At 59.8% G+C, this 128,874-nt stretch overlaps 6 protein-coding genes and 1 pseudogene across 16 annotated transcripts; 2 read left to right on the top strand and 5 right to left on the bottom strand.

Moving 5' to 3' along the window:
* Positions 1-24,957: 24,957 nt before the first annotated feature.
* On the bottom strand, positions 24,958-71,358 carry LOC102407057 (protein HIRA). 4 transcript variants are annotated; one of them, XM_025267151.3, is made up of 24 exons: positions 71,221-71,358; positions 59,843-59,905; positions 58,920-59,030; positions 57,816-57,906; positions 56,813-56,907; positions 52,134-52,229; positions 51,174-51,334; positions 50,016-50,183; positions 48,722-48,835; positions 47,168-47,238; positions 46,839-46,944; positions 45,031-45,282; positions 44,342-44,427; positions 36,276-36,467; positions 34,959-35,120; positions 32,438-32,642; positions 32,164-32,268; positions 30,951-31,099; positions 29,837-30,057; positions 29,619-29,724; positions 29,267-29,389; positions 28,898-29,061; positions 28,271-28,359; positions 24,958-25,743 (listed from the first exon to the last, which is right to left on the bottom strand). In XM_025267151.3, exons 1-24 carry the CDS (start codon positions 71,255-71,257, stop codon positions 25,627-25,629), a joined length of 3,084 nt encoding a protein of 1,027 aa, XP_025122936.3. In that variant the 5' UTR covers positions 71,258-71,358; the 3' UTR covers positions 24,958-25,626. The 4 variants fall into 4 exon arrangements, with proteins under 4 accessions (XP_025122936.3, XP_044785796.2, XP_044785798.2 ...); XM_044929861.2 differs by lacking the exon at positions 71,221-71,358 and having other exon boundaries at positions 58,717-59,030; positions 59,843-59,882; XM_044929863.2 differs by lacking the exons at positions 57,816-57,906; positions 58,920-59,030; positions 59,843-59,905; positions 71,221-71,358 and adding an exon at positions 56,590-56,656 and having other exon boundaries at positions 56,813-56,885.
* On the bottom strand, positions 37,469-42,522 carry LOC123465046 (annotated as a pseudogene).
* A 786-nt stretch (positions 71,359-72,144) lies between the features above and the next one.
* Positions 72,145-74,654, top strand: MRPL40 (mitochondrial ribosomal protein L40). The gene is made up of 4 exons (XM_025267156.3): positions 72,145-72,218; positions 72,324-72,407; positions 73,402-73,560; positions 74,224-74,654. The coding sequence occupies exons 1-4, from the start codon at positions 72,166-72,168 to the stop codon at positions 74,546-74,548; spliced, it is 621 nt and encodes a 206-aa protein (XP_025122941.2). The 5' UTR covers positions 72,145-72,165; the 3' UTR covers positions 74,549-74,654.
* Positions 74,655-75,022: 368 nt separating this feature from the next.
* On the bottom strand, positions 75,023-81,085 carry C17H22orf39 (chromosome 17 C22orf39 homolog). 6 transcript variants are annotated; one of them, XM_025267158.3, is made up of 4 exons: positions 79,355-81,085; positions 79,087-79,254; positions 78,741-78,863; positions 75,023-75,263 (listed from the first exon to the last, which is right to left on the bottom strand). In XM_025267158.3, exons 1-4 carry the CDS (start codon positions 79,376-79,378, stop codon positions 75,141-75,143), a joined length of 438 nt encoding a protein of 145 aa, XP_025122943.1. In that variant the 5' UTR covers positions 79,379-81,085; the 3' UTR covers positions 75,023-75,140. The 6 variants fall into 6 exon arrangements, 4 of the variants coding, with proteins under 4 accessions (XP_025122943.1, XP_044785795.1, XP_025122942.1 ...); XR_006545447.2 differs by having other exon boundaries at positions 75,031-75,263; positions 78,741-78,949; XM_025267157.3 differs by lacking the exon at positions 75,023-75,263 and adding an exon at positions 77,026-77,676.
* Positions 81,086-81,233: 148 nt separating this feature from the next.
* On the bottom strand, positions 81,234-95,261 carry UFD1 (ubiquitin recognition factor in ER associated degradation 1). The gene is made up of 12 exons (XM_006065539.4): positions 95,096-95,261; positions 92,768-92,900; positions 92,373-92,405; positions 90,550-90,671; positions 89,646-89,776; positions 88,601-88,673; positions 86,231-86,299; positions 85,405-85,470; positions 85,173-85,220; positions 84,530-84,618; positions 83,922-84,003; positions 81,234-81,352 (listed from the first exon to the last, which is right to left on the bottom strand). Exons 1-12 carry the CDS (start codon positions 95,096-95,098, stop codon positions 81,278-81,280), a joined length of 924 nt encoding a protein of 307 aa, XP_006065601.1. The 5' UTR covers positions 95,099-95,261; the 3' UTR covers positions 81,234-81,277.
* A 65-nt stretch (positions 95,262-95,326) lies between these two features.
* Positions 95,327-112,217, top strand: CDC45 (cell division cycle 45). 3 transcript variants are annotated; one of them, XM_025267154.3, is made up of 20 exons: positions 95,327-96,299; positions 96,412-96,471; positions 97,775-97,867; positions 100,058-100,195; positions 100,998-101,144; positions 101,832-101,887; positions 102,344-102,392; positions 103,121-103,182; positions 103,623-103,673; positions 103,887-104,006; positions 104,328-104,459; positions 104,594-104,692; positions 105,266-105,424; positions 108,628-108,766; positions 108,838-108,921; positions 109,170-109,288; positions 109,587-109,663; positions 110,694-110,795; positions 110,971-111,036; positions 112,065-112,217. In XM_025267154.3, the coding sequence occupies exons 1-19, from the start codon at positions 96,249-96,251 to the stop codon at positions 111,033-111,035; spliced, it is 1,803 nt and encodes a 600-aa protein (XP_025122939.1). In that variant the 5' UTR covers positions 95,327-96,248; the 3' UTR covers position 111,036; positions 112,065-112,217. The 3 variants fall into 3 exon arrangements, 2 of the variants coding, with proteins under 2 accessions (XP_025122939.1, XP_006065602.1); XM_006065540.4 differs by lacking the exon at positions 110,694-110,795 and having other exon boundaries at positions 95,337-96,299; XR_006545445.2 differs by lacking the exons at positions 109,587-109,663; positions 110,694-110,795 and having other exon boundaries at positions 95,332-96,299.
* Positions 112,218-114,391: 2,174 nt separating this feature from the next.
* Positions 114,392-115,677, bottom strand: CLDN5 (claudin 5). Its single transcript, XM_006065538.4, has one exon. It carries the CDS (start codon positions 115,557-115,559, stop codon positions 114,903-114,905), a length of 657 nt encoding a protein of 218 aa, XP_006065600.1. The 5' UTR covers positions 115,560-115,677; the 3' UTR covers positions 114,392-114,902.
* Between the last annotated feature and the right edge of the window lie 13,197 nt (positions 115,678-128,874).

Below are 128,874 nucleotides of genomic sequence, written 5' to 3'. Positions count from 1 at the left end.
CTGTCACCCCAGCGCCTGTCCATGTGCACATGGGGATGGCCGCCCCCGCCCGCCACGGCCAGCACCAGGCCCTGACCTCCGGCCCTCCCGACCTCCGCGTCCCGCTGCAGTGACCCCTCTCGGAACATGGGGCGAGCCCCTCCCTCGAACGTCCCCTGGTCCTGGCCCCTGGATTTCTCCCGGAGTTGCCTTGACAGTCCTGCCCTGTGAAGCACTCTGGCCTTGACCCAGCACACGTCACCCCCTCCAAACACTGCCCCCGTCAGCCAACATCTCTGAATGCGGATCCGACCCAAGAGGGTTTTCTGTTTTGCCCACTGATAACCACTGTCTGGAATAACGCCCGCCACGCAGTAGGGGCTGGAACACTGCCGAATGGACAGTGTTTCACTTAAAAGCCTCGGGGCAGCTTAAACACCCTCCCTGTTTGCTTTATGATTTGTTTCTAGGACTTCTGCACGGCAGGAAAGCACCTGTCACCGGACCTCAGTGGTATCCACCTGCACAGGACCCGAGCCCTGCGACTCATTAAGGCCCCTCCAGACTCATGCCCCTACTGCTGGCGGGGAGGCTGGGGCTCGGGGTCCACAGGGAACACTGCCCAACAGTCCCCTCCCCAGGCTGCTCCCGTGACCACAGCCCCGTGGAGGCCCATCGCGCCAGGCACGCACACCACGGCATCTCCCGGCCAGCTGTCCAAGGCTGAGTCCAAGCACAGCACCTGCGGGAAGGCCCCACCTTCCTAAAGATCCCAGGCCCCTCCTGGTCTTGGGCGCGGCCCCAGTTCCCAGGGCCCCGCAGGGGCGGCTGTGGCTCTGTCACCGCTGGCCCAGTGGTCTCGGCACGTTGCCCAAAGGTGGACCCAAGGGTGGCCCCCTGGGCACCGACCAGGCTCCTGAAGGTTCACGGAGCCGAGAGAAGGGAGGGCACCTTGAAAGCCCAGTCTGGCCAGCGACGGGGTGCAGGCTGGCTCAGCTACCCGTGCACCACACGACCCCCATGCTTTCAGCACTGAGGTGCCAGCAACATGGGCTCCGGCCAGAGGGGGACCCTGGATGCCTATGTGGAGACATCCCCAGGGCACTGCCAGAGGCGGAGGGCTGGGCCTCGGAGCATCCCAGCTGGCTGGGCCCCACACAGGGACCACCAGCTCCGGCGCTGTCCCACGCAGCTCCCGGACAAGCCAACGTCAGGGCCACACAAGGCTGGGGGACAGAGCCCCCTGCTGACCTGCAGGCCGGGCGGGTGGTGGAGACGGGGCCAAGGAGTGCCCTGAGCCTCGGGCCCAGTCAGCGGGTGGGGCCGGGCACAGGGTCTGCGCTGACGATGATCTGAACGAGCTTGTGCCCCGGCCCAGCTGCCCACAGATGGACCGGCAGGAAGCCAAGAAAGAGCCCCTTGTCCTTCTTTTGTTTTTTAGAACTATGTTTTATTCTGCGGAAATGTTTAGGACTTCACGTCCAGAGACGGCATCCCAAGAAACCCTGAGAGAGCTGCTGTGAGCGGGCGAGGGCAGGAGCCAGCTTAGGGTCTGTAACGAAGGGCAGGGAGTCGGAACCTCGAAAGGTCACTGTGAGTCGGAACCAGGTAACCAAGGTAGGGAATTTGGCTCGCACTTTTCTGCACGTGGGAAGATGCAAGAGCCTGGAGACCCTTGTCCCTGAGCAGGAGGAGGCTTCTGCTCCAAAGGGCCCCACGGGGCCACTGGGATGCCCGTCTCAGGGTGACCCAGAGGGCCCCCCACCAGCTCAGCCTCCCCACTCCCTGTCCCAGAGGCAGGAAACACACGGAAGAGGCTTGGTCTCTGCGTGTTTTCTGCATGAGGTGTCACAGACCCCGGGAACCCTTGTGGGCACACACGTGTACACACACAGGGCACACGCTCACACACACACACAGATGGGGCCGCACTGTTGCCCGTCCTTCCTCTGTTCATTCTGGACGGCAGAGCAGGTGGACTCCAGACACCTACACTGTTTTAGCTAAAGTCTCGCTATTGACCGGATGCTTGGTTTGCACATTTTAGGACACACGGCTTCAGACATTCACTGATGCAAAGTCACTGCACGTCTTTTCCAGCGTTTCCCACACGCAGGATCCCTGGCAGAGGGCTCCACAACCTGCCTACATGCTCGGCACAGACGCCAGTGAGGTGACACCACCTCAGACACTGCTTCACGCGTGGGCATCACGTGTACACCGATGCACACGTGATCTGCCCTGTCCAACTCTGTGCGACCCCATGGACTGCAGCCTGCCAGGCTCCTCTGTCCATGGGACTCTTCAGGCAAGAGTACTAGCGTGGGTTGCCATTTCCTTCTCCAGGGAATCTTCCCAACCCAGGGATCAAAGCCTCATCTCCAGCATCGGTGGGCGGATTCCTCGCCACTGAGCCCCCTGGGAAGCCTCTGCCCGCTGATGAGTTCCCTGCTCTGAAGACAACGTCTGGAGACACTTAGCCAACACGGGAGTTCCCTGGCCAGCAGCTGTATCCGGTCTCATCACATCTACCCCTCAGTCTGCAATGACTCGGTTGAGGACCCGGCTTCCCGCCTCCCGAGGAACCGGTCGCAGTCCTGGCGGCCACGTCTGGCGGGGCCCAGGGGTCAAGTCCAATGAGTCTGAGCTCCGGGAACCACTTTGCCTTCCTTGGATAACAGCCTTTATACAAACACATCTTGAGTGCTTCATCAAGAACTCCCTCCGTGCTTTTAGAAGCTGGGGTGGCCCTCTCTGTGGTCCTTGGCTCTGCCCGCTGCCCCACCCTGCGCTCGTCCAGGGCAGGTCCGGCCCTTACGAACGGGGGTCCCGCTTCCTTACACGTTCTGTCGTGTTTTCACGACGAGCTCATCACTTGCTGCAACGTTTCCCATCAGATTCCCTTGAAGCTTTGCTGCGTAGGTTCTCCCGAAGAGGATATGTGTTCACCTCTCGCAGAAATCAGAGGGGAGAGGGCACTGCCTGTCAGCAACCATTTTAAATGAAAGTCCTCGGACGTCCCTGGGGGTCCAGTGGTTGAGGATCCAGCTTGCAATGCCGGGGACATCGACCTGATCCCTGGTGCCACGGGGGAGCTCAGCCCGTGCGCCCCAACTACTCAGCCCGTGTGTACAGGGGGCCTCAAAGAGAAGCAGCGCAATGAGAAGGCTGTGAACTGCAGCCGTAGAGGAGCCCCCGCTCACCACGACTAGAGAGTACTCTCCGCTCACTGCAGCGAGAGAAAGGCCGCGCCCAGCGAGGAAGACCCAGGGCGGCCGAGGATAAGTCAATTAAAAAAACCTGAAACCTTCACTGAAGGATTTTTTTAGACATGACTTTTTGCTAAAACCCATGCGAAGGCAGGCTTGCCAGGGCCTCCGTCCCCACGCCTAGCACCAGGTCGCAGAGCCCTGTGTGCATTCCGCCTGGTCTCGGGCACAGGGCTGGCCGGGGCCACCACGGCTGTGCTCACCCCCGGGCTGACCGGGGCACCCGTGGCCCCTCTGTCCCGCAGGCCCGGTTCATCGGGGACTGTCCCTCCTCCTCCCCCGGGCTGACCGGGGCACCCGTGGCCCCTCTGTCCCGCAGGCCCGGTTCATCGGGGACTGTCCCTCCTCCTCCCCAGGGCTGACCGGGGCACCCGTGTGTCCTCTGTCCCGCAGGCCCGGTTCATCGGGGACTGTCCCGCGTCCTCCCCAGGCGGTTGTTTCGAGTCTCAGGCTTCTCTGCTCACTTGGGGCTCACTGATGCACTCCGCACATTTCACCTTCATTTCATGCTTTCCGGTGATAGGCCTGCGGGCATCCCGTCTGATGCCAGAAAGCCACACCTGTGCGGCTGCTGGTCACAGAAAGAGCCATGAGGTGGGCAGGACCCCGCGGGTCCGAGAAGGGCCGGCGTGTGGGGGGAGGCGGCACGTGGTCAGGCCCACCTCTAGCGCCCTTCCTGCCAAGTGTCCACAGGCAGACACCCACCCAAGGAGGTCGGCCGGAGGCAGGGCAGACTACCCTGGGCACCTCAGCTCCCGCAGGCGGGATCCAACCCGGGTGAATGAGCCCACTCAAGTGTGAGCTCATGGCCCGTGATTCACTGTGCAGCACTTCCGAGTTCAGACACGGCAGCACAGGCCTGTGCGGCCTTTCTGGCCTACGAACCACGCCTGAAAGGTAAACCCTTACAGCAGGATTTAGCACGTGGAAGGCCCGGAGTTTGCTTGACAGTCTCTGATACTGAACTACTGGATATTGAACACGTGTGCATGCTCTGTCCTGTCCAACCCTTTGCAACACCGTGGACTGTAGGCCACCAGGCTTCTCTGCCCATGGAGTTTTTCACACAATCATACTGGAGTGAGTTGCCATTTTCTCCTCCGGGGATCTTCCCAATCCAGCGATCAAACCTGAGCCTCCTGCCTCTCCTGCATCAGCAAGCAGATACTTGATCCAGATAATCACGGTGGTGTGATCACTCACCTAGAGCCAGACATACTGGAGTGTGAGGTCAAGTGGGCCTTAGGAAGCATCACTACAAACAAAGCTAGTGGAGGTGAGGGAATTCCAGCTGAGCTATTTCAAATCTTAAAACATGATGCTGTGAAAGTGCTGTGCTCAATATGCCAGCAAATTTGGAAAACTCAGCAGTAGCCACAGAACTGGAAAAGGTCAGTTTTCATTCCAGTCCCAAAGATAGGCAATGGCAAAGAATGCTCAGACTACCGCACAATTGCACTCATCTCACACGCTGGTAAAGTGACGCTCAAAATTCTCCCAAGTCAGGCTTTAACACTACACGAACCAAGAACTTCCACATGTACAAGCTGGGTTTAGAAAAGGCAGATCAAATTGCCAACATTGGTTGGATCATGGAAAAAGCAAGAGAATTCCAGAAAAACATCTACTTCTGCTTCACTGACTACGCGAAAACCTCTGACTGTATGGATCACAACAAACTGTGGAAAATTCTTCAAGAGATGGGAATACCAGAGCACCTGACCTGCCTCTTGAGAAACCTGTATGCAGGTCAGGAAGCAACATTTAGAACTGGATATGGAACAACAGACTGGTTCCAAATGGGCAAAGGAGTACATCAAGGCTGTACATTGTCACCCTGCTTATTTAACTTCTATGCAGAGTACATCATGAGAAACGCTGGGCTGGAAGAAGCACAAGCTGGAATCAAGATTGCCGGGAGAAATATCAGTAACCTCAGACATGCAGATGACATCACTGTAATGGCAGAAAGTGAAGAGGAACTAAAGAGCCTCTTGATGAGCATGAAAGAGGAGAGTGCAAAAGCTGGTTTCAAACTCAACATTCAAAAAACTAAAATCATGGCATCCGGTCCCATCATTTCATAGCAAATATAAGTGGAAAAAGTGGAAGCAGTGACAGATTTTATTTTCTTGGACAAATTCACAGTGGGTGGTGACTGCGGCCGTGAAATTAAGTGACACCTGCTCCTTGGAAGGAACATGACAAAGCGTGATGGCGCCCGAAGCCAGAGGCGCCACGTTGCCGGCAGAGCTCCACATAAGTCAAAGCTATGTTTCTCCAGTCGTCACGCACAGATGTGAGAGCTGGACAGTAAAACACCTGAGCGCCGAAGAAGTGATGCTTTTGAACTGTGGTGTTGGAAAAGACTCTTGAGAGCCCCCTGGACTGCAAGGAGATCAAACCAGTCCATTCTGAAGGAGATCAGTCCTGGGTGTTCACTGGAAGGACTGATGCTGAAGCTGAAACTCTAATACTTTGGCCACCTGATGCGAAGAACTGACTTATGGGAAAAGACCCTGATGCTGGGAAAGATTAAGGGCGGGAGGAGAAGGGGACGACAGAGGATGAGATGGTTGGATGGCATCACTGATGGACGTGAGTTTGAGTAAACTGAGGGAGATGTTGAAGGACAGGGAAGCCTGGCATGCCGCAATCCATGGGGTGGTAAAGAGTTGGACACAACTGAGCAACTGAACAACCATTCTGACAACGACTTTAAAGTGAGAAGGGATGGTGCAGCGAGGCTGGGGGTGAGGCCACAGAGGAGGGCAGGAAGGGCAGTGAGCCCCCAGACTACCCGGCTGAGTGAGCCCGAGGCCCACGGGCTGACGGGCAGATGACCCTGTGCCTGACAGCATGGGGGTCTCTGTTGGACGCTCAGCTGCTCGCTGACCCACTGCCCAGCAAGAGCAGCAAGATGCTGCGCCAGGCCCCCTGGAGACAGCCGGTCCCGCCCCACTCTGGGCTCCAGGGGGACCCTCCACCCCGCCCAGGCCCCTCCCCAAGCTCTGCTCTCCTGGACCCACTCGGGCTGCCAAGGCAGGCAGCAGACAGGACCCCGTGACCGTGAGACAGTCGACTGTGGCAAAGGCCCGAGCTGTCCAAGGTCAGTCTGGGGACAGGAGACAGTCGGGAGAACTGGAGGAAGGCGAGCGGGGCACGAGGGGCCAGCCTGTGCTCGGCAGGACGTCGTGTGGGCAGGTGCCGTCCTGACACGCCCGGGAGAAACCACAGGAGGAGGACCCGAGACACGACGCGGGGCTCGGGGAGGCCGCGGGGGAGACGGGGGTGAGCCTGGGGGACAGTGGGTCTGGCTGGACCGAGAGAAGGGGGTCCCGCTTCCAGGGACCTCCACCCTCTGGGCCTGCGCCAGGCGGGGGCAGGGGCTGAGGGTGAGAACGAAGGGACACGGGCCCCTCCCTTTCAGACCACGGCCCCCGCCCCGGCCTGCTCCCTGCGGACAGCGACAGCTCCGCGGGTGGCGCTGTTGAGGCCAGGGCTGGCACCCGCAGGCCGAGGCCTGTGCCACACCCACCCCGTCCCGGGGCCCAGCGCAGCTGCCCGCCGGGCAACCGCGCCCACTCCCCAGCTGTGCCCTGTGCTTCTGGCGGATGCACCATCCGGACGCCCTGAAGCAGAATTACCCGCTCAGCCGTAAAGATCCACTTTCCTCTCCTGGCGCCAGACGGAGCCGCTCGGGAGACAACACCGCTTTCTCAGTCCTGTACGGGCTGCGATGGACGGGCTGCGATGGCCCTGCGGGCTGTGGACGTGCACGTGTCTTTGGTGGGCTTCAGGGACGAAGTCAACAGAGCGTCTCCCCTCAAGACTGCTCAGGTGACCCGGGGAGACGCCGGGGGACACCGAACGGAATTCTCAGCCTAAATACTCGTGACCGCATCACCGTCCCTACAGGCATCTCTGCCCGTGTCACCGGCTTCTCCTGCTGGCCATCTTCCTGCCATGCGGTCTCTGCTGCTGTGCGCAGGCCTTCTCCAGTTGCGGCGCACGGCTTCTCGCTGCATGGCTTCTCTTGTTGCCCTGGGCAACCGCTGGTTACAGGGCCCTGTCCAGGGACAGCAGCTCGAGTGGCCTGTCAAGGAAACCCTCTCCCCCCACCTGGGAATGAGCATTCACTGCACCACGGGACAAAATGGTCACGAAACACCTCCCAAACTGTGCTCAAAATTAAGACTGAAGGGAAGGGCTGTCACGCAGAGAACGCTGCCCACCAGCCAGTCTGCTACACAAGAATCAAGTCATCACCCAAGAATCGAGTCAGCTACCCAAGTAGCTGGCGTGCCTGAATGGAATTCAGGGCAAGTATCTGGACAAGGCACCTTGTGCCCTGGGAAAACTGGCAGAACCGGCCCCCAAGAGACTTAGACATTTTCAGAAAATTTTTATGAATGTTTATCACCTTGTCTCATGCTTGTTGCTGTTCCAGTTGTTAAATCATGTCTGACTCTGCAGTTCCATGGACTGTAGCCTGCCAGGCACCTCTGTCCATGGAATTCTCCAGGTAAGAAGACTGGAATGGGTTGCCATGTAGTTCCCCAGAGGATCTTCCTGACCCACGGATCGAACCTGTCTCTCCTGTTCAGCAGGCGGATTCTCTACCACTGAGCCACCAGGGAAGCCCATTCCTATAATTTCAGTTCAGTTCGGTTGCTCAGTTGTGTCCAACTCTTTGCAACCCCATGGACTGCAGCACGCCAGGGCTCCCTGTCCATCACCAACTCCTGCTCAAACCCATGTCCATCGAGTCAGTGATGCCATCCAACCATCTCATCCTCTGTCATCCCCTTCTCCTCCTGCCTTCAGCCTTGCCCAGGGTTTTTTCCAATGAGTCAGTTCTTCACATCAGGTGGCCAAAGTATTGGAGTTTCAGCTTCAGCTGAATAGTTATAACCCTGTAATTAGAAAAGCACTAACACACCATTAACTAAGATAACATGTTCTTCTTAGCAGTGGCCTTCTGCCCTGCTGGGTGCTTGGTTGCATATACCCTTTACCAAATCAAGTATATACTGACCTCCCCTTTTTCTCTTTTTAAATTTTTATTTTTTAATTTAAAAAGTTTTTTACTGCGTTGGCCAAAAAGTTCATTTGGTTTCCCAGTAAGATGTCTCTAGTAATGCTTGTCTTTAATTTCATTTGAGACAATTGTGTTATATTGTACCATGATAGCTGTCATACCAGCCTGCATTAAAAAAAAACAACAACATTGCAATTGGTGGATTTTTGTATAGCTATTTTAATATTGAAGTTGGAAGAAGAAACTACATTTTCCGCATATTGTGCTCTATTATTTCAAGAAAGGTAAAAATATAACTGAAACACACACAAAAGATTTGTGCAGTGTAGGGGAAGGTTCTGTGACTGATCCAACATGTCCAAGTGGCTTGCAAAGAGTCCTCGAGTAGGGGCCCCTTCTTACTCCAGGGGATCTTCCTGGCCCAGGGACTGTGTCTGTGTCTCCCGCATTGGCAGGTGGGTTCTTCACCACCGAGCCACCAGGAACGGAAGGCGATGTTGGGTATATGGTGGGAGTGGAAGGAGTCCTGTCTTATGAGCTCTTTCTGGAAAACCAAGTGATTAATTCCAACAAGTACTGCTCCCAGTCAGATCACTGAACACTGAATAAAAGCGCCCAGAATCAGTCAACAGAAAACACATAATTTTCCATCAGGAAAACCCAGGACTGCATGTTTCTCCGACGACCAGGCAAAAACTGTTACAGCTTGGTAGGAAGTTCTGATTCATCCTCCATATTTACCAGACATAGCACCTTTGGAATTCCACTTATTTTGGTCTTTACAAAATTCTCTCTTTAAAAAAATTTTAAAACATCTTTCTTTCTTTTGTATTTGACAGTCCCAGGTCTTAGGTGCAGCACGTGGGGCCTTTAGTTGGGGCATGTGTGGTCTAGTTCCCTGACCAGGGATCGAACCCAGTCCCCCTACACTGAGAGTGTGGAGTAGTAGCCGCTAGACAGCCAGGAAGTCCCTACAAAACTCTCTTAATGGAAAAAATTTCAATTCCCTGTGAAAGGACTGTTAAAGGCATGGGGAAGAGTTCTTTGCTCAAAAAATTAAAAAGTTTTGGAAAGATGGAATTACGAAGCGGCCTGAAAAATGGCAGAAGGTAGTGGAACAAAATGTTGAATACACTGTTCAATAAGGTTGTTGGTGAATACCAAAAATGTGTCTTTTATTTTTACTTAAAAACCAAAGGAACTTTTTGGCCAACCCAGCACAAAGACAAGCCCATGCTCAGAAGGCTTTCACTATAGGATTCTGCCAGATAATCCAAGAAGTTGTGTATTCAGTTACAAATAACAAATCTTTCACAAACATTTTCAGAGAATAGGAGGAACCACTTCCTATGTCGTTTTGTAATGCCAATACTAATCTAATTATAAAGTCAGACAAAGACATCACAAGAAAAGAAACTACAAACCAACTACCATAAATACAGACTGATAATATCCCTTAACTATTACTGAGTCAAGTCTAGCAACACATAAAACAGCGATCAGGACCAGGAGGGATTCAGCACGGGAATGCAAGGTTGCTCAACACCAAATATCAGCTCACGGGACTTGCCTGGGAGTCCAGGGGTCGTGCGTCTGCCTTCTAATGCAGGGCACGTGGGTTTGACCCCTGGTTGGGGAACCAAGATCCCACGTGCCGCAGCTAATCCAGCCCACCACAACTCCTGGGCCTGAGCCGAAACTACAGCCCGAGGCAGCCAAAAATAAATAATAAATAAATAATTTAAAAAATCACTTCACAGAATACATTACAGTAACAAAGGACAAAAACCATGAGACCATCTCAACAAATGCAGGAAAAAAAAGTGACAAAACCCGACACTTTTTCATGATAAAAACTCTAAACAAAATATATGGGAACTTCCTCAGCCAAATAAAGAGCTCATCCACCCAAATGCATAGCCAACATCGTATTTGATGCTGAAGATTAAATCCTTCTCCAAAGATCAGAAACAAGTCAAGGATGTGCGTTCTTGTTCTCGCCATATCCATTCAACACTGTACCGGGTTTTCCAGTCGATGCAGTCTTGAAACAAACATACAAACTGCACCGAAGCCAGATTAGAAACCACACGTAAAACTGTCTACATGCAGCCAACCATGAGACCGTGTATCAAAACTCGAAAGAAATCCACTAAATGCTCTGAGAACTAATAAATGCGTTTAGCAAGTTCACAGAATACAAATAAACATGTACAGATTATATTCCAATACACTAGCAACAAACAATCTAACTTGAAATTAATAAAACAATCCAGGACAAAATAATGTAAGAACACAATGGAAAGCAAATTTAACAAAAGAACTTCGGGATTTGTACACTGAAATTGCGAGACAGCACAGAAAATAAATAGAAAGACATTCTGTGTCGCGTGTCCAGAAACTCAGTATCGCCAAGACGATAATGCTCGCTAACCTGATTGACAAATTCAGCTCAGTCCGTATCAGTCTCCCAGTAGGCTCTTCATAAAGGTGACGAATTAAATTCTAAAATGTACGTGGAAATTCAAAGGATCTAGTTTCAAAGACTGTTTTGAAAAACACTTGGAATGCCAGCACCATCCGATTTCAACCTTGCTATAAAGTCAGTCAGTCATCGGCACAAGGCTGAGCACACCGATCAAAGGAATAGAACTGAAAGTCCAGAAATAAGTGTTCATACTCACTGTCAATTCATTTTCACCAGTGGTGCCGAGACAACTCAACGGGGAAGGACAGTCTTTTCAGCCACTGGTGCTGGGGCAGCTCAGGGTCTGCGTGCAGCTCTTTGTGGGGAAAAGGAAAGAAAGAAAACCCTGACACCCTTACCTTGCACCACACACAAAACTTAACTCGAAACGGACTACATACCTAAATGTAAGTGTTAAAACTCCAAAACCACGAGAAAAGAAGCACAGAAAATCCCCATGACCTGGGATTAGGCTGGTGCTCTTAGGCTAAGTCTTAGACAGGACTCCAGAAACACGATCCATTAAAAGAAAAAAACTGATAAGATGGATTTTATCAAAATTAAAACTTTAGCCCTTAAAAAGATACCATTAGGACAATGGAAAGACAAGCTACAGACTGGGAGAAAATATATGTAAATCACATGGTTGATAAACAGCTCATATCCAGAATATATAAAGAACGCTTAACATTCAAGAAGCAAGAAACAGGCAAAAGGTTTAACAGACTCTTCTCCAAGAAGATATATGAATGCATCACTAATAACCATGTGAAAAGACACTCAACATCACTTGCTGTTGTTTAGCTGCTTAGTCATTTCCAACTCTTTGTGACCCGTGGACTGTAGCCCACCAGGCTCCTCTGTCCATAGGATTCTCCAGGTAAGAAGACTGGAGTGGGTTGCCATTTCCTTCTTCAGGGGATCTTCCTGATCAGGGATTGAATTCACTTCTGCTTGGCAGACAGATTCTTTACTGCTGAGCCACCAGGCAAAGCTAGCATCACTGGGCGTTAGAAAACTGCAAATGAAACCCATAATAAGGTACTAGTTCACAATCATCATAGCTGCTATAATAAAAAGACAACATCAAGTACTGACCCTCACACATCGCTGGTGGGAACATAAAAAGGTACAGCCACTTTGGAAAGCAGTCTGATGGTTTATTCAGAAGTGGAACAACTTTACCATGGGCCCAGCAATTCACCCAAGAAAAATACAATAAGGTTTGCAAGAAGCAAGTGGTCATAGCTGCAATATTCCTAACACCCCCATTTGGAGCAAGCCCAAATGTCCACAAACTGGCGGAGCAGAAGATATGGCTGCAGCTGTAAACTACTATCCACCAACAGAAAGGAACCGACTCCTGAGCCTCAGACGCCCCTGCTCGGTGAAGGGGGCCAGACATAAAAGGTATATATTACACGAGTGCATTTGTCTGAAACGCCCAGAAAAGGCAGCTCTGCAGGGGCAGAAAGCTGCTGGGGCTGGCGGGGCGGGGAGCGGGGGTGACCCACACAGGAACAGAGGGACCCCGGGGCACCACGAGTTGATAAACCGACTGACAAGTGCTCAGCTGTCCCCTGAGCATAAGGGAGCTCCGGGGCCTGCAAGCTCTACCTGAGTAACGCGGTCCAAGGCGAAACAGAGGTCGGGCTGCGAGCGCAAGTCCAGGACGGGGCAGCGCTCCAGCACCTCCACCCCACCCTCTCCAGCGGGAAACGTCATCCAGCTGGAATCCCGGTCAGAGGACAGGCTAAAAATAACCTGCTTTACACTTGCGGCACAAAATACCTAGCCACAAAAAGGAGAGACAAAACAAGGTCCCAAGATCTTGCGGAATCAACCTCAGGTGAGACCGAGGTCCTCAAAGTGACCACCAGGGGGCGCCACCCACCTCCCGCCCCGCAAACACGGGGAGAGAGCGGTCAGGGCCGAGCAGTGCTTCCTCCAAAAGCAGGACCACTCGGGCTGCGACACAGTCACAGACTCTGAACAAGGCTGTGAGGACAGACGGACGCTGCACCGTGGGGCCTGGGTTTTCTAAATGATCGCTTTTTCTTAGTTTGGGGATCAATGTTTGGTTAAGACGATGGATGATTTCGGCTCCAGACACCATCAGGAATCTCTACTTAACCTCCGGAGCCCCGGAGGGTCTCAGAAACCAGCGACTGCAGAGTCCAGCTCCTCACATGGGAGCTCACACACACACTCACGGACCAGGGAGAAGGCCTCACAGATACAGGACGGCGTTTAATCACCCGAGCACCCTGGGCCCAGGAGTGAGCCGGAGAGCCCGAGGACCAGAGCGCAGCACACGATGTTCCCAGCCGGCCAGACCCCGCCGTCTCTGCAAACAGGCAGGAGGGCTGCTACTGCACCCCGCCCGCCGCTGGTGCCAGAGAGGCGCCCAAGGGCTCAAGCCCAGGCTGCCGGTGGCCCGCTCCTCCGCCCGGCCCCCCGCCAGGCCCGCCCGAGGACCCAGGGCCTTGCACACGGGAGTGAAACAGGTAACAGCAGAGAGGCCCTTGTTCCCGGCCGGCAGCACCACGTGCGGCTCAGAACACACTTCACGGGTCACACTCGTCGGCGAGGCTCCTCCGAGGCTAGAGACAGCGCTGCAAACGAGGGCCCGTGAAGAACGGTGACTCTGAGGCCTTTCTCGGACTAGCTCACCGGGACAGTGTCAAAGCTACGTCTGCAAGAGCCTCACGGGCCTCTCAAAGGACACCTCTCCACGTGTTCTCTATTTTAACACCAACACCTCAGACCCTATATTTATCCAGATTAAATGTCAGCTCCTTGGATCCCAGGCTGTCAGAATCTGCCTGGATTCTAATTTTGCCCGAGAACTTTGCCACCCAGCTCTGGGGCGCCCTTCCTCAGGCAGCCCAGGTTGCTGGTATCTCCCCGGCCTCGGGGGTCCGGCGGGCCTCCGGCAGGAGAGGTGGCTCAAGAAAACGCAGAACAGCGTGAGTGCAGGGGGACACGCTCCCAGACGGGGTGACGGGCGTCAGCAACCGCCGTCCCGCGGAGGCTAGCAAGCGACTCTGTCAAGTACATGCTGGGATCTGTGTGGCACTTTAAAAGAAAGAGCGTCAAGCCGTGTTAAGTTACAAAAGCAAAGGCCAGGAGAGTATTTTTACTGCGATATTTTAAATCAGTTTTTGAAAGATATAATGCTTACCTCAGGCTTTCCCGGTGGCTCAAACAGTCAAGAATCTGCCTGCAATGCAAGCGGTTCTATGGTTCTACCCCTGGGCCGGGAAGATCCCCTGGAGCGGAGACGGCAGCCGGTATCCTTGCCTGGGAAACCCCATGGACAGAGGCGCCCGGCGGGCTGCCGTCCACGGGGTCCCAGCAGTAGGGTACGGCAGGACTAAAGCATCACTGTTGCGACGCTAATGTCAATTGCCTCTCGCGGGCGAGAGACCCCGTGGTCGCACAGCGTAGTTTTCATTCACACCTTCTACCGAGGGCGATTCTTCCAGGCACAGGAGCTTCTTTATTTAAAGTTCCTTCCAGACACTTCTGCCCCGGCGATAGGACGCCAAGGAGCCTGGGGAACTTAGCTAGGATTACGTAGGACATGATACCTCCATCGACCCAATTAACTCAGAGGAGAGGGACGCTGCTGCAGTTCTGAACACGAACGTGTGCTCTGTAGGGATGCCTGGTTGCTCCAAAGAGGCCCAACTCGATCCATCTGCTGCTCGGTCACACCCACCACACACACACCTTGTTAGTGTAAGTGACTGGCCTGGGATCCTCCTCCAGCACAAGGACCATCCGTCTGCCACTAGGTGAAATTCAACAGGTCACAGAAGACCTCACAAAAAGCCTCAGAGACACGTGGAGAGGCAACCCTAGGACTCGGCAAGGCCGCTGCTGTGTGTCTTAGAGTCTGCAAAGTCAGCGGGCAATGTAAACCAAGCGTGTCCCGGGCGTGAGCACCAGGTCCCTGGGGGCCCAGGGGACCCTGCACCCACCAGCAGTCTCGGGTGCTAGAGGTTTTCAGTTTGAGCTCAGTGCCCACTCAGAGTTCTATCTTCTCTCCTCAGGTGAAAAATGAACATGAACTGCTCTCTTTAACTGCAAATAACCATAAACCTCTAGCAGAGAGGTTCACAGCTTTGTCTGGAAACCAACACAGCTGAGCACAGACTCTGATCCCCCCACCCGAGGTGGCCCCTCGCGGTGCTGATGAGTCCCAGCGATCGGAGCGGCACTGACCAAGCCCAGAGACGTGAGAACTCGCCACTGCCTGCAGCCAAAGCGGAGGGGACCTCTCATCACCGCGCAGGAGCCGTGTCTCACGTGGCCTCTGCTCGCTGCGCTTGAGAAGCAGCGGTTTCCACACGCGGATATCTGTTTCCCCACTGGCCTCTATAACAAAGTATTATTTTTCTCTGAGGAACTTTAAAAACAGAAAAAGATCAATATTCTAACAATCAGATCATTCGTAAAGCGTCTGGAATTATTTTTTATACGTGGCACAGAAACCAAGATCTAGAGGAAAATCTATTTAAACAGACAGAACTGGGGTTTCTTGTCTTCCGCGTCCATCTGGAGAACGCATGTCCCCTCTCCAGCGGGTTTCCGGTCCGCGGAGGATCAGATCAGATCAGTCGCTCAGTCGTGTCCGACTCTTTGCGACCCCATGAATCGCAGCACGCCAGGCCTCCCTGTCCATCACCAACTCCCGGAGATCAGGCGGACACAAAGCGGGTGGGAAGGCGGGGGTGCGGTCGGGGAAGGCGGCGGGCGGCGCGCGCCAAGAGGACCCCGCACCCGGCCGGCACAGTGTCCTCACGCCCACCGGGAGAGCGCCTTCCCTCCTTCCCCATCCGAGGGCCTGCTCCGCCCCAGGCCGCGGGGTTCCGGGCTCTCAGTGACCACGGCACGGGAAGGGGCGTCCTCAGGGAAGCTCCCAGGCCACGGGCGCGGAGGGGACCCTCACCCCGAGGTCGTCGCCAGGGCAGAAACCGAAGGCTAAGCGGCCCGGGGCGGGGAACGCGGGGCAGCGGCGCGTGCCGCGGCCTCGGGGCCAGCGTGGGGGCTGCGGAGCCGGGGCAGGGCACGGGGCCGCCCGCCGAGGGACTGGAAGCGGACGCGGAGCTCCGGGAAGGCGCCTCCGCCGGGGCCTGGGCGGAGGACGACGCCCGGAGACTGGGGCAGCGCCGCCCCCGCCGCCGGAGGAGCGCGAAGCCCGGGGCCGGACACTCGCGCGCGCCGGGAGGCTCGTGCGGACGACCTTCGCCTTCCGCTTGCGTCCAGGTCTGAGCCCCGGGGGGTGCCGCGCCCACGGCCTCCGCGCCCCTCCCGCGCCGGGCGGGGTCTGCGGCGCCCACAGCCTCGCGGGGGCCTGAGCGCGCGCCCCGGCCCCGCGGAGCCCGGGCCTCACCTGGAAGGTCCTTGAAGCCCGCGGCGCGCATGCGCGCTGACGGCCGAGCGCGCCCGGGACGACTCTGCCTGCGCTCCCCGTCTGCGCGGCCCCTCTGGTACCCAGGGCGGGTGAAGGGGTGCCGGCAGCGCCGGCAGGTGCCAGGGTGTCTGCGCGCGGGCTCTCCAGTGATGGGGTTCCAGGTGGAACCTGCACCCCAGGCTCGAGCCCCCCCCCCCCCCCCCCCCCCGTGCAGAGATGGGGGTTAAGGGGTCTGGACCGTGGAGTTCGGTCACGCCCTTAAATTCCGGCACGGATGGCCCAAACACATGCAAACGAAGCCTGGGGAGTCCGTGTGACGGGCCCTGTGCTAGGCGCTCCCCGAGGGCGCTCCCTTCCTGGCTCTAGGGGGGCGGGAAAGTCGCAGGCGGCCCACCGCAGGCGGGGTCACGGGTGGCCTCGGTCCATGGTGGCAAGTCCGCCGAACGGCCGGCGGGTCCCGAGGCACAGTTTGCAGGTGTTTTGCGCGGACAGGATGCTCGCTAGGGAAGCCGAGGCCCCGCGTGCGCTCCGCCTGGCTCCCCGGTGATTCTAAGAAATGAATAGGACACCGTGAATAACACAGTGATGATGCAATTATTTGCACAGCAGCTTCACATTCTAGCAGCCCAAAGCATGGTAAAAAAGAAATCAGGCTGTTTACTTTCAAATTAAATCTCTTTCCAGGAGCCGCGGCGACCTGTGCAGACCGCGGGTTGGGCAACAGCAGCCTCCTCTTCCGACTAGCTGGACTCTTGCTGTGGGTTGTACCGCATTTCCCAAAGCTGTTTTGGCAGTAATGCCTATGACCCCAAGGACTCTTCAGCCCAAATGTTACACAAACCCTTCAGTATTCACACTATCAGTTCAGTCCTCAGTCGTTTCTGACTCTTTGCGACCCCAGGGACTGCAGCACGCCAGGTCTCCCACCAACTCCCGTAGCTTACCCAAACTCATGTCCATTGAGTCGGTGATGCCATCCAACCATCTCCTCCTCTGTCGTTCCCTTCTCCTCCTGCCTTCAATCTTTCCCAGCATCAGGGTCTTTCCAAATGAGTCAGTTCTCCGCATCAGGTGGCCAAAGTATTGGAGTTACAGCTTCAGCATCAGTCCTTCCAATGAACACCCAGGGCTGATCTCCTTTACGATGGACTGGTTGGATCTCCTTGCAGTACAAGGGGCTCTCAAGTGTCTTCTCCAACACCACAGTTCAAAAGCATCAATTCTTAGGTGCTCAGCTTTCTTTATAGTCCAACTCTCACATCCATACATGACTACTAGAAAAACCATAGCCTTGACTAGACGGACCTTTGTTGGCAAAGTAATGTCTCTGCTTTTTAATATGCTGTCTAGGTTGGTCATAACTTTCCTTCCAAGGAGTAAGGTCTTTTAATTTCATGGCTGCAGTTACTATCTGCAGTGATTTTGGAGCCCCCCCAAAATAAAGTCAGCCACTGTTTCCCCATTTGCCATGAAGTGATGGGACTGGATGCTATGATCTTAGTTTTCTGAATGTTGAGCTTTAAGCCAACTTTTTCACTCTCCTCTTTCACTTTCATCAAGAGGCTCTTTAGTTCTTTGCTTTCTCCCATAAGGGTGGTGTCATCTGCATATCCGAGGTTACTGATATTTCTTCCAGCAATCTTGATTCCAGCTTGTGCTTCCTCCAGCCCAGCATTTCTCATGATGTACTCTGCATATAAGTTAAATAAGCAGGATGACAATATACAGCCTTGACATACTTCTTTTCCTATTTGGAACCAGTCTGTTGTTCCATGTCCAGTTCTAACTGTTGCTTCCTGACCTGAATACAGGTTTTTCAGGAGGCAGGTCAGGTGGTCTGGTATTCCCATCTCTTGCAGAATTTTCCACAGTTTATTGTGATCCACACAGTCAAGGCTTTGGCATAGTCAATAAAGCAGAAATAGATGCTTTTCTGGAACTCTCTTGCTTTTTCCATGATCCAGCGGATGTTGGCAATTTGATCTCTGGTTCCTCTGCCTTTTCTAAAACCAGCTTGAACATCTGGAAGTTCACGGTTCACGTACTCTTGAAGCCTGGCTTGGAGAATTTTAAGCATTACTTTGCTAGTGTGTGAGATGAGTGCAATTGTGCAGTAGTTTGAGCATTCTTTGGCATTGCCTTTCTTTGGGATTGGAATGAAAACTGACCTTTTCCAGTCCTGTGGCCACTGCTGAGTTTTCCAAATTTGCTGGCATATTGAGTGCAGCACTTTCACAGCATCATCTTTCAGGATTTGGAATAGCTCCACCGGAATTCTATCACCTCCACTAGCTTTGTTCGTAGTGATGCTTTCTAAGGCCCACTTGACTTCACATTCCAGGATGTCTGGCTCTAGGTGAGTGATCACACCATCATGATTATCTGGGTCGTGAAGATCTTTTTTGTACAGTTCTTCTGTGTATTCTTGCCAACTCTTCTTAATATCTTCTGCTTCTGTTAGGTCCATACCATTTTTGTCCTTTATTGAGCCCATCTTTGCTTGAAATGTTCCCTTGGTATCTCTAATTTTCTTGAAGAGCTCTCTAGACTTTCCCTTTCTATTGTTTTCCTCTATTTCTTTGCATTGATCGCTGAGGAAGGCTTTCTTATCTCTCCTTGCTATTCTTTGGAACTCTGCATTCAGATGTTTATATCTTTCCTTTTCTCCTTTGCTTTTCGCTTCTCTTCTTTTCACAGCTATTTGTAATGCCTCCTCAGACAGCCATTTTGCCTTTTTGCATTTCTTTTCTTGGGGATGGTCTTGATCCCTGCCTTTTGTACAGCGTCATGAACCTCCGTCCATAGTTCTTCAGGCACTCTATCTATTAGATCTAGGCTCTTAAATCTATTTCTCACTTCCACTGTATAATCATAAGGGATTTGATTTAGGTCATACCTGAATGGTCTAGTGGTTTTCCCTACTTCCTTCAATTTCAGTCTGAATTTGGCAATAAGGAGTTCATGATCTGAGCCACAGTCAGCTCCCTGTCTTGTTTTTGCTGATTGTATAGAGCTTCTCCATCTTTGGCTACAAAGAATATAATCAATCTCATTTCAGTGTTGACTATCTGGTGATGTCCATGTGTAGAGTCTTCTCTTGTGTTGTTGAATGAGGGTGTTTGCTATGACCAGTGCATTCTCTTGGCAGAACTCTATTAGCCTTTGCCCCGCTTCATTCTGTACTCCAAGGCCAGATTTGTCTGTTACTCCAGGTGTTTCTTGACTTCCTACTTTTGTATTCCAGTCGCCTATAATGAAAAGGACATCTTTTTGGGGTGTTAGTTCTACAAGTTCTTGTAGGTCTTCATAGAACCGTTCAACTTCAGCTTCTTCAGCGTTACTGGTTGGGGCATAGACTTGGATTACTGTGATTTGAATGGTTTGCCTTGGAAACAAACAGAGATCATTCTGTTGTTTTTAGATTGCATCCAAGTGCTGCATTTCGGACTCTTTTGTTGACCATGATGGCTACTCCATTTCTTCTAAGGGATTCCTGCCCACAGTAGTAGATATAATGGTCATCTGAGTTAAATTCACCCATTCCAGTCCATTTTAGTTCACTGATTCCTAGAATGTCAACGTTCACTCTTGCCATCTCCTGTTTGACCACCTCCAATTTGCCTTGATTCATGGAACTGACATTCCAGGTTCCTATGCAATATTGCTCTTTACAGCATCCAACCTTGCTTCTATCACCAGTCACATCCACAACTAGGTCTTGTTTTTGCTTTGGCTCAATCCCTTCATTCTTTCTGGAGTTATTTATCCACTGATCTCCAGTAGCATATTGGGCACCTACCGACCTGAGGAGCTCCTCTTTCAGTGTCCTCTTTGCCTTTTCATCTCCTTCCAGGAGGAGCAGCGACCTGCGAAGACCACGGGTTGGACAACAGCAGCATCCTCTTTGGACCGTGTGGGCTTGCTGTGGGTTGTACCGCATTTCCCAAAGCTGTCTTGGCAGTCAGGCCTGTGACCGCAGACACCCTTCACCCCAAGTGTTGTCAGGGCCCTGCAGTATTCGTGCTGTGTCCTCCCCTACTGCAGCATCTCCCCGTCCCACCCCTGGCACCATCCCAGGGTTTCTGGAGGTCCAAACTATGAATTCACACCCTAAAAGAAAACGATTTAGGACAATTTTAGTCAGGCAAAATGACAGGACATTTAGTAAGTTAGGGCCTGGCCCAGATGTGTGGAGGAACTAAATGTCTGATTTGAAAAGGATTCGAAGATTCTTACTGCTGGTAACTTGCCAAGTAATCCTGAGAATAAATTTTTAAGTCTTATCAAGAGAAATGATGAGCTTCTACACGGCTCAGTAAGACCAACAACCAAACAGAAAAGTGGGCAAAAGCGTTAGAAGAAATAATGCATGGAAAAGAAATGCAGCTGCTTCTCAAATATTGAAAATGAAAACCCAACTTCACTTAGAAGCAAAAGACAAAGTCTTGCTGGTCTAGAGTTATCGTTGCAGACCTTCATCCTACAGATAAAACTCCGAAGGACAGTGTGCAGCTCATGGGTACAAGAAGGCTGGATTGGTAGTAGACTGAACGACCAGTCCTCCGTCTTCATTCCCTGGGGTGGTGCATTCGTCCACCCTCTCGCCGTGGCTTTGTGGTGAGCTGAGGTTGTCCCTTCGCCCCTGGGGTCCAGGCGTGGCTCCAGGACTTGATATGGTGGACTGTTAGCAGGACGACACCAGCCAAGGCTTAAATGTCCTGCCCTGTGTCTGCCTCCCACCACGGCCCTCCTGCTGTGTCCGTGAGTGTGCGTTCCCAGTAGCCGCTGCCATGCCAGCCTGAAGCTCGGATTGGACCATGTGAAGCCTGGAGCAAGGACCGACCCACAAGCCTGTGAGTGAGGGGAGAAAGCAGCTGTGGTCATAAGCACAGAGGATGAGGCTGTCTTACAGGTAGCGTTTGTTGTCCTTCCGTCGCTAGGTCATGTCTGACTCTGTGACCCCGTGAACTGCGGACGCCAGGACTCCCTGTGCCTCACTACCTCCTGGAGTTTGTTCAAACTCACGTCTACAGAGTCTTCCTACATATATATCCCTATGTGAGAAATGTAAACAGGTCCACACGACTTGTTCACACATGTTTAAAGCAGCACTGTGCAGAATTACCAAAAGCTGGAAGCAACCCACATGTGTATGGACGGCTGACTGGAGAGGCAAAGTGCGGAAGACCCCGAAAACGACACGCTCATCCATAAAAAGGAGTGAAGGGCTGGCACACGAGTGAGTCTTGTCAACACTACACTATATGAGAAGCCAGTCACAAAATACCACGTCTATTTACAGGAAATATTTAGAAGCAATATAGGAAATACTTGTATTTATGAGTAGGAAATATCCAGAAGAGCTAAGTCTATGGAGACAGAGAGCAGACAGGTGGTTACTTAGGGGCAAGGGGGGTGTGATAAAGGGCACGGGGTCTCTTTTCGAGGTGACAGGAACGTTCTAATAGAGACGACGGTGATGGCTGCACGCGTGGCTATTCTGAAACCACTGAACCGCACGTTTTAGATAGGTGAGCTACGTGCTATGAGAATTTTCTCTCAGTAAAGCTGTTATTGTTTAGTTAAGGGAAATATGAGATATCCTCATATGATGAAAAATGTTCTGTATCTTTACAACAAAACAAAACCCAAACTTAAGAATAGAATAGCGAGGTCCTTTCGTGTACTCGGCCATGTCCCACTCGTGACCCCATGGACCACAGCCCAGCGGGCTCCTCTGTCCATGGGCTTCTCCAGGCAAGAGCACTGGGGCGGGTCGCCACGCCCTTCCCCGGGGTCTTCCCGACCAGGGACTGAAGCCGAGTCTCTCTTGTGCGCCCGGAGGCGGATTCCTTGCCTCGAGCCAGGCCCCGACGAGCGCGCGTCTCACTGCACAGGGGCCGCCCAGCAGTCTGTCACCATGGCTGTGCCCATGCCCGCCTGTCAGCAGCGTATGAGCGCTCCGGCTGCTCTGCAGTCGCGGGATTTTGACTATTTTCTTACATTTAAGATACTCTAAGAGGCATGTGTTATTGTGGTTTTAATTTGCATTTTGTAAATGACTGATGACACTGACCATCTTCTCTTTGTGCTTATTTTACTTGCCATCCATGTATCTGGTGAAGTGTCCTATAAAATAAGTCACTGAAGGACAAAAATTAAATTTCACAAAAACCAGACGCTTAAATTAACACAAAAATAAGATTTAGAGAGGAAGAACAACTGAGATACGACTTGCCACGCACATGAGGACGGGGTGACAGAGCTAATGTGGAGAGATGACGGGCAGGTGCCCCCGGCCCGGGCCATAGCACCACCCGCAGCCCGAAGCCGTGTGGAGTGTGCTCACACCACCTGGAGGCTGAGGCTGGGAGGCACCCAGGGCAGTCGGGTCAGCACAGGCAGGGGGTCCCTGCCCGGGAAGACACAGACCCCGTGCTTTGCCTGCAAAGGAGGCCAGCAGGCGGAGGGGAGCTGAGGAACATCAGTGGGCAGGTGGGAGGTGAGCGGCATGGCGTGAGGGGTGCGGGAGGGGAAATGGACAGAGGCAGGGGGCCGCCCAGGGGGCGCAGGGCATGGGGGTGGGGCAAGTTTCTGGCCTTTATGTATTCAAGTATCTGTTCTGTCTGTCACCCCCTCCTCTGAAGACTTTAGTGTACCTGCATGAGGCTCTCTGACACTGTCCCCTGGCTTCCGAGGCCCCTTCCCTTCTTCCTTTGGATTTCCTGTTCTGGAGCATTTTTATTTCTGTGCCTTCAAGGTCACAAATCCTTTCTCCTGCAGCGTCTGCTCTGTCATCAATCCTATTCCACGCCTCTTTCATCTCCACGTTACCGTTTTTCATCTGTAGAAGTTTGATTGCAGCTTTCTTGGCTACAGTCTTATATCGTCACTTTTCGAAATAAGGAACAAACAAGTGTTATAGTGACTGTTTTAATGTCCTTTTCTGCTGGTTCCAACATCCATGGAACTCCCGGGGCAGTCTTGCCTGAGCAGCCAGACTGACTCTTCTCCTCGCTTTGCCCTGAGCTCCTCCTTTGCACGCCTGGTGATCTTCGTGTGGACGCCGGACATCATCACTGTCCCTTGCGCCGTGTTGGGCACTTCTGTATTCTTACAGATCCTCTTGAACTCTGCAACGTAACTAACTTCTTGGAAGCAATTTAGTCCTTTTGGATCTTGTCTGTTTTTTGTTAGATGGATCTGGAAGTGTTAGTTGCTCAGTTATATCTGACTCTTTGTGACCCCAGGGACTACCGCCCACCAGAGTCCTCTGTCCATGGGATTCTCCAGGCAAGAATGCTGGAGAGGGCTGCCATCTCCTGCTTCAGGGATCTTCCCGAGCCAGGGATTGAACCCGGGTCTCCTGCATTGACTGACGGGTTCTTTACCGTCTGAGCCACATGGGAATCCTGGATGGATCTGGAGCAGAGGGATCTAATTATTCTCCAAAACGGAGGAAGACTTCCCAAGTCCTCTTCTGCCCCAAGCCTGTGAGCTGAGTTCTAGTCCAGTGGATAGGAACAGACACCACACGCGGCTCTGGGTGCCGACCCTTTTGGACGGTTCTGTGGCCGTTTCCTCATTGCAGGAGCACCGATTCACAGGCAGCTGGATGTGCAGATGCTAAGCTCCAGGGTTCCATCCTTGGAGCCCCCTCCTCTCCAGGGCTTGGAGCTTCCTGGGCTCTTGGTGCCACATCAGGACTCCAGAGTCCTGCTGGGCCCTGCCTCGGCTTCCCCTCCTGGTGCTGCGGCTGGCGGGAGTTGGGCAGTCCCAGACTCGTCTTATTTCCCACTTCCCAGGGACCGCTGTCCGTTCTGGTATCTGCTACCTTGTGTACTCCACCTGCCTCCTTTGGTGGTTCCAGGCAGAAGGGTCAGTGTGGTCCCTGTCCATCTGTCTTGGCTGGAAGCGCACGTTTCCGACCAGTCTCCCCGGTCCCTGTCCCCTCTCTTGTCTGAGCAATGGTTGTCAATATAACGCTGACTGTCAAGGATTCTTCGAAGGAATGTGTGTGAAGTGCCATGACTTTGCCTCCACGACCCTGGCCGGTCCTCACAAGCACGTGCGTCTTCTTAACCTCGTCTCCCTTTGGCAGGCTCAAGAGGGAGGCCCAGGTCTTTGCTGGTTTGGGTCCCAGGCAGGCGTTCTCAGGCCATGTGCGTCCTGTGACTCCCGCAGCCTGGCTTCTGGGGTGCCCTTGCCCAAGTGCAGTGTGTATGCCGGCTTTGTCGGGCACGCACGTGTGCCTGCTTCTCTTCAGCCACATGACTTCCCAGTGAGACAGATAATGGGATGACCACCCGGCAGGGAAGCAGCCAGGTGGGATGTCAGTGGCCAGAACCATCAGGCCTGCTTTCCCGACGCAAGCACGGACAGACACGGAGGTACAGACACGGAGGTACAGATGGCGTGCGGCACCAGGGATGGAGGTGCTCAGCCCTCAGCAGGCCGCCAGTCTCTGTGATTCCAGCCGTCTCCTCCTGTCGTCAGCGCTGGGCGCCGCCTAAGGAAACCCTGATGTCCGTGTTTCCTGACTTCCGTGGTGCCTGCAGACAGAACCCAGGACCTCTGCAGCTGGCCTGGAGATGTTGATGGGCCAGCCCCCAGCTCGCAAGATGCTGCGCGACGCTTCGCATGGAGGGGCCGGGGGTCAGGTGACGTCACGGATCCCTTTCTGGCTGTGCCGTGTCGTCGCTGCCCATTTCAGGACAGGGGTCCACAGTGCGGGGAGGGCCTGGGAGTTGGAAGGAAAAGGCTGGGGAAGTCAGGAGCGTTTGGTATCCAATGCGTGTCCATTTATTTTACACTTACAAAAGAAATCGCCCACCCTCTGCCCCATCCCCCAAAAAACAAGTCTCTTTTTACAAACATTTAAAAATTAAAACCAAATGAAGATAGACAAGTTAATTTCAGTACAATTATTTTTCAATGTAGCTGTCGTAATTAGAGTTAAATTTCCTACAAGTGACCAACTTCCAAGTGACTTATAGGGAAATCCTGATTATTGGCCATTTTACAAGTTAGCAAATTCTAGTACAAAAATAGTCCGTGTGCTGGAATAGGCTTTCCTTTTACATAGGTCTCAGGTCAGTTTACTGACCACATAATCCACGTGCGTCCTAGGGCTCTCTCTTCACAATGGCTCATTCATTGTAGCTGAAGCAGCCTGGCGCCCCCCCCATGGTGACGGGCCCGGTTCTGCCTGGGGCTGTGCTGGAGATGGCAGGCCCGGGCAGGCCGTGCTGGCCCCCGGGGCTGCAGGCAGAGCCCAGCTCCGCTTCGGGCCTGGAGGGTGGGGGCGCTGAGGGCAGGGCCACCCCCTCTGTGGGGGCAGCAGCCTGGGACGCGGCTCCGTGTGCGACGGCCCGCCTCCCGCGGTCTGGGCGTCCCCGGGGCCCAGCGAGGGCAGCCGTGGGCCTTGCGGCGGGGGCGGGCGGGCAGGCTACTTGTCCCGCAGGAGGTCCAGCTGCTCCTGGCACTCGGTGAACAGGCGCTGGAAGCGGAGGTTCTGCCCGATGACCGGCAGTAGCTCTTTTAGCAGGTCCCGCTTGCGCAGACCCTGCGGGCACAGGAAAGGCGGCTGAGGGAGCCATCTCGCCGGGAGGTGGGGCGGCTGAACACGGAGGCACGGAGCGGCAGGTGCGGGGGTGTCCCAGGCAGGTCCTGCTCGTCTGGGCCCCCTGTGGCTGCTGGCTCGGGCACCGCTGGTCTCTGCACTCAGTAGTCAGTGGCCAGAGGAGCCTGGCCTTCCAGGAGGGATGGCTGCCAGGGCGGGGCCCCTGGAGGGGCGGCTCTCCAGGGGCCCAGGGTCAAGCCCAGGCAGAGGAGGGGCCTTGGCCTCACGTTCCGGGGTCTCTGCCTTCAGCACTCCCTACACCCCTCCTGCTCCCAGTGCACGAGCACCACGTCCGCCCTGGCCCTCGAGTGACGTGCACTGCCAGGCGGGGTCTCCGTCCACAGACCTCCGAGGAGCACGGCTGCTGAGAACACAGAACCCCAGCGGGCAGCGCTGACCAGTGCAAGAGGAGGCCCGGGTGTTGCAGGGGAGCGGGGCACCACTGCCCACAGAGGCCTGTGGACGCCAGCACACAGCCCGGCATGCACGTAACGGGTTCCACGGAGACACAGAGTTAAAGAAAAAACACGGGTACATTTCACACAGTTAAAGGCTGAAAGGCCCCACTGAGGGCTGATCAGGTAATGTGGAAAAGCTGATAAGTGGACACATTGGAATAAGACACAACACTTTCAGATAAATGGCAGAAAAATTCTAAAAATTTCCAAAGACTGAGAACATATTACCTATAAAGGAAAACATGCCAAGATTCACAATAAAGTGTTTTTTTTTTTTTTTTTTAACCACATAGTTTGCGATGTCTTGGTTCCTGAGCAGGGATTAAACCTGGGCCCGCATGGAGTCCTAACTACCGGACTTCCAGGGAAATCCCTGGTATTTTTAATACTCTGGAAAAAACCTTGCATACTTTTTAATCCAGCTAAACAGTTATTCACATAAGAGATTATCATAAAAAATGCTTCATTCAGGCTTGTAACACCTCAGAAGGGTTACCCCAGGAAAGATCCACTTTGAAAATGTTTTGGAGGAAACACTCAAAGTGAGAAGAGTGATGGTACAAGGCGTATTATCTTGCTAAAGCTGATGCTGGTCTTTAATACCAACATACACATAAGGAAACAAGAGACGTAAATGGCTTGAACTAGGTGATAAAAACAGCCTGACAGATCATACAAAAGCCGGCCACACCAACGCTGGCAAGAAATACACAGACGGGTGCACAGAGAGGCTGAAAGTTACACAGAGAGGCTGAAAGCCAAAGATGGAGAAAGACATGTTGCTAAATACACAGATGGGTACACAGAGAGGCTGAAAGCTAAAGACGGAGAAAGACATGCTGCTAAATAATAAATGCAGTATTTTACAATTATCAAGTAATGTAGACTTTGTGACAAAAACCATCACTGGAGAGTGTGTGCAAAGATCCCCAGCACATGCCCCCCCTCCCCCCCCCAACCGTCTTGGCCAGACACAGCTCATGGCCACTTTTCCGGTCAGGGACACAGGTCCTGAGATGGAGACCTCAATGGATGAGGCTTCCCTAGAGGGCCTGGCAGGACAGCTCAGGCCCCGGAGGGCAGCTGCTCCGTGCCCACCGTCTGCTTATCGTCTGCCCCACCACCCCCAACCACCACCCCGTACATGTGGACCTTTGATCTCTGACAGCAAGAAACCCGGGGTCCCCGAGGTGCACTGGGAGCTTATATCACTCATTTCCCAATATATAAAGAGCTGATGCAAACCAATAAGAAAAACAAATGACACCAAAGTATTCCAACAGGAAATACAAGTGGCTCTTAAACACATGAGATGAAGTTGTCCAAAGGAAGCCTCCAGGGGCCCGAGGCCCCCACACCATCGTGGGCAGCACCCTCCAGCTGCCTCACCTCCTGCGGACCAGTAAACGGCCAATTCTCACCGAGAAACTCAGCAAGAAGGCGGAGGGCTCACACTCAACTTACCCCCACCCCGCCCCCAACATCCAGACAAAGAGACAGGAGAAATATTTTTTTAAAAAAGGCATCAATTCAGAAGAATGCTGGGACTTTCCTGGCGGTCCAGTGGTGGGGACTCTGCAGGGGCTCGGGTTTGATCCCTGGTCAGGGAACTCAGATCCTGCAGGCCTGCAGCGCAGCCTCTGCAGGATCCACTCCCTGCCCTCAGGTCACACCCCGCTCTGCTGACGGTGTTCCGGCCACGGGGGCCTCCAGGGCCCAGCTGGTGCCCTGCCACCCCCACCAGCAGACCCCCCCGGGTGCCCTCGCCACCACCCTGCAGACTCAGCGGCTCACTCGCCCAGGTCTGCCAGACCAGACGGCGCCGCACTGCTGACAGACACAGAGCAGAGGCCCCCGTGGTTGTGCTGTGAGGGCTTCTGCCAGGACGGGTGGGCACCGCGCCCTCACTGAGGCTGGGCCCCGTGGTGGAGAGGGGCACCAGGCAGCTCTCACAGCACCCTGGCTCAGGCCTCAGCCCCACCTTCCTGCAGGGGTAGGAGAGCTGCACCTACCACCACCGTGGACTCCCACTGGCTTCCGGTGGACGTGTGAACCGGCCCCAGGAGGTCCTTGCATATTTCCCGGAGTCGGTATTCAAACCCTAGTTACAGAAAACACAGAACCAGGGACACGTCACAGAAGACCAGAAAGCCGAGCCCAGGCCACATCACCACAAACGCAGAGCCCAAGGGACCACCGCTCCGCGCGCCACCTCCTGCGGCCTGCTGTCTTGGCTCTGGCCCCGACCTGCCCTCTCCCTGGACACAAGCGCGTTCCAGCATGGGCAGGGCTGCGGGAGGAGGGACAGGGGCAGGCGCGGGTCAGGGGACGGGGGTCCTGGGGCAGAGACATGGACGGGCCCTGGAGAGCTGGGCTGAGGACCATGCAGCTGCTGGACAGCAGGCGGCCCTGCTGGGCGGGAGGGGCTCGAAGGGCTCGAAGGAGGGAGATAGATGCGGGCCTACGGGGCTCCGAGGAGCTGGGGGTGCGGAGGCTTCCGGGAGTGACTTCCACGTGTACCCTGACCCAGCCTTTCTGCTCACAGCAGGGCTGGATGCTGGCAGGGTCGCCACCTTGCTGAGCAGGCTGTGGGCCCTCGGAAGGTCTGGCTGGGGCGGGACCCGGGGGCCGGGGCTCACCTTCATTCACGAGGTACCGCGCATACAGGAGCAGCCAATGGCGGTACTCATGGCTGGAGCGCAGGGTGAGCGCCGCGGCGACCTGGCTCTCCAGGTAGGCCAGGGTGGTCTCCTGCTGCACCACGTGAGGCACGGAGAAGAGCCGGGCTGCCTGCCGCCCCGAGCTGTGGGCAGAACACGGTCAGCAGGCTCTCGGCCAGTGGACCCCAGGCCCTGCTCCGCACTGCCCAGCGGGCCCGCTGCCGGCCTCTCAAGCGACAGGGCCGCACGCCTGCTCCCTGAGACAGAGCCCGCCCGCAGGGCAGACGGCAGCCCAGGGTGGGCCTGGCAGGGACCGCATGAGCACAGCCGCCCTCGCCCAGCACCTACGTGGAGGCGCGGCCCTGGACTATGGCTAAGGGTCCCGAGCACAGCATGGCGTCCTGGGGCGGCAGGCTGCTCCTGAAGTCCGCGCACTGCGCCAGCGAGTCCTGCTTGTCAGAGACCAGGTTCCTGGGGACACAGGGGCAGGCAGGTCTCAGAGAAACTGAAGGCCCAGCAGGGGCAGTGTGGGCGGGCGTCCTGCACGCTCGCAAGGGCTTCCTGACGCAGGTGCTGGCCAGAGGCCAGGCCGGAAATGCCGGCGGACAAGCCCAGGAACGCTCACGTGCCCCCAGGACGGGACCCAGGAGAGCGGACGCAGGAGCGCAGCCCCGCGCAGGCCCCGGGGCGGCGCGCTCACCACGCGGACAGCGACGGGCTGAAGCAGTAGGCCTTGCCGTCCGACAGGTTCATCACGGGGATCCCGTGCTGCGTCAGCAAGACCTGGGACACTGTCATGTCGCTTCCTGGGGAGACACGTGGAAGGTTCCCATGTGCCCCGCTCGGCAGCGGGGCCCACAGCCTGCTCGTCGCCCCAGCCGGCAGGGCCGCCCCCAGCCCCGAGGGCCCCGCGCACACCTGCCAGGATGGAGTGGAGCGACTCCTCCTTCACCACCACCTCCTGTCTGTGCACGTCCCACACGGACAGCGTGGCGGCGGCGGTGAGCGCCATGACGTAGGGGCCGGTGCAGTGCAGGGTGGAGATCGGGGACGGCAGCAAGATGGGGGGCAGGAGGCGGCGGCCGCAGGCGGAGAACACCGACAGCATCCGCTTCTCACAGGCGACGCACACCACGTCCCTGGGGGCGGGGGCGGGCGTCAGGGGCCTGCCGGGGCCGGCTCCTCTCCCCAGGCTGCCTGGGCTGTCCTGGGCTCACACGAGCTGCCCTAGGAACAGGTGTCCAAGGACCAGCGCCCTGACAGTGAGCGCTCGTGTCCCGGCCGAGACGAGCCAGAGCAGCCCCGGAGGGCTCTGCCCAGACAGGCTGGGGGGGCGGCGCCGGCCATGGGCACTCTCATGACCCCTCCTCCAGGTGGCCACAGGGGCCCTGGGCTGTGCCTGGCCGCGGGCGGCAGAACTGCGCACTCTGCCAGGGCCTGGCTGGCCACTCAGCCACTCTGCAGCAGCCTCTAGTCACCAGGGAGGCCATGCTGACACCCCCGCCCTGCCAGCCTCGGACCAGAGCCAGGGCGGAGTCCAGCAAGGGCGGGGGGCAGCAGACACCTGTGAGGGCGTCGCCCAGGCCTGACGGACGAGCGTGCTCATGAGGGAGCGTGCTCATGAGGGAGCGTGCACGGCTCCGATGGGCCCTCTCTCCAGAGGAAGTGAGTGCGGGGCCCCTCCAGCAGCCCTGGAGCCCGTGGGAACACTGTGGGGCTGAGCCCCGAGTAGAGCTCCCCTCGAAGGGCAGGACCTGGAAAGCACTGGCCTGGGGACTGGGAGGACCATCAGAAAGCCTTGCTTACTTCCCTGCACAAAAAACTTGGTCCAGAGAAGCAGCCGGCGACGGTCAGAGGCAGGCAGTGCGAGCTGCACAGGGCCGGCAGGAGCCTGGCCACGACGCCTGGGGCAGGGTTCCCCTCCTGAAGCAAGCGGGGGGCAGCACCACCTTCGGGGGGCCCCAGGGACACGGCAGGCCGGGCGCAGTGCAGGGGCCGCCCTGTGTGCACTGGGGCAAGGCCCTGCCCTTACCCGCTGCCAGCGGCCGTGAGGATGCGGCCGGGGAGCACCGTTTCCCACTCTTTCCCCTCACGGCTGCACTTCAGGCGGCTCAGCTTCAGGCCCCCACCGGCCGTCACCTCGTTCTCCACCTCGATGTACATGGAGGGGTCGGAGCTCACCTGGGGGAGGCAAGACAAATCTTCAGTGGAGCTGGCCTCAGATGCAGGCTCCGGGGCGGACAGGCTGCCACCACCGAGTGGGGGGTCAGGAGGGGTGGTCACGGGGACAGGCGCTGGGAGCGGGTGGCCGCTGGGCCTCCACTTGTGGAGTGGACACGCCGGGCCAGAGCTGAAGACTGAAGCCTCTCGATCCCGCCACCCCCACTCAGGAGAGGGGACGCAGGGCCACAGGCGACCGGCCCAGAGAATGAAGTGTGGGAGCAGAGCTGGGGGACACAGCCTTCAACAGCTGTGGGGTGTGGCAGGCGCGGAGGCGGGCTGGCTCCTGGAGGAGATCTGGGACGCCCAAGGTGCCCGGCGTGCTTGCGAGAGCCTGCTGTCCCTCCAGGTGAGTGTGGGGAGACAGTGAGGGTTGGCATCGGCTCCAGACGGGCAGACAGGAGTGCTGGCACTTGGGAGGCCCAGCAGCTGAGCTGGGTGGAGGGCTGGCCAGGCCCCCGGAAACCAAGTACAGTCCCACCTGGCGCTACGGGGAGGCCCCGGGGTGGGGCCCGGCCACTCGTGGGAAGGACCGGGGGCCCCACCCAGAGACCCCGAGGGCATCCTGGGCAGGGCAGCATGCCCCACTGGCATGGGGGTCCCCAGGGTGAGGGTACGGCGTGTGAGGCTGGGGCCTCTGGGGAGGACCACCAGCCCCAGGTGTGTGCTTTGAACAGACCTCACTCCCCCTCACGGCCACCTCTGCCGGGGGGGGGCTGCGATGTGGGCAGGCCCACAGGCGGGTCGGCCCCCCAGGCACTGAGCCCAAGGCCCAGAGCCAAGACCGAGGAGGCTTCTGGGAGAAGGGACACCTGGAGTGGGTCTTAAGGAGCTGGGCGCCCACGGTGGCAGCAGGCCTTGGAGGGCAAGCCACGGGGGAGGCGTGGGGTCCCCAAAGAGGCTAGCTGCTCCGTAAGACTGGGTGGGTGCTCAGATCAGCCCCAGTGCCCCTGAAGGTGAGGGAGCTGCATGAAAGCAGCCCGAGTCTGTGACAGCTGCGGGCTCACGGCCCAGGGCGAGCTCACCTGGAGGGTGAAGGCCCTCTGGGGGCCCGGCATTGGCAGCTTCAGCGCGGGTGCTGGGACGGACACACACACAGTGTCCTTCTCGGCGGTCAGGGCGGCGGGCGACTGCAAGAGCAGAGGCGTTCCTGAGCCCCGGCTTCTCCTCCCTGAGGACCCCAGGGCAGACGCGTGCCACAGAGGCAGGCTCTGTGGGCACGAGGCAGCTGCCCTGGGGGCTCGAGGACTCCGGGGGGTGGGGTGGCCCAGGCCCGGAGGCGCCCACCGCCAGCCTCACCTGCATGGACAGGGACATGGGCAGGAGCCGCGCGTCCTTGCGTGGCCGCCCCTTTTTCTTCTTCTCCACGGCCTCCGCCTCCAGCTCCAGCTTGCGCTTGGGCAGCGAGGAGGGCTTGGCCGCGGGCGCCTTCTCATCGCTGTCGCTGCTGCTCTCCAGGACGTCGCGGGGCCGCAACTCCTTCACCAGGCTCTGCTCTCTCAACCTGCACGACACACACCGCGGCGTTTCCCCGGGACCGCTAACCGCAGGGTAGCCAATTGAATCCCTACTCGTCCCCAAAAGCTGACAAATGAAACAAGTTAGGAGAGGGCTTCGCTGGTGGTCCAGTGGCTGGGAGTCCACCTGGGAACGCAGTGGGCACGGGTTTAACCCATGCTCCAGGAGGACCCCACGAGCCGTAGGGGCAACTGAGCCCGCGCGCCTAGAGCGCGAGCTCCGGAACCAGAGGCCACTGTAACGCAAGGAGCTCCTGTCGGCCGCAGCCGGAGCAACGAGGGCCCCGTGCAACCAGAACTACGCACGATAAACACACGCTTTAAAAAAAGGAAAGAAGGAAGCTATCAAGTTATGAAAATGCGCGGAGGAACCTTAGACATATTATCAACAGAAAAAAAGCCAGGTGAAAAGGCTGTGCCGTGTGGGTCTGATGACACCTTTTGGAAACGGCACGCTACGGGCACAGTACGGAGGCTGGGGCCATGCTGGGAGCAGGGGAACCCCGGGGGCGGGCTGCGCAGGAGGGGCCCCCGCCGTGTGCAGGCTGGAGGCCCCTGCGGGCGTGCGCGCTCAGTGGCACTTCCTCCCGTGTGTCTGGGCTGTGGACTCTCATATTCTTTGCCGCTGTCAAGAGGGAGGGGAGGATGGTGGGCGTGACGCCTCACCCCGCAGGCCCTGCTGGGGCTGTGAGCGTCTAGAAGGCTGTAAGGGATGGGGTGACGGCTCCCGAGGGAGCCAGCCCGGCGGCCTCGGGACCCGGGTCACCCTCCCGCGTACGGGGGTGGGCGGCACCTCGGTGCCCCTCACTCCCTGTTTAGGGTCCGGGGGTGGGCGGCACCTCGGCGCCCCTCACTCCCTGTTTAGGGTCCGGGGGTGGGCGGCACCTCGGCGCCCCTCACTCCCTGTTTAGGGTCCGGGGGTGGGCGGCACCTCGGCGCCCCTCACTCCGTTTAGGGTCCGGGGGTGGGCGGCACCTCGGCGCCCCTCACTCCCTGTTTAGGGTCCGGGGGTGGGCGGCACCTCGGCGCCCCTCACTCCCTGTTTAGGGTCCGGGGGTGGGCGGCACCTCGGCGCCCCTCACTCCGTTTAGGGTCCGGGGGTGGGCGGCACCTCGGCGCCCCTCACTCCCTGTTTAGGGTCCGGGGGTGGGCGGCACCTCGGCGCCCCTCACTCCCTGTTTAGGGTCCGGGGGTGGGCGGCACCTCGGCGCCCCTCACTCCGTTTAGGGTCCGGGGGTGGGCGGCACCTCGGCGCCCCTCACTCCCTGTTTAGGGTCCGGGGGTGGGTGGCACCTCGGCACCCTCACCTCCTGTTTAGGGTCCAGGGGTGGGCGGCACCTCGGCGCCCCTCACTCCCTGTTTAGGGTCCGGGGGTGGGCGGCACCTCGGCGCCCCTCACTCCCTGTTTAGGGTCCGGGGGTGGGCGGCACCTCGGTGCCCCTCACTCCGTTTAGGGTCCGGGGGTGGGCGGCACCTCGGCGCCCCTCACTCCCTGTTTAGGGTCCGGGGGTGGGCGGCACCTCGGCGCCCCTCACTCCCTGTTTAGGGTCCGGGGGTGGGCGGCACCTCGGCGCCCCTCACTCCCTGTTTAGGGACACGCGTGTCATCTCCCCAGCTTTCCAGAGCACTCAGCCGCGGGATGCTGCAGATCCACCACACTGCTGACCGCACACCAAGGTCAGAGGCCACGCTGGCCTGCACGACAGTGCCCTACGCCCTTCCCCGAGAGTGAGCCCTGCCCAGACACGCTGGTTCCACGTTTGGTTCAGCCCCAGGGCAGCACAGGTGCCCCAGCTCCACGACGCCGTCCGCGGCAAGGACGGGTCTCGCCACAGCTGCTGCCTTCTAGGGCGCCGGCCGGTCGAGGGGCCCCTGCAGGTCTCGGGCCCCTGTCCCTGACGTGCTGAAGGGGATGCAGCTCCAGGAAGGGACTGGCGCCCCTGGCCTGTGCCAAGGAAGGTGGCCTGGCCCCGCTCACACCCCCCCAGCCCTTGACTCGCTGGACCGGGCAGTGAGCTCCGTGCCTCAGCGGGCTCGCTGCAAGGCCTCCCTGGGGGCAGAGAGGCTCCAGGCCAGTTGCAGAGGTGGGAACGCTCAGGCAGCCGGCTCAGCAGGGTCCTGGCGACCGGGGGGCTGCTGCCTGTCCTCAGGGAGGCGAGGACACGCTGTGGGGGCTCAGAGGCCTCCAGTCCCTCACTCTGTCTTGGCTCCCAATCTCCTGGCTGGAGAGTGAGCAGGAAGCCGGCACGAGAGGCTGGAACCCACCCACCCCCGTCTCCAGGGCCCACACAGCCACCACTTACCTTTCCGCGGCTGTCGGGGTCGTGCTGGCCAAGGCAGGTGTCCCCGGCGTGGCTTTGGAGCGCTCCGTGAACCGGGAGTCGAACGCCTTCATAGGTTCGATCTTGGACGGGGTTGTCAGGACGGAGGGGGACGGGGTGGTGGGAGCAGTGGCCGTGTTCACACTGGGGTGAGTGGGGGGAAGGCCACGTCACACAACCAGCAGGGCCGGGAGTCTGGGCTCTGTGTGCCATGGAGCCAAGGAGCCAGGCACGAACATCAGACTTCCATAAACGACTTCCCTGACTTCAACATCCCCATATACTACCTCTGGAAGGCGGCCCTCCGGCGCCTGGCATCTGCGAGGCTGTGAGCAAACGCCTGGCATGCCCCTCTGCACGTTCCGAGAGCTGCTGGGGCACAAGGCCGGGACGGCGGCTCCACAGGCCCTTCCTCACCTTGGGCCTGTCTCCACCCCAGCCCACTCTGCCCACATGTCTAACCAGAAGCGCATGGGGTCCCGAAGCCACCATCCCCTCCTGCCGCTTCTCTGGCCAAGCGCGGCACCTGGGCGGCTCCACGTGCCTCGGGGGGATGGTCCGGCGCTCCCCACCACCCCAGGTCCAGGCACGTCCCACATGCTGGTCCGAAGCCGTGGGGCCTCCTCTGGGCTGACCTGGGCCAGACCTGCAGGTCTCCCAGGACCTCGTGCAGGCCCGGCACCCTGCCCTTCCCCAGGCTTCCTGAGTGGCCTGGTGGACCCACCGCGTGCTCCCTCCCGGGCCGCAACCGTGGCAGAGGCTGTAGTAACGCAGGCCCCGGAGTCACCACGGCTGTCGGGCACAGGCCAGGGCAGCAGCTGGGTCTGGGCACCTCCCGGGTGGGAGTCCTGGCCTGTGTCCGCACCAGGGAAAAGCCAATCTTTCGTCCCGCGCCCCACGCCCCTCCTCAGGGGTTTGGGGCTCTGCTCTTGTGGCCGTGACCCTGTGGCCTGGCTCAGCCTAGAAGAAGTACTTCTGGAGACCTGCCTGGCAAGGCCCTCAGGGGGCCGGCTCCTCAGTCACGCTCTTCTGCTCCTTCCCCACGGCCAGCGTGGCGTCCAGGCAGTGGGCCGTGGGCACCCCCAGCAGACGCATTCTGAGTGTGGGGGAGCCAGGCTGGGGGGACACGAGCGGACCGGCTGAAGCAGGGCTGGCCCTGTGGCTGCTGACACGGAGCCCTTGGACCCTGAGCACTGACTCCTCTTCTGAGCAGGCCCCCATCTGAAAGCCAGCCCGTTCCTCTCTTCACCTGAGGCCGCCCAGCGTCCCCGGGACCTGCCCCTGGCCCCATGGACTCACCCGTCCTTACTGGCAGCGTCGCCCAGAGGCCGGGTGCCAGCCGCTGGCTCGGTGGAAGGCTTCGAGGAGCTGAAGGGGATGGGTGTGCCGGGGTCCAGCGGCAGCAGCGGCGGGCCGCTGTGGGAGCTGAGCATGGGGCCCGCCAGGGAGCCCGAGAGCGGGATGCTGTTGAAGAAGGCCGTGGAGAAGTCCCTGTCGCCGAGAAGGGGAAAGTCAGCCAGGCTGTGGGCGCCGCGCCAAATACTTACACAGCCTCGACACCCCGGTTTCTGGTCCAGGGGCAAGGCACTTTTAGGGCGGTTTTCATACAAGTGACAAAGAGGTAAAAAAGAAAGTAAAGCCGCTTTGCAGCTGCATTCAGCTGGAGCTAAGTGAGCTGGCGCTTTACGCGCCACTAAGGGAAACAGCGCAACCGTTAGCCGTCAGGCGCCTCTGATTTTGAGATGCACCCTGATCTGAGGGCTAACCGGGCAAGCATGTCTCGGGGCTGGGAAACAGGGCACAGGGGCCTCCCTGCCGTTGCGGCGGCCTGGACGCGCCAGGCCTCCCGCCCAGCCTCTCCGAGGAGCGGCTGACAGCCTCGGTCTCCTGGTGCTGCCGTGAGGCACCGCAGGGCTCCGCAGAGGCCCGGGGCGCCTCGCCCGCCCGCCCCACGGGGCTGCCGTGCGGACCAACGCAGCCCCGAGCGCGCGCCGAGGACAGCACACGGGAAGCACAGGCACGCCTGCCGTTCTACCTGTCGCCCCAGCTTGACTTCACATGCTACGGGGGATAAATTCCCAGAAGGAAAAGTGGGACGTCCACAGACGGTTCTGGATAAACCGTCCTCGGGGTCCTGCTGTGAGGTCCACCTCACAAGCTGTGTATGGCTGCCCATTTTTGCACACACTCACCACCGGTTTTATAAACTTCTTCTCCTCTGACTATCTGAGATGAAAGTGGTACGTTACTGCAAGTTTCTTACTGTGCAGTCGCTCAGTCCTGTCCAACCCCACAGACTGCAGCATGCCAGGCTTCTTGTCCTTCACTATCTCCTGGAGTTTGCTCAAACTCGTGTCTGTTGAATCGGCGACGCCATCCAACCATCTCATCCGCCATCCCCTCTCCTCCTGCCTTCAGTCTTTCCCAGCATCAGGGTTTAATTTACAATTATTTTGATGCAGGGTTGAAAATTTTTAATCTAGAAATATCTGACACTCTTTTTCTGTGAACTCTTTGCTCATTTCTGTCATCTATTTTTCTATTTTTTTTTTTTTTTTCATCCCGTCAGTATGTATTGAGCAGCAACTGTGTGCCCAATGCTGGGAATACGGTGGTGAAGACGACGGCCATGGTCTCTGCCCACGTGAGTGTGTATCTCGTGGCCAGCCAGCCAACCGCATCTGTAATTTTAACATTACTATTGTAATCAGTGCTCTGAGATCGGGCATGCTAAGACATTTAACAGCAAGTCTCGACCCACATTAAGACCTTATTCTGTGTGATTACTGGTCTGTATTATTAAGACCTACTTACCATATTTTTAACAACTTCTGTATGGACAGGAAATATTTTCCCCAGGATGTTGTGTTTTGACTACTTACCATGTAATTTTTCTTGCAAAAACACGTTGTATTTGTGGGGTTTAACTTTTGTGTAATTTGTAGGAAAGAGTTTTTTACCGCTGAGGTTATTTTAAAAAAAAAACTGAAATGTTCAGAATGTTATTCTCTGAAAAATTTCTGAGCTGTGCAAAATTGTAAGTTGTAAGATGGGGCTCCATATGTTTAAAACTATTTATCTTACTGAAGTATAACTGACTTACACTGTCGTGTTTGTTTCTGCTATACAGCAGAGTGACTCAGTTACACATGTACATACATTCTTTTCCGTTACGCTTTACCACAGGGGAGTATAGCCTCCTGTGCAAGAGTACCCATCTCAGATGTAGCCGTTGCGTCTGCTAACCCACAAGCCCCCACGACACCCCCCCACGCCCTCTGCTCATCAGCCACTCCTGTTCTCCACCCCGCAACTTGTCTGTCTACAGATCCGTTCATTTGTGTCATGTTTTAGATTCCACACGTGAGTGACGTCATCTGGCATGTCTGTGACTCACTTCACGCACCATGATACTCTCTAGGTCGATCCACGTTGCTGTAAATGGCGTTCTTTCGCTTTTATATGGCTGAGTAGCATTCCGTTGTATGAATATACTGCATCTTCACCCATCTGTTGATGGAAACGTAGCTTCTTTCCACGGCTTCGTTAGTGTAGACGTGCTGCAGTCAACACTGGGGTGCATTCCCTTTTGAACGACAGCTTTCGCCAGGTACGTGCCCAGAGTGAGCTCGCTGGGCCACTGAGGAACCGCCTCCCTGCTTTTCCCAGCGGCTGCGCCGACTGACCTTCCCACCCGTGGTGTGGGAGGGCTCCCTCTTCTCCACACCTTCTCCAACGTTTGCTACTTGCAGACTTGTTAGTGACGGCCATTTGGACCACTGTGAGGTGCTCACTCACTGTGGTTTAGATTTGCATTTCTCTAACAATTAGTGATGCTGCGCGTCTTTCCACGTGCCTGTTGGCCATCTGTGTCTTTTCTGGAGAAACGTCTACTCGGGTCTTCTGCCCACGTTTGGATTTTTAAACCTGAGCTGCATGAGCTGTCTGTGCATTTTGGAGATTAAGCCCTCGGTGGTTGTGTTGTCTGCACGTGCTTCCTCCCAGTCCACAGACTGTCTTTTCATCTGTGCACAGTTTCCTTTGAGGTGTGAGTTTGATTGTGAGTTTGATTCAATCTCATTTGCTTGTTATCTTTTTTGGTTTATCAAGCTGGGCCTTAGTACAGACGCTGGGGCTCGCCTACGGTGCTTTTACTGTGCGAGGCCCTGACGTTCTGTCCATTCTTCTTGAGCAATGACACCAGGAAGATGACAACCAGGTGGATGTACACAAGCTCGACATCTGTCATATTCCTTTGGCTGACAGCCACTGCCAGACACGGCACCTTCTTCATCTGAACTTGATCGTGGACTCCACTTCATCAACTTTGGCCACCACATTCGCATTGTGGGTCAGCAAGGAAGGGAACTGGCCAGCCTTGTTCGGGCCTGGGCCCAGGATTTGTGGGATCTGCTTGATCAGAGACTCTGAAGCCAAATGTTGAACACGAAACGTGAAAGTCGCTCAGTCGTGCCCGACTCTTTGTGACTCCATGGACTATACAATCCATGGAATCCTCCAGGCCAGAACACTGGAGTGGGGTAGCCTTTCCCTTCTCCAAGGGATCTTCCCAACCCAGGAAACAAATCCAGGTCTCCTGCATTACAGGCGGATTCTTTATCAGCTGAGCCACAAAGGAAGCCCCCAAAAGGCCTCATGTTTCTTGGCCAGCTTCTTGTTCTTGCTGAGTTTTTTCAGCACCTCGAGGTCCATGTGGGGGTGTCCACAGCCGCGGCGGCATCGCAGCGCTCCTGTTCCCCAGGACACACACGGAGAGCCTGGGGTGGGGAGTGGACTTGAGCCTGATGGCGCCCGAGAACCGTCTGTCCTTCTGAGGGGCAGTTTCAGGCTGATCTGAAGCTCCCCCATCTCCAAACACTTCTGGCTGGTTCCCGGGCAGGACTCTGGGCACCGCTTCATAGAGGGTGTCGTGGGAGACTCTGCTGCTTGTGGTTCCTCACACCATGATAACCGGGAAAAACAGAGTCATTTGTTTATTTCTGCTGCTATTTCTACTCCCGTAAGAAAACGCTGGTATAGCATAGGCCAGAGAATGCTGGCCTATGTCCTCTTCTGGGGGCTTTGTGGTTGTGTGTCTCTGTTTAAGTCTTTAAGCCATGCTGAGTTCATTTATGTGCTCCGTGTGAGGGACTGACCTGCGCCGTCCGGCCCTCTCTCGCCCAGTGTGTGCAGCCTTGCACTGCCTGTGTCCAGGGGGGTCCGTCCTGACGCCTCACTGCGGCCACTGCTCTATTATGCGCAAGTGCTCACGCCTGTGGCTACAGCTTCTGGGCTTTCACTTCCGGGGCTCGACTCCTGACCGATCTTTTCCAGAACACGTCAGCCGCCCCGTGTACTTTTCTAGAAAACTTCAGAATCAGTTTGTCTTTTGCTGAAACGTCCTGTGGTGGTTTGCCCCGTGGTGGTTTGTGGTGCTTATCGGCTGAGAGAGGTCTGTCACCTTTGCGACACTGAGCCATCCTATCTAGGAAGTGGTGTGCACTTCTAGCTGTTCCTGTGGACTTTCTTTTAGGTCTTGCAGCAGAGTTTAATGCTTTTCTCCATAAAGAGCTCCTGCGCTTGTGCCATCCTAGGTGCGGCTGCTCGACACGACGTCTCTCCTCGCACCTTCCCAAGGTAACCGCTGCTACTCGACGGCACGTGGCTGCTCGTTCCCAGGCACCTGGTCTTCTCTTACTGGCTGTGGCAGCTTTTCCAGTTGACTCTCGCGCGGATCACATCACCCTTGACTATCAGCACCCGCGCCACCTCCTTTCTGATTTCTTCTTTCTCTCGTCTGACCGTGTGAGCTGGTCCTTTCTCTCGTCTGACCGTGTGAGCTGGTCCTTTCTCTCGTCTGGCCGTGTGAGCTGGTCCTTTCTCTCGTCTGGCCGTGTGAGCTGGTCCTTTCTCTCGTCTGGCCGTGTGAGCTGGTCCTTTCTCTCGTCTGGCCGTGTGAGCTGGTCCTTTCTCTCGTCTGGCCGTGTGAGCTGGTCCTTTCTCTCGTCTGGCCGTGTGAGCTGGTCCTTTCTCTCGTCTGGCCGTGTGAGCTGGTCCTTTCTCTCGTCTGGCCGTGTGAGCTGGTCCTTTCTCTCGTCTGGCCGTGTGAGCTGGCGTCGCCAGAACAAGGTTAAATGACTGTCACAGGAGCAGACATCTGTTCAGGTTTCAAATTTAATTTGAAATAAGTTTATCAAGTTTAATAAACACCCATCTATTCCTATTTAAGTTTTAAATAAGAATGATATTGGACTTAATAAAAATGCCTCTTAAGCATCTACAGAGATGACCAAATAATTTACTTTGATCTACTGAAAGGTAGGAGTAAAGTAAGTTTCCCCAAATCGTCTGAACCATCTCGCTTTCCTGAGATAAACTTTACTTATTTATAGTGTATGAGCATTTAACACATTGTAAGGTTCAGTTTGTTAATTTAGAATTTTACATTGACATTTTGAAATGAGATTGATCAGAAATGTACTGTATCTCTGTCACATTTTGATTGTGAAATTTCAATATAGTGTTGATTTAAAAAAATGACTTTGCAAGTTTTCCTTCTTTTTCTAAGCACTAGAGGTATTTTCAATATTATTAGGTTGATGCAAAAATAATTGTGGTTTTGCACTATTGAAATTTGTGCTTTGATATTGGAATATATTCTAAATAAAATGTGATTATGTTATATATCATTTTACCGTCCATTTCTCACTTTATCTTTTTGCTAATGACTTATTATTTGCTGTGCATTTTATATTTATTTTACACGGTGGAAACGATGTTAGACACAAAGCAAATTTGAGAGATTTTCTTATTTGAGTTCAAGATGGGTTGTAAAAGCAGTGGAGACAACTCACAACATCAACAGCACACGTGACCAGGGCCTGCGAGCGAGCGTGCGCTGTAGTAGTTTTGCAAAGGAGACGAGCACCGTGAAGAGGAGTGAAGGGGCGGCCGTCAGAAGCTGACAAGGACAACTGAGAGCGTCACTGAAGCTGACCCTATTAGAGCCACGTGAGAAGGTGTCCAAGAACCCGACTGCAACCGTTCTATGGCTGTTCAGCATTTGAAGCAAATTGGAAAGGTGAAAAAGGTCGATGAGTGGGTGCCTCATGAGCTGACCAGAAATCAAAAAATCATCGTTTCGAAGTCTTATCTTCACTTATTCTACAAAACAATAAACCATTTCTCGGCTGGGTTGTGACATGAGACAAAAAGTGGGAAATGGGTTGTATACGACAACTGGCGATGACCAGTTCAGTTGGCGGACCGAGAGGAAGCGCCAAAGCACTTCCCAAAACCAAACTTGCACCCAGAAAAGGTCATGGTCCCTGTTAGATGCTCTGCTGCTGGTCCAATCCACTACAACTTTCTGAATTTCAGCACAACCAGTACATCTGAGGAGCATGCTCAGTACATCAACGGGGCGCACTGAACACTGTGAGGCCTGCAGCTGGCACGGCCAACAGAAAAGGCCAGTTCTTCTCCGTGTTGGCGCTTGACCGCACATCGCACAAGCGATGTTAGCAAGTTCCGCCTCATCCGCCATATTCACCTGACCTCTTGCCGAGTGAGTAGCACTTCAAGTGCCTCGACAGCACTTCTGCACGGAAAACACTTCCATGCCCAGCAGGATCAGAGAAGGCTCTCCAAGTTTGCTGGATCCCGAAGTTTGTTGGGTTTTACGTTACAGGAATAAACTTATTTCTTGTCGGCAAAAATGTAATTGCTGATTGCAATGGTTCCTATTTTGACTGATAAAGATGTGTTTGAGCCTACTTATAAGGATTTAAAATTCACGATCCAAAACTGAAATTACGTCTGCACCAACCTGATATTAGAATGATTTGTTCTTTAAAGTTTGTTAGAATTTTCCCACAAAGTTGTCTTAGTCTGGTGGCTTTTGGTAGGTTACCTCTGTGACAATTGTCCTCCGTTTCTTCTGTAAGACTTCATCTGTATACATTTCCTTCAGTTTCGCTAACTTTTGTTTTCCTCAAAATAATCTATTTTCAGATTTATTTGCAAAGTTCAACAGAAGTATCTTTCACCCTTTTGGTTTATTCTTTATCTGTGATTGCTTCCCACTTCTTTCCATTTTAAATATCTGCACTTTCTCTTTTCTCTTGATTAGTTAAGCTAATAATTACCTAGTCTGTTGTTACTTGTTTTGACATGCGCATCAAGAGAAAAAGTTGTTAAGATCAAAAGCATCAAGTCGGGTGCAAGAAACGCGTGCCCCAGGGCAGAAAGCTGGCTCAGGCACCACCCTGCCTCCTCAGCAGGACTCACAGGACAGAAGCCCCAGCCTCGTCTCCCATCCGTACAGCCCTCCCTCCCGTGGCTCTGAGGTGGTCAGGCTCCGCACAAGCTGGGCTTCACCTGGTCCTGAGAAAGGCGGATGGGGACGGTGCCTGGGTAGGTTCAGGGGAAAAGGCTCCTTCAAGAGAAGCCACCCTGGGCGAGGAGTCTGGAGGCTGGTTCCGGTTGGTGCATGCACACCTGACCCCAGGAGGGTCTCCGCAGCCCTCAGGTGAGATTCAGAACAGCCCCGGGAGGAGAGCGAGCAGACCGCAGAGCGCTGCTGCACACGGTGCCCGTGCAGACGGGCAGAGGGGAGCGGGTCACCTTCGTCCACAGCCTGTTCTTCACACTCGCCCTCTGAGTCCTCACTGTGGGGAGAATGACCAACACAAAAGCCAGCCCGACCACAGATGCCACGACAGCAGTGGACGCCCACCGAGGCCACTGCCCGTCTGGGCCCCGCCCTGCACGCTCAGTTCTGGGAAGTGCACCGAGGGAACAGAGCGGTGCTCAGACGCACGGACAGGCACAGCCCTCCGCACACACCGCACGTCCAGGCACGGGGCTGGCTAGGTAAGGCACGGCGCGTTCACAGGCTGGCACCTGGACCCTCTGCAAGCTAGTGCTTCAGAGGACCAGTTATTTAAGTGGACGCAAGGTCAAGAACCAGGAACAAACGGAAGATGCGGACCGCACAGTGAAACAGTGACGGAATCTGAGACTGGGCCGCGGGTGACACGGCCTTCAGTATCACGCACGTTTCTTTCCTACTGAGAAAGGATGCTACGAAAGCGTAAAAAGAGACAGAGGAAGGCCGGCCTGACTTCTCTCGCCCTGGCGCCTTCAATGAAGCGGGGCCAGCTGCGTGGACACAGCAGAGCCACGGAGGCACCTCCACAAGCCCACCTGCAGCGCCGTCAGGGAGCGGGGCTCCGAGGACCTGGGCTCAGCTTGCCCCCGTCTGCCCACGAGCCTGTGAAGGCTGGGCGGTGAGAGCTGCCCGGCGGAAGGAGAGAGGAAGAGCGCCCAGAGAAGGCCAGAGAAGGCGCAGGGAGAGCGAGTACCCGGTGTCCAGCTGCGCTATGCAGAGAGGCGTGATTCTCCTCCGACCGTCTGCGGTCCGCGTCTCAACCTGCTTCTTCAAAAGGTTCTGGCAAAGGAGAGAAACAAACGAGAGACGCGTCAGTGCCTGTGAGCGGGCAAGGCCTGCAAGGACGTGAGCCCAGCTCCCCACGCGACAGCCTTTTGGACGCAACCAGTCGGAGCCCCTGGTTCAGGACGTGTGCTCGACCTCACCCTGAGGGGCAGTGGCTCCAGCAGCCCCTTGCCTCCACCTCCAGCACCCACCTGACTGGGCCTCCAGGCAGTGAACACATGCTGGGCCAGCCACGAACCCGCAGGCACAGGCTCCACGCAGAGTCGCCTACCGGGCGAGACCTGACCTCCTGTCTCTAAACCGTGCTTCGTAAAAACTTCCCACCAAAGGCTCATAACCGAGGGCTCCAGTCGCACCCTGTATGCACTCCACGTGGGGTGGGGGGCGCCCTGTACGAGCTCCTGGGACGGTTTTAGCCCCCAGCTCCGTCTGTGCCCTTCCCATCCCCCTCACCTGCACCCCAGGGGAGCACGGCGCCCAGGGAAAGATGCGGAGCTGACAGTCTCCGCAGGGCAGGGCCCAAGGCCCACTGCCCCGTGTCCACCCCCCTGGGAAGGCTGCGGGCGGTGTCCTTGGGGCGCCGGGCCTGGCCCTCACCTTCCTAATGTCCTCCAGGCTCTCCCCATTGACCACGCCGGCGACCGAGGAGGCGGAGCCCGTGTCCCTGGCCGCGGGTCCAGCGTCCCTGGCCGCGGGTCCGGCGTCCCTGGCCGCGGGGCCCTTGTGGTCCAGCTGTTGCTGCCTGCGCTGGTACTGCAGCATCTCAGGGTTCTCGATGACAGCGGTGGACAGCTGGGCCTCGGTCATGATGGCCAGGCTCTTGCCGTAGGTGGACTGGTGGATGCGGCTCTGGGGAAGGCCGAGTGAGGGGTGTGATGCTGCCCAGCCGTGGGCCAGCTGTGAGTGGTCCCCGCTCAGAGAGGCAGGGCCCTGGGCAGGGCCCCGAGCCCTCCTGCTGTCTGCCTGCTGCTGACTGCGTGTCAGGAGCGGCCCTGCACCCTCCCTGGGTGCTCACAGCCTTCAAGGCGTCTACACCTGGGGATGCGAGTGAATGCCTGACCCTATGGCAGGTCTGATGCAGAACAAATAGCAAGAAACTCTCGCTGAACTGAAATCGAGACCCTCGGGTTGTAACATGAGGCTCTTAAACCACTGCAAGGACCCAAAAGCTTCTTGAGAACCAGATCCCAGACCCAGAACCTCCTCCCACAGCCAGAGGAGCCCCACGAGGCTGGAGGTCCCCACCTGAGAGCAAGGGAAAGCCTGGCATACGGGCCAGGGGAAACTTTCTCTGCCTGTGTGGCTCCCAACACATCCCAACCATCACAAGCAGGGCCTGCCCACCTTCCCAGACCTCAGCAGTCCTGGGCCACGAGCCACTCATGGACTGGGGACAGTGGCCTCAGCACGTGGGTGTGGCTGGTGGCACAAGCAGAAGACGCACACTGGGGGTACTAGCGACCGAAGCAGGGGCAGCGGGGACCTGCCCAGCAGGAAGGACCCCACGCAGGGTGGCCTGGGGCCACAAGCCCCTCCCTGGGCCCTGGAGTCTCGGATCAGGAATCGCTCAGCCTTAGCATGCCTCCAATGCAGGGGCCCTGCCTGCACCCAGGCCGGTCACGGCTCTCAAGGGCAAAGGGAGGTCACCCGGATTTGCTGACCGGGGGGAGGGAAGAGCTGGGGTGGTGGACTCAGTCGCCCCCCCACGGGTCAGGACTATGGGAGCCAAGCTGGCTCAGGGCCCTGAGCCAGGCAGATCCCAACGCCCAAAGGGTGATGTCGTAGTGGGGTCCCCTCAGAGGCCTCCAAGGAGCTCCCAGCAACAGTGGCCCCCTAGAGAGGAGAGCTGGCATGGGCCTGCTCGAGGGAAGTGAGCTCCAAGCCGAGGCAGGGAAAGCTGTGCTGGCCCGCGCAGGGCCCCAAGGACGCGCTGGCGCACATCCTGGGCAGGCCACGCGCGGAGGAGGCTCGGCCTGGCCACAGGTGGCGCAGGCTTCTGCCCCCAGACCTCAGGCTAACCAAGGAGGAGCTTGCTCATGGGCTAGCAAGATGGATCAGCCCTGCCTGAAGGGGGGGTGGGGGGAACATACGGCCCTGGGCCTGGCAGATGTGAGTGCCAGGAAAGGGCGCCCTCCCTGTCCTGACGGCCGACCCAAGGCCGCGTCAGCACAGCACACGGGACAGACGGCTGCCCGGCAGCCCCTCCGCGCTCCTGGCATGAGCACTGCTAGGGCGGCTGTAGGCTCAAGGAAAGACGCCCAGGCCCGCTCATGACTGAGACGGATTCTGGATGAATAGAGCTTCATCTGTGAGGGTGACAGGCTGTAAGAGGCTGAGCCCAGGGGCGCTTCAGGAAGCAGTAGTCTGTGCAGGCTGCAAGGGCCCCAGAGCTACATGGCTCCTACCTTCTCCTCCTCGCTCAGGGGGTCTCCCAGCTCGTCCTGGGAGAAGTCCAGAAAGGCCACGGAGCCGTCCATGGAGCATACCAGGATGCCCAGCCCATTCAGGGTCCTAAGAGAGACGGCTGTCAGCAGCCAGGCGCAAGCCCTGGAGAGAAGCCCCGCGCCCATCCCAGAGGGCTCTAGGCCCTACAGTTCCCCTCACACGTACACTGGGGTCTGCTCTGGCTGGGACCCTGGGCCCAGCCACTCAGCCCTGATCACACGAAGCCTCGGGCTCTAGCGGGTGCCACCCCCTCTGCCAGACCATGCCTCGAGCCGAGAGACCAGCTTACCAGGAGATGTCCATGATGGATTTGTCAAACAGCTCGTGGATGACCACCAAAGGCCGTTTCAGGCATGTGAGCTGGAAGGCAAGTGAACGAGTGAAACCTCCCCGACCACTTGGCTCAGAGCCACCACCAAAGACCCCAGTGCAGCTGCGCGGGCACACAGGGCGTCTCCATGTCTGCTCAGCCCGCCAGAAGGCCCAGCGGCGGCCCCAGCCTGCCAGACACACACACCACACGACCAGCGACGCCCAGGGGTTCCGGAAGGCCTCTCGAGCAGGGATGGGGCCAGGGCCGCAGGGGAGGAGGCAGCCAAGGCAGGTCCCAGGACAACACAGCATCACGGAGGACCAGCCCCCTGTGCGCACCCAGGCTCCGCAGGGGCGGCGCCACACACCTCCTGGGCTCACGCTGCCCTGGACCAGGCCCCGGGTCGCCACTACTAACCGCTTTCTTCTGTCTTGGGACATGCAGCACACTCTCCTAAAGTCAGGCACTGGACTGCCCACTGAGAGCGTGATGCAGAGCGCGTCACACACATCCCGTGCAAGCCTGCGTCCGAGGCCACGCTCCTGCCTGACCTGCGTGCTCACGCTCCAGGGTCCCCACGCAGCCGAGCACAGGCCCCCACGTTCAGCAGGTCGGGCTCCCACACACGGGGCTGGCCCACCTGCGCCAGGGCCTGGGAACCCACCTCGTGGGCAGGAGGCCCTGCGGCCAGCCCAGTCCTGAGGATGGGGCTGGACTTGGAGCCTGGAGCCCATGGGAACCTCGCCCTCCTAGTCCTCTCTCCAGAGAGACCCAGCCTGGCCCTCTACCCACAGTCCCGCCCACAGGCCCTCAGAAGCGGGGGACCGGTCGACCTGAGCTCCAGCACCGAGGCTTTGCTCAGAGTACCAGGGATGGAGCTCAGGGAGCGTGCGCTGGACCGCCCACGACACACCAGCCCAGGTCTGGGGCAGGGTCGGGGATTGCTCTGCCATCAACAACTGTTGCAAATGCAGCTGGGGATAACCTCCAGGCCTGCAACTCCAGACCCACTGTCTACAGGGAGTCAACCGTGAGGAATAAACTACCGTTAACGCAGCAACACACAAATGTCAACCATGACACGCCAAGTGAAAGCTAGATGGGGTGCAGACCATAAACCCTAGGCAACTGCATTGTGTGAAGCCCCAAATAGGAAGACCCAGGCACAAGGTGCATGCTGCGGCGAGGAGCCGGGGTAGGGGGCCAGGGGTGGCCTGGGCTACACGGAAGCCACACCTGACGATCTGCACGCTGCAGCCCCCCAGGGGCTCCGTGTCGATATAAAGGGTCTCTTAAAGGAAAGGAAGGCCGGCGCCGCATGCCAACTGCAGCCTGGCTGCCGACGGCGCCCCCTGCGCCTGCACCCAGGGTCTGCGGCAGCCCGCCAGCCTCTCCTGGTTGGGCCCCGCGCAGGGCGGAGCCCACTGCCCGCCACCAGAGTGGGGTCTCTCCTCTCCCTGCACCCCCCCGCCCCCGCCCCAGGGGACTCGCCCAGACGGACAGCGCCCACCCCCGCCCCCGGGGGCTCACCCAGACGGACAGCGAGCGGTCCTTGCTGCCGACGGCACAGCAGCAGTACGGGCAGCTGGGCTTCGCGGAGCTGCCATTCTTCTGCTTCTTCTTGAAGATTTTAGGGTTGAATTTCTGAAGTCAAACAACAAAGGCCAATCGACAACTAATCAGGCACCAGGCAGGTGCCCTGCAGTGATAGCCCCCAACCTTTCTGGCACCAGGGGCCAGTCTGGCGGAAGACGGTCTTCCGCAGACCAGGTCGGGTGGGGTGGCTCATGCTCCTGAGAATCTGCAGGAGGCAGAGCGCAGGCGGGGTGCGGGGGAAGGAGGGTGGCTGGGAACAGATGAAGCTTCGCTCGCTCGTGGCCCCCTTCCTAACCTGCCACACGGTGGTCCTCAAGGGCTGGGAACGCCTGCCCTACACCAAATTTGAGATGCACATGGGTGGCCCAGTGGGCTCTCATCCCAGAGGCAGGCAGATGGCCGGTGTGGGGAGACGGGAGAGCTGCATCAGAGGCGTGGGCCCTGGGCCTGGGGGCTGGGAGGCTTTGGGGCGAGTGTCCTGCAGAAGCACCAGGCCAGCCACGTGGCGAGCCCTGCAAAGGAGCCAGCCCCGAGCCCCCGGCTCTAACGAAAGCCGGTGTCAGCAACACAGCTGTTCTTAATTGTTTAAGACACACAGTTCAGGCCAGAACACCTAATGTCTATCATCAAGCATGGGAAGGATGAACCCGTTCTGACAAACAGAGACCGGAGATCAGGGTTCTGGATGATCCCCTGCCATGTCAGCCTCAGACGCCCTCTGCTTCCTCTGCTCGGTGGCCCACAGCTGACCGAGTCAGGCTCACACAGGCTGCTCCACAGCCGCCTCAGGCCTGTGAGGACGCTCCCCAGGAGGCTGGCTGCCACCACCAGGCGGGGCAGCTGACTCACAGCATGGCCTTGGAGCCACGCCGGCCACGGATGGGTCTCGGGGAGCCTGGGGAGTGGGCCACTTGTCAGGGCCACCAGCCTGAGTGCCCTCGGGCAGGCCCACACGCGTGAGGGGCCAGGCTGGGCGCACAGTAGCCCTAATCAGAGTCTGACTCTGGTGATACTCATCACCATGTCCGTTTGCCAGTAAGATACACGGGATGTGTTCTGTAATTAGTTTACTGGAAAGAAGAACTGGACGACAACGTGTGCTGGCCCTTGGAGGCCGCCACCTCAGTCCCACATGTGGCCTGGGCCTGGGGAGCACGGCCTGGCCCAGGCTGTGCGGATCCCACTCGGGCGGCACCGTCTGCCACCAGCCAGAGGCCCAGAGACTCACCACGACAGTCACAGCTTTCCGATGCCCAACAAAGTCCATGTTGGTCTTCCAGCCCTCCCGCTCGATGATCTGGGCGGTGGGGCCGGAGTTGTTCATGGCGTGAGCAGACACCAGGTAGTGTCCGTCTGGAGACCAGCTGAGCCGCAGCACGTGGGTCGTCCCTCCACACTGCAAGGAGCACCTGTGCTTGAGTGGAGCCCAAGGCCAACTCCAACACCAAAACCCGCCCCAGGACTCAGGCTGAGTGGCGCCGCGCGGCTCTGCTGCCCCACCACTCAGCACACAGGCTCTGAGCGCCAGCCAGGCGGCACCCCCGTCCACTGCTTCTGAGCACAGACCCTCCTCCGCGCAGCCCCGGTGAGCCCACGGGCGTCTGCAGAGCAAGTGCTGTGGCTGTCGCAGAGCCCTGCTGACCCGGGGGTCTGGCCGCGAGCCTGTCCTGGCACGGCAGCAGGGACCACGAGGGCCCGACTGCTCTCCTGAGCCACCAGCCAACGAGAGGTTGGCAAAGTCCCCACAGACTGCCAAGGGCACAGCAGAGAGGCCCTGCTTCCCGACCCAGGCAGCCCTGACACCAGGTCTCCTGCGGGTGAGGTGAGGCTGCTAAAAGCAGCTGCTGAAGCTCAGGGTGGCCCCGGGCCGAAGGCCGAGGGCGCTAGACCCAGGCTGGGCAGGCGTGGACGAGGCTCACAAGGCAGAGCCCAAGTGCAGCGTGGACACACCTGCACCAGGACAGCCGGACACGGGGGCGTGCACACTCAGGAGGCGCCAAGGAAGCGTCTCCCGGACCACGGCAAGCCCCAGCTCTGACCCCGCGTGAAGGCAGAACTTGAATGAGGGAAGGGAAAACAGCACACGAGCCGCTGCAGCCGCACCTCTGGACGCTGTGCAGGGACTGCCAAGGCCCCGCAGAGGCTGCCTGCCCCCAGGGCAGAGGCCGGCAGGCGCACCGGCCGGCACAGGCGCTGCCTCTAGTCCCGCCGGGGGCGCGCTGCACCCGCGCCAGCGCGCAGCCACACAGGCCTCTCCACTGCAAAGGCAGATGTTTAACAGCTTCCGAGAAGGGAACTCTGGGCTCCCCCAGGGCTGGGCTGCGCAGCTCTGCCCCGCGCCAGGGGCGGTGTGGGTGCAGTGGGGTGGGGGACTGTGGGCCCTCACCTCGTCGAAAGGCTTGGTGATGCTGGTCTCTAACTGCCAGTCCAGCGTCCTCCACACCTTCAGGCTGCGGTCATCAGCTTGAGAGGCGATGTATTTACCAACAGGATCCCAGGTCAGGCCCTTCACCAGGCCAGAATGGCCTCTCAGAGTGGCTAGGATTTCTGTGAGGACAAATAAGAAGCGTTGGAAAGACTTCACCAGAGGAAAACTCTGTCTAGAAACACGGGTGGAGGGCCAGCTGGCCAAGAGGGGGCTTCAGGAGCCGTCCCGGCCAGCCCCTGGCGCTGGCATGCGCAGAAGAGCCCACGTTCTGCTCTCACCCAGGAGCTGGGCCCCAGCACCGTCCCCCAGCCACGGCTAACACACACCGAGGCTGCGTGTGCCCTCTGGGGCAGGGGCCAAAGCCGAGCCGCACCCCTCGTCCTGCTGGGAGCACAGTCCTGCTGCTAGTCTCCCTTCTGGACAGGAGCCCACCCGCCAGAGCCGCCCTGACCGCGCAGGGGCAGGCCCTGCACCGTGGGGTCCCTGTTTGTCCTCACTGAGGACGAGGTATGCGAGACGGGACCCGCCCCAACAGAGCAGGACAGGAAGCACCTCGTGGGCTGGAAACGCAGAGCTGGCCGGGGCTCTGCCGTTGGGAGGGATTCCAGCCCGTCAGCAGGGAAATCAACTTTCTGCAGAGGGCAATGTGTTCGCCTGCTCACGCCCAAGGGCATCACAGAGAGACGCCGGGGGCAGAGGCCGAGCCCGTGGGGAGGGTGCACCAGCTGGCACGTGCCCGCACGGGCACTCAGTTACTGCTTCCTTTAAAGTCAACTTTTAAACCTTAGACACAGTCGACAGAGACCTGAGTTACTGGCGAGAGACCCTGTGAGGCCAATCAAGGGGACCCGGACCACCCGCTGCAGCCACCACCAGGGGGCGCCGTGGCCAGACTGCCCCGGCAGAGGTGGCGCAGACCTGGGAACTTCACGGCGTTCCAGATGACCACGGTGTTGTCCACGCTGCACGAGGCCAGCCACGCATCATGGGGGGACCACGCAACGTCCATCACATCTGGAAGACAAGGGCGGGCGGTCAGTCTCTCGCCGTGGCGTGGGCGTGCACACAGAGCCCCACCCTGCCCGCCAGCCGGTCGGGCAGCCGGCAGCCCCGGGGCTCAGGGCTGCGCAGACTTGACCCGAGACCACCATCACTAGACTTTCCTAACCAGCCTGAAGCACTTGCCACCAGGCCTGCAACGGACAGGAGATCCGGCGCCCAGCGGCCCCGCCCATCCTCAGACGAAGCATGGCAGCCCTGTGCAGAGGGCAGGACGGCCGGGGGCGCTCTGGTTCCTCCGAGCGCAGCACCTGGCTGGGCACAGCGTGTACGGAGGAAGGGCTGGGGGCTGAAGACTGAAAGAGCCGCCGCTCAAGAGCCGTCGGGCCCTCTCCTCCAGGCTGTGAGCTCCTCGGGGGCAGCACAAGCTCTCCCGCTGCCCCACTCTGCGCTGCAGGCGCGGGCCGGGAGCAGGCTCTGGCACCCACGGCACGCTGCACACCCCGCACGTGGGACGCTTGTGGGTGGGGGGCTCCTCACGTGCTGCGAGCGTGACGTCCGATTCAAAGCTCCCTTTTAGCTTCAGGATGGCTTCCCTTCTAGCCCGCTGAGTCTGTTTTTGTTTACTTGGCCACAGCAAGACTGCCCGTCAGTCTGACACTGTCTGCGGCCTCCCCTGCTGCCCCCGTGTGCTGGGAGGAGGCTGTGGGGGGGTCTAAGGCGAAGGCAGGTCTGTAGCAGGGGGCACAGGAACCTCCGGAGCCTGGGTGGGTGCTGGGGGCTCCACACACACCCCAGACCCCTGTGCTTCCAAGGCCTAGAGCAGAGGCCTGCTCAAGGAGGACTCCAGAAGGGAGGTGGGTTTCTCAGCAATTTCCTGAGCTGTGGATAACACAGACATCAGCCGCCAATTCCATCAGTTTTCCTTCCTGTAGGAGGTTATTGTCAAGTCTGTTATTCTCCCTCGTGGTACTTTTAAAAATTATTACTTCCTTTATATTTTACGTTCTGCTGGTGGTCTGGTGGGTGAGCGCTCCTTCCATCTCCTCCTCTGCTGCGTGCCTCGCCTCTCACGGCTGGAGCACGCCATGCGGTCTGCAGCTGAGCTCATGCAGCCTCCTCAGCCCCGCCAGCCACCGCGCGGCTGCTGACCCATCACCCACAGACAATGACGCTTTCCTCCAGTTCTGGGGCCTTGGCACTGCCTTGAACTCCCAGCCCTGCGTTCTCAGGAGCCCGCGGCCTCCTCGACGTCCGACCCTCCGTGTGAGTTTCCCGTGTCCTGCCTCGCCCTACCAGAGGCCCTCTGGAGCCACTGCCGAGTCTGCGGTCAATATCCACAAGGAACACAACATCCCCGCACGCCAGCTCGGACCACCTGCCTTCAGACCAAGCACCGGAGGCGTGCCCCACCTCGATGGCACGCTCACCGACTCCCCAGTGTCATTCCATCCTGCGATTCCCAGAGAATGACTTTTCTAACATCCTTAGCATCTTCCACCTGCACCAACGACCTTGGCTTCCTGGCCTCGGCCACTGTCCCCACGGCCACGCCCAGGAGCCCTCCCTGGTCTCACTCCCGCTGCTCCCCCAGGCTCTCCGATGGCTCTTCCAGGCCATCTACCTCGAGGGCCCGGCGCCCACCCCTGCCCGTGACGGCTCTCGCCCTGTCTCTACAGGAGACCAGCCACGCTCCATCCAGCTCCAGGCCCAGGTCTCTCCTAAGCCCCTCCAACTGGGCCTGAACCGGACCACACCCGCAGGAACCACACCCGCCAGGGCCACGGCCTCCACGTGCTGCCCCGTGGCTGACGCGACCCCCGGTGCGCAGGCAGCTGTGGGGTGGGGGTGGGGGGCTCGCCCTGAGGCTCTCAGCATCTTCACTGCCCCCCGCCCGCTGTTCAGCCGCACCCCGAGCTCCGGCCCTGCCTGTTACCCCCTGCACTGCCCTCCACGACCAGCTCATGGGTCTGTCCCCAAACCCCACCTCTGCTCTGCTCCCCAGATCTGCCTGACCACCTGCCCCGAGTTCACCGCGATGACCCCCGCAGCCCGACAGGCCCTCACCCAGACGCCGACATGGGTCCCCCCGCCCCACAGCCCAGGCCCCCGCGCTGCTCTGCCTCACTCAGCCGAGTGCCCCAGCCCCAAGACCACGGCCACACCCCGGGCGACTGCCCTGCGGGCCCCTCGGCCTGGTAAGGCCACGTGCTCATCCCCTTCCCACCCTCCGCTCTTCCCGCCGGACAGCGCCTTCTGAGACCTTCTTTAGGAGTCTGAGTATCTCTTTTTATCTGTGGATACTCCAATTGCTACTTTGGCTACTGCTAACTTTTGGCTATTGCTAGAGAAAACCAAAAGTTTTCTTATATGAGGCCAATTTAGTAATTTATTTATATTAGTCTGAAGTGCTTTTCAACGCTTTATAAGTTCTAAGAGCTTCATTCCTCGTATCATCTCATTTTTGTATTATTTTTCAGTTTATCTACTTTCTCTTTTTTTTTTGGTACACCACATAGCTTGAGATGGCTGGATGGCATCACCGACTCGACGGACAGGAGTTTGAGTGAACTCTGCATGTTGGTGATGGACAGGGAGGCCTGGCGTGCTGCGGTCCCTGGGGTCACAAAGAGTCGGACCCGACTGAGCGACTGAACTGACACAGCTGGTGGGGTCTTTGTCCCCAGACCAGGGACAGAGCTCGGCACCCGGCAGGGAGAGGGCTGCGTCCTCCCTGCTGGACCTCCAGGGCAGCCCTGCGCACCTTCTGACTCTGTTTAACTGCAGTGCAGAGATGCCCCAGGAGCGACGTGGCAACAGCACCCACGCCCGTCTCCTCTCCAAACCAATGGGGCGAGGCTCAACCGCGGGCCCCGTGTGCCCTTGCTCCCAGAGACCCAGGGAGAAGCTTATCACAGTAAGGGAACAGTTATCTACGGCCGTTAAAAAAAAGGGATTTTTATTAGGAATTGATGCTGAATAACCTAATATTCATTTCAGAATGCCCTAGGATAACCCTGGCTTTGCTTACCTAACTTCCTAGTATGTTAACATACGTGAACAGAGCACAACATAAAATTCTTCTGTTATACATCATACTTAGTTAAAACAAATCACTGCTATCAAATGTTATTAAATTCACAAGTATTCTGGTGTTACTGATTTTTCCAGCTTTGTTCATATTTGCTGGAAATGCAGGGTTGTTGCTTCCTTTGAAGAGTAAATATTTCTGTTTCAGAATAATTCTTAACAGTCAGAAACCATGCCTCAACAGATAAAGGGGGCTCAGGAGCCGTTTTCTGAAGGTGACTCCCAGCCTGCCCGTGGTTGCCACTTGCTCAGGTTTTCCTAACCCTGTGGTATCAACTGTGGGAACTTCACCTTTCTGGCCAAGACTGTTTGTTTCTGTGTTCTGTCTGCAGCTCAGCACCAGCATCATGCTGCGCCCGTCCCGGTCAGACACGCCCAGTACAAGGTCTTCACACGCTGCTTTTCAAGACCCAGCGCCTTCTACCCATTGTCTCTGCTTTCTCACGGATCCTTTCTTAAATGGTTTTACTCACACCTGCTGCCGGAGGAGCCCCCACTGAAGGCGAGCAGCTCTGCCTGCCTGTGAGGAGCCCTGGGGGTGGGCTCAGACCCAGTCTCAGGCGAGGGCCCATGGACGTCCTCTCTGAGCTGCCCCCGGGTAGCCTCACGGGCAGCTTGCTGGGTTCCAGAGACGCAGCTGACTCAGTCAGGGTGACCCAGTGGCCCTCCCTCGGCCCCTGGTCACCCTTTCAGCACTGTCTGCAGCGTGCCCCCCTGACCCCGCTCCAGCTGCAGGCTCCTCCCCAAGGGCTCGGGACACCCCCTACCGCTGGCTCTGCGGGCACCAGCAAAGGGCCCGCTCCCCCTCTGCTCTGCCCTAGGAAGTTCCGCAGTCCGTCTCCTCATAATGCGCACAGGCCCTGCTGGGCCCTGGCCATTTTCACCTGAGCCCAAGTCCACCTCCTCTGCCACAGCGTGGCTGGAGGGTCCCTCTCAGGCCCCAGGGCTGTAAGGGGCCCATCAGCAGGGCCACGAGCCCTCCGGGACCGGCCCTGTACACGCAGACGGCACCCCCAGATGCAGTGGGTGAGACGTGGCCAGCTCACTGCCGGCCCCCAGCCCCCTGGCACGCCCGCCCGGCCCTTCCCAGCCAGACTGCAGGCTTTCGGAGGAAGACTGAGCTGCACTGACGCTGGGGTCCCTGGCCTCTGACCGAGTGCTGTCCGCCTCCGTCCAGACCTGAAAAGTGCCCACTGAAGACACTCTAAACACTCAAAGTCAAGTCAGAAGCTTTCCAGTGGGCCCCTGTGTGCGGGTTTCTGTGGAATAAAGAAAGTGCGCTTACGGACTTAGCGATCCACTGATGAGGCAGTGACTCAGTTCCCAGGATAAACAGCGGAACGTGGGGAGTTCTACATTAAAGATATAAACACACAGCCCATGAGGGCAGGCGTGGGTACACTGACGCCGCTGGAGGCGGGCGGGGGTCGGGGCGGCCAGGCGCAGGGCTGCGCTGGGGCCCCGCGCTCCACGGGGCCGCTGCGGTGCCCCCCGGGCAGCCCACTCACCGCCTGAGTGACTCCGCAGGATGGAGACGCATCGCCACTGCTCCACGTTGGCAAGCTTGCCACCGGAGCCGAACACGGTGCTGGGCCCGATGTACCTGTGCGAGAGAGGAGTCAGCGGGGGCCGGGCCGGCGCCACGGAGACAGACAGACGGACAGCGGCCGGCTGCATGGCGGGGGCCGGGCGGGTGAGGCCGCATCTCTGTACCGGGTGGACGCTCGCAGCCTGACCGACCTTGGCAACGTGTCCAAGAGACAGAATGACGTGACGGCCACAGGCCCGGACGTCACTCAGAGCGAGATCCCTCACGCCATCTACACTGGAGCACAGCCCAGGACACATGGAAACACAAACACAGCCTGCGGCCCCCTCTACGTGGTGGGATCGCGATTTGCTTCTGTTTCCCAAACTGGGTACTACACGCGTTATTCTACATTGGCTAAAACCACAGAATCCGAGGCCCTCCTGCAGGCCTGTGAACTCCCTGCTGGGACGCTGGGGCCGGAACAGCACTGGGGTGGTCCCCGGGCCCCGCAGGCGTGCCCCGCTAACACCCTCCATCCAGCAGAACCCATCCAGGCTACAGGCAGGCTCTCCTAGCCGCAGCCCCGGGGACACTGGCGGAGCGGGAGGCGTCTAGTCCCTAGCCTGCCTGGCCCAGAGGCCCAGGCCCAACCTGGGAGGCCCCAGGAGAAAGCACACCGTGGCTGCAGGCGCTCGGGGCCGGGGAGCCGTGGAGCCGTGGAGCCCCGGGCAAGAGGGGGTGGGCGAGCGCCAAGGAGGACGGGCTCTGGACCCCACCGCAGGAAGGACAAAACCAGAGATGCCACCAGCACCCGCCCTGGGGGTGCTGAGCCGCTCTGCAGGCAGGGGGTGGCTGCCCCATCCACGTGTACTTCCTGCCAGCCCTGAAGCTGGAGCTCTGGGGACCTCAGTGCCAGGGTGGGATAAAGACCAGCAAAGAAGCTTCTAGAAACAAGACGGAAGAAAGGAAACAGTGCTTACGCAGCCCGCTTCCACACCATGATCAGCCTGTCGTCTCCCCCGGAAGCCAAGTACATCCCGCCGTTTGACCACCGCACGCAGTTCACGCACGCTGGGGAGAGAAACAGAGTGTCACGTGTCTGTGGGGCCGGGCGGCAGGCGCAGCTCAGGAAGGCTGCTCTGTCGGGGCAGGAGCGGGCACACGGGGCGCCGACCGTGTGCACGAGCGCCCGCCCAGGGCAGGGTCCGCGGGGGCGCTCATCTCTGGGAGGTCAGTGCTGAGCGTGGTCCGGGAACTGGGAACTCAGAGCCCTCGCGTCAGCCGGGTGCAGCCTGCTGAGACATGTCTCCGACCAGGGACGACGCTCCACAGGAGGGCTCGTGAGAAAAGGCTGAGACGCCCTCTCCAGACCATCCAGGGCAGCGGCTCGGTAGAGCGTCAAACCGGCTTCAAGCCACCTACCAGCTCCTTCCCAACTGCAGGCAGACCGCCCTGCGCGCGCCAACTAAGCGGGCAGAGACCCTGGCCCTGCCGGTCGGAGCCCCCAGGGTCCCACGACACAGGACACTGTCCAGGCTGTGGCCCTCACGTGGATGGCGGGAGGGGCACAGTGCGCACGGGGGCGCGTAACTGGGAGCGGAGCGTCTCTGGGGCAGCTGGGCGGGCCCCAGAGCCGGGTACGGCCCCCAGATGCTCCAGGGCAGGGAACTACGTGGCTACCACGGGAGAGGAAACTGCGACCCCGTCGGGGAGCCCCGAGGGCCTGGCAGAGGCCCCAAGGGCCACGGCGGCCGTCCCGGCGTCTGCTTAGTTGTCTCGTGGGCACCCTTCCCTGGAACCCTACTGCCTCCAGGCCACTGGTCCCAAAGCCCCGTGGAATCAGGCAGGAATGACTCGTGAGCAGGAAATCACCGGAGGTACCTGCGGACTGTCCAAAGGTGGCTCTGTGGGCGGGCCGGGTCTTCTGCTGAATAACTCACCCAGGTGTGCAGCCAGCATCCGCGCGTCAGACAGCAGGCCACGGGAGCTACGCCGCACGGCCTTATCTCTCTGATCACAAACACAGTGCTAGCCTTGGGCACTGTGCCAACACGCAAAGCCTGCAAAGGGCCACCCTGTAATACCTAAGTGATTGTCCATCTGGCAAAGCATCTTGGGGACATTCTCGTCCTTCTCGTCATCCTCCTGGAGGACTGGAGACATATTCCAGATTACAACCTTCCCAGAATCCTGTCCTGCAACGGAGGAGCAGAAACAACTCGGTAAGTCTGGAGCGGGTACCGGACACGGTGCCCCGGCCTTGCCCGGCGCAGTCAGGCTGACCAGGCAGACGCACAGAAACAAGCAGTGCTGGGCCCAGAGGCCCGGGCTCTGCCGTCGGCGCTGCCTGGCCTCCAACACGGACCCGCCAGGGGCCCAGGGGGCCTCGTGCCGATGAGGGAGACAGCGGCTGCGCAGGGCACCCCACACCTCCCCCCGCCAGGCAGCGGGCACTCTGCGGGCACACACACCTGAGCATCTCGGGAGGGATTCCACTGCTGGGAACTCCCAAAAGGGCAGCCCCTCACTAACTCTCCAGTACAGAAACAAAAACCAGGAAGGGCCTGGACGTGGACGTGTCAAAATCTCCACATAGCGCCCCCGAGAAGGCCTCACGGCCAGGAGATAGGACTCTTCCTCATCAGCCCCGGACCTCAGGGTGCCAGCCCGGCAGGCAGGCACGCCCGCGCAGACGAGGACGGAACCCCAGCCCCAGGGACTGCACGGAGCTCTCCCGAGCCCTGAGAGACGTGCAGTGATGGCGGGCTGAAGCCTGTGCACAGCCCCCTCCAGTTCTGTCGTGGGACTACCAGCCTCCCCGCACTCAGGAAGCTGGGGTGCAGGCTGCCTTCAACAGGAGCCCACGCAGCAGGGTCAGAACGCAAACCCGCTGCCAGAACACTGAGAGCGCGCTGACCCCAGGCTCGGCCGTGAGCTGCCACGGGTGCGCTGCAGAGCGGGGACGGGCGAGGGTGGGCACAGCACCCCTCTGCTCCCCAGAACCTACCTTGCCCTCCAGTTGCGAACTTGGTCCCGTCCGGGTGAATATCAACTGAAAAAATTGGTTTGCCTGGGAACAGAGGAGAGAGACACATGGTAACATGCCGACACGTGCAGAACCAGCAACTCACGCACTGTCCCCGATCACCGCTCGAGGGAAGACAGGCTGCCGACAAATGCTGCGAGTCAGCAACAGCGCGAGCTGCCCCACAGCCTCCTGGGCACCGAGCAGCCCGCAGCGCCTGTGCCCCCAGGCTGCGCCTGCAGACCCCACACTCACACCCAGGTCACCACCAGGTGGGTATGTCTGGGAGGCAGCTCGGCCCACCCTCACCCGCCCCCTCCGGAACAGCCGGGCCCCACTGGCGTCAGGGAGTCATCTCCGCCAGCACAGACCCACAGGGTGCGGTCAATCAGACGGCACTCCCTGAGGGGAAGGCTAGGCCCCACCGGGGCCCGCGAGGCTGGAGCCAGTTGGGCAGACTGACCGGCGAAGGCTCCGCAGCAGACTGCGCCCATGGGCGTCTCCCAGCTCTCGGCCTCCTTCAGCCCCGGGCCCAGCCCAGGGAGGGGGCTCAGGGACACATGAGCGACCTAACGGCGACCTGGACATCAGCAGTCACTGACACAGATGTGGGGCGGTCGCCAGGGGTCTCTCAGTTGAGGACACTCTGTCTCCATCACAACAGAGGTGCACGGTGCACGTGGGCATGCGGGTCAGGCTCTGGCGTCACATGACAGCAAGCGGGGACCGAACAGCAGTGTGGCTCCCCACAGTGCCGTCTCCCGGAGGGCACGGCCACAGTGAAGCCAAGTGCAAGCCTCCACGAGGCCGAGGAAGGCCTCCACCTGGTCATGACGCGGTGGCGGGGAGCAGCAGGGCACACGCGCCAAACGCTCCTGCTCTGCGCTCTGGAGGCAGCAGTTACTGCAGGCCCCGAGCCACAGCTCTGTCGCGACAGGTCAGCTCTGCCTGGCAGCCGTGGGCCCACCCCGAGCACAGGCAGTGTGTTCAGAGCCGGGCGCCAGGGCGGCTGTCAGCCCTGACCCAGTGGCACCCACCCGCACGCAGCGGCCACCAGAGGTCGTCTCAGGGCACAGACCTGCACAGGCCCCCTCCACCCTCAGGAGAGCCGAGACACCATCCGCAGCGGCCCCAGGAAGGCAGGCGTGGGCAGCATGGGGGCGTGCCGCCCATCCCCACAGGGACAAGATAACCCAAGGAGCCTGCTCCTTCGTGCTCTGCATAGGCCAACGCGCCTGGGCAGCTGCCACTGGAGCAGACGAAGTCCCAGCTGAGCTGGCACCAGTCCTCAGTGGGCAGCAGCGAGAGCACCCAGAGCCCAGCTGGAGCACAGCACACCCACCTGCCTGCAGACCCACCCGGAGCACCCAGAGCCTGGCCCGGCACACGCACAGCCCCAGGGAGGCAGGATGCACACGCCGGGAGCCTCAGCGCGGAGCTGGGGGTGGAGCCACCGAACTCAGCCCGGGGCTTCCTGCAGAAACCACAGCTGCCCTGAGCCCCCAAGGCGGAGGGTCAGCCAGAAGACGGGGCACCACCCAGAAGTGCAGACCCGGGGGCAGGCTGCCACCCTGGGGCAGGGGCAGTGGCGGTTCCTACGGAGAAGGAACTGTTGAGCTGGAGGACGTGGGGACGGCAGAAACGGGGGTGGGCCCAGGACCTGCTGCCTCGAGGAAGGCGCTTCAGCTCTCTATGCGGCCCCTCATCTACAGACGGGCAGCGGAACCCTAATCTACACACGTGCAGCCGGAACCCTCAGCCACCAGACGGGCAGCTGGAAACCTCATCTACAGATGAGCGACCAGTCCCCAATCTACAACAGTCGGCCGGCACCGAGGAGACAGACAAAGACTCCAAGTCACAGGGCCTCCGAGGCCTGCGTCTCAGTCCGGAGTCTCTCAGAGCGGGGTGCGCCTGCGCTCAGCGAGGCTGGCGCCCGTCTCCTCTGCAGGGAGCGCGCCTCGGGTCAGAGGACACACGGATGGACCTGTGAGGGGCTCTGGCGGTGGCGCTGTGGCTGCAGCGGGAGAGCCTGCCGTGAGCCACAGAGACGCGCCCCCGACGGCCTCTACAGAGATGGCGGCACAAGCGAGGCACGCCCCAGGAGCCGCCGCAGCCGGCAGCCCACCCTCGGGCTCTGCTCCCAGACGGCCCTGACCCTAAGCCCCCTGGAGCACCCCACTCCTGTGCTGTCTGGGGGTGCTGATCCGAGGGCTGCAGCACGCGGCTCCCCACTGGGCAGGAAGAGAGGCAGCTACCGAAGCCGGTTGTGACTCGGGCGCTCAGACAGAACCCTCCTGCCGGGCCTTAGGAGGCCCCCGAGTCCTGACCTTCACCTACCGCCACCTACAAAAACCAACCTGAGATGATCAAAGGCCTGGATGTTGAAAGTAACATTTTAAAAACTCTTAGAAGAAAACAGAGGAAGGAAAAAGCTTCATGACACTGGATTGGGCAACGATTTGTTAAGATGTGACAGCAAAAGCATGGGCATTAAGAGAAAAATTGGACAACCTGGATTTCTTGAAAACTTTCACTCATCAAAGGAAACTATCAACAGAGTAAAAAGGCAACCTGTGGAATGTGAGAAAATGCTACTAAGTAACATCAGATGTCCAGTATATACAGAAAACTCCTAAAACTTAATGACAAAATCCTCCAAAACTCCGATTCAAATGGGCCAAGGGGGGCCTCGCTGGTGGTCCAGTGAATAAGAATCCACCTTGAACTGCAGGGGAGGTGGGTTCGATCCCTGGTCCAGGAACTAAGATCCCACATGCCACGGGCAGGGCAACCAAGACCTCGCACCTCAACAGAGACCCCACGGGGAGCACTGAGGCCCGGAACCACAGCCAGAGACAGAAAAACGTTAGCGGGTGAGAAGACCACACACACCTGTAAACGGGCAAAGGACTCAAACAGACATTCTCCAGAGGACAGCCACTGTGAGAAGAAAAGAAAGAGAAGTGAAGACCAGGGCTGGCGGGGAGGAGGTGGAGAAACACACCCCCGTGGGCTGGTGGGAACAGAAACTGGGGCAGCCCCTATGGCAGCTCTCAGGGGAGTGCAAACGGAGTGACCCGCGCTGGGCTGCGCTTAGTCGCTCAGCCGTGTCCGACTCTTTGCGACCCGTGAACTGCAGCCCGCCAGGCTCCTCCGTCTGTGGGGATTCTCAGGCAAGAATACTGGAGCGGGTTGCCATGCCCTCCTCCAGGGAAGCTTCCTGACGCAGGCATCGAACCCAGGTCTCCCACACTGCAGGCAGATCCTTTACCATCTGATTCACAGGGGAAGCCCAGAACTACCTGGGATCCAGCAACCCCACGTCTAGGTTTATGCCCCAAAGGACTGGAAGCAGGGTCTCAAGGAGGCATTTGTACCCCAAGTTCTCAGCAGCTTCATCCCCAAGAGCCAAGAGGGGGACGCAGCCCAGGGCCCAGCGGCGGATGACGGCTGAGGAAACGTGGTATGTCTGCACAGTGGAGCATCACTCGGCAATAAAAAGCACGGAAACCCTGACACAGGCACAGCACGGAAGAAGCCTGAAGACAATCTGTTAGCCCACATCAGCCAGTCACAGAAGCGCAGACACTGCACGCCTCCACTCGTATGAAGGCCCGAGAGGGCTCGGATCCAGAGAGACAGGAAGCAGAACGGCGGTGCCGAGGGCTGGGGCGGCTTCGGTCCTGCAAGATGAAAATGCGTGGAGGTTGGCTGCCCCACTGTGTGAACACACGGGACACAACTGAGTAGCACATGTGGAAGACGGTTAACACGATAAACTCTACGTTCGTTTTCTCACAACTTGAACAAACCCTAAGCAAAACTGAACCAGACCGTGCAAGTCTGCACGCAAACAGGCAGGTGGGGGCAGGAGCTGGGTGCACTTGTCCGGGTGCTGGAACCACGTGGCCGTTCCCGCCGGGGATACGCAGGTGAGCGCACACAGGCAGAACGGCCACCGCCTCAGGAAGCAGGAGGCACGCACACAGAGCCTCACAGCCAGTTTTCTAAAACCGCAAGCCCGTCTGAGAGATACAAATGAGTGTCAAACACCTGTGGCTGCCATCAGCATGCGGACACGCTCCCCCTGCAGGTGACAAGTGTGCGCGTCCGTCCCACAGCCTGCACTCTGCAGAGGCCCAGCTGCCAGGCCCCCCGGCCCACAGGGCCCAGCGCCTTCCTCTCGTGCCCACCAGCTCTGCCCTCCGGCCCCCGTTCCCCTCACGGGCTCCCCCCGCCCCCCAGAGCCGGTCTGCTTTCCCAGGAACGGTGTGGCCACCATACGGCAGCTGGGCCACTCTGCCCAGCAGGATGTGGGCTATGAGCGCTGGGTACCTTGTCTGCCTCCTCAGGGTCTCCCCAGGCCCCGCAGTGCACAGCGGGCCCCCCAAACACCGGCAGTGGCGAAAGGCTGGGCAGAGGCCCCACGTTCTGACACACCTGCCGGGGCGGGGGTCCTCTTGGCTGAGAGGGACTCATGCGGCACCCCTGCCAGGGAGCAGTGCCTGGCTGCACGGCCAAGGGGCCTCTGGGACCCCCAACCTCTGGGTCCTGAGTCAGCACCGCTGCCAGACACCTCTCGGGTGCCAGCTGCCCGAGACGTTCGAAACAGCGCACAGGAAGGAAGCTGGAGGCGTGCGTCAGGCAGCCATTGCTGGGCTGGCTTTGGCTTTTCACGCCATGATCCAGAGGCGAAGCCGGTGCCGGCGCATGTCTGCAGACTACTGTCCCTCTTCCTGCGAGTTTCTAAAGTGCCATCCCTTCCACCAGACCCATGAGAAAGGCAAGCGCAGGCAAGTACCACATTCCCACAGAGGGAAAATCCGTTTAACAACCTAAAGAAAATCACACATAGTTAATAATACTGTATTGCGTATGTAAAAGCTGCTAACAAAGTAAATCCTGGAAGCTCTCATCAAAAAAAAGTAATCCTGCGAAGTGACGGACGTTGATCATCTTTGCATTATGTACAAATTGTGCTGTACACCTGAAACGAATTAATGTTTTGGGTCAATTTTAAAAAAAGAACCACCACCCCACGATATTATTTAAGTGGAGAATGCCTGGTGACACTCAGCTGTCTGGGGGAGGCTACAATAAGAACATGGGTTTGCTGTGATACGGGCCCGCGGCTAAGGCCTTAAACGGCCCAGGCACCTTTACGACGTAGTCCACGCACTCAATGAAACCCGTGTTTTCATTTCTTCCGCTGTCCCACACAGCACAAGAGGTCTGGTTCCCCAACAAGGGCCCCGCACTGGGATCATGCAGTCTTAACCACTGGACCCCCAGGGAGGTCCCAAACATGGGTGTATTTAGAAGCACCAAGTCACCCAGTTATCTTTTCCAAATGGTCTGAAAGACCACGTTCAGAAGTTTTAACAATGTGTTCTTGTTTTTGCATTTTCTAACTTTCTAAAGAAAACAGGTCTTACTTTTCTCAGAAACACTTTTTTACATTTTTCAAATGACAAGTGCAAAATCACCAAGCACTCCATTCTCCAGACCACACCCCATTAACACCCCTGTGCAGCCTGACTCGGCGGTGGACACGGCCAGAGAAGCCACCCCCCTGCTCCTCAACAGCATCCAGGCAGAGCCGGCGCTTCAACAAGGCCCCCGGGCGCCCCAGCTGCTCCTCCACAGCCTCCCTGACCTTGGGGGTCGCGTTCACTCTCTGGGGAGGGGAAAACACTCCGCCTCTCCAGTGGGGAACAGATTACAGAGCCTGCTTGCTTGACAAAACTCACCCTGTGGGAAGCTTGATGTCAGTGCAGTTCAGTACGTAAGTTACACTTCAAAAGCAGCATGTGTGTGCGTATGTGTGTGTGTATGAATGTCACACCCACACACGTGCACGCTCACTGCACCGGCACCGCCCTGGCCGCCTCCTGCGCGGCACGGCCACAGCCTCTGCCCAGGTCCCTTGGCTCCCACACCTGGCCCAGGCCTGCGGCCTGGCAGAGTCACGAGGCCGCAGCCAGGAAGGCCCCTGAGGCCATGCCAGGCGGACTCCTGCACCCACGCGAAGCCGGCCGTGCCCATTCCCAGGCCTGCCCCGCAGGCGTACTCTGGCCGCCCTCTGCCGGAATGCTCCGCCCGCAGAGGCCTGCCTTCCCACCATCCGGCCTAGGGGTGGACTGCTGGCAGCCTGTGACGGCTGCCCAGTGGAAGAAGGGCTTTCCCAGACCAGGCCTTCTTGCCGGGCAGCCTGGGAGAGCCCACAGAAGGAGCGGGCAGGAGACGCGGGTGGGCCTTCCGGCCCTTCTTCTCACATGAGGCGCCTGGGAGCCCTGAGTAGACTCCCCCCCCCCAACCCTGTCCTACTCCTCCTGGCGGGAATGGCATCACCTGCTGCTCCCCAGGACGGCGCTCGTGCCCTGGCCCTGCAGGAAAGGCAGGCACGCGGCAGATACTGCAGATGGCAGGTGGGCGGCTAGGGTCTGCGCCATGCCCAACGCCCGCTCCGTCTCCAGGTGTGCTGCTGACCTCAGCAGGTTTCAGGAGCCGCACACCCTGACAGCCCACGGGCAGACCCCTGGACAAGCAGAGGCGCCTCGCATCTCTGGGGAAGAGGATGGTTCGAGGCAGACAGGTCCCAAGACGGGGGCCATGGCTGCAGGACCCTCCTGGCTGTGTGACTGAAATTCTAATCCTAAGGCGAAAGCAGCTTTTTATGCACTCTTTAAGTTAAAAGAAGTATCTGCAAACACTTTACTTCCTGGCCTCCGTCTCTACTTTTTTCTCAGCATATTAACGAAATCCACTGAGTGTCTCAAATCTAGTCACCTGCCTCCACCTGGCTAACCTCCACCCTGACCTCCTGCCTCCACTGCGTCTCACACCCACACCTAGGAAACGGCCTGCCTGCATCACCCAGCTTCCCCAGGAAGGTCCAGGCACCCCGCAACGCCCCGGAAGGAGCACACACTTCCAGGCAGGTGCCCAGGGCTTCAGCCCAGAGCCCCAGCGGCTGTGGCCCGCGCCGTCCATCGCTGATACGCTCGCCCACTTGAGCCCTCCAGGGGCCGTCACTCTAAACACCCCCTAGCAGCAGCACGTCCTCCACCCCCCATCCTCCCAAGGGCCAGACTCAGGCCTACGGCACGCACACCCCAACCCTGCCTCCTCCCTGGAGGCTGTCTCCTCTGCACTCTGGACAGCAGTCTGTCCAGCGGTCTGCCCCACGCTAGCCCGGCGCACATTCACCTCTGATTCCACAGGACTTCTCTGCAGGATTCAGGGTTTAGGGTATAAACCCCAAGCGTATGATGCAAAGCAGAATCCCACCCAGTTGCTTCTAAGCATTCTTCAGACGTATTCTGGTTACTTTTCAAACCCCACTACTGTCTCCAGGCGTAAGCTGGTGTGAGTGTGAAAAGCATACAATTCCTGAGCCTTCACAGGTGAGCTGGGAGCAGGCCAGGCAGGTGTCACCCACTTCACTCAACAGACGGGTAAGAGATGTCAAGAGCCTTCTGGAACACAGGTCTGGCAAGCAGCAGAGACTCAAGAGGAGGACCATCTGACTCAAAACGAAAGGCAAAACCCTTGTCCTCAAGCAGCTCACAATCGAGTGGGACGGGTGAACAGGTCCCCAACAGCAACCACCGAGAGACACGCTCACCCAGCGTGGCCCCCCCAGGACGGGCGTCAGCCAGCTGAGTGCTGCGGGGCGACATTGGTGAGGCCACAGCGCACCCCCACCCACCGGCTCCCGGAGCCTCATCCCTGCCAGCGGCGGAGACCCAGCACGTCCCCAGACACCAGCCTGTTGGACTAGTGTGATCCGGGCCAACAACACAGGTTACAGGAATGACCACGGCGGTCACGAAGCGTCACCTCCTCCCGGCCTGTCCTCAGAGCAGCCGTGCGGGCCTTTCCGCACCCAGGCGCCTGCGGTGCCCACCCCTTCCCTCCGTCTCCCCTTCAAGCTGACGTTCTTAAATGGCAGTAAAAGGCCTTAAATCCTCTGAGGGACGAGAAGGGATTGCAGACAGGAGAAAAACACACACCTCAGAGCAACGGGACCACTGACAAGCTACCCTGTTGTTGAAAATCCGCCCGACACCTTTCACGGCACTGCCGGCCAAGTGTGAGCCAGGAACTGACGAAGGGCGTGGCTCTGTCAGTCCTGGCCCTTCTTGTTGGAATGGGCTCAACTCAAGAGCTGTGCATGAACTCCACAGGGGACAAAGGCTCAGGGAGGGGAAGAACCATGACCCTCCCGTCAAGTTTTCTCAACGTACAGACTACGTTTTCCTACAACCAAAACATAACTGCTCTCGCTTTCTAACCAATATACGGTCGTAACCTAATTAGAGACAAACCTTATCTCGGCCTAAAATAAAATACTGTGGCCACCAGATGCTAAAAGCCAACTGACGGTAAAAGACCGTGATGCTGGGGAAGACCGAAGGCAGGAGGAGGAGGGGACGGCAGAGGACGAGAAGGCTGGATGGCATCACCACTCAAGTGCTGGTGAGTCTGAGCAAGCTCTGGGAGACGGTGAAGGACAGGGAGGCCTGGTGTGCTGCAGTCCATAGGATTGCAGACAGTCAGACACGACTGAGCGGCTGAGCAACAGCAGAGAAATACTGTCTCCCAGAACACAGAACAAACCACGCGCACGCACGTGTGTGGACAGTCCCTTGTATGTGACTCCACACACAGCAAACCTCGCGGACTCCTGCAGCGCGCCGCGGCTGACGACGCCTCCACGTCTGGGCTCAAACGGCAGGCTCGGATCTCACCGAGGTGCAGAAGGCGGAGTCAAAAGCCCAAGAATTCAGTTAATAAACGATGATGTCTTGAACCCGCTCTGACCCCACGTTCGAAGCTCCTTTCTGTGACAGGACTTCAAGATTTAACTCATCTCCTTAGCACAGTGGTTCTCAACTGGGGCTTCTGACCTGGCCAACAGGCAGCATCAGCAATGTCTGGAGACAGGTTCTATCGTCACAAGTGGGTGATGTCTGTGTGTGTCAGTGTGTGAAGGTGCTCCGGTGCAGAAGCCAGGGCTGCCGCTAACTCCCTACAACACACGGGCTGGCCTCCACGCAGTCAGCAGTGCTGGGACGGAGAAAGCCTCCCCTGGAGGCAGGCCTCACCATCTCGTCAGCCCGGAGACAGACGACGGGCGAGCACACCTGCGACCAGCAGACGCTCGCCCACTCCGCCACCGGGCCCTGCCCCGCGGAAAACGCAGGCTCGCTGCGCCTTCCCTCCCTGGGCTCTGAGAGCCCAGAAAGACTACGTTCAAGCTGCATCATCAGTCAGGAGATGGAGTGCAAAGTCAGGAAACCAGAAAGCGCTGTGACGTACTCTCCAGAGTACCTCGATCTCTTTGGTTTGTAAACTGAAGTTAGGGTGGCTTAGCTGGCCACCACCGGCCACTGGGATTCCGAGCAGCTCCCACCTCACCAGTCCTTACAGGACGGCACGGGCGTGGTCCAGACTGTCAGTCAGTCTGTGCTTCAGGAGAGCTGTCGTTCACCAGCAACGGTCCTTCTGAACACTCCATGAGACTGGGCTGATTTCAGGAGACTTTAAAAGAAAGGAGATTTGACAAAGAACAGGTCTAAAAGAGTCTCAATTTCTTCTATCGTTATCTCCTAGGTTTCTAATGCACTTCAGACTCTGGGGAGCCCTCTGTCCTCCTCCCCAAGCAAACACCCCGATCACACCAGGAAGCAGGCAGGGCAGACACCGTGAGGCTCCCTGTCCTCAAGGCCGGTGGGGAGGCCACAGGAAGGAGCCCCGGGCCGCAGTCCAGCCCACCCTGCCCAGCCCAGACTTGTTCCCATCTGTGCCTAAATGATCGCTTAAGCATCCCGACCTGCTTGTGCTTATGCAGCGTGAAAATCATGTCCTACAAAGGAGCTCATCACAAGGGGGAAATTATACAGCGGAGGATGACAGGAGGAGGGCGAACCACACTCAACCTGGCCGCGCAGTGTGGCAACATGAAAATTCCTTCAGGCTTCACTTGCTCAGCAACTAACTTTTCCTTTCCTGACTCACACGCACGATTTATAATTACTGAACATCTGCCCAGTTCTGCCGGGGGAGCCCGCACCCTGCGCCTCAGGAAATGCACTTGGAGCGAAAAGCAGGAGAAATGAAACTGGAGCTCACTGCTTTTGCTTTCACGCACTGGCAACTGAGTCAGTTATGGCCGCCTCAGCTCTCACGTGCATCAGCAGCGTTATCGGACCCTTTGCATAGAAGGCACGGTTAAGTGCGGCAAGGGATACGGAGCGAGCCAGGCAGTCCCTGCGCTGGGGGCACATAAGGCGCCCACCCTGGGGCGGGAGAGGGTCTAGTGAGTAACTCAGGAGCAAAGGGGGACCTCACCCGCACCCTGGGAAATGACAAAGACGTGATACCCTGCAAGACGGAAAGGCAGAGCACTGCCGAGCCAAACAACAGACTGGGGTTCAGCTCAGCTGCTGCAGGAGAAGGCATCCTGAGATCCGAGTTCAGAACTAAAAAGCTGCTGGCTTAGGGAAGGAGAAAGCGCCTACCCGACAAGCTCTAAAAGAACACTGCAGCTCCCTCTAGGCGCCCGGCTGAGTAGAAACGAGGAACAGGACAGAACCAGGGTGACTCCTATCAGCAGTCAGACAGCCGGCGGCGGCGGGGACCCTGGCCTGGACGATAGCTCCCCCACAGCACTGCCCGTGGGGGGTGGCGGCTGGCGCCCCTCCCGTCCCCAGGGAGCCAAGGCCAGGGCCCGCAGCAGGTGCGCGCACCAGGCAGAACTCGGCCAGCACTGCCGGCCCCCGCACGCGTCTCTGCACCAGTCTCTTAACCCAGGGCACTGAGCAGTCCGCTCCAGGTGTGCCGTGGGGCCCCGGCGGGCCCTCTCTGAGCACACGCCTGTGCCCCGCGGGCCCCACCCGAGGGGCGCTGACGCTCCAACTCGGTGCGAACGCAGTCCCGCGGGGCTGGGGGGCCTCGGCCCGGCGTCACGGGGCTCCACTCGGAGGCACGGCCAGCGGATCCAGCCCCGGGTACGGCAGGACGTGCCCCTTCCAGGTCTACACGCCACCAGCGGAAGGCCACCGCGTCCGGCCGTCGCACGCTGGCTCGGCCCGCCCGGCCCGCGCTCGGGGTCGCTACGCCGCCGCGCCGCGACCTCCGCCCGGGCCGCGAGGTCGCGGCCGAGGGCTCCGCGCACGTGCGGGGGTGCGAGCACGTGAGGCGCCGGTGCCCCCGCGTGGGGACGGAGCCCGCCCCCGCCGGCCCCGCGGCCCGGGCGCCCCGCGCCGGGGCGAGGCGGGAAGCCGGCCGCGGCGGCCCCGCGCCCCAGACCCCGGCCCGGCCCGGGGCTCGGGGCCCCCGCGCGCACTCACCATTGTGGTTGACCCAGGTCGGCTTCAGGAGCTTCATTGTTCGGCCGCCGCCGCCGGGCTGAGGCGAGAGCCGCGTCCCTCAGCGCGCCCGGGCCATGGAGCCGCCGCCGCCGCCCGCCCTCCGGCCGCCGCCCGCCCCGCGCCCTCAGCGCCGCCGCGCCATCGCCGGCCCGCGCCCGTCGCCGCCGCCGCCACAGCCGCCCCCCGCGCTCGGCCGCCGCCGCCGCCGCCACAGCCGCATCCCCCGCGCCGCTCCTCCTCCGGCGGCTCCCGGGCAACGCCGGAAGTCACGGCGCGCACCTGCCAAACGGCCCCGGCGGGAAACCGCTCCCCGCGTGCTCGGGCCGCGCGGCTCCCGGGCCGGCCGGCCGGGCGGGAGGGCGGCGCCGCGTCGGGTCCGCCCCGGGCGGCGGGGGCGAGGGTGGGCCGGCGGGGGGGGGGGGGGGGGGCGCGCGCGCGGGGCCGGGCGGGGCGGGCGGCGCCTGGGGCCGGGGGCGGCCGCTGCCCCGGCGGCGCCCGGCGGGCTAATTGGCGGGCTCACGCCGCCCCCGGCGCGCTCTCACTGGGCGCCCGCGCGCGAGAGCCACGTGCGGCGCAGAGGCCCGGCCCCGACGCCGGCGGACGAGCCGCGGCGTTTACCGCACGCCCGGCTCGCCTGGCGCACGAGGGCTTTCGGGCTCCCGGGCGCCGCCGGCCTCGCCGCGCTCGGCGCGGCCCTCGCGGGGAGCAGGCCGGGCGGCCCCCGCGGGAAGGGGCCCCCGAGCGGCGCGAGGTGCGAGGCGCCGGCCGCGGGGCGGGGCCGCGTCGGGGGCGGGGTCAGGCGCGGCGGCTGCCGGAACGCCGGGCCGCGAGGCTGCGCGGCGGCCGGACCGGAGAGCGGCGCACTGCGCGGGTCGGACGGCCGAGGGGCGTGCGCCCGGAAGCGGCGGCCGGCGACCCGGGGGCATGGCGGCCGCGGCGCTGGGGGCGGCCTGGCGCGCGCTGCGCCCCGCGAGCGGGTGAGCGCGGAGAGCGGGCGCGGGGCGCGGGTTGCGGGGCAGTCACCGGGGTCCTGAGCGACCTCACGGGGACGCGGACGGTGACGCGCGGCTGGTCTCTTCCAGGCTCCTGGGGGCGAGGCCGACGCAGACGGGGGACGCGCGGCGGCGGGCCTCCCTGCTGTCCTTCTGGGGACTCGTGCCCACGAGGTAAGCCGGCCGCCGGCCCGGCCTGGGGGGTCGCGCCCGGGCAGCGAGGGCGCGCGACGTTCTGTTTAAGTCTAACCAGGTCAAACAGTAAATGCAGAATGGTTGAAGAAAAGTTAATTGGTTTTGAAGGGATGCTTATGTAAAAGGTTTAAAGAGCACCGACAGTGCCTGTGTTTCTTACTTCCTGGAGAGGTGCGGGTAGGCCGGAGGTCCTTGTTTCCACCTGCGACCCTGGACACCTTCTACGGGCGTCGTTCATGAGACTCAGTCTTGATGCCAGAGGATTCGGTTGTTCTTAATAGTAACTTATTGGCGCAGCAGATGTGTTCGTCAGGGTAGACGAGACTTGTTGGTACTGGAGGATGAGGAAATTTGTTAAAACATCAAACGGCATAAACAGGAACTTGCTAGTCATTTTTATTATACTGTCTCGTTTAGTTTTACTCATGTTTATAAATCACATGTCTATTTAAAATGTGAGTGACAAGTTTTTAATGGATAAACAGCAAGGTCTAACTGTATAGCACAGGGAACTAGATTCAATATTCTCAGATAATGTGATGGAAAAGAATAGAAAAAAAGATGTATGCATGCATAAAAGAATCACTTAGCAGTATAGCAGAAATTAACACAACAGTGTCAAACAACTATACTTCAGCTTGAAAACTACATAAAAAATATGAGGGATGAGCATGTAATCCATCAGCTTGGTATTTTCATATTTCAGTTTATCTCAAGGCCTACCTGAACCCTTGCACTAGAGATGAGCACTTCTCTTCAATTTATGCCCTGACACTCCGTGGAGTTTTTCCCCCACTTTCTGGGTTGACCATGCCCGCCCAGTTCTTCTGAGGACCTCGCTGGAGGCCAGTACACAGGGTTCTTCCCTAGCGGAGAGTACAGTTCCAGTGTGCGGGCACTTTCCCTAGCGCCATGTCTCTGCACGCTCACGAGACCACAGAGGAAGACGTTCAGTGTCTGCCTTGTGCTTTAGAGCAGAGCCTCTGCGGAAGAAGAAGAAGGTGGACCCCAAGAAAGACCAGGCAGCGAAGGAGCGCTTGAAAAAGAGGATCCGGCGACTGGAGAAGGCGACCCAGGAGCTGATTCCCATTGAGGATTTTATCACCCCGGTCAAGTTCTTGAATCAAGCGAGGTAAGGGCCTCTGGGCTTGAGCTCTTGGGGCAAGGCAGTTCTGTCACCTTCGGGAAGTGGTGTCATGGGAGCCTCACACCTGTCGTGGGCAGAGTCATGGGCCGGGGCTGGCCAGGCCCCATGCTGAGTCCCCTCCTGGAGAAAGCGCAGGGCGAGTATGGGCGGGACGCTCCGGGCAGGGCTTGAGCAGGTTCGAATGTGGCCCGCAGCCCCGCCCCTCCGGATGGCAGGACGCCTTCGGCCTCCTGCTCCGGGATGCACGTGTGCGAAGCTGGTGGTGGAGTGGGGTGGCTGGGACTGCTGCCTCACTAGAGCCCATGGACACAGCAGGGCCGCGCTGCATCAGGGGCACCCGCCGTGTGGGGTCTCCTGGGGCTGATAATGGGCTCTCGGCTCCCTGGGATATTGGTGTCTGTTTTTATGAGGCCATTTGACTTTTCTCCAAAGCCGGTTTTCACCACGGTCTGCTGGGGGGATCACTGTTCCTTGTCTCCACGAGGAACGGCACAGGCTCCCGGTGGTGTTGCCGCCGCATCCACCGTCCCACCCCTTAGTTTGTCCCTGTGTTCCACGCGCGTCTCCAGCGGGGACACTCGGGTCCCGTGCAGTCGGCCGGCGAGGTTTGTGCCTCCAGGCCACACCCTTGGCTCTGTGTGTCCCCAGGCAGCGGCCGCCAGTGGAGCTCCCCTTTGAGGAGAGCGAACGGAGAGCCCTGCTCCTGAAGAAGTGGTCGCTGTACAAGCAGCGCGAGCACAAGCTGGAGAGGGCCGCCATCGCATCCCTGCTCGAGGCCCAGCAGGAAGCTCTGCAGGAGCTGGAGCTCACGGCCCCGGAGCTCCATGCCGAGGCCACCAAGCGGGACCCGAGTCTGTTTCCTTTCGAGAGACAAGGGCCAGACTACACGCCACCCGTCGCCAACTACCAGCCCCCAGAAGGCAGGTACCAAGACATCACCAAGGTGTACACACAGGTGGAGTCCAAGAGGTAGAGATGCGGGTAGCCGCGCTCGGGACACACCCGGCAGAGCTCACCCCCAGGCTCGGCCCGCTGCTCACCGGTCAGGCCTGCTGTGAATAAACGTGTTGAGCCCCGTGTCTCTGTCTTCTGTTAACCCACCTGAGGCTGCCAGAAGGAGGGGGCTGCCCTTGCTTGCCTGGCGTGGGGAGAAGAAGGCCCCACCGCTGACTGCTGCCCTCCAGGGACCAGGAAGGGGCAGAAGCTGCTGGCAAGAGGCAGTGGCCACAGGGGTGGAGGTGAAGGGCATGCGCCCCGAGGAGAGGCAGGGCCAGCTCTGGGCTTTAAGCTGGGGGGCAGAGGGGCGCCAAGGAGACTGTCAAGGACAGGGACCCACTGGTAAGGCGGTGTGTCCCCCAGGATGGCTGACACCTGACCTGGCTGAGGCCACTCAGTGTGGGGTGGGTGAGGCGTGAGTAAGGTCGGCACCAGAACAGACACCACAGACTAAAGGGCTGAAACGGTGGACATTTATTTTTCTCAGTTCCAGGGCTGGACATCCCAGGTACAGGTGTGGGCAGGGCTGGTGCCTTCCAAGGCCGCTCTCCTTGGCGTGCAGATGGCCATCATCTCATGTCCCCGTGTGGTCGTTCCGTGCCTTGATTTCTTGTAAGGATGCCGGTCATTGCGTTAGGGCCTGCCCCTGCAACCCTGGGCTTCCCCTCTGGCCCAGGTGGTAAAGAATCTGCCTGCAATGCGGGAGACCTGGGTTCGATCCCTGGGTTGGGAAGATCCCCTGGAGAACAGAATGGCTACCCACTCCAGTATTCTGGGCTGGAGAATTCCATGGGCTGTATAGTCCATGGGGTCGCAAAGATTCGGACATGACTGACTTTCACTCGAGATCCAGTTTCACCTTAATCAGCCCTTTAAAGACCAACTTACAAATAGAGTCATGCTCAGTAGCAGGGGTTGGGGCTTCCCCTGGTGGCTCAGTGGGAAACAACAGGCCTGCAACGCAAGAGCCATGGGAGATGTAGTTTTGATCCCTGGGTCAGGAAGAGCCCCTGGAGGAGAGCATGGCAACCCACTTCAGTACTCTTACCTGGAGAACCCCATGGACAGAGGAGCCTGGCGGGCTGCAGTCCTTGGGGTCACAAAGAGTCGGACACCACTGACGTGACTTAGTATGCACAGAGCAGCAAGGGGCAGGCCTCCTCCCGAGGAACTGGGTGGGGGGCATGAAGCAGCCCAGCAGTGAGGGTCCGTGTAGGTGGAGGCCCACCTCAGGGCAGGCACGCCAGGGGACGTTTCACCTGAGTGAGCACTCTGCTTGTGCACAGGCCTAGAGGACCCTGGCTACCCGCCCTGGCCTCGTCAGCCCGTGGCCCCTCGACCCTGCAAGCCTCCAGCCTACTCGGACAGTCAGAGCCTTCCCCACCGCCCCCCCCTCACAGGTGCTTTTCAAGCCTGTAGCTTTCCTCGCTGAGGTTGGACAATCAAGTGAGTAAGTCATGGCCAACTATTTTGTCTCAGCCTTTTATTTGGTGACGAGAGGCTGACAGGAGGCTGGAGGTTGGTAGGGAGGTGCCAAGCGCAGTTCCCTAGTCAAGTCTCACGGCCAGTCTCACCTACACCAGAGACCCACAGTGCTGCCCGAGCAGGTCATGGCTCCCCGCCCGGCTGCCCCGCCACGAGTCCTCATATCACAGGCTCCCCAGGGTGGTGCTCTGACCCTGGCCCCAGAACTGCCAGCGTCCCTGAGACCACGCTGCACCGGGTCACCACCCACACGGCTCGTCACTGTGGGCTCTGTCCCGAGTGTGAAAGACGCTGCCTGTTTCAGTCTTCACGGCTGACGCCTGAATGTCCATGTCCGTCCCCTGAACTCAACGGGATGGAGGCCACATGTCCGTTTCGGGCTTGCGGTCCCAGGGCGTGGACACGCATGACACAGGCACGCCCCCCTGCACTGGAGGCATGCTCAGCATCCGAGCAGGCGTGGGGCTCCTCACGGCACTGGCACCCCGCTGCACAAATCCTGGGAACCAGGAGGTGGCCGCCGTTCCCAGCACACAGCCTCCCACGGGGATCTCAGACCCGGGAGGACCCAGCTGTCCCTCCCTCTCCTCGCACAGAAATGCCTGTGGATGGAGCTGCAGCCATGGCTGACGGGCCCTGGTTGCCAGAGGGGGCACCGTGCGCCTTCTTTATACTCACCTCTGCTCCGGGGGTCCCATGCACGCACCCCCACCGCTCACAGTCACAGAGGACTCCTGGGGCACATGGGGGGGGGGAACCCAATAATGAAAGTCCTTCTGAAGGGGTGGGTTATTCTGCCCCCAAGAATGGGTTCCATGATGCGGAGCCACACCTGTGCCCCGGCTGGGGCCCAGGGGGAGGCGCCGAGACACCGCAGGCCGGGTCAACAGCACCCAGCAGCGGGCCGGCCACGTGGCCCCAGAGGCGACATCATTTCAGCAGAAGAAAGAGACCTCTAAAGAAGGAGAGTTCTTCTTGGTTCAAGGACATGTATTTTAAAAGCATCTACAAGAACGTAAGTGTACAAAATGCTAACACTGCCTGCGTCTAACTCAATATTAAAGCCTGGATGTAATTTACAGTCTCTATTTAGAATCAAACCTGTGAAATGTCTTTTGATATAATCCATGTTTTCTAAAAACGCCTGGGTGAAATTCTGAGGGAAGGAGCGGTGAGTGGCCGTGGCAGGAGGGAACCCTGGCCGAGGTACGTGGTGGTTACCAGAGCAGGGCCGGGGGGGAGCCGCCTGATACCCCCCGAGTGTCCCCACGGGTCAGAGCTGCGCCTGGAGGGTTCATCTGAGGAGCCCAGCCCTTGGGATAGCGTCCTGGGCCGCTGTCCCCAGGCCTGCCCGGATGCCCACAGGGACACTGCATGCTGGGTGGACCGGCTCCGAGCCTGGTGGTGATGGCAGGGCAGGCGAGGCTGGAGGTGAGGGCTCCGTGTCCCACGCTAGGCGGAAGCTCCCAGGGCCCTCTGGACTGTTTGGGTCGGTCACCCGTCCTTGTCCTCAGGCAGAGGGAGGTGCCAGTCTTCTGGGGGGCTCTGCCTGGGTGCCCACACCAGGCCGTGCTTACGTGCAGCCCGAACTCTGGCCCGCTCGCTCTCACACAGGGACCGCTGCAAAGGAGACTGGGTCACGGGCAGCCCCACACGCACCCGCCCACACGTGCAGCCAGCACACGCTGAGACCACTCCCCTCCAAGCTACCGTGAACACCTATGGTGTGGGCGCGTGCTTCTCCTGGGCCCCAGGGTCTGATGCTTTCAGTTGACCTAATCAGCTTCACCAGCTGAGAGAGGTTGGGGGCTGAGCTGTGAGGAGAGGTGAGCCTGAAAGCGTGGCCAGAGGCAGGGAAGAGGGCAGAGACTGACCGACAGCAGGCGCTGCCCCCACCAGTAACCTCGGGGCAGCAGGTCACCTCGATGGGGCCTGGGGTTTTCTAGGTGCCGTGATGGCCACTTTACATGTAGAATTTCACCTCCTCCACCTGTTGGTGTGTAAGAGCGACCAGAAATGCAAAGCAAACGTGGAAGCCCTGCAGACCTCCAGCCCGGAGGTGAAGGTCCACTCGAGGCCGGCGTCTCAGAGCTGCCACCCGTTTCCCTAAAGAAGGAATAATCGCCTCCTGGCAGATGCACCTCCTGCTTTCCTCATTACATGACATACTGCGGGCACCTTTCCACAAGTGGGTAGGTTACTAAACGGCTGTGTAGTACTCTGCGGTGGGGAAGATGTTCGTTACCTGGTCAAATGTCTACTACTGGACATCAGGTCACTTTCAGGACATTGTGAACTTTCAACTGTCACCCAATTACCTCCCTAGGATAAACTTCCAGGAGTAAAACTCTGACATCAAAAGGCATGCATTTGACATTTAGATAATCAAAACACCCCACATTCCGCCAGCACTGCCCAGGTGCTCAGACTCTCCAAACCCCAGTGGATGTTTCGCTGGGCAGAAACCACTTACTGTCATTTTAAATGTGTATCAGGCCATTTGATGTCCTTTCAGGGTGAATCCCTTCTCTATGCCTTTTGTCCACTTCATTGTGAAATCCATTTCTCTTACTGATATATTAAGAGCTATCTTTACAAGCTGTGTATAAAGGTTATTGATTTCTTGCCATATAGACCCGCCAACTTTCTCTTCCACTGCTCAGGGACTGGGCATTTACACTCACCAGTCCTGCGAGCTCTGCACCCTCACAGCTCCGCTCCGCTCTTCCCCCCATCAGCTCCAGGGCAGGGCAGAGATTGTGTTCTAACCGCTGCTGTACGTCCAAGAGCGTCCAAGCGGGAAGTGTCTGCTGGACGGACGGACCAAGAGCCCCTCCTGACTGGTCTCCCGTGCCTGTACCACGCCCTCTCCCAGCCTGGCTGTCAGACTGACCTTTGAATGATACAAATCAAAGCACACGCGGAGGGCTGTGCCCGAACCCCCAGTTCAAGGCCCGCCCCCTGCGCCCAGCGCCTCTGGTTCCCGGCCTTCCGGGGCTCGGCGGGCCCGGTCGGGTCACCTGGCCTCACCTGGGCTTCGGCGCTGCGGCGCTCCTCCCACTCGCGGCAGCTGACCAGGTCGCGCCGCCACTGCCCGCAGGCCGGCCGCTCGCCGTGGACGTAGTAGTGGCGCAGGAAGTGCCCGGCGCTGCGGCAAAGCTCCCACTCGGCGCGGTAGGCCTCGCACGGGCGCGGCGGCTGCGGGGGCGGGCACGGGGGCGTGAGCGGGGGACCAGGTGCCCGCCCGCTCCGACCCGCAGACTCGGCTCCCTGGGCCCCCAGAGCCCACGGAGCTTACCCTCCAGCCTTCACCTTCCGCCATATTCAGGAACCGCCCGACCCGCCTCCTGAGGCCCGCGCCGCATGACTGACGGGCAGAGGGGCCAATGAGCGCCGAGACTTTGCCAGTAGCTCCTCGCCCACCTCCTTGAGACGCGCCAGTGAACGGGACATCCGGGTTGGTAGCCAATAACAGCTGGGGGCGGGGACCGAACTCGAGGCGGGCGGGGCCGAGGCCGGTGTGGGCGGGGCAGTCTCTTCCCGCAGCTTTCTTTTCGTCACCTCGGAGGTCCAGTCACTGAAATGGATCAGCGCACCCGGGAACCAGCGCCGTGCGGTCAAGCCTGCGGCTGCGGCTGTCCCTCCCGTGTCCCCTCGAGGGCAGGGTGACTCCCGAGGGCGTCCAGGCAGGAAGCGGGGCGGAGGCCGTGCGGCTGGGGAGCCAGCGGGCCCTGCGGGTGGGCGTCCGGAGGCGGCGTCAGGGGCGAGGCTGTGCTGAGGCGGGGCCAGGGCTCGTCCATGAAGGACGCGCACGAGGCAGTGACGGCGCCGGCAAGAGGCTGATGGCGCCTCAGGACTGCCCTGCGACCGCCCCGCGGTGGCCCTTCAAGCCCTAGCCAGCTGGGTCCTCCTAGCCGAGCCCCCGCCCGTTACCCGCTGGGTGAGCCGGGGTCAGGGCCGAGCGCTGCAGTTTCACCAAAGCGTCCTTGCCGTGGTGGTTCACAGGCCAAGCTGCCCACCCAAGAGGGCGTCTACACCTGCCCGCGAGCCGAGACCCCTGGAGGGTCCGGCAGGTCACAGCCTGCTCAAGACTTCCGAAACCACTTGCATTGCCTGGGGTTTGGGTCACAGGGCCCAACCCTGATTATCACGATGGACTCTAATGCTCCTTCTCTGAGGACTCGTGGGTGAACCCTGGGGCCTCTCTCCCGCGGGGGACGGTCTCCTGAGTGTTGAGGGAAGCCTGTCCGGACATGGGCCTCTTTGCCTGGAGCCGAGGCAAGGGGAGCCCCTGCTGGGCCCAGGGCCAGAGAAGCCCCCGAGGAGGCCTCTCCTCCGTGCAGACCCACGTGCAGGTGTCAGCCCCATGCTGGTACCTAATCAGACGCTTAGAGGCAATTCAGGTTTTGGTCACTGCCTGTTTTTTATTTGAAATTCATAATTGAAAATTATTTTCAAGGAACAAGAGATTAAAATAATTAACATGTCAAAAGAGCTCTTATTATATAAAGTGGAGACCTGAAACTAAATTAATACTAGTAAAACAAAAAAAAAAGGTCAGCAGAACTTTGGAAAATTTAATACATTTAAAACTGGGAGTGAGGCGTAGGGAGAAGAACATTTCTTCAGCTTTCATTCATTCTAACAGTTACATTTGTGCTTCACCACGAAGCTGTTTTTACAAAACAGACTAAAGAACCAGTTATTTCCAAATTAAATCAAAGTAAAAGGAGAAATGGTTCTAAATCAGGTTTTCCTTCTGAGGCATGGCTTTTTAGGAGAAAAAAAAAAATCAACATGTAAAATAAAAACAAACACCCTTCCTCAAATACTTAAACTGCAACCAGCGTAATGGGATGATCACTATTTAAACCGCTTTTTTCCCAGCCCAAAGGCAACAGCTAAGTATGACCCGGGAAAAGGATAAATGGGAAAAAAAAAAAAAAAGAGCACAGCGTAGAGCAATCCCGCCCCTTCACTGCCCTCAGCAGGAGTTAGGGCACCCCGCGTCAGCTGAGCAGAGGGTGTGGGCATGAGCAGAGGCCCCCAAGGGGCCCCAGAGGCCTTCTCTCCCCCAAACCCAGCACACAGCCGCTGTCCCACTGCCCTCTTCCAGGTGACTCTAAGCAAACCCAAAGTGACGGAGCATCCCCTCAGAGCCAGTAACTAAAAGCCAGCATATTGCAATTATTTTATTTTCCAATCAGTCAACAGTCCCAGCTTATGGCTTTCTTCCCTTTTTACGCAACGACTGTCCTTCTCCAGAGAAAGCAACGAATCTGCCTCCGGCTTCATCCTGAGAAGAGAAAACACTATTTTCAGAAACTCCTGGAAATGCTTTGTTCTACCATCCCGCCTTCTTCCTTACTCCCACTTTATTCCTACAAATGTAAATTATCACCTGCTGAACTGAAAACAAAACCAGAATAGCTACAGCACCACAGCCTTTCTCTCAGGTTGAATATACACTGTTTTGCAAAGGCATTCCACGTTCAATGTAGAAAATGCAAAATATACCTCCTAGAAGAAAAACCACCCCAAAGCACACTTCCAGTCCCTGCTGTGTGCCTCCACAGACAACTGTCCCATCTCAGGCCACGCGTCTCTCCTCTCACACCAATTCCAGCCTGGGTCACTGTTATTTCCAGCTCTGCAGCACTGAAGCTGCCTTGGTGAGCAGTTCAGCGTCTCTGCACACAGCTTTGACTTCCCCTAGAGGCTCAGCTCCTCGGCAGAATGGTGACTGGGCAGCCCTCAGTCTACCAAGCTATTCTCCTCCCAGCAGAAAGACTGCTTGTTTTCCAGAAGCTCTGAAAACAGCAAATAACTGTTCACGAGCTCTGCTGCTAGTTGGGGAGACACTGCCGCTGAAGAGGACCCGTGATCCCAGCCAACACTGACCACCACCTGGGGCAGCTGGTGTTTCTTGGGGGCCCGTGCAGGGTTCTCGTGGTGGCGACCACGCAACGGCACGCTGAAGCCGAGCCAGGCAGTGTTCCTTTCCTGCAGGGCCTCCATGCATCCTGCGGTCGACACCACCTGCGATCGGCCGCAGGAGGGCCCCTGCAACTGCACCGCTTGAGGAACCTGTCTCCCAGGCGCTCGGGGCCGTCCCCCGCCTGCACGGGCCACGCTCCAGGGCTGCACACGGCCGTGGGGAGGCCCTGCTTCCAGGGCGGCAGGCTTTCTCGTTTCTACCCTGGCCCCTCGTTTCAGTGGCGTGTCACAGTGGCCTCCTGAGAGGGCAGAGGCGGCCCTTTAGGGGGCTCTTCAACAACTGAGAACATCTCCTTCAGGCCTTTCCCTGGGGCGTCCGCATCTCCTTGGCGTGGAACAGGGCCCACCTAGAGCCTCGTCCCACCTCACCTCTGGAAAGGCTGCGCCTTCAAACACAATCACACTCAGGCTTGGGGGTGAGGGCTTCGACACAGGAATTTGCAAGAACCAGGCACAGAAGTCTAAGGACCCTGCTCCACCGTGTCCTGGCTTATATCCAGCTAAGATGCCGCTGTTCCTGACCCACGGCAGAATCTCCACCTCCTGGAAGCTTTAGGGTCTTCCCTCGGCCCCAACCTGGAGCTGTTTCCACTCACTGCACTGGACGCTTGGACGGCCCGTCTGGGGAAGTTATTTCCCTGGTGCTTCCTGCCCCTTTGGTGTCTTTGAGCCCCCAGGACTGGGGTGCTGGCAAGGGAAGCTTTCTAACTGCAGTCTTCACTCTGGGGGAGTGGGCTGGGACCTTCCCTGGGCTCCGCTGGCAAGGCTCCTCCAGCTGCAGCCAGCCCAGCCTGTGCGTGGGAGCCGGGCGGGGCGGACACCACGAACAGACTATCACTGCCTCGCTGAGGGCCTTCCAGGGACCGTGGCGCTTGGCCCTTCTCCTGGGGGCAGGGCCGAGTGCCCTGGGACAGACGCCTGGTCCTCAGTGCGGGCCCTGCCCCCTGCCCCAGCAGGGCTGCGGCAACCCAGTCAGGCGCCTTGGTCTCCTCCGGGGCTCCCCCACGACCCCCGCGAGTGTGCCACCTGTGTCCCAGGACACCTGCCGGCCACCCCCATGGCACACGCGGCCTGGGCGTGTTTGCACACACCCATCTCCCCACCCTCGCAATGGTCAGGGACGAAGGAGCCAGAGGATGCCGAGGCTGGCAGGCCTGGCCAGCGGCTGGGTTGGGGTGAGCAAATGCCTGGTGGGGGGCCGTGTGAGCTCCTCTCAGCCTCGCAAGGTCTCAACGTGGTGTCAACTTGCTGAGCAATAAGGCAGGAAGGGCTGTGAGTGGGTCTCTGAGCCCCTCTTGGTCCCCAGGGCACCGAGCCTCGAGAAGGAGCAGGAGGCCGGGGTCTGAGGTGGGCGAGCGCGAACCCGCACCCAGAGCGCAGCCACAGCGGCCAGGCGGCAGGCTGTGCGGCTTCTCAGCCAGTTCCTGGCACCGGGAGAAGGGGCCGTAAGGCGAAACCTCCCCTCCCTGCCCCAGGCAGAGGGAGGCATGTCTGGAGTGCGGAGGCGCTGTGGTGGCTCCTCAGTGGTCAGCTCTGCCCGAGGCCTGGGCACCCTGAACACCGCACCCCCAACCCCAGCGCCCTCACTCTCTGGTCTGTGAGAGGCAGACGATCACAGCAGCTGCCCTGCAAGACCGACCCGGGGCTTAAAGATCTCAGTGCACAGCACACGGAGCCTGGGCCGGACCCGCACAGGAGGGCAAGGAGCCGAGCCCTCACGCGTCCCCACGGCTTCAGCAGGACGGCCAGCCCAAGGGGAGGAGGCCCGGGATGGAGAAGACACGAAAGGAGACCCTCATTCATGAGGGAAAAAAATCCCCTTGTCACCAGGAGCCAAGGAAACGTGCCATGACTCATGAAACACTCACCTCCTCAACCTTTTTGACCAGTGGACGTGAGTTTCTGATGAACGTGATCTTACCAAGTTTAAATTCATAGTTGGGAATTCCTCTATAAAGAGAGAGCAGGAGAAGCGTTGGCGCCAGGAGAAGGAACTAGAGTCCACTTGTAAGCAGAGAGAGGAAGCAGGGCCTCCCTTCAGCTTCAGGCTGTACCCACTACACCTCATGCCAGCCAGAGGGCACCTCCCGGACTCCAGGGGGAGCAGAAGGCACGGGGCAGGCTCTCCCGGGCTCACATCAGCGTCCTCCAGCCTCTCACTGTACACGATTTCACCCCCAAGAGGTCGCGTGCAGGCCCATGTGCGGCGGCTCACACGGCCGGTGCGGACGCAGCTCAGCCCTGCTGCCACCGTGAGGGCCACCAGAGCCAGGACTCTGCCCCGAGGCCCTGGACCAAACGACCGGGAGAGGCGGCCGGGCGGTCACTGATGGCGCGAGTCGGGACGGCCGGGTTGTGGGCAGGACAGAGGGCCGATGAGGCCTGCGGGCAGCTGGGTGGGCCTGGCGGTGGGGCAGCGCCCGCGACCCCGCAGAGCGCAGCAGGCAGGGGCCTGGGTCAGGGCTAGCACACCCACCTCTTGATGTCTCCGGGCCTGACTGGGGAGGGGCTGGGCTCCACCCCCTTCTTCTTCCCATCCAGTCTGTTTCCGGAGCCAGAAAAGGCCTAGACGAGCAGACCGGGGCTGAGAGGGGCCTGGGGCAGGGGGCAGCTCCGCAGGCCGTGGGCGGGGACTGCCTCGGGAGCTCAGCGCCCAGCCCCCCGGGGCCCCGTGAGCTCAGGGGAGCCCCCTCTGCCGTGCCACCCAGGGCACTCGCTGCCAAGGACAGGGTGACGCGCCTGGCTGGGCCCACGGCTCAGCTCTGCAACCTGCTTCCCGGGCCCAGGCTGAGCCTCGCCCACACCCCCGCTCTCCCAGGGACCGCAGCAGCGTGGGGCCACCATGTGCCGCGGGACACGGCCCAGAGGCCACGGCAGAGGTCACGGCTGGTGACCCCTGAAGGGCTCGTGTGCCTCTGCTGCGCTACTGCTCCTTTCCAGTAGGCGAGCAGTTTTTAAGAAGTTGGGACTGCCTGGCAGTGGCTGGGATGATCCAGGAGAAAGCGGATGGACAGGCTCTGGAGACTGAGAAGGTGCCAGGTACACGTGTGCGGGGTCCCCCGGCCCTGGCCCGGCTGAGGTCCCTGGGGTGTCACCGACAGTCATGGGGCGGCACTCACACGGAAGCCCAGCTCCCCAGTGTAGCCACTGTGGTCAGCTTCGCCTTCCTGGAGAGACAGGAAAACAGGATGCGCTTCTCAGCAGGGCCCTCACTGCCCCTCTGGGACAGCCAGGACGCACGGGGCCCAGGAGCGGGGCTGGGCGGGGAGAGCATGGCTGCATCGGCACCAGCAGAAGCGGAACCCCACGGCGGGTGCGCAGAGCTGGGGAGGGATGCGGGGAGCGACTCACGGCTGACTCCTCGTGCTGGGCCTGCCTCTCCGGCTCCTTGTAGCCCAGGGGAGCATCGAAGTCCACCTGTGCCCGGGAGGAAAGCACCGTGACACGGGGCCGCACTCAGCCTCTAGGCTGGGACGGCAGCGTGGGCCCAAGTGCGGCTGTAGGAGCCACACAGAAGGGCCACTTCCTCAACGGTCACGTGTTACAGTCACAGCAAGACTTTGGTACTGCGACCCCGCTGCGTCCAGACCTCCCCAGTTCTCTCACTCACACTCACACACACACACACACACACACACGACCCTGCCCCGTGCAGACCTCCCCAGTTGTCACACACACACGCGTGTTCTGTTCTGAGCATCACTGCAAGTCAGTGCCCCCACCCCGGCTAAGATCCAGAGCAGTTTCAACAGCACAGGGACGCCTCCCTCCCCGTGACTCCGCTGCCCCATCCCGCCGGCAACCACTCCTCCGCTCTCCATTCCTGAAGGCTGTCGTTTCAAGAATGCCACATAAACGGACCCGGGCAGATGGAACCCTTCTGCTGGGCATCCTGCCCAGAAACCCGGCGTGCTGGGCCGTTGTGGGGACCAACAGCCCCCTCCTTGGAATTGAGTAGCCCCGCCTCAGCCTCCAAGGAGACGGGCCCCTGGCAGGGCTGATGTGCTGGCTGTCTCAGGACCAACAGCAGCCTTGCCACTGATTACAGGTCAGCAGCCTCCTCGGAGGGTCTGGCAGCATCCGCTGCCTGCTCCCCAGCAATCCTGGGGGCCGCGTGACACCTCCCCAGGGCACCGGCCAGCAGGACCCCGACAACCCTCCTCCCACAGCCACTCACGTTCATGTCGCACTCGATGATGGACACGGCCTTGTCCGGCTTGGTCTCCATCACCCGCAGCTCATAGATCTGGCGGGAGAGAAGGGGTTGGTTCCTGGCAGCTCTGGGCCCGTCACACTTCTGTCGGCACTCCCGGCCCCGCACACACTCACTCCCCTGATGACAGCCTCCCCGGCCACACCTCCTGCTGTGGAGAGCGGAGTGGGAGTGGGTGCCCCCCGGGACCTGTGCCTCAGCTGATCACTCTCGTAAGTGACTCAAATCTGACAAGGTAGTTAGGCAGCAAACTGCAAAAGACCGAATGTCTACCCCAGGAAAGTTCACTTCCAGGAATTAACTGCCAGCAGATAACAAGCTAAATGCTGAGTGAGATGCTGCTGAGAGCGCTGGCTCCAGCACGGCTCATTGTGGGGTGCACTGAGGCTGCCCACACCAGACTGGTTACATGAACGCCTCGGATTCCCGTACAACAAGGCAGAGGCGGCAGGGCTTCCCAGGCAGCCAGGAGGAAAGGAGGCTGAAAGCCAGCTGTGGTGTTGGGGACGAGCCTGTGTGTGGAGACCATGCACAGAGTCACAGGAGCAGGAAGCGGCTTCTGCGCTGCTTCAGGCTCTCTGCCCAGCGGCTTTCTCCTGCGCTGCTCTAGGCTCTCTCTCTCTGCCCAGCGGCTTCTACTTTGTGTTTCAGGCTCTTTCTCTCTGCCCAGCAGCTTTCTCATGCGTGTTTCAGGCTCTCTCTCTCTCTGCCCAGAGGCTTCTCCTGCGTGTTTCAAGTTCTCTCTCTGCCCAGCGGCTTCTCCTGTGCTGTTTCAGGCTCTCTCTCTGCCCAGCAGCTTCTCCTGCACTGCTTCAGGCTCTCTCTCTCTGCCTAGCGGCTTCTCCTGCATGTTTCAGGCTTGCGCTCTCTGCCCAGCGGCTTTCTCCTGCGTGTTTCAGGCTCTCTGCCCAGCAGCTTCTCCTGCGTGTTTCAGGCTCTCTCTCTGCCCAGCGGCTTCTCCTGCGTGTTTCAGGCTCTCTCTCTGCCCAGCGGCTTTCTCATGCGTGTTTCAGGCTCTTTCTCTCTGCCCAGAGGCTTCTCATGCATGTTTCAGGCTCTCTCTCTGCCCAGCGGCTTCTCCTGTGCTGTTTCAGGCTCTCTCTCTCTGCCCAGCAGCTTCTCCTGCGCTGCTTCAGGCTCTCTCTCTCTGCCTAGTGGCTTCTCCTGCGTGTTTCAGGCTCTCTGCCCAGAGGCTTCTCATGCGTGTTTCAGGCTCTCTCTCTCTCTGCCCAGAGGCTTCTCATGCATGTTTCAGGCGCTCTCTCTGCCCAGCAGCTTCCCTTGCGTGTTTCAAGCTCTCTCTCTGCCCAGAGGCTTCTCCTGCGTGTTTTAGGTTTTCTCTCTGCCCAGTGAGCGTCTGCTTTCGTAAGGAACAGCTGAGACAGCTCCACCACTGAGAACACTGACCGGGAGGGGCAGGTCCCCAGCACAGAGAGAGAGCTCAGCACCCCTCGTCTGGCTTGCAGGCCCCCCCAGTGACTGATGGAAGTGAGTCTGTGTTGCCGGGTGGCCTCGGCACCGCTGCTGCCGTGATCAAGGCTGCGTGAACATTCGTGTCCGTGCTCCGGGGCACGTGCTCACCTCTGTCTACAGCTGTTTCCAAACTGCAGGTCACAACTACCTAGCGACTCGTGAGACCTGCGGCGCCGCCAGCAGAGCAGGAGAGAGACCGGAGACTGCGCTCCAGCCCACGGCACCCCGAGGGAACCACTCGACTGGGTGCTGCTTCCAGAGAGCCTGGCACAAGGCTCCTCGGCGTCCACTAGGCCCCTTCAAGGGCCCAGGTTCCCGGGGAGGCCCTGACCCAGACCTCGCGCCACAGGCGGGCGGGCGACCAGCCCTCAGCACAGGCTGCCCAGTCTTCTCAGAAGGGCCCTTTGGAGGATCCAGTCTCCATACTTCCAAAAATGGAGACCCTGACATGCATTTCAAGTCTATGCACACCTGAGGAACTGTCCTTCCCTTACCACGCAAAAAAGTCACTACCTTTTATCATCAATTTTTTTTTCTGCCCTTATACTTTAAAAACAATAACGTTAAGATTGCCTGTAACCCAAAAAGCTTAAGACAGGCAACAATGAAAATGTCCCCACAAAGCTAAAGGGAACAAGACTATTATTTAGTTTATGAGAAAATACAGAAGTGTGACTCAGAATCCATAAAACTGAACAGTAACAGCTCTTAGGACTGCATGTCTCACAGAGGGAAACTGCAAAGAGCAACCAGCGTCCAACCCTGGAGAGTGTCTGTGTGTGTGTATGGGTGTGTCTGTGTGTAACTGCTGTCTGCTCCCACAGTGTGAGAGGCCCCGGCACGCATGGGGCTGACACGCACCTTCTCATTGTAATTGATGGCAATCACATCCCCAGTTGTCAGACAGGCGAAGTTTCTCAAGGCGTTTTCTAATCTGTAGACGCACATGGTCAAGGCCAACAGAGCAAGATGGAGTCCTCACCTCTGAAACAAGTGCCCACAGGGGTTCGCAGCATCAGGTCACCCTGGGCACTGAACAGTCGTGTGCCTTGTTGGGGCAATGATTCAGTAATAAGAAGGAAGCACCTCTAGCATGTGGTAACAGGTGACCCTCACTCCCCACTGAGGGAAAGAACCAGCCATGGGGCACTGAGAAAGGCAGATCTCTGAGGTGGGAGGCAGCTAGGCTTCTGGGGCCAGGGGTCAGCTGAAGACAGGAAGAAGGGGGCACAACCACCCTTCTGGGGGGACACATTGGCCAAACTCGCTGAAGTGTGCACTTCATTGCCATGTATATTACACCTCAATTAGAGGATTTAAAAAAATCCTATAGGAAAAAAGATTGAATGAAACGTAGGTAAAGTTCCCTCAAAACTGAAAATGTTTTCATTTATACTTCTGCTGTTTCTACCTTTTGGGCAGTAACTCGTATTTTGCCATTTGTTTTAGACTAAAAACACTTAATAATAACAATTTTAAAACAAAAAGTAGCCTATAAGCCCTTTCTTTAAAAAATACTAAATAGTTCTTAAAATTGAGTCACCTTGAGTGCCCAGACAAGGGAATGATGCCCAAACACAGCACACTTCATCCTCAGCAATCGACTGATCTGCATTAAAGACCAAGATCAGACACGACGCGCGGCTCCAGACATGCCACTGGGCTTTGGGCCAGGGTCCCCGGAGGAAGGCACAGCTGCGCTCGGGTGGGGGTCTGCAGAGCGCCCAGCACGCTCACCCAGGCCCCCAAGCCGTGTGGACGCACTGGCCCAACACCAGTGCTCTCAAGTCAGTGTCGATCACGACTGCTGTGCCGCCCCCCAGCAGGCACACCCCACGGAGGCCGCTGTCACCCGCCACCTGCACAGCTCCGCCCACAAAGAACCCGTCCGTCTTCAGAAGGATACACGGCCTTGGGGTTGGTGATGTCCAGGAAGTCGGGGCTCTGCGGCTGGAACTTGGAGTACGTGGCTACCTGCAGGTTGACGCTCTCCACCTGAACCAGGCCGCCCTCCTCCAGCAGCAGGTTCTGCATCATCTGGAAGGGAGCAGAGGGGACGCAGTAGGGGCACGGCCAGGGGCGGCGGGGTGGGGGTGGGGAGGGAACCGCGGGAACACCTGGGGCAGCCAGTCACTGGAAGGGTGGCAGGCGAGGCCCCGACTGCCAGCTCCAGGCCTCCCCAGGCCAGAGCCTTCCCACAGAGACTGCCCCCCACTTCACCCAACCCCCAAGGCCCCAGGCCACCCTTTCTACACTGTCCGGGACACTGCATTTCCACATAAGACCTTGTAAAAACACGGGCCCTCGGGTACCTTCAAAGCACCTACAACACCGAGAGCAGCTGGCAGTCACAGAAGACAGTGCTGAAGGTCAAAAGGACGGGGGCAGCCGTGGGGCCCTCACACTGGGGATGCTGCGGCCCAGCCCCCCACCCACCAGCAGCACCCCTAGCTGCCATGGGCCCCGCCCTGTGCCGCAGGTGCGGCTCTGCCGGCCTGTGGATGGCACTGGGCCAGCCTGAGTGCTGAGGGGCTCCGTTCCCACAGCAACGTGGCCGAGTGCTGTGGACGTTCAGGGACAGGCACGTGCATGCACACGCACACAGTAGGGAGAACACGGATTAAAAACCTAAAACTCGGTATTCGGATCATTTGAAAAACACTCCTGCTCCATCACTTAAAACAAGCCTGACCCGGGAAATGGTAGTTTAACAGCAGGGCTGTGGTCTCCAGGCAGGGTCCTGGAGCGCCGCGTCCACGGCCGCACCTGGCGGCCGCCCCAGGGCAGGGCCGCACAGCCCGGCTGCTCACCCAGTGCGGGAGGTAGCAGATGCCCTCGTCGGCCACGAACTCCAGCACCCCGCAGTGTGTCACGCGGTCCGAGTTCTTGTTGGTCAGTTTGAACAGCATGGGGTAGGTGATGTTAAGTCGGCCTGTAAAGAGCGAGGGATGAGGCTCAGCTTCTTCCAGGAAGAGAAATCCTGTCCCTAGACCCTCCCTGGGGAAGCCCCACCCCTGAAAGGCGCTAGGACCCTCATGGGGCTGAGCCCCGTGCGTCTGCCTGCCCAGCGGACCCTGTGCTCCAGCTCAGGGCGTTGCTGACACAGCACCACTTACACACGCGCTCGTCTGAGATCCCAGCTCCGGGAAGTGACACGTTTCACACTTATTCACAGTTTGCGTATCAACCAGGTGCTGGGCAAAGTCAGAAGACCCAACAGCACACCTCCGAGAGTGCCCAGACGCTCGTGCCAGGAGGCTGCTGGGAGGGGGTGAGGCTGGGCGCCCGGGGAGGGGGGCCAGCTGGAACAAGGTACCTCAGGCACCGCGCCCTTGTCACCAGCGTGCCCTGGGCTGCAGAGCTGTGCAGCGGACTGAGGTGGGTCAGGGTGAACGGACTGATCAGGAATCCAACCTTGGGTCTGAGATTCTTGCCATTGGACGAGACCCCGTGTTTCTTGGTCCAGTAATTTTCAAACTACATCTCGTGATTTTGAGAAGCACCTTGGGGTGCTGAGCTTGCTGCACCCCCTCACCTCCTCTACCCACAGGATTCCACCTGGACTGTGCCTCCCGTGACTGGCGAGGCCTGCCCAGCACCAGCCTGAGCCCCTGTCTGATTGACCCGAGCCTCCTCTCACGTCTGGGAGCCGGCACAGTTGGCTCAGTCCTGGGTCAGCTCCACGCACGAGCCAGGCTCCAGGCGGCCCCTCCTCTGTGATAACTGGGCCTAAGGGCCGTGCCCCGGGTCTACTCACCCGCCAAGCTGGCTGAGCGGAGCACAACTCCAGGAATCCCCCCGTGGGTACAGCAGCTGCAGCTGGCGCTGCCTAAGGGCCAGCCCCTGCCCCTGCCCAGTGCCACGGGGCCCTGGCTGTTTACACACCACAGGCACCATCCAGGAAGCACTACTGCCCCCGAGCAGTCACACAGGTGGCTCTGTGTGTCCTGTTCAAAGGTGAGGACATCAATCCAGAGACTCACTAGTCTGGAGTCAGGTCAGGCAAGGTGCAGAGCCCAAGCCAGCACTTGGCCCTCATTGAGCTGCCCAGCGTGCACCCAACACAGTGTGGCTGCCCTGCCCCAAGGGACTCGGTGTCTGTGGTCGGGGTCTCCCTAGTTCCAGGAGTGGGGCTGGGGTGTAAGGTCTCTGAGTGGCTCCTGTTGGAGGAAGGGTTGAGGGAGGGAGAACGGTGTGGCCTTTCCCGTTCCTGCTAAGAGGCAGGCAGGGGTGGGGAGCAGCTCCTGGGGTGGAGGGCTCAGAACTGTGGCTGGAGCTGAGGCAAGAGGCGCGGGGAGACAAGAGGCCTGCTTGCAGCGTCCTCCCGGGGCCGCTACCGTCCTTGAGGGGGAAAACCCCATGCCTCCAGCCAAAGCCGTCAGCTACCCCAGCAGTGTGAATGGTCCTGGCGCTCACACCCGCCTTTAGTCTCCATGGGACCTGACGCTGGGCAGGGACTGTCAGAGGAGCACCTGCAGGCCCCAGGCTCCCAGCCCAGCGAGCACCCTTCAGGGACGATCCCCAACCAGCCTTGCTGAAGGGTGCCTCTACCCAGGCGCTGAGGGGCTTGCATGTGGTCCCGGTGCCCACATTCACATCATCGCTGTTCTCAAGTCAGGTAGGAAGTACTTACTGAGTTGGTCGAGGGCTGATGGTGGCATAATTACTGTGAAAAGAATATTTAAGACCCGTTAAGAGAAGGAGAACTAATAGAACAGAACAGAACCCAGAGTGTAAGTGCTTTCTGCTGTGTCTACACGGAGGTACCCAAGGAGACCAGTGGGGCAGGCAGAACTTCACTGATCTGTCACAGCAAAGCTCGCTGCTAGAAGTTATCAGACAGAACCACACGGCCCTCAGCCATGAATGTGGTCACAACAGGACCCTCACCCCACCTCTCAGCCGTCCGGGGCCGTGACACCATGACAGTGACCAGATCCTGTTCACATGCAGATGAGGGCTGCTGAGGACTAGGGCCCTGCAGGCTGGGGTGGGAAGGGTTACGATTCAAAATAAAGTGGCACATACTCTTCCCTCCTTTCTCCACGTCTGACCTGTCATTGGGCCCCGCAAGCATGGACACGGAGAAGCAGCGGTACTGCGTGGAGAAGCGGTTCTGAAAGACCCGGGGAATCGGGTGGTCGAACATGTTGAAGGAGAACTAGAGGGAGGAAAGAGATGCTGCAGTTAACACAGAGGACAAGCCCGGTCCTCCCGTCTGCAGCCAGAGTGGGCCAGAGCGAGACTGCGCAGCCGCCGCCTCCCAGGAGTCTGGTGCACTTGCCAGCAGCCGCCGCCCCACTCGTCCCGCTGTTCTCAGACGGCGCCCCCAGCAAGCCTGTCCTTCACCTCTTCCAGCCCGAGTCCCCCACCAGCAGGTCCCAGGATCTCCTGTGATGGCCACGTCCCCGCCCGACCACATTCCTCTCATCCCGTGCTTAGGAGTGCCACCAGCTGCTGGGCTCTGGCCTCCAAGCACCAGGGAAACACCACTAACCAAACAGCTCCAACCTCTGCCCTGGCAGAGCTGACGTTCAAGACAAGGGAGACAAACACAGGAAACCGTCTGGGTGGCAGGGTTCTCAGCACAAGAGAGGGAAGGGAACCGAGAGCTCGGGGGACACTGCTTTAAGAGGACGACCAGGAAAGCTCTCTCTGCAGAAACCAGAAGCCAGCCCCCCGCCACCCCCGGCCTCCAGGAGCACCCTAACCCTTCTCTGGACCTCCTCTGCTCCACCCAGGCCCAGGGCTCACACCCCTCTCGTGGGGCACTCCATCACACCACCCATCCCTCCCACACACAAGTGAAGCCCAGACACGGTGCCACCACAGACACAGGACCCCAGCTCTGAAACTGCACGTTACAGGAAGGCTCAGAACTCACGCTGCCCAGCAACCCGGGTGTTCTGAGTACTGCGACCACTTCGAGGCACTGGGGAGGAAGAACATGAGGCTGCACGACACGACATCTGCTCAAAGGATCGGAACTAGGGTCCGAAAATACAGATGTACACTCACATTCACAGCAGCGCTCTTCACAACAGCCAAGGGCTGGAAGCAATCCCAGTGCCCACCAACAGACGAATGAACAAAGAAAACGTGATCCATTCACACAATGGAACATTGTTCAGCCCCCAAAAGGGAGGACATTCCAACACGTGTGACAATGACGATGAACTCTGAGGACACTGTGCTCAGTCAAAGAAGCCAGGCAGGGAAGGTCAAACACCGTAGGACTCCCCTTATAGGAGGTGCTTGAGGCAGGCAAGTTCAGACACTAGAAGAAAGCTGGCTGCCACGGGCCGGCAGGAGAGCCAAGTGTTTCCCAGGGACAGACTTCCAACTTGTCAAGACCAAAAAGCTCTGGACATCCACTACACAACAACAGGAATATACTTTACACCAGTGAGTTGTGCACTTAAGGATGACTGAAGTGCTAAACTTACGGTATACGGTTTTTTACAAGTTAAATAAAAACCTTAACAAGACAGCATGTCTTGACTGGATTCTAAGCACACATCATTAAAAGCAAAGTCCGGTACTGATGACATTGTTCACTAGCAATTCCGGAACGAGCAAGCTGGGCCAAGTGTCTTCCACAGACAGCAAACGCAGCTCCTGCTTCAAACGGACGGTTCTCCACTCCCTGCAGCGCCGCAAGGGAGTTTTCCAAACCGTGTCTCTTCTTCTTCTAGGCAAGACTCTCCGCTGGACAAAATCTGAGCCCGAAGCCTAGCAAACACACGGCGTTCGGGATGAACGGAGGAAGTGGCTGGGGGCCTCCTCACCACCTCGCAGCACCCTCTCCACCGAAGCCCTGCCTTCTCTTCCCAGCACGAAAGAGGGAATGGACGCCCAGCGCCGAGCATGTCCCCGCCCCGCTGCCCCCACCACCCCGGCGCCAGCACACCGCGCAGCGCCCGGCAGTGCTCCGGGATCGGGAAGAGGGGTCCCGACACTGACACACTCGGAGGCGGTAGGCCGGGCGGCACGGTGCTCGCACAGCTCAGCAGGCGCACCAACGTCCAGTCCTGGAGGCCTGGCGTCCGTGGCGGACACGGCGCGCCTCCCGAGCCGACGCCACGACCATCACGCCCGCGCCGGGGCCGCCGCCCGGGCGCAGTGGGCGAGGGGTCTCGGGGCCGCGCCGTCCCGGGGCTGGGGCGGCCCGTGCGCTCTCCTCTTACGCCGACAGCCCCCAAGTTGACGCGGCGCTTGTCCGTTGGAAGCCGACACGGGTCTACACCCGCGAGACTGCGCTCAGCCCAGACGTCGGCGGACTCAGGCCGGGTGACTCGGCACCTCTCGGCCTCCACGTCCGCCCGCCCGGCCGGCCCTGCGCGCCCGGCCACTTACCATAGTGGACGCCTCCGCCGCGCCGCGCCAGAGCGCTTTGCCGGGAAACGTTGCCGGTGGGAGCCGCCGACGCCCCCTCACAGCGCCAGCCGCCTCAGCCGCTTTGCGCCGGAAGCCTGGGATCCACCGGAAGTGACGGAAAAGCACTTCCGGGGGAGGTGCGAGCTCAGGGATGCTGCGCAAGCAAGCGCTGCCGAAGCGCGAAAATCAAACGCCCCTCCGGCGCGAGCGTTCAGATACGCCTTCCGCGATTATTTACAATTAGGCCGACGGTGTCCCCTTCCTGACTAATTGGGGGGCCCACTCCCCTTACTGCCTGCACTACCCAGCTCGCAGGCGGAGCCCCCGAGGACGCGGGCGGAAGTAGGCCCCACTTCCGCTCTGAAGTAGGCCGGGCCCCTGGACATCCTACGCCGACGCCCTCTTCTGCCGTGTTGTTGTCCAGTCTGGCTGAGTTGCGACCCCCGCGGGCTGCAGCCGTCCAGGCTCCTCGGCCCACGGGATTCTCCAGGCAAGGATACTGCAGTGGGCTGCCATTTCCCTCTCCAGGGCGCGAACCCGCGTCTCCTGCTTGGCAGGCGGGTTCTCTACCAACCGAGGCACCTGAGAATTCCTGAAGTGAAGTGTAGTGAAAGTGAAGTCGCTCAGTCGTGTCCGACTCTTTGCGACCCCCGCGGGCTGCAGCCCACCGGGCTCCTCCGTCCATGGGATTTCCCAGGCACGAGTACTCGAGTGGCTTGCCATTTCCTTCTTCAGCGAATTCCCGAAGAGTACAGGAGTTTAATTTGTTGCGAGGTTGCTTTAACCTGGAGATTCCAGTTGGAGGAGGGGAGTGGGCATTTTTCCCCCCCCAAAGTAAAGTGTACGGAGCGTAGGGTTTCTGGAGAACCGGAGTCGCACAGGACTTGCGCGACCCGCAGGGCGTGCAGCCTGTGGAGGACGCTCCTTTAGGGGCCGGCCGGAGTAGTCCTGTCGTGAATGGCGGAGCATAAGTGTCGCTCCCAGCGCGGGCCAATCAGAAAAGCGGAGAGGCGGGGACCTGAGTCGCGATTGGCTGGCCCCCGGGGCAAACGGGAGAGCCCGGACTTGGCGGGAGTCTTGATCGCGGCCAGGCTGGCCGAGTCCCATCCCGGGGTGTCCAGGCGCCGCGGTCATGTTCGTGTCCGACTTCCGCAAGGAGTTCTACGAGGTGGTCCAGAGCCAGGTGAGCCCTTCCTGGGCTCCGAGACTGGGGGAAGGGACGAGGGCGCGCGACCGTGGGGGCAGGAGGGGCCGGGGTTCTCGGGGCCGCTCTCAGCCAGCTCTCCCCCCGACAGAGGGTCCTTCTCTTCGTGGCCTCGGACGTGGACGCTCTGTGCGCTTGCAAGATCCTTCAGGTGAGTCCTGCTGGCTGGGCCGGCGAGGGCCGAGGGGGACCGGGGGCAGGCGCGAGGGGTGGACCGGGGCGGGAGCTCGGCCTGGGGCAGGGACTCCCGCCAGGTTGCGCCCCGGTTAGGTGGGTTAGAGGAGAAGCCGGCAGAAGTCCACAAGCTGGGCACAGAACGGCTGCGTTGGAGAGACCGGTAGACCTGCAGCGCCTTCTCACCATTGGGGTTCGAGGCAGAAGAATCTGACAGTCGAGGGCACTGGGGTGTCATCAGGGATTCTGGAGATACTGACTCCTTAACCTAATAGGAAAGAGCGTTGTTGTTCGGTCGCTCAGTGGTGTCTGACTCTTTGTGACCCCATGGACTGCAGCACACCAGGCTTCCCTGTCCTTTACCTTCTTCTGGAGTTTACTCAAAGTCATGTTCATTGAGTCAGTGATGCCATCCAACCATCTGATCTTGTTATCCCCTTCTGCCTTAGATCTCGCCCAGCATCAGGGTCTTTCCCAATGAATCAGCTCTTCTCATCAGGTGGCCAAAGTACTGGGACTTCAGCATCAGTCCTTCCAGGGAATATTCAGGGTTGATTTCCTTTAGGATTGATTGGTTTGATCTCCTTACTGTCCAAGGGACTCTCAAGAGCCTTCTCCAGCACCAGAGTTTGAAGGCATGAATTCTTCAGTGCTAAGGAAAGATTGTTGTTGTTCGGTTTTAAATATGGTTCAGGGCTTCCCCGATGGCTCAGCAGTAAAGAATCCACCTGCAATGCAGGAGATGTGGGTTTAATCCCTGGGTCAGGAATATTCCCTGGAGCAGGAAATGGCAACCCACTCCAGTATTCTTGCCTGGAGAACCCCATGGAGCCTGGCAGGCTACAGTCCATGGGGTTTCAAAGAGTCAGGCCTAAATGACTGAGCATGCGGCCACACAGGCAAGGTTTACAGGAGCTTTGGTCAGGCCCTTGGGTCGGGAACGACTCACCAAAAACCTAGAAACAGCGAGTTTTTTAGCAGTGTTTTCCTTTGGTGATGTTCAGCAAAGCTGACGTACGGCTCAGTGGACTTTCATGTTCCAATTACCTCCTTGCTGACGTCAGCGTTCACTAACCTTACGTTAGCATCTGTTGTCTCTCAGCCCATCTTTTTTTTTCTTGTAATGTGCATTTGATGGACAGGGAGGCCTGGCATGCTACGATTCATGGGGTCGCAAAGAGTCGGACACGACTGAGCGACTGAACTGAACAGAATGTGCGTTTCAGGATGGATTGCAGACGTTCTAAATACAGTAGGCTTTGAAAATTCTCTCTCTCCAGGCCCTGTTCCAGTGTGACCATGTACAGTACACGCTGGTTCCAGTTTCTGGGTGGCAAGAACTTGAAACTGCATTTCTAGAGCATAAAGAACAGGTATGAGAGACGCATTTGAGAATATTGGGCTTTCTCTCTCAATTGGCAACTTCTTAACACTGAGCATTCTTTCTCTTTCTACGATGGGGCTTCCCAAGTGGTGCTGGTGGTGAAGAACTCAATATTTCTACAATGGCTTGTGTGTATTTCTAACTATCGATTTTCTTAGGCTACACAGAAGAGAGAAGTGAGCCCTATGTGAGATGACTTTACTGTCCAATCGCAGGGACAAAATTGACAACAAAAACAAGATCGTGAATAAGGACAATCTCTAGCTCTGAACCTCTGTTTAGACACATTTCACTCTCAGGTGCTTGGAATTTGGAAGGTTGTTTCTGATACAGCCTGGTTAAAATTACTTTACGTTAGACCATTATTTCACATTTATTTTTCCAAGAAGTGTATCCCAGTTTCCAACTGGAAATTCAGGAACATACTTTCTCCCTTTGGAATTTGGGCCATAGAGACCAGGTCTCTTCTCAGCTCTACATGGAGCTATTATGAGAGCCGGGACGTCTGAGACCCCACCGCCCCCCAGGGAGGGGCTGCTCTCTGGAAGAGGGTCCCAGAGTTTCTGGCTGCAAGGAGGACTGTCTGGCAGAGACAAGTCCTCGCCTGGTGCTCCTGTCATCATGAGAGGGACCTATGCCAGATCACGTTTACAAGGAAAGCGTTTTCTGTAGTGATAGCATGAGACAAAACGCTTTACTTAATATTTAGTGTCAGTTGCTCAGCTGTGTCCCACCCTTTGCAACCCCATGGACTGTAGCCCGCCAGGCTCCTCATTCCATGGGATTCCCAAGGCAAGAATACTGGAGTGGGTTGCCATTTCCCGCTCCAGGGGATCTTCCCGACTCAGGGATTGAACCTGGGTCTCCTGCATTGTCAGGCAGACTCGGATGGCGAGCCACCAGGGAAGCCCACTTAATATTCAGGTGCGTGTTAAGTGTGAGCTGCCTCAGGCTTGCTGGAGTCTGACCGGGCGCCATGCTGCCAGCACGGAGAGGAGCCCGTCGCAGAAGAGTGGGTGACAGGCCGGGGGGGCCCCACTATGCATTTGAGAGGAGCCTGTCGCAGAAGAGTGGGTGACAGGTCGGGGGGGCCCCACTATGCATTTGAGAGGAGCCCGTCGCAGAAGAGTGGGTGACAGGTCGGGAGGGGCCCCACTATGCATTTGACAGGAGCCTGTCGCAGAAGAGTGGGTGACAGGTCGGGAGGGGCCCCACTATGCATTTGAGAGGAGCCTGTCGCAGAAGAGTGGGTGACAGGTCGGGGGGGGCCCCACTATGCATTTGAGAGGAGCCTGTCGCAGAAGAGTGGGTGACAGGTCGGGGGGGGCCCCACTATGCATTTGAGAGGAGCCTGTCGCAGAAGAGTGGGTGACAGGTCGGGGGGGGCCCCACTATGCATTTGAGAGGAGCCTGTCGCAGAAGAGTGGGTGACAGGTCGGGAGGGGCCCCACTATGCATTTGAGAGGAGCCTGTCGCAGAAGAGTGGGTGACAGGTCGGGGGGGGCCCCACTATGCATTTGACAGGAGCCTGTCGCAGAAGAGTGGGTGACAGGTCGGGAGGGGCCCCACTATGCATTTGAGAGGAGCCTGTCGCAGAAGAGTGGGTGACAGGTCGGGGGGGGCCCCACTATGCATTTGAGAGGAGCCTGTCGCAGAAGAGTGGGTGACAGGTCGGGAGGGGCCCCACTATGCATTTGAGAGGAGCCTGTCGCAGAAGAGTGGGTGACAGGTCGGGAGGGGCCCCACTATGCATTTGACAGGAGCCTGTCGCAGAAGAGTGGGTGACAGGTCGGGAGGGGCCCCACTATGCATTTGAGAGGAGCCTGTCGCAGAAGAGTGGGTGACAGGTCGGGAGGGGCCCCACTATGCATTTGAACTCGAGGTCTGCCCACATCTTCTGAACCCCACGCCTGAGGCCAGAAGAGATTCGGCCTTGGCCTACTCCTCGTTGGCAGGACAGTCATGGTACCCGCCTCACAGTGTCATCCTGGAAATGAACTTGTGTGAGGGGTTGTTAAAGCACTCGGCACAGGCCAGCCGTGGCCATCTCTGGAGCCCCTTGCCAGCAGGGCCTCACCGTGCATCGGGCTGGACGAGTCCCTACAGGACTCAGGCCTGGTGCTGAAGGCAGATGGCCGGCCCCGTGCGCTTACTCACCACGCCCCTGTCCTTTGTCCAGTTCCGCTATTTCATCCTCATAAACTGTGGCGCGAACGTGGATCTGTTGGATATCCTTCAGCCCGATGATGAGGCCGTGTTCTTCGTGTGTGACACCCACAGGCCGGTCAATGTTGTGAACGTGTACAACGACAGCCAGGTAGGCCGGGCTCCCCGAGCTCTGCTGCCCGTCTGTCTGTCCCTTTCATGCCGCAGCGTCAGGCCTGCTGTTCTTGGCAAGGCATGTGTCCACCTTGCCTATGGGGCCTGGAGCAGCCTGAGGACAGGCCCTGGTCTTGTCCACCTTTGATGGGAAACACGTCACCTCCCTCAGAGGTGCTCAGAAGGCATGTGTGGGACTCGCTTGACCCAGGAGGCACAGGGTCCGGAACCTGCTCCGAGTGCACTCCGAGCTCAGGCCAGCCAGCTTTATTGACTATCCGGACCTCAGAGGCACCTTCCCTCTAAATGGGGCAGGACGCTCCCTGGCTGCCCGGGTGGTGTGGGGTCCAGGACGGTCGTATGGGGCCCGGTGAGCCTGGCATGAGCTCTCTGAGCCACCCGTGGGCACGCACCCACAGTAGCCTCAGCCCTGAAAGTCTCTCATGAAGGACCTCTTTTAGGGACAGGACTTTTGCTCGCTGCGAGGTCACGGGTCTCTGTGTCCTTGGTCGGAGGCTGAGGTGCAAGGTGTTCATTTTGTTGGCTGAGTGTGGGCCTAAGAGGGAGTGTTTTATCCAGACTCCCAGGCTGCGATTCATGGGGTCGCAGAGAGTTGGACACAACTGAGTGACTGAACTGAACTGAAGTGACTGCGTAGTCGTTCCGTCTGCAGGCTCCGTACTCTCTGTGTACTGAGTGGGGTGCAGATTCGGGAGATTAGACTCTGGGAGAGGAAACCTGTGATGGATAGTTTTCCATCAAGGAGAGGGGAGGTTGATGGCTCTGTGTTTTAATCATAGATCAGATTGCTCATTAAACAAGATGATGACCTTGAAGTTCCGGCCTATGAAGACATCTTTCGGGATGAAGAGGAGGATGAAGAACACTCGGGAAATGAAGGCGATGAGGGGTCAGAGCCCTCCGAGAAGCGCACACGGCTGGAGGAGGTGGGTTTGCGCCTTTCACCACAGTCTTAAGGAGCTCGTCACTCCTGAAGGTCAAGGGTCAGCTCAGAGCCTGCGGGCCCAGGCAGAGCTGGAAGGCAGCAGGTTGGGCACTGACTCTGGGCAGAATGTCTATTTGGATCTCCTGCCCATTTTTTTATTAGGTTGGTTTATTTGTTGTTTTTTTTTAACTGAGCTGTTTGAGCCCTTCTGACCAGCCTGGGAGTCCCACAGGCATGAGGGCAGGGTACAGGACACCACTCGGCACTGTCAGAGAATTCTTTGTTAGTCTACCAACAAAACCTGGGGGTTTTACATAATAACCTTCACCAGGTGTACAGTTCCGTGAGGTTTGGCAGATGTGTGAAGTCACGTGATAGGGAGGCATTCCGTCACCCTCCAGAAGGTCCCTCGTCAGGACCGTCACATGCCGTTATACACTGGTTCTGACATCACTGCAGATCCACATGCAGGTGTCAGAAGTGAGTTGAAACCATGTGTGCACTTTGCCCGTGTCCCCGACGGTGACCTGTCAGCCACTGAAATAGGACACGGGACACCGCCGTCACCACAGAGACCCCTGCTGGCGCCCCCTCCCACCCGCTGGCCTGCCGTCGGATCAGAACCCTCCCAGGCCGGGGCTGAGCTCCTGGCTCTTGCTCAGCCCTCTGTTCTCTTTGTCGTGGTCAGGAGATCGCAGCGCAAACTCTGAAGAGGAGGCAGCGGAGAGAGTGGGAGGCCCGGAGGTGAGACTGCATCCCGGGGCGGGATGGCGGCCAGCAGTGCCCGTCTCTGCTCCACGTTAGGGTCACGGCTTGCGCGAGCGCCTCTGGGCCGGTGCCTGCAGGATGGCGTGTGTGGGCCCTGCGCCCCTCGGTTTCGCTTCTGGTCCCGCGAGGGCCAGGCCGGCCCCCAGGTCGCCCAAACACACTGTCCATTGGGGGTGATGCCCTGGTCCTTTGGTGTCCTAATTTCTAAGTATAGATCCTTCTGTTTAAAAACTCTCACAAATCGGATAGATGACAATTGTGTGAAACATCTCGTAGGGGAAAGAAAGCGTATAAAAGAAACTTAAGTTACCCAGACTTCCTTTTCACCCTGCACATCGTGTTTCTTGGGTGCCTTGGGATTTTAGCATCTTCCCCAGTGTTTTCTTCCTGTTCTGCTTCCTGGTGAAGACCCGGCGTCTTGTGTCCTTACAGGAGAGACGTCCTCTTTGACTACGAGCAGTACGAGTATCATGGGACGTCGGTGGGTACAGACGGGTGCGGGCGCAGTCCCGCCCACACTGCAGGGGCCACCGTCCTAGAACAGGAGCAGGACGGTGCCCCGCAGCCGCCTCTGTGTGGCCGGGGGAGGGCTGAGCCCCTGGGCCTCTCCTGGGTGAAGCGTGCCTCAGGCCAGGGCTGCCCGAGGGGCGGCAGCTGTTGCTTCCGCTCGCCGTGAGGAGCGCTGCGCGGGCCTGTTGGTCTGTGCAGGGGCTGGGGCTCTGCGTTCGCACAGGCCCTTCAGTGTCCTTGTGTCCTGGGACGAAGGTCGTACGAAAGACACATCGTGTCAGCTTGGGGTCACTGAGCACAGCTCGGGACCTTGAGGAGCCCCAGAAAATAGGTTTCCAGTGAAGCATGCTGTGTCTAGTCTCAGGGTCTGGTCCTGGGGCCCTGACCCTGAGCCCGTATTTCCAGATGTGTGGCCGGGGCCCCGCTGGCCTCTACAGGACGGTCCTTCTGAGGCGCAGGCAGGTGGGCGGTCTGGGCAGGAACGGACCCCCGGCCCCTCAGATGCCGGACGCTCCCTTGGAGGCTGGCCTCCTCGGAGCTGCTGAAGGAGACCTGGAGTCTCAGGGCAGACGGGGTTTAGGGCTCCCAATCGGACCCTTCTCCCCCACCCCAACTCCGCATGGGACATTGGGGCCCAGGCAGCGTGGGCTTGGTCCTACCCTGAGCAGGACCACCGGCCTCGGCCCGTCTCTCTTGTAGGCTGCCATGGTGATGTTCGACCTGGCGTGGCTGATGTCCAAGGACCTGAGCGACATGCTGTGGTGTGTGGGCCCCTTCGAGCAGTCAGGTCCCCGCGGCCGGGCCGGGCCCCCTGCCAGTGATGGCTGCAGCCCCGTGCTGTACTCGTGCAGGGGCCTGGTTTCCTTCCTGACTGTGGCCCTCGGCGCACACAGACTCGGGGGGGACAGTGGAGCGTCATGGGCACAGAGGTCCGGGGGTGGGGCCTGGGCTGTCAGCCCTTCCCAGCTGACCTGTTGGCCTTGCTGCCCAGCAAACTTGAGTGTGAGGTTTGAGCAAGCCCACGTGCTGCCTGGCACCTTTGCAGCCCTGGTGGGCGGTGAGCTCCAGGGCAGGGTTGCCCATGGGCCGCCTCCGGGTCTGCTGGGGGCCTGGTGCAGTGGAGCGTCTGGGTCAGACCCCACTGGCTGGAGGTGCCTGCGAGTGCCGCTCGCCCGTTCACAGCTGTGTCCTCTCCCTCCAGGTGGGCCATCGTTGGACTCACGGACCAGTGGGTGCAAGACAAAATCACCCAGTAAGGGCGCGTGCCCAGGCTGCCTGAGGTCGGCTGCAGCGGGCCTGCCGTAGGGGCTAGGGGGCCGCGTCCCTGCAGGGGCCTTCGAGGAGGGGCTGCCGTGGGCCTGGGTCCAGTCATGTGTGGCCTTGTGTGGACACTCAGCAGCGGTGGGGGGGTTGTTCGCCCCGGGCCCGGTGGGCGGGGTGGCGAGCCCAGGCTGCTGTCCTCCAGGGTGAAGTACGTGACCGACGTGGGCGCACTGCAGCGGCACGTATCCCGGCACAGCCACCGGCGTGAGGATGAGGCGCACGCGCTCTCCGTGGACTGCGCGCGCATCTCCTTCGAGTACGAGTATCCTCGCTGCCCTGCCCGCGTCCCCAGGACCAGAGACTCGGGAGGGCCCCGTGGGTGCAGGCTCTGCTGTGTTCAGGGGCGTCCCGTGTCTTAGGCCGGCCGGAGCTGGAGACTCCCAGGTCCGGGTGTGGCCACAGGGTCCCCTTGATCTCGCTGTGCGTCCACCCCTCCCAGGCTTCTGTCCGGGTCAAGTCACGCTGAGGTCGGGGAGCCCCAGGCCCCGGGCGGCTGGTGGCGCACGTGGCGGCCCCGGGGCGGGGGCGGGGGTCCCTGGGCGGGGCGGGTCACGTGCAGCCGCAGCTCCTTGACGCGGCCCAGCCTCCGCCTGGCGCTCTACCAGCACTGGTCCCTCCACGACAGCCTGTGCAACACGTGCTACACGGCGGCCAGGTTCAAGCTCTGGTCCCTGCACGGGCAGAAGCGGCTGCAGGAGTTCCTCGCGGATGTGGGGTGAGTGTCCCCGAGGCCCCGCCCCGTGGCCCCCCACCCACTCCGCGGAGCCCCGAATCTGGTCATTCTGGAGTGTCCAGGCTGGAGTGGCGGCCAGGGTTCGCGCCTCCTGTGACCAAGCGCCCCCTCCCCAGTCTCCCCCTCAAGCAGGTGAAGCAGAAGTTTCAATCCATGGACGTCTCCTTGAAGGAGAATTTGCGAGAAATGATTGAAGAGTCTGCAAATAAGTTTGGGTAAACTCAAATTTCTATGGATTAAACTTTGTCAGGGTTTCAGTTTTAGCCACGTTCTGAAAATAATGCAGAAAATGAGAATACGGAAATAATTGGGACCTTCTCTTTGGGTTAAAAATAGGGCCTCTTAAAGTACCTGAAAAGTCTAGAATTGGGGCCGAGATGCAGATGTTTGCAGTCGACCCGGCCTGTCTATCTCTGGACCCTGGGATCCCCCGGGGCCCGGTTCAGACAAGGTGTGCCCAGCGGATCTGCTGGCCCTGCCGGAGGGCACAGGCCTGGCTGCTCCTGGCGTCCTGGGACACCCCGCCCCCTGCACACACACAGCCAGCTCCTGCTGCGCCCCACAAGCTGACGGCCTGGTGCCGGGCGCTCGGCATCCCTGCTGCGGGGCTGGTGTGCGGGCCTCCTGCCCTATCTGTTCTCTGACCAGAAGGGCCGTGCCATGAGAATCTGTGGGGGCTGGCGTGGGGGGGCGGTGCTGTCTTGCGGGGGTGCCGGCCCGCGAGCTGGCCCAGCGCAGGCCGCTCTGGGCACACGCAGAAGGCCACCGCATCGCTTGCCCCGCTGCAGCATGAAGGACATGCGCGTTCAGACTTTCAGCGTCCAGTTTGGCTTCAAGCACAAGTTCCTGGCCAGCGATGTGGTCTTCGCCACGATGTCACTGATGGAGAGCCCCGAGCACGGCTCCGGGACGGACAGCTTCACGCAGGCCCTGGACAGCCTCTCCAGGTAGTGGACGAGGCCGCGGCCCAGCCCACACCGGCCACCCCCGCCCCCGCCCCGCCCTGCCGCGGAGGCCCTCAGGCAGGCGTGACCGGGGACGCGGGAGACACGTGGCCGGCTTCAGGGGGAGTGCTTTCCTTCCATGTGATTCTTAGATTTCTCTACTGTCTCGCCTCCCATGCCTCTTTGGGCGCCTCTGTCTCTTTTAGTCCAGTCTTCTCTTCTGAAGTGTTTTCCTTCTGTTTCCGTTTCCCTGTCCCACTTCCTGAGACGCACCGTCTTTAACTGTCTCCTGACTTGTTTTGAAATAGGACGTTAGGGTTCTGGGCCTCTGAGGACGTGTCTTTCTAGTCAACCTTCCTTCTCGGGAGCGAGGCCGTCCTTGTCCTTTCTCCTGTGGGTGACCGTGACCAGATTGGGCCATTTCTCGTGTGTTATGCGTTGAGTCTTCCTGACTGTTTTGGGGGGGGCTGCCCTGGCCCCTGGTTGTTGCCACGACTCCCGCGTGGCCCCCGGGGCCTCTGCCCACGGCTGCCTGATCTTCTGTCTTCCTGAGGCCTCTGCTCCTCTGCCGCCGCCACTCTGATGCTGCCAGTGCGTCTGCTGGCCAGCTGGGGGCCTCCTCCCCCTGCGCTCCGCTCGCGGGCAGCGGTGTTGCTCCCTGTGTCCTGAGTGTGAGTCTTAGAACCAAAGGTCACTGGTTCTACAATGTCGTTGCTCTGTCTTTATCTAGGAGTATGGGAAAATCCAAACACTGTACTGTCGGCGTCCCCACCCGTCTTAGAGCCGATGGGCCAGCCTCGGCCATTGTCCGCTGGCTTCCTGCCGCAGCAGTGCTCAGCCCCATCTGTGTGCCTGCCCCCATCCAGACAGTGCCGCCCATTGTTAGCTCCTTCTCAGCCTTAGCATCCTCGCGTCTTGGTCCTCTCTCCCAGGTCGTGAGGAAAGGTTGGCGGTGTCCCTTGTTTTCCCCTCCCCAGCCCCTCTCTCGGTGTGAAAATGCTTCCGTGTGTTCACCTCTGATAACGCCGAGTCGCGGGGCAGAGGACCGAATGTGAGCTGTCTCACCTGTGGCTGTAGGCTGATTCTGAGGGATAAAGCTCAGTGAACAGTGGTTCATGGTTGGGCTGATAAAATATCCCAGAGTCTCTAACGCAGGGCGGGTGTGTGTGTTACTCTGCTGCTGCTGCTGCTAGGTCACTTCAGTCGTGTCCGACTCTGTGTGACCCCATAGATGGCAGCCCACCAGGCCCCCCCATCCCTGGGATTCTCCAGGCAAGAACACTGGAGTGGGTTGCCATTTCCTTCTCCAACGCATGAAAGGGAAAACTGAAAGTGAAGTCACTCAGCTGTGTCCGACCCTTAGCAACCCCATGGACTGCAGCCCACCAGGCCCCTCCGTCCATGAGATTTTCCAGGTGAGAGTACTGGACTGGGGTGCCACTGCCTTCTCCATTAGTCACTCAGTCGTATCCAATTCTTTGTGGCCCCATGGACTGTGTCTGGCCAGGCTCCTCTGTCCGTGGGATTCTCCAGGTTAGAAGACTGGAGTGGGTTGCCATTGCCTCCTCCAGGGAACCCTCCTGACACAGGGATTGAACCCGCGTCTCCTGCTTTGCGGGAGGATCCTTTATCGTCTGAGCTACCTGGACAGTGACCACATTCCTTCCGGCCATGCAGCTCTTTGTTTTCCCTGGAGCCTCCTTTATCGCATCCGTTCCCAGCTCTCATCCCCGAGAGCACCTTCTGTCCAGGAGAGCCTGGGGCTGTGTCCTTGGCTCCAGGCCACCAGGCCTGCCGTCGACCACCCAGACAGTGCCCCTGGGTGGACCGGGGCGGCCAGGCTCCTCTGCTGTCTGCACGCCCTCATTCTGCAGGAGTGTTACTCTCAAGCGGCTCTTAAAGAAGGGGCTGCTGAGGGAAAGGTTGTGTGCCCTAGCACGTCTGACAGCGTCCTCCACCCTCATCTGGGTGCTGGTCTGGCTCGTGCAGAATTCAGGGTTCCTCCCCGCCTCCTAGCTGCTGAGGTGCCGAGGAGAGGTCCAAGCCGTTTCGGTTCTTGTTTCTCTGTAAGTGCACCCCAGACCCCACCGGAAGTTCTCGGGACCTTTTTCAGTTCTCAGCGTGCAGGAGGTCTGTGGTGTGCGGGGTGGGCTGAGCTTTCGGGTGAGCCCGAGGGCATGCTTTTGGACTTTGTCTTCAGTGTCGCCCCTCCCCCCAACGCGTCTGTTTCTCGATCTTCCTAGACCCTGGGAAGAGGCTCAGCCTGTCAGTGTTGGGTGTGCCTTCTGTCTCCCACGTGTTTGTCTCACCCGTGTGCGGAGCTCTTCTGGACGTCGTCCTGACTGTCTCCCACGTGTTTGTCTCACCCGTGTGCGGAGCTCTTCTGGACTTGATCCTGTCTCCCTCCCACGTGTTTGTCTCACCCGTGTGCGGAGCTCTTCTGGACTTGATCCTGTCTCCCTCCCACGTGTTTGTCTCACCCGTGTGCGGAGCTCTTCTGGACTTGATCCTGTCTCCCTCCCACGTGTTTGTCTCACCCGTGTGCGGAGCTCTTCTGGCTTCATCCTGTAGCCTCAGGCAGCTCTGTGCTGCAGCCATCGTTCTTTCCACAAACACGTCTCAGTTTCTGATTGTTCCATGTTCATAGCATCCTGTTCTTGGTTTATGAATGTATTGCCCAAATTTCTCTGAAGACACCAACTGGCCTTCATTTTAACCATTCTTCTGGTTCCAGATTATCTCCAGTCTCCTCTAGGGCTATGTTTTCGGGCCACAGGTCTTTTTCAAGTGTCTGGTGCTCCTCAGTCACCAGTTCCGGGGTGCAGGGCGGTGCTGTGGAAGCCCAGCAAGCCCAGGGTCTCTGGGGACGATCTGCAGGTGGAAGGCACGGCCTCGTCTTGGCAGGCGGGAAGCCAGTGTGGCATTTCAGGCTCCTCAGCTGCTGGGTATGGAGGTTCGCTTGAAGACCTCACTGCTCCACAGAGGGGAAGCCCCCTTGGAGTGGGAGAAGGGGCAGGGTTCCTGGTACCCCCATGCCTCCCCGGCCAGAACCCTGCAGGGCACCTCGGCTGGCTTCCAGTCTCCTGTCCTCTATGCCAGCCCCTCCCCGCGACGTCCATCCCCGTGGATAATCACTGTCGCTCCTTCTCACGCGGGAGCCGGGCGCCCCTGCGAGCTGTGGCGCCACCGCGCATCTGCCGTTGCAGGGGTAACCTGGACAAGCTGTACCACGGCCTGGAGCTGGCCAAGCGGCAGCTGCGCGCCACGCAGCAGACCATCGCCAGCTGCCTCTGCACCAACCTCGTCGTCTCCCAGGGGCCCTTCCTCTACTGCGCCCTCATGGAGGTCAGCTCCCTTACGCGCGCACCCCCGCCAGGCGCTCCGGCCGCCCCTGACCACCCGCCCTGCACCCACAGGGCACCCCGGACGTGGCACTGTTCTCTAAGCCCGCCTCCCTGAGCCTGCTAAGCAGACACCTGCTCAAGTCCTTCGTGTGCTCGGTGAGCGGGGGGGGGGCCTCCGGGGCTGGGGTCCTGTTGAGCAGAGGTGGGTGAGGGAGGCGTGGGCCTGGGAGGACCTCCTGGAGGAGGTGACAACCACGATGGGACCTGGAGCAGTTGGTGGGGAGCAGCCGGGGGCCCCAGAGGCTGGGGCGGTGGCCTGGGACTCGGGCATCCCGGGGCTCCTGGGCTCTGGGGGCGCTCACGCGGGCATAGGCCATGACCAAGGTGCGCATCCCCCCCGGCAGACAAAGAATCGGCGCTGCAAGCTGCTGCCCTTGGTGATGGCCGCTCCCCTGAGCGCAGAGCAGGGCACCGTGACCATGGTGGGCATCCCCCCAGAGACCGACAGCTCGGACAGGAAGAAGTGAGTCCAGGGGCCGGGTCTGGGGGGGTTCCAGCCTCAGTGCCAGGCCGGGGACGGCCTTCTCCACCTCGGCCCCAGCGCCCTGCGCCCCCTCCCCTCCCCTCCCCTGGCCCATCCCACCCCGCCGTGTGTGCCTGGGACCCCACCCCACACACTCTGCAGGGCATGGGAGGTACTGGGGGCACGCCCGCACGAGGGCTGAGCAGGGCTGGGCTTGGGGCCGGGGGGTGGGCAGCAGCCATCCAGAGTGGTCTGAGGCCCTGGGTGGTAGCCAGCGAGCATGCCTCTGTGTCCCCAGCTTTTTCGGCCGGGCGTTTGAGAAGGCGGCAGAGGGTACCAACTCCCGGGCACTGCACAACCACTTTGATCTCTCTGGTGAGCGTCCCTGCACAGCGCCCGCGAGGTGCCCAGGGCCCCTGCCGGCAGCCCTCCTACCTCGGGCCTGCGCCCCGGCCCAGCCTCAGGGTCCAGCCTGAGGCCACTTCCCCGGAGCCCCGAGGCTGCCCAGCGGAGGCTGCTGGGGCCAACCCTTGGGAGCTGCCAGCGTGCACACCACCCGCAGCCTCTGAGCGCCAGGGGGGGACAGGGTCACGTTTGGCCCTGTCTGCTGTCCGTCTCTCCGACGTGAGGGGCTTCACCGCGGTGCAGTGAGCCCAAGCCGCTGTAATAGAGCAGCATGGTGGGTGGAGGGGCATGAGACCATGGAGATGGACTCCTCCCCATGCGGGGGGCCGGCTGGTCAGGGTGTCGCAGGGCTGCTCCCCCGAAGCCCCTCTGCTGGGTGTGTAGACGCCGGCGTCCCCTGGGTCTGTGCTCTTCTCTTCCCACAAGGGCTTCAGTCAGACCAGCTCAAGTCCCTCCGTAGTGACCCCCAGTAACCTGGTCACCTCTTTAAAAGCCCACTTCTACAGACTTGCTTGCTGGTTCAGTGGCTGAGAATCAGCCTTGCAACGCGGGGAGCACGATTTGAACCCCTGGTTGGGGAGCTAGGAGCCCACATGCTGCGGAGCTGCCGGGCCATGTGCTCTGGAGCCCGTGGGCCACAACCAGAGATCCCGCACGAGACAGGCCTGACACAGCCAAGCCCGGTGGCGCAGCGGGGAGGGCCCTGCCTGCCAATGCAGGAGACGCCAGAGACGAGGGTTTGATCCCAGGGTCGGGAAGCTCCCCTGGAGGAGGGCATGGCAACCCTCTCCAGTGTTCCTGCCTGGAGAATCCCACGGACAGAGGAGCCTGGCGGGCTATGGGCCATGGGGTTGCTAAGAGTCAGATGCAACTGAGGCCCGAGACCTGCCTTCCCCCTACGGCCTCTGGGGTCTGGAGCCCGCATCTTCCCACCAGGCCATTCTCGTTGCAGCCTCATGGAGGCGGTCCCCCCAGCAGCAGCCCCCTCCTCCCATTTCAGACCTAAGACTGGAGGTGGTGCTGGCCGGCTGGCAGGACACCCCGGCTTCCCCAGGCTGGGGCCTCCAGGGCGGAGCTGCTTGGCTCCCCCATGCCCAGGCAGGTGGGTGGCCGGGCCAGCCTGCCCCTTCTGAGGGCTCAGCAGGCTGCGTGGGGCAGAGTGCCCAGGGAGCCAGGCGCGCATGGAATGTGGGGGGTTGCTGCCGGGCCGTGGGAGTCAGTGGCGCCCCTGGCCGCCCCGGCCCCGTTCCAGCGGTGTTTTCCTTTCATTAATGCAGTGATTGAGCTGAAGGCCGAGGACCGCAGCAAGTTCCTGGATGCGCTCGTGACCCTGCTGTCCTAGGGTGAGTCGGGCAGGCTGTGCTGGAGCTTTGCCACAGAGCCCGGCTTCTCACGCTCGAGGCCAGGCGGGGCCCTGCGGAGATGGGCACAGCGCCTTCCCCGGGGCCGCCTGCCCCAGGCTAGCAGGGCCGCAGCAGGCGCGCTGAGGGGGCTGAGCTCATTAGGCTCCTGGAGTCCCTTCAGGGGGAGCCGGAGTCTGCCCTGCTCTGGCCACCAGGTTGGTCAGGCCCTGGGCTGGGACGTGCGGGGCGTCTGTCAGCACAGACTGACAGCCCAGGTGCCGCTCGGCTGCCCCCACCCCAGCGCCGCAGGGCCCTTGGGAGATGGGCAGGGCCCTGCTCTGTCCAGTGAGCCCTTCAGCCCAGGCCCCCCGCGGCAGAGGCCCGGCCCGGCCCCGCCAAGCCCTGGCTGGGACACAGGCCCCGTCCTGGCTCCGGAATGGGTGTGGGGGTCCCTCCTGCTGGCCCAGTCTCCAGCCCCTGGTTCTCTGCTGACCTCAGGGCACGGGAGCCCCAGTGGCTGCACTGAGAACAGTCTGGGGCCTCCGGCACCCCAGCCTCTCTCAGGGGAACACGGGACTGGGGGTCAGATTTGGGTCTCCTGTGGGGCCTGGGGGCCCTCACCATGCTGTCCCTGTGTCCTCGTCTGAAACGGGGCTGACACCGCTTGGGCCTGGAGGGCGGGGCCTCAGCAAGGGCCTGGGGGCTTGAGTCAAAGGTTCCAAGTGGGGGTCTCTGCAGCGGGGCGGGCACTGGGGACAGGCCCTTCCCTGCAGCTGGCTGAGTGATGCCATCGTGCCCATGTGAGGCGCACGGAGCCTGGGTGGGCCAGCCTGTGGGCAGGGCCCACAAGGGGAGGAGGTGCTGGGCCAGGTGGCCTTCGGGGTCTCAGGCAGGCGGGCGGCAGGGACCCCCAGCCGTGAGTGCTGGGCTGCTCGAAGCAGCCAGTTGGCTGGAAGGCTTGGTCGCTGTCTGATCTGGGGAACCGTTAGAACTGTTTACATTTATTTTTTCTTTTTTGTCTTTTCCAGAGTTTGATTTCTTCAGCAGTAACCTCCTCCTTATTTGTGTTGACTCGCTGTTATTTAGGTTGTAAGTTATGGACATGGTTTTAGACGCAGAGACAATGGTTTTTAACGGAATAAAATGGCGCCTTAATCTTGGGTCTGGTCACAGGGCCAGCACTTGGTTGTTCCCTGAGCCTTCTGTGTCCAGAGGGGCCTTGGTCCTGTGTCCCAGGCACCCTGCCGCCCAGTGGGAAGTCCACGTGGGGAGTGACCTCAGGGCTCCCTGGACAGCCGTGGGTGGAGCCCCGGCCCCCAGCGCCCGTGCTGACCGCCATGGTGCCAGCAGGACCACCCGCTCCAGCTTCCGGCCTCTTCCTCTGTCCACTGGCCTCAGACCCATGCTCTTGACTACACACCCGTCCAGGCCCACCCTCCACTCACCCCAGCACCTGTCTGCCCAGGCACCCCCGCTTTGCGGCACCCTGGGTGGGGACTGAGCGCGAGGCCCAGTTCAGGAAGGGGGGCCGAGGGCCCTCATGGTCAGCGTCAGCCCTGTCCCATTACGGGAGCTCCAAGCTGGGTGGGCCTGCAGGTTTGGAGCCGTGGGCTGGGCTGTCCCCAGAGTGCCCGCGCAGGCTGAGGGTGGCCAAGGGTGCCCCCTCTGCCTGTTGGCGAGGAGACCATCCTTCACACGCATGGCTGACACTCCGGCCTCTGCCTGGAGTTGAGGGCTCAGGGAGCAGGCGGGCTGGAGGAAGCACAGTGGTTTGGGCAGCTGTTAGGTTGGTGGGAACAGCCCGGAAATCAGGTCCGGAAGTTGAACGTGGGTGGGGGGGGGTCTGGGGAGGGTGGTGGGCAGTGCGGTGGCTGCCCTGGGGCCACGGCTCCTCTGGAGGGGAGTCTGCCCCCGCTCAGGAGGGCCGGAAATTCGCCCTGATCGGGGTGGGGATGGCAGCCTGGCCCCCGGGGCCCCACGCTCCCCACCCTGGCCGTGTGCAGGAGCCAGGGCTGGGCAGCGACCATTCGGGGTCCCGGCGGGGGCCTGGGCCTGCGGTCAGCTCAGCAGTGTCCACGGGCTGTGCCTGGCGCTGGTGGGGCCCTGTGGCCAGGGCAGACGGGCTGAGCCCAGGACCACACACACGCCGTCCTGGGGGCTGCTCTGGGTCAGGCCCAGGTGGCGATGCTACCAAGGCTGCTGGGGGCCTCCGCCTGGGGCCTGGCCCTCTGTGCTCTTCCCCCTGGGGGAGCTCGCGCCCCCAGACAGTTCCGCCTCCCTGGAAGTCCTGGGACTCGGGGCCAAGTGCACAGCAGCTGCCATGAGCCGCCGCCGCACGTTCTGCCCCTCCCCACGGGGCAGCCTGGCCAGGCCTGGGACACTCCTTGCCTCGGGACCCCAGGAGCCTAATGAACTCAGCCCCCTCAGCACCCAGGCCTCCTGGATGTGAACTGGGGCAGATGCCGCACCCTCCCCACTGGCGGGTCTGGAGCTCCTCCAGCAGTCCGGATCCCATCCACTGTCCTCCTGCCCTGGCCTTTGGCAGACGGGGAAAATGCATTAATTCAGAGTGCTTAGAAGAGGGCTGGAAGCACTGAGATCTTGGTGGCTGTCACAGGTCTGGGCCACTCTGCCATTGTGGGGTGCCCACCCAAGGCCTGATGATGGCCAGTACCGGCTCCCGGGGGCCCCACCCCCAGGAGGAAGGACACCGGATACACCCAGCAGGGGCTGACATGGACATGCTGACGTCTGGCCCGAGTCCGGGCCGGCTGCCAGGACACCAGGGTGGGCGCAGGCCTCTGCAGGGAGTCGGGTGGGGGGCTGGAGTCCAATCTGGGCAGCCAGCCGCCAGGGCCTCCTCCCCGTGGCTGTCGAGCTGCAGCCCCCTCTCCAGAGTCCCTCTTCCCGCTGTGCCTTGGCAGCAGGGACCTTGTCAGCGCCGTGCAGATGCCTGCCCGTGGGAGTGATCCAGGGACGGCTGAGCCCTGAGAGGGCAGGTGGGAAGCATCTGCCTGGTGGTGCCTCGCGCCCAGTCCCCTCAGCAAAGCCAGCAGCCCTGGCACTGCCTGCATCCCAGACCCCCCACGCCTGCTGGGTCCACCTGCAGCAGGTGCTGGGGTCTGCCTCAGCCCCTGCACCCACCCCTCCCCCGGGGACTCAGCAGTGGCCCTGCTGGCGGCTGTTCCCACCCAGTGGGAAGGCGACCAGATGCCGGGGGACCTGAGAAGTGGCCGTGAGGGTTCCCAGTTCCCAGAGGGCCAGACTTGCTTATTGGGAAGAAATCGGGTAGATGGGCGGGTGAAGGGGGGCTGCTGGGCACAGGGAGTGACGACAGAGAACAGGACACAGTGGGGAGGGTATCCAGACCGTTTACTAAGCAGACTCGCACACCCCCCACAAGCTGCGAAGGTGGGCAGGGTCCCGGCCCCACACCCGGGATCTTGCCTGGCGAAGTCCAGGGGGTGAGACAGGGAGGTCCAGCCCGTGGGTGTCGTCTAGTCCGGCTGTAAACGTCCCTCTGGCAGTCCAGGCTGGGGCCCCTGGGCTCAGTCTGTCCCTCTGAAATGTGGAGCCCCTGGGGAGGGAGCGGGTATCTCCAGTCCAGCGCCCACACAGTCGAAGGAACGCGCGCCCAGCCCATGTGGTGGGGCCAGGACCGCGCAGGAAAGTCACTGCGCGAGTCCTCCCGAGCACGCATCGCTGTTGCGGGGCATGGCGCAGCCCAGGCTGGCCGGGCGGCGGGAGAGGACGGGTCGCTGACCAGAGTCCAGTGTGGGCGCGGAGCCCCGAGTTCCGGAGCCGTCGCGCGGCACACCCCAGCGGAGGCCGATCCCCCGACCGGTCCTCCATCTCGCGGCCCCGCCTCAGACGTAGTTCTTCTTGTCATAGTCGCCGGTGGCCGTCGGCCGCCGCGACGCCGAGTACTTCACCGGGAAGCTGAAATCCGGGCGGCCGGTGCAGACCCAGGCGCCGCAGCACACGAGGCCGCCGCCGCACATGAGCAGCGCGGAGGCGGCCCAGCCAATGTAGAGCGCGGCTCCCAGCTCGTACTTCTGAGACATGGGCACGGTCGGGTCGTAGAACTCGCGGACCACGATGTTGGCGAACCAGCAGAGCGGCACCAGCGCCAGCAGCCCGCAGAGCGCGTAGAGCGCGCCGCCCGTGAGCGCCACGCGCGCCTTGGCCGGGCCGGGGGCCACGCAGGTGGTGCACTGGGCGCCCGCCAGGGTCACGAACAGCGCGACGAGCGCCAGCAGCACGGCGCCCACGGTGAGGGCCCGCGCCGCCTGCACCTCGGGGCTCAGCGCCAGCACGGAGTCGTACACCTTGCACTGCATGTGCCCTGTGCTCTGCACCACGCACGACATCCACAGCCCCTTCCAGGTGGTCTGCGCCGTCACGATGTTGTGGTCCAGGAAGGCCGTCACCTGCCACATGGGGAGCCCGCACGCCAGAATCAGGCCCACCCAGCCCACCAGGCACAGCACCAAGCCGAGAATCTCCAGCGCCGCCGACCCCATGGCTGGAGACGAGACCCGCGCCCGACGGCCCGGGGCCTCGGGGCGCGCGCGGCTCACTCGTTCAGTCTCCAGGCCTCGCAGCACCGCAGTGCAGCCTCGGGTCTGCGGGCGCGTCTGGAGGGGCTTCCTTTTTGAAGGTTCGGGGGCGGACTCTGCCCCCCCCCACCCCCGGCCCTGCCCCCTGCCCCGGGCAGCCAATCCGCGCGCGGCCATCTGTCCGCAGCCAATCGCTGGCACCGTCGGCAGCCGGAGTAAGAGAAACATCTGCGCCCAGGGTAGCGGGGTAGCGGGGTAGCGGGCTGCGGGGGCGGTAGGAACCGCTGTCCTGGTCTCTGCCGAGCCCATTCGGGGGTGGCCTGGGGTGGCCGCGCACGCTCCGCGACCCACCTCCCTGTGCGCCCCACCTCGCCACTTCAGGAACTGCACGACCCCGAATCTGCACCGACTTACCCCAACACATTCCGGAACGAGCCGGTCAGTCCCTATCTCCTAGCTCCGGTTTCCCTGGCCCCGGTCGGCCGGCGCCCCCGCCATCGCCACTGCTCCAGGACCTGGGTTGGGGGCTTCCTCGGCCCTGCTCCCGAGTTAGCCAAGCATGGCGCGACTTGATCCTCCAGGAAGCTCACCCTGGAGTCCAGACCCAACCCAGGCCCCTTCTCCGCACCCCTACCGCGATGCCCCTCCAAGGGTCGACACTGTCTCCCCCACAGGCCGAGAAGCCAGGAGGGCCTGCGTGGTTAGGGTTCCAGCTTTGTCCAAGTTCCTGCCCAGTGGTACCCGTCGCTGGAGCCTGAGGCTCCAGCCCTAGACAATGGGGCCCTCCCATGGCCCCGGAGACCCCCCCCACTCTGCCCCTGCCACAAGGGCTTCTTCTTCAGAGGAGCCACCCATCCCCTCTTCTGAGGCTTGGCTCAGGAAGGCCGGGGGGCTCCACAGTGACCCGCGCACAGGTGGTCCTCCAGGAGCCGCCCTGGCTCAGGGCTCAGCTGCCCAGCCCCGCTCAGCCTCAGACCAGGCGCTGGGGAACAGCTGGGGGTGGGGCTCTGCCCTTCCCCTCTCGTAATCGGCCCTGGCACCCCGGCCCCTAGGCTCCCCTCCGGAAGCCAACATGGAGCTTCCTGACCAGGAGGAAGAGCCCCCATCCTCGCTAGAGGCGGGAGGCGAGGGATTTCCGGGCATTCTTCTGCACAATGGCCCAGCCGGCTCTCCAAAGGCCCGCTGGGATGCACACTGGGCCCCTTGAGGCTCAGGTCGGCCCCGGGTCCCTTTCTGGCAGCCCTTCCATCTGCCCGCCTGTCTGGAGCAAAGTCCGCCCTGGAGTGGGGCTGCTCGCACCCAAGTCATTCCCCAGTCCGGGTCCTTGACTGTTGCCTCCTCTTCCTCAGGTGACTGAGGACACCTGTGGTCCCGCACGGGGAGGCGCCTGAGGCAAGTCTGCGGGGCCCTGTGGGACCGGGGGGACAATGTTACCCCTTCCTTCACCCCAGCCCCCTCCCCCCTGCATGGATGGAGCCCCAAGGACCTCGGCCTCCCAGACACCCCTCATTCCCTTCTTCCCTCCTACTGCAGACCATCCTGGACGCCCCCTCTCCCTGTCCATCCCAGGGGGCCCAGCCCTACCACCCGCCCACCCTTCCAGTCTTGCTTCCCCACAGCCCGAATCCAGGGACCTTGCCGAGTCCCCCACCACGCTCCACCCTGCCGTCCCCCAGGGTCCACTGCTGTGGCCCCTCAGGTCACCTCGGCCCCCCTCTGAGGTCAGGCTCTGCCTAGAACCTGCTGCGGCTTGCCCTGCCTGCAGACAGAGCGCCCACTCCAGGAGCGGCCAGGGCACGTGAGCCAGCTGCACCCGCCACCCAGACCTGCCCGCTCTTGGCCTGCAGACTGGCCAGTCCACACCCACAGCCTCTTCTGCCTGCACTGTGATGTTCCTACTAAGGACACGGACCTACCAAGCTGTGTTGCCAAGGGACTTCCTCCCAGATGCCTCTCTGCCCCAAGGCTGCAGCTGCCTGTCTGCAGGCTGGCTGAGCCCAGCACGGGGGCCATCTGCTTGGGTGGGGCCGCCTGCCATCCCTCACGCCCCAGCACCTCGGGGTCACGGCCAGCACAGGGCTCGCCCCTTGGCCCGCCCTCCCACCTTCCTCTGCCACTCTGGGCCCATCTGGTCTGGTGTCCCGGGGAGCCCCAGGGAGGCCACATCTCCTTGGGGATGGCCTCACAGTGTCCCAGGGACTGGAGGAAGGCCCTGTGTGCCCACCTCGCACACCCTGATTTCCACCCGACACCGCTGTTGGCCGTGGGGCCGCGGTTGGATCAGAGCAGGCCCAGCCTGGCCCACGGGCGTGAGCGCCTGCCGGCCCTCCCTGCCACTTTCTAGAGTCTCCTGAACACCTCCTATGCACGAGCATCGTCTCCAGGAGAACACCTGCCCTCCACCAGGGGCTGGCCTTTCGGGTACGCCCTCGGCTGGGAGGGTGACACCAAGTGATGAAGGACGTGGTGCTTCAGCCCAAACCCGGGACGAAGCCCCGCACAGGAGCCCAGAGGCAGGAAAGGGCAGGAGGGGGCCGGCGGCCTCAGGGTGACGGACGTGGTGGGCCCAGGCCCACAGGCCAAGGTTCAAGGGGCGCCAGGCTGGGCGGGCTTTGGAGCCCTGATCTCTGGCGAGGGGGCTCCCAAGCCAGCCCGCCAGCCAAGGCCACCTGCTCCTCTACAGCTATTGTTCTGCCTTCCCAGGGGAAGCGCGGCGGGCCATCAGCTGTCTGGGGGAGGCCTGAGTCGGCAGAAGTCAGTTTATCTCGAGCAGCTGCCGGCTGACCCTGCACCGCGGCGACCCGGTGACCTTCCAGGGACGATCTAAATTTAGGCTCCAGATTTCAGAGGACTGACTGTGGGAAGCCCCGAGTTAAGGGATTTTGTTTTGGGAGTGGGGGGAAGTGAGAAATAACACGTCTTCTGGCTTTGAAACAGTTAAGGATGTTTTCCTCAGGGCACTGTGCACTGCTGGGCCCTTTCCTGGCACATCTGGTGCCTGAGGCAGCTGCCCAGCAGTGCCAGGCCTGCCCCGGGCCCACGGCGCCCCGTGTTGGGGGGGCGAGGGGGCCGCTGTGCCCACCCCAGGGCGCTGTGACAAACAGCTGGCGAGTCCACAGTTCAGACGAGGGATCGGGGCTCTCCCCGCCCCGTCCCGCTGCTGAAGAGAAGGAAGCCCCCCACGGTGGAGGCCGCAAGGCTGGAGGGAGGCAGCCACTGGGCCAGACCCTCTGCGGCCCTTCCTGAGCCCTCTGGGTCCCTGAGACGGCCTCCTGGCTCCTGCAACCCTCGCGGCCCATCCACGTCGCTCCCATCAGAGTGGGCACCGCCGGCCGGCCGGCTGGCAAAACAAGAGGGCGCTGCGGCTGTGCCTTCTCCAGCAGGGAGGGGAGCCCCCCGGCGGCAAGGGGCCCTGTGGGAGTGTGCAGCCCCTGCACCCGCGGTCAGCCCTGGACAGGGTTTCTCGGGGGCGCCACGCACTGGCGGCAGTGGCCTGTACCGCCTCCCGGCCTCGCTGCTCACCCCAGCCTCCCCATCCTCCGCGTGCTGCACTCTGCAGCTACTTTATACTCTTTCCACTTAAGATCAGTAGTGACTCTGGGTCCTTTTTCATCTGGCTTTGTCCCCGCTGCCCCAGGAGCCGGGAGGGAGCCCTCTGCCGCCCTTGCCCGGAGCAGGGCTGTGACCAGCGTCCCGGCTCTGTGCAGTGGGGGTGTGATGGGCTCATCAGGGGCTGCCATGGGGCTGCGTGAACGGTACTTCCTGTCTCAGGGTGGACGCTGGATTCACAGTATATTGGTGACGACCGTCCCTCAAGACACCGTTTCAGAAATAACAATTCTTCTATTGTAAATAATGCCGCGGGGAAGTCATTATTCGCGAGCCTAGGTATTTCGGATAATTTCCTCAGGAAAATCTCCTCCAAGAGGCATTTCTGGCTCACACCCCAGAGGGCGTGTCCCCTACACCCCTGTCTGCAGACGAAACTGCCCCGAGTGTCACTAGCTCTAGGCAGTCACGGCTTTTAAACCTGACCATGCATACGGAATGGCAGCTTACTTTAACTTGCGTGTCTTTGCACAGTAAGGAAGTTACCTTTTTTTTCCAGTTTCCAGTGCTCAGTTCTATTTCCTCTTTGGTGAAGTGTCTGTGTACCCACATAGGGTCTTGGTGTTTTCTTGCTTTGTATGTTAGAAACATTACTTGTTATAATACATGTGGCATATACTGTTTTGCTGTTTTTTACTTAACCTATTAATGATTTTTTTCAAAATGTTACAGAAGTTTGAATTTTTGAGTGTTCAAATCTATTAAGGTTTTCCCTATGCACTGTTTGTCTTTAGCCGTCAAAAACTCCGTGTATATCCAGAAAATACAAGTAACTTATGATTCCTTACAATTCTCTCCTGTATCTCCTCATGTCAAGGAGGGCTTCTGATTCTGACCAAGATGCCCAGGACTAATTGCAGAGTTTTGCTCAGGAGCAAAAAGATTGGGCATGCGGATAGGAAAGAATAAATTTAAAGGTAGGACAAGAGGATTATTCCATTTGAACGAGATTTTTTTTTTAAAGGGACTTCTGTTTTCGTTGCGGCCTGTAGACTCTCAGTTGCAGCGTGTGGAACCTCATTTCCTGACCAGGGATCAAACCCGGGCCCCCTGCACTGGGAGCGTGTAGTCTTAGCCGCTGGACCACCAGGGAAGTCTTGGTGGTCACCTTCGGAAGGCAATAACCTCCAAAGTTCCTACCCTTGCCCTTGTCCCCACAGCTCCGGCACTTCAGAATGTTTACCCATCACCTGCTGCAGGCTCCCACGCTGCTGTTCCTCTGCGGCTGTCTCACACACTCAGGGCCGGTGTGTGTGCAGGGTCTGCCCTAGAGGATGCCCCCAACTCCTGCCTCCTCAGGCAGTGACCACGCCCAGCTTGCCAGGCCGAGAGCAAAGGGCAGGAAGGGGCTGTGGACGCAGGCCCGCGCCCCCGCGGCTCCCAGGAGCCAGTCCTCAGATGCTATCGCAGCCTCTTGCTGGCATGCTCAGGCCCTCGGGAGCTGGCGTCCAGACCAGCACTGGTCCAAAGATGGGGTGAGTCAGAGCTGGACGTCCAGGCCCAGGTTGACCACACCGAGGACGCGGGGCGGTGCTCGCAGCCACAGCCCTTCCCGGGTGGCCGGTGTGGAGGATGTGAACTTATCCTCGGCTGCCCAGGTCGCCCCCTACAGACACCCCCTTCCTCTCACGCTTTCACTGAACATGCATGAGCTAGGGCTGTCCCAGCAGGGCCTCCCTGCAGCAAATGGTGGCCCAGCAGTGTCCGCAACAGCCAGGACGCTGCCTCAGATGGTGTCTTCAGCTCTCGTTCCCCACAGACAGTGGGTGGGATGCAGAAGAGCTGAACACAGGTACCTGGCCGGCTGGAGGCCGCAGAGAGGCGCCGCCTCTCACACGCTTAGAGGAAAGAGCCGCTCACCAGGGTGAAGGGGCCATCAAGCATCTGGGGGGAGGACAGACCCTGGGTGAGGGCAGAGGCGGGCTCTGGAGGGCCCCTGGGAATGAAGCTGGGGAGGAGAGAGGCTGCCACTCCAACAGGCATGTGGTCACGCCTGGCTGAGGGACGGTGAAGTCTGGACCTGCAGCCGGGCGGCCAGACTCGGCTGAGCCCAGAGCGCCCTCTTCCCAGGGGTTAGGCAGGGAGGCACTGGGGCGGGAGTCACGGACCTCAGCACACGTGAGAATTAGCCAGAGTAGCGATTATATAAACGCGTGTCCCTAGATCCCACTGCAAATCCCAACACTCGTGGCTGGGGCCTGGCAGCTGCTCTGAGGGCCCTGTTTAGAAGCACTGGACCCAGAGACTAAAAAGTAGTGAGTAAGCTGGGAGGCTGCGAGGGTGCCTGTGGAACGGAGCCAAGAGAACCTGGGTAGAGCCAGGGCTCTGCACTTCCTCTGTGGGGTGGGGGTTCCATCCCTGGTCAGGGAACTAAGGCCCCACCTGCTGCAGGGCATGGCAGGAAAGAAAAAGACACGGGTGTGTGTTTTCGAGTTATGGAGGTAAGAACTGGAAACAGTGGGGGAAGCGGCCTCCAGGGAGGACTGGAGCAGGGCAGGCCAACTTGGACTTCATTCTTCACAATCTCAACTTTCTTTTCTTAAATACAGCTGTTACCTTTATTATTAAAACAACAACAAATACAAACAAAAGCGACAGAGAAGTCAGGAGGAGGGGCGACTGGCCCACAACCTCCCTTGCCTCCTCGGGGCCTGGGCCAGTGGCTGCACCTGCAGCCTGGCACCCCGCTACAGAGCGGGGCTCCCCTCCTTCAGCACGGACCACGCCCTCGCCACTGCCCTCCAGAGAAGTGGGCACTGGCACCTGAGTGCCCGCACGAGGAGGAGGGCGCTGCAGTACGAGGGAGTCCAGAACCACCGCTGGGAGTCATACAGCCCTGACCTCTCTGGGCTGCAAGGGACCTTCCCGAGGTCACACAGTGACCCAGTCCTTCCTGGAACCAGTAGCCTTCGGGGCTTAAAAACATAAGCATAAAATAAAAAGCGAACCTTGCTCGGAAGCTGGCTCTGGGCAGTTGGCTCGGCCTGCACCGTGGACTCAGCAGCCAGCCGTTTCAGAGGTCCGGGCGGGGGACCACCAGACAGGATGTGCTGGGGAGCCACGTGGAGACGGCTGCTTCTGGGACAGGGACGGGTGATGGCAGCCGTGTCCCCGGATAGGCGAGGGCTTGGCTCCCACCGGGGCCCCGGCTCCGCAGGGCTGTTTTCAGGGTGAAGGTAATCGAGTCCAAAGCCAGACAGCCGCTGTCCTGTCCACAAGGTAGATGGGGAGGTATTACTCCTTCCCAAACACCCTGTGCCAGCAAAGGACAGGCTTCTAAACACAGGAGTCCAAAAATCTCCTCCTCCCCATGGAGCAGGAGTGTGGAGGGAGGGCTCAACGTGGGCCGCCTGGGACCTGAGCCTCCGACACCCCAGCCAGGGTGACGCTGTGCTCTGCTGAGCTGGTCGACCAACTGGGGTGTCAGCACTTGGGGGGTCCTCGGGATGCAGTGGGAAGTCAGGGGGCCGCTGCGGTAGAGAGGCTGCTCAGAGGACACCGCACAGGAGCGGGGCCCGGCAGCTGGCGAAGCTCCAGTGCGAGGGGGCGGGGGCATCCCTGTTTTCCTCTAACGGTGCCGCCACTCAGGCCAAGCCTGCCTCGACCGGGGAACCCCACAGGCAGCACCGGATATGACCCCCTGCCGAGGCCAGCTCCAGCCCACAAAGCTTTCACCCCGGCCTCAGGAGTGGGGCCAGCCAGCTCTGGCTCTTCCACCACGGTCCGTGGCTGGTGGGTCAGTATCTCCCATCTTCAGCTTCTTAACTTATGTGTCAAGTGGCTGATGGGTGTGTTCCAGGTATCTTCAGCTTGGCACCAAGACCCACACAAATCGGCCAGCCTGTGAGGTAATGGCAGCAGCAGCAAGCACACTCACCTGGCACTTGCCACGCCCCACGCGAGATTTAAAATTTCTTTTTTGGCCACGCCTGCAATGCAGGAGACCCCACTTGCTTCCTGGGTCGGGAAGATCCCCTGGAGAAGGGATAGGCTACCCACTCCAGTATTCTTGGGCTTCCCTGGTAGCTGAGATGGTAAAGAATCTGCCTGCAATGTGGGAGACCCCCAGTTCAATTCCTGGGTTGAGAAGATCCCTTGGAGGAGGGCATGGCAACCCACTCCAGTATTCTTGCCTGGAGAATCCCCATGGACAGAGGAGCCTGGCAGGCTAAAGTCAATGGGGTCACAAGGAGTCAGACACGCCTGAGCGACTTAGCACAGACCAGCTTGATATCTGGGATCTTAGTTCCCTGACCAGGGATCAAACCCATGGCCCCCTGCAATGGAAGCTCAGAGTCCCAACCACTGACCCACCAGGGAAATCCAACACAGCTGCGGAAGTGCGATCCCTCTTTTCTTGCTGGCTATGGACAGCTCAGTTTCCAGAGGCTGCCTGTATTCCCTGCCTCACTGTCCCCTCCAGGCCTGAAAGGGCAGCCAAGTCCCTCTGACACTTTGGCTCTCTGACCCTGTGCACCTCCTCCTTCCACCAAGCCTCTGAGAGCTGCCTTCTGCTGTGCTTCTAAGGATTCAGTGATTCCACTGCATCCACCCAAGAAACCCAGGATGGGCTTTCCCCTCTACAGTCGGACGATCACACCCCTCGTTCCACCTGCAGAGGCTTACACAGCTGTGCGGAGAGCAGGGTTTGACTGAGTGACTGCGGGAGAGGAATCTGTGGTGTCTGCCGTTAGAGTTCTCCCTACTAGAGCTGGCCTTTGGGAAATTAAACCCAAAGACTGAAAAAGAGGGTAATAAAACTAACACGGGTGGAAACGGCAGAGTGATAGCTCTGTACGGACAAGACGGGGTTAAGTCAAAGTGTTCTTTGTTTTGCTGAAGCTGATGATTAAGTTGCAGAAAGTTCCAAACACCAGATGTCCCCAAAAAGTTACGGTGCATTCCAGTCAGTTACATACCATCCTGAACAACCAATTAAGTACCTACTTGCTTGCAGTTTTTGGCAAATGGGAGGAACCTCTGCCTTATTATAATGATCAGGCCTACCCTCTTAAGAATATGCATGTCCCCCAGGCTTAAAACAGGGCTTCCTAGGTGACTCGGTGGTAAAAATATCCACCTGCCAATGCAGGAGAGCTGGGTTTAATCCGAGTTGGGAAGATGCCCTGGAGAAGGAAATTACACCCCACTCCAGTATTCTTGCCTGGGAAATTCCACGGACGGAGGAGCCTAGTGGGCTACAGTCCATGGGGTCGCAGAGTTGGACATGACTTGAATGAGCACGCGCGCGCGCGCACACACACACACACAGGTTTAACAACTCCCCTGGAGAGTTATCTTCCTGTCTCCCTACCTGTCACAAGTAAGAAATGCTTTAACAGAAAGTACCTGGTGTGTTCTGGAGAAGGCAATGGCACCCCACTCCAGTACTCTTGCCTGAAGAATCCCATGGACGGAGGAGCCTGGTAGGCTGCAGACCATGGGGTCGCGAAAAGTCGGACACAACTGAGCAACTTCACTTTCACTTTCATGCATTGGAGAAGGAAATGGCAACCCACTCCCGTGTTCTTGCCTGGAGAATCCCAGGGACGGCGGAACCTGGAGGGCTGCTGTCTATGGGGTCGCACAGAGTTGGACACAACTGAAGCGACTTAGCAGCAGCAGCAGCAGCAGCAACCTGGTGTGTTCACTGGCTAAGCCCTTCAAAGCGACTGATCCATTATGTCTGGTAACAAGAAGAGGTCCAGTGCCACCAAGACATGAGAATCCCAGTCGTTCTGCCTCATATTACTTTCCGTGGTGAGTCCTAACTTCGGCCATTTGAGAGGCCGTGGGGCCCAACGGTGCCCGCAGAGCTCCTGTGTCTCTCTGATGAGACCACGGTGGCACACCCTCGCTGCGCTTGTCTCCCGTAAGCACATCCTCCCTGAGGAAGCATCTATTCTGCAGTGTCATGGCAGGGTTAGGGGGCTTCTTTGTGTATTTGGGCTTCCCTGGTGGCTCAGATGGTAAAGAATCCACCTGCAACGCAGAAGACCTGGGTTTGATCCTTATGTCAGGAAGATCCCCTGGAGGGCATGGCAACCCTCTCCAGTATTCTTGCCTGGAGAATCCCCATGGACAGAGGAGCCTGGAGGGCCACACTCCATGGGGTTGCAAAGAGTTGGATACCACTGAGCGACCAACACACTTTGTGAATTTCGGACAGAAGTCCTTTATCAGGTGTGAGTGTTGATTTTCTCCCAGTCTGCGACCTGCCCTTTTTTTATTTTAAAATTTTATGTATTTTTGGCTGCGCTGTGTCTTTATTGCCGCTTGCAGGCTTTCTCTACCGCGGCGGGGGGCTTCTCTTGTTGGAGCCCCAGCTTGAAGAGCTGCGCTCAGGAATCAGTTGCTCCGTGGCACGTGGGATCTTCCTGGACCAGGGACTGAAGTGGTGTCCCCTGCATTGCTAGGCAGACGCTCAGCCCCGGGACCCCCCAGGGGAGCCTAGCTCTGCCCTTCATTTTCTTGATGTGGTGTTTTCAAAGTTGATTTTCTCCAGGTCTCCTGAGGGACTGTTTACAGAAGTATCCGTCACCCTCTCCGGCCTGGAGCTCCGTGAATTCCAGCAGCACAGCGAGGCGTGGAGAACGGGCTCCTCCCGCCACGCACCGGCACCTCCCCGCCAGGCAGGCTGCCTGCGCCAGGCTCCGGGCCTTCTCCACGCGGGCCGCCGGCCGCCTCCGGGTCCCGCTCGTAAATCGCAGGGCAACAGGAAAAAGCCTATTAAACGTCCTGCTAGGCGCACTAATAAAACCAGTAATAATGACACCGAAACGCTCGCGGAACACCCCGCACCCCCGCCCGCTCCCTGATGACAGCCCGGCCCCGAGCTCGCCGCGCGCCGCGAGGAGCCGCCGCGACCCTTCTCAGCGGAGGAGATGCCGAGCGCGGGCCTCCGGGAGCCGCAGCTGCGGCCAGAACTCCCGGTGCCGCAGGCGCGCCGGGCTGCCCACCCGGGGAGGCACAGACGGCCGGGCCCGGGAGGCCAGCGCTGAGGGACGCGCCTCCGCTGCCTTGACGCTGCCGCCTCAGGGCTGGGCGCGTGCCCGAGCCGGGACTGCACATGCGTGACGCGTGCGCGGGGCTGCGCGGGGCGTGCGCGGGGCTGCGTGCGCTGTGCGCGGGGCTGCGTGACGCGTGCGCGGGGCTGCGTGACGCGTGCGCGGGGCTGCGTGACGCGTGCGCGGGGCTGCGTGACGCGTGCGCGGGGCTGCGTGCGGCCTACGCGGGGCTGCGTGACGCGTGCGCGGGGCTGCGTGCGGCCTACGCGGGGCTGCGTGACGCGTGCGCGGGGCTGCGTGACGCGTGCGCGGGGCTGCGTGCGGCCTACGCGGGGCTGCGTGACGCGTGCGCGGGGCTGCGTGGGGCGTGCGCGGGGCTGCGTGACGCGTGCGCGGGGCTGCGTGGGGCGTGCGCGGGGCTGCGTGCGCTGTGCGCGGGGCTGCGTGACGCGTGCGCGGGGCTGCGTGACGCGTGCGCGGGGCTGCGCGGGGCTGCGTGAGGCCTACGCGGGGCTGCGTGCAGCCTACGTAGGGCAGCGAAGGAGCGGCCACTACGCCGGGACCTGTCCAAGGTGCGCGTGTGCACCACGGAGGAAGCCGCGTTGCTCCGGGGTGCAGTGGGTCGCGGGCGCCAGCCCTTAGCACTCCGAGGGTGCCCACCGCCGCCCTCAGCGCCAGGCCTCAGCCAGCTGTGGCGAGCGAGGGTCTAACCGAGCGGCCGGGGCCCAGCCTGGTCACCCGCAGGACGGCCACCTGCGTGGGCGGGGCCAGCAGCCGTGTGGCTGACGCAGCCGAGGACTGCATGGGCAGGCCCGCGCCCTGCGTGGAGGAGGGTGCGTCCGCACTGACTCCTCCCGGGGGCAGTCCTCCGAAATGAGCCTTGGGAGGTGGGCCCGGGACGCTCCCCGCAGGGCACCGAGCTGGCCACCGCACCAGTACTGCCCGTCGTGTGGGGAGCAGTGGGCAGGCCCACACGGGGAGGTGGCGAGAGGGCGTGCAGGGCCTCGGAAGCTCCTGTGGCTGGGAAAAGCTGCCGAGAGTCCTCGGGCATGGAGCTCACGTCACATGTGTGCTTCAGCAGCCTACCTCAGGATCCAGACAGGAAGTGTAATTGTACAAGGGGATGTTGGAGGAAGGAAGCCAGCCTCATAGTCCCGGGAGTGATGAGGGCCCGAGCCTGGGCGGGGGGTGTGGAGGCAGATGCAAACAGGATTTCAGAGAGATTGCGGGGATGATAATGGTCAGGTTTCAGCACCGCCCCGCCGCCCCCCCCGCCCCCGCCCCCCACAGCTGAGCCTAGGATGACATCTGGGCCTGGACAGTCGGGGGACTGAGCCACTAAGACATGTGAGCGTGTACCGAGTACAGACCTCGTGCCACGCACTCAGCCACTGAGAGATCTAGTCTCTGCCCTCAGGCGTTTGTAGTTGGATGGAGATGAGTATATCTTTATGCATGTGCGAATGGAGCATTCCAGGTGTTTCTGCCTGAGCCTGTGATGGAGGCAAGGAGGGCTTCCTGGGAGGAGGCAGGCCCAAGCTTCAGGGAAGCTAGAATTCCCAGGCACTGTGCATATCTGAGGCATAGAAGGCCCATGAGCAGGAAGGCCAGGTCATCCGTGAGGTGCTCAGAGCTCTAGAAGCAGATGCCGGAGCCTAAAGTGAGATGGACTGGTAGAAGGTCATGGTGGAGTCTGAAGTGGGAGGTTGAACCTGAGTTTGATTCCCAGCGTGGGGGAGCCATCACAGGGGCTTGTGTGGAGGAGGACTTGTTCACACTTGGCTTGTGTGGGGGTAAACAGCTACAAAGGGAGAAGCTTGTAGGGAGAAGCTGTGGCAGGAGGTGCCAGGGACTGAGTCGGGGCTGAGCATGGACAGGGGTGGCCGGGAGCAGGGTCGCCATGGTGAGTGCAGGAAGACAGCTGGTGTGGGCGCAGCGAGGGCTGGGAGGAGGAGGAGGTGAGGTGCATGGGGCGCCAGGACATCCCAGTGGAGATGCCTGATGACAGTTTAGCCAAGCAGCATGGCAGGTCACTGAAACCTTAGGGAAGCTTGCCTCTTCGCACGCAGATGGCCGCGGCTGCCCCCACCTCATAACATCATGTCCCGAGCGCTGGACCACTTCAGTGCGAAATGCACGGGGAACACAGGGGCCCAAGCAGAGGTGCAGGTTTGGCTGTCGTTCCCATGAAGCTCCCAGCAGAGGCGGATGAGCAGAGTGCGGCTCCTCCGGCTGCGGGCAGGACGGAGGCTGCCTGCAGATAGTCCTGGTGCCAGGGGAGCCGAGCGCTGCTGTGTGTCCGGACGGCCTTGGCAAGGCCAGCTTTGAAGTAAGAGGCTGGGCCTCTAAGCTCTTCTGTGGCGTCGGAACCTGATAGTCACCCGCCTGCCTCTGTCCTGTGCCCAGAGAAGCTGACTCTGAGATTCTCAGATGCTGGCTTAATCTGGGAAGGCTGCAGACCACCTGCCTCCTGGTGCCCTCTCCTGTCACTCAACAGTCCGGGGGGTGGTCCTGGAGACATGCTCAGCTCCCTGTGTTCCCACTCAGTGTGTCTGGCTGAGGGAGTCTGTTGGGAGAAGCTGTGTGATCCAGATGTGTGAAAGCGTGAACGTGTTATTAGTAGTCCCTCACTCGTGTGCGACTCTTTGCAACCCTGTGGACTG

Source organism: Bubalus bubalis, chromosome 17 (assembly GCF_019923935.1).
Source record: "Bubalus bubalis isolate 160015118507 breed Murrah chromosome 17, NDDB_SH_1, whole genome shotgun sequence".
Classification (NCBI taxonomy): domain Eukaryota; kingdom Metazoa; phylum Chordata; class Mammalia; order Artiodactyla; family Bovidae; genus Bubalus; species Bubalus bubalis.
The sequence above is the reverse complement of the archived record's forward strand: the minus strand, read 5'-3'. Positions and strand labels throughout refer to the sequence as shown.

Coding starts and splice junctions, on each gene's coding strand:
- MRPL40 (XM_025267156.3), top strand. CDS start 72,166: ATGGCGGCCGCGGCGCTGGGGGCGGCCTGGCGCGCGCTGCGCCCCGCG. Junction 72,219..72,323: donor GCGCTGCGCCCCGCGAGCGG/GTGAGCGCGGAG, acceptor GGTCTCTTCCAG/GCTCCTGGGGGCGAGGCCGA. Junction 72,408..73,401: donor TGGGGACTCGTGCCCACGAG/GTAAGCCGGCCG, acceptor CTTGTGCTTTAG/AGCAGAGCCTCTGCGGAAGA.
- LOC102407057 (XM_025267151.3), bottom strand. CDS start 71,257: ATGAAGCTCCTGAAGCCGACCTGGGTCAACCACAATG. Junction 57,907..58,919: donor CCAGATGGACAATCACTTAG/GTATTACAGGGT, acceptor TTCTCTCCCCAG/CGTGCGTGAACTGCGTGCGG. Junction 29,725..29,836: donor GCTCCACTCCATCCTGGCAG/GTGTGCGCGGGG, acceptor GTGTCTCCCCAG/GAAGCGACATGACAGTGTCC.
- UFD1 (XM_006065539.4), bottom strand. Junction 85,471..86,230: donor TCATCGAGTGCGACATGAAC/GTGAGTGGCTGT, acceptor TCCCGGGCACAG/GTGGACTTCGATGCTCCCCT. Junction 85,221..85,404: donor CCCAGCACGAGGAGTCAGCC/GTGAGTCGCTCC, acceptor CTGTCTCTCCAG/GAAGGCGAAGCTGACCACAG.
- CDC45 (XM_025267154.3), top strand. CDS start 96,249: ATGTTCGTGTCCGACTTCCGCAAGGAGTTCTACGAGGTGGTCCAGAGC. Junction 109,664..110,693: donor CAACCACTTTGATCTCTCTG/GTGAGCGTCCCT, acceptor CTCCCATTTCAG/ACCTAAGACTGGAGGTGGTG. Junction 110,796..110,970: donor GCTCCCCCATGCCCAGGCAG/GTGGGTGGCCGG, acceptor TCATTAATGCAG/TGATTGAGCTGAAGGCCGAG.
- C17H22orf39 (XM_025267157.3), bottom strand. CDS start 79,378: ATGGCGGAAGGTGAAGGCTGGAGG. Junction 79,255..79,354: donor CGGAAGGTGAAGGCTGGAGG/GTAAGCTCCGTG, acceptor CCGCCCCCGCAG/CCGCCGCGCCCGTGCGAGGC. Junction 78,864..79,086: donor GCCGCAGCGCCGAAGCCCAG/GTGAGGCCAGGT, acceptor TCCGTCCAGCAG/ACACTTCCCGCTTGGACGCT.
- CLDN5 (XM_006065538.4), bottom strand. CDS start 115,559: ATGGGGTCGGCGGCGCTGGAGATTCTCGGCTTGGTGCTGTGCCTGGTG.